The sequence below is a fragment of the Durio zibethinus genome, chromosome 10 (genome assembly GCF_047325235.1).
Source record: "Durio zibethinus cultivar Kanyao isolate XHJ-2024 chromosome 10, ASM4732523v1, whole genome shotgun sequence".
In the NCBI taxonomy this organism is placed as follows: domain Eukaryota; kingdom Viridiplantae; phylum Streptophyta; class Magnoliopsida; order Malvales; family Malvaceae; genus Durio; species Durio zibethinus.
In genome coordinates this window covers 4,824,292-4,967,069 of record NC_143171.1, presented here as the reverse complement: position 1 = coordinate 4,967,069, position 142,778 = coordinate 4,824,292, and the positions used below count along the sequence as shown (strand labels likewise).

At 32.7% G+C, this 142,778-nt stretch overlaps 12 protein-coding genes and 5 pseudogenes across 24 annotated transcripts; 10 read left to right on the top strand and 7 right to left on the bottom strand.

Annotated features, from left to right (window-relative positions):
* Window positions 1–25,972: 25,972 nt before the first annotated feature.
* On the bottom strand, window positions 25,973–28,740 carry LOC111292852 (putative receptor-like protein kinase At2g23200). Of its 2 annotated transcripts, XM_089766528.1 has the most exons (2): window positions 28,284–28,679; window positions 25,973–27,515 (listed from the first exon to the last, which is right to left on the bottom strand). In XM_089766528.1, the coding sequence occupies exons 1-2, from the start codon at window positions 28,597–28,599 to the stop codon at window positions 26,071–26,073; spliced, it is 1,761 nt and encodes a 586-aa protein (XP_089622654.1). In that variant the 5' UTR covers window positions 28,600–28,679; the 3' UTR covers window positions 25,973–26,070. The 2 variants fall into 2 exon arrangements, with proteins under 2 accessions (XP_089622654.1, XP_022741188.2); XM_022885453.2 differs by having other exon boundaries at window positions 25,973–28,740.
* A 3,198-nt stretch (window positions 28,741–31,938) lies between these two features.
* LOC111293000 (putative receptor-like protein kinase At5g24010 pseudogene) lies at window positions 31,939–35,151 on the bottom strand (annotated as a pseudogene). The gene has a single exon (XR_016345634.1). The product of XR_016345634.1 is annotated as a putative receptor-like protein kinase At5g24010 pseudogene (transcript).
* Window positions 35,152–53,830: 18,679 nt separating this feature from the next.
* MEE59 (maternal effect embryo arrest 59) lies at window positions 53,831–54,971 on the top strand. Of its 2 annotated transcripts, none has more exons than XM_022885746.2 (4): window positions 53,831–54,204; window positions 54,316–54,408; window positions 54,529–54,690; window positions 54,795–54,971. In XM_022885746.2, the coding sequence occupies exons 1-4, from the start codon at window positions 53,965–53,967 to the stop codon at window positions 54,834–54,836; spliced, it is 537 nt and encodes a 178-aa protein (XP_022741481.1). In that variant the 5' UTR covers window positions 53,831–53,964; the 3' UTR covers window positions 54,837–54,971. The 2 variants fall into 2 exon arrangements, with proteins under 2 accessions (XP_022741481.1, XP_022741480.1); XM_022885745.2 differs by having other exon boundaries at window positions 53,833–54,204; window positions 54,310–54,408.
* Window positions 54,972–55,436: 465 nt separating this feature from the next.
* LOC111292235 (cytochrome P450 81Q32-like) lies at window positions 55,437–57,388 on the bottom strand (annotated as a pseudogene).
* A 180-nt stretch (window positions 57,389–57,568) lies between these two features.
* On the top strand, window positions 57,569–58,923 carry LOC111293244 (uncharacterized). The gene is made up of 5 exons (XM_022886052.2): window positions 57,569–57,877; window positions 57,934–58,115; window positions 58,214–58,484; window positions 58,668–58,733; window positions 58,840–58,923. Exons 1-5 carry the CDS (start codon window positions 57,569–57,571, stop codon window positions 58,921–58,923), a joined length of 912 nt encoding a protein of 303 aa, XP_022741787.1.
* Window positions 58,924–59,141: 218 nt separating this feature from the next.
* On the bottom strand, window positions 59,142–60,879 carry LOC111292234 (cytochrome P450 81D11-like). The gene is made up of 2 exons (XM_022884501.2): window positions 59,955–60,879; window positions 59,142–59,864 (listed from the first exon to the last, which is right to left on the bottom strand). The coding sequence occupies exons 1-2, from the start codon at window positions 60,831–60,833 to the stop codon at window positions 59,244–59,246; spliced, it is 1,500 nt and encodes a 499-aa protein (XP_022740236.1). The 5' UTR covers window positions 60,834–60,879; the 3' UTR covers window positions 59,142–59,243.
* A 655-nt stretch (window positions 60,880–61,534) lies between these two features.
* On the top strand, window positions 61,535–69,557 carry HOS15 (WD-40 repeat family protein). Of its 4 annotated transcripts, none has more exons than XR_016345633.1 (15): window positions 61,535–61,735; window positions 63,031–63,176; window positions 63,287–63,686; window positions 63,880–63,983; window positions 64,101–64,147; window positions 64,842–64,992; window positions 65,835–65,898; window positions 66,231–66,389; window positions 66,477–66,598; window positions 67,472–67,546; window positions 67,800–67,853; window positions 67,957–68,030; window positions 68,701–68,775; window positions 68,990–69,301; window positions 69,435–69,557. XR_016345633.1 is itself a non-coding variant. In XM_022884498.2 (14 exons), the coding sequence occupies exons 1-14, from the start codon at window positions 61,675–61,677 to the stop codon at window positions 69,207–69,209; spliced, it is 1,752 nt and encodes a 583-aa protein (XP_022740233.1). In that variant the 5' UTR covers window positions 61,535–61,674; the 3' UTR covers window positions 69,210–69,557. The 4 variants fall into 4 exon arrangements, 2 of the variants coding, with proteins under 2 accessions (XP_022740233.1, XP_022740229.1); XR_016345632.1 differs by having other exon boundaries at window positions 63,877–63,983; XM_022884498.2 differs by having other exon boundaries at window positions 68,990–69,557.
* Window positions 69,558–69,693: 136 nt separating this feature from the next.
* Window positions 69,694–71,859, bottom strand: LOC111292232 (Tetratricopeptide repeat (TPR)-like superfamily protein). The gene has a single exon (XM_022884493.2). It carries the CDS (start codon window positions 71,754–71,756, stop codon window positions 69,849–69,851), a length of 1,908 nt encoding a protein of 635 aa, XP_022740228.1. The 5' UTR covers window positions 71,757–71,859; the 3' UTR covers window positions 69,694–69,848.
* A 4,971-nt stretch (window positions 71,860–76,830) lies between these two features.
* LOC111292790 (zinc finger protein 7-like) lies at window positions 76,831–77,757 on the top strand. Its single transcript, XM_022885364.2, has one exon. The coding sequence runs from the start codon at window positions 77,040–77,042 to the stop codon at window positions 77,622–77,624; it is 585 nt and encodes a 194-aa protein (XP_022741099.1). The 5' UTR covers window positions 76,831–77,039; the 3' UTR covers window positions 77,625–77,757.
* Window positions 77,758–86,228: 8,471 nt separating this feature from the next.
* LOC111292684 (putative indole-3-acetic acid-amido synthetase GH3.1) lies at window positions 86,229–88,726 on the top strand. The gene is made up of 3 exons (XM_022885180.2): window positions 86,229–86,643; window positions 86,739–86,840; window positions 86,953–88,726. The coding sequence occupies exons 1-3, from the start codon at window positions 86,288–86,290 to the stop codon at window positions 88,343–88,345; spliced, it is 1,851 nt and encodes a 616-aa protein (XP_022740915.2). The 5' UTR covers window positions 86,229–86,287; the 3' UTR covers window positions 88,346–88,726.
* A 918-nt stretch (window positions 88,727–89,644) lies between these two features.
* On the bottom strand, window positions 89,645–92,706 carry LOC111293243 (agamous-like MADS-box protein AGL104). Its single transcript, XM_022886051.2, has 12 exons — window positions 92,522–92,706; window positions 92,285–92,338; window positions 91,761–91,776; window positions 91,602–91,669; window positions 91,457–91,490; window positions 91,307–91,368; window positions 91,108–91,207; window positions 90,909–90,995; window positions 90,452–90,588; window positions 90,153–90,330; window positions 89,827–89,913; window positions 89,645–89,713 (listed from the first exon to the last, which is right to left on the bottom strand). The coding sequence occupies exons 1-12, from the start codon at window positions 92,704–92,706 to the stop codon at window positions 89,645–89,647; spliced, it is 1,077 nt and encodes a 358-aa protein (XP_022741786.2).
* A 13,584-nt stretch (window positions 92,707–106,290) lies between these two features.
* Window positions 106,291–109,656, top strand: LOC111292217 (metal transporter Nramp3.2-like; annotated as a pseudogene). The gene is made up of 4 exons (XR_016345631.1): window positions 106,291–106,945; window positions 107,414–107,550; window positions 107,685–108,337; window positions 109,315–109,656. The product of XR_016345631.1 is annotated as a metal transporter Nramp3.2-like (transcript).
* A 1,113-nt stretch (window positions 109,657–110,769) lies between these two features.
* LOC111291999 (FRIGIDA-like protein 3) lies at window positions 110,770–114,110 on the top strand. 2 transcript variants are annotated; one of them, XM_022884172.2, is made up of 4 exons: window positions 110,770–110,976; window positions 111,871–112,914; window positions 113,132–113,307; window positions 113,401–114,110. In XM_022884172.2, exons 2-4 carry the CDS (start codon window positions 111,873–111,875, stop codon window positions 113,881–113,883), a joined length of 1,701 nt encoding a protein of 566 aa, XP_022739907.2. In that variant the 5' UTR covers window positions 110,770–110,976; window positions 111,871–111,872; the 3' UTR covers window positions 113,884–114,110. The 2 variants fall into 2 exon arrangements, with proteins under 2 accessions (XP_022739907.2, XP_022739908.2); XM_022884173.2 differs by having other exon boundaries at window positions 110,854–110,976; window positions 111,839–112,914.
* Window positions 114,111–114,285: 175 nt separating this feature from the next.
* LOC111293039 (Eukaryotic aspartyl protease family protein) lies at window positions 114,286–120,785 on the top strand. 3 transcript variants are annotated; one of them, XM_022885741.2, is made up of 12 exons: window positions 114,286–114,736; window positions 114,827–114,947; window positions 115,546–115,973; window positions 116,081–116,237; window positions 116,582–116,664; window positions 116,782–116,878; window positions 117,073–117,145; window positions 117,384–117,584; window positions 117,942–118,066; window positions 118,261–118,359; window positions 118,827–118,924; window positions 119,988–120,785. In XM_022885741.2, the coding sequence occupies exons 1-12, from the start codon at window positions 114,456–114,458 to the stop codon at window positions 120,157–120,159; spliced, it is 1,935 nt and encodes a 644-aa protein (XP_022741476.1). In that variant the 5' UTR covers window positions 114,286–114,455; the 3' UTR covers window positions 120,160–120,785. The 3 variants fall into 3 exon arrangements, with proteins under 3 accessions (XP_022741476.1, XP_089622653.1, XP_022741477.2); XM_089766527.1 differs by lacking the exon at window positions 119,988–120,785 and adding an exon at window positions 119,159–119,346 and having other exon boundaries at window positions 114,301–114,736; XM_022885742.2 differs by lacking the exon at window positions 118,827–118,924 and having other exon boundaries at window positions 114,301–114,736; window positions 119,988–120,472.
* A 1,812-nt stretch (window positions 120,786–122,597) lies between these two features.
* LOC111292664 (U-box domain-containing protein 4-like) lies at window positions 122,598–129,800 on the top strand (annotated as a pseudogene). The gene is made up of 8 exons (XR_016345630.1): window positions 122,598–122,735; window positions 122,839–122,943; window positions 124,595–124,774; window positions 124,915–124,997; window positions 125,793–126,072; window positions 126,602–126,718; window positions 126,994–129,053; window positions 129,139–129,800. The product of XR_016345630.1 is annotated as a U-box domain-containing protein 4-like (transcript).
* Window positions 129,801–131,313: 1,513 nt separating this feature from the next.
* Window positions 131,314–134,937, top strand: LOC111293104 (uncharacterized; annotated as a pseudogene). The gene is made up of 5 exons (XR_016345629.1): window positions 131,314–132,291; window positions 132,755–133,065; window positions 133,146–133,202; window positions 133,365–133,775; window positions 134,291–134,937. The product of XR_016345629.1 is annotated as an uncharacterized LOC111293104 (transcript).
* Window positions 134,938–135,490: 553 nt separating this feature from the next.
* Window positions 135,491–137,194, bottom strand: LOC111293105 (uncharacterized). The gene is made up of 4 exons (XM_022885847.2): window positions 136,900–137,194; window positions 136,674–136,788; window positions 135,991–136,051; window positions 135,491–135,904 (listed from the first exon to the last, which is right to left on the bottom strand). Exons 1-4 carry the CDS (start codon window positions 136,931–136,933, stop codon window positions 135,491–135,493), a joined length of 624 nt encoding a protein of 207 aa, XP_022741582.2. The 5' UTR covers window positions 136,934–137,194.
* Between the last annotated feature and the right edge of the window lie 5,584 nt (window positions 137,195–142,778).

Genomic DNA, 142,778 nt, shown 5'->3' with positions numbered 1-142,778 from the left:
GACAACTACTTTAATCAATTATTTTTCAATTACTATTGAGATAAAAGATGCAATCTATCCATGCTTTTCACAAAACCTCTATTTTCTCACTTCATTTATTTGATTCCATATGATAACCAAATCCTTTAATTTATTATATGTAAGATTCAGATGTACTTTTTTGGTAATCTCGACACATAACCGACAAGTAGGTAATCCCTTTTCTTTTGTTGGGTTTTCTTAGACCATTCATGCACCTTGTTGTATGATTCACACCGAGCCTTTATGAAAGAATAACAAATCTATAACATTATGGGATCCATGAAAAGAAACTTTATTAAAAGATGTCTTGAAGCAAATACCTTACTATATTATTGTAGTATCCCAATGTAATTTATGCAAAAGAAACTAAAAAAATGACAAGTTAGTATATGTAATAAAAAAAAACTAATAATAAATAGTAAGCAAAAATCTTTAGGAATAATGAAATAATAAAAGCTTGAAAAATAAAAGAGACAAAAGGAAAAGTTTTTTTTTCATTTTTAAAAAAAATAAAATGAGATGAAACGAAGATTTTATTTTATTTTTTTAATAAGTCAAAACAAATTTGAATGCATATATTTATGATTTTCCTTAGAAAAGTATTACAATACAAGTGTTCCCTTGCTTGTTTTAATTTTTAGGTATGATCTACAAAAGGGTAGGCATGGCTTTACCTAGGGTCGATTTTTATGGCTCATTATATGCTTGGTTTGGATTTATTCACATCTAAAAGGTTCTCAAATTATTCCTCACTAGCATCCACTCGAGATTAATAAGGCACCACAATCTTTACCTATTACAAGCCACAAATGAAAAATGTTCAATTTTAGTGGGAGTATTTCGTTTGTCATTACAGAGGTTATCACCTCACGAGAAGATAAGTATTTTATTCTTTCCTAAAAGGGTTGGAGCCTGTGTATAGGGCTCATGCATGATATGAATGTGTTATGTGTGAATGAGGAAATAAAGTACTATAATCCTTATTCTAAGTATCTTACAATAACAATAATAATATATACGAAGCATAAAATAAATGAGCAAATAATAAATAAATGACATAGTTCAAATGAAATGCAAGTTTTTTTTTTCTTTTTTTTTCTTTTATTATTATTGTTGTTATTATTGTTGTTGTTGTTGTTATTATTATAAAAAAAAATTAAGATTAAGGAAATTAAGGTTAAATAGCAATTAAGATCATTAAACCAAAATTAAAGATAACACATTATTAACCTTTGTCATGACTCTTTAAAAAATGACATCCACAGTGGAATCCCCAAGCTGTCATAACAGTTTTGGAGGCTGTTAGACGAATTTGAAAATAAAAAGTAGTTACCACAAATCTTTTTCGACTATGTGTGATTGGTCACCCATTAAAACTTACCTTTTTAATAAAGCCTTAAAATTAATTAAGATTTATTAAAAATATAATTTTTGGGTCTATGAAAATAATTTGGGTTTGAAAGTCAGTTATGCGTGAGAAACAACTAGCATCTCCACAATGTCGTTAAAAAAAGGGTATCAATTAATTATGTGTTATCTTTTAATTTTGACAAAAAAATTTTTAATTTTGGTATTTAAGAATTAATTTTCTTAATTTTCTTTATTGTAAAAAACATATTTTTATTTTTAGTTGTTTGCTTGAAATATAAACACTACAGAGGTTTAGGTTTTTAGTGGCCTTTTTTTAACGTTTAGTGACGTTTATAAACACCATTAAAAGATTTGTGGCATTTGTGAAAAATGCTAGTTAGAGTGCCGACTATACATACGTCGCGAAAAATAGCAATGTTTTCTATAAAATGTTGCTATATTAGTGGCATTTGTATGTGAAAAACATCGCTATATTAACAGTGTTTGTATGTGAAAAACGTTGCTATAGTAACGGCTTTGTATTTAGAAAATGCTGCTATATTAACGGCATTTGTATATAAAAAATATTGCTATTTTAACGACGTTTGTATATTTAAGACATCACTAATTTAGTGACATTTTTATCATAAAAATGTTGTTACTTTAGTGGCATTTGTATAAAAAAAATGTCACTAATTGAGCACATTTTCTAGTAAGAGTGCCATTACTTTTAGTGACATTTTATGGTACAAATGCCACTAAATTATTCATTTAGCAACATTCTTGAATGCAAACGTCACAACATTAAGTAATTTACTTTTTTTAAATAAAAAATTTTTGTTAAAATTTATTATTTTCATAAACGAGCTTAAATTCAGAAACTGAAATTAATATAAACTTAATTCACGTTCACGTATGCATCTAATTAACACAAAGTTTAATACTTAGTATAATAACATTCAAAATTTTTTAAAACATTAACAAAATAAAAATTAAAATGTATGAAATTGATGACTGCTAGATTTTAAAGGCTGTCAATTGATGAAGGAATTTTTTCACCTTGATCACTAGCATGCTTAAAAACCTACTAAATAATAACATACAATTTTTAACACTTCATTGTAAGCTTTTTTTATATCTAAGTTGGTGAACCACCAAGATCAGTTCCTAAAAATTATTGTTGCACAAAATTCATAAGATGATCGAATTAATCATGCAACTACTTAAATTGTGCACACTCTTGCCCTATTCTAGCACTTTCTTTCTCAATTTTGGCACGCTTCTGTTCTTTTTCTGCTTTTATTTGCTGGAAACATTGTTGTATAGTTTGTAACTCCTCTCTCAATATCGAAATGTCTAATGAAGATTGCCTCACTGAGAATATAATTAATGAGCGCTACATCCATAGTAGGTAGATGATATTGGACTTAATCCAAGACCTCGGACCCATCCATGCCTTTCTTTTCTAACAACTTCTATGAATATCTAATTTTTCGATTCTTGCATGTTTAGGGAACCATCAGATGTTACTTCAATCTCAACAGTCATTTTCTCTTTCGTTTTCTCCTATAAATTAGTCATATACAACTATCAAGTTTAATGATTAATTGATAATATGTTAAAAAGTGTAAATATTTACTTTTTGTTAAAATAGATGTTATAAATTACCATAATTTCATGTAAGATCCATCTTTTTGTGTGTGTTAAGCGAAAAAGTTCTACACGTCCAATTTTATTGCCCATCTCAATCTCCTATACAAAAACATATGTTATTTGATAGGATACGTATCAATTGTAACTTATTTATGCATATCAAGCCTGTTAATCAAGTTTAAAATTTTCAAATAATTTTTATATCATATGTTTATATTTTGGTCCCTTAACAACACAATAGTCTTAAATAGACGCAAACAATAAAAACATTTTGGCATTTCACACATATCGATCATGGCAACCAAATTCAATTGTTTGGATAAGTTTAATAGCATGGATTAAAGCCATTCAAATTGTTGAAAGCCATCCAAAAGTTTAATACGTATTTTTGCCTTTTAAAGCAAAAAATAGTCCCAAATAGACATAAATGACAACTTTTTCACCCATATCAATCGTAGAAACCAAGTTCAATCAATCAAACAAGTTTAATATCAAGTATTGAAGCTATCCAAATTGTTTAGATAGAACAATAACAACAATTTTGTATTTTTACCTAAATAGACGTAAATAATAACTTTTTCATTCATATCATCCATGTTAACTAAGTTCAAAACTTTTGATATTGGTATTGTATCTTGTATTGAAACTATCAAAACTATTAAAACATAACAATAACTATTAATTTGAGTATTTACCTTTTAACAGCATAAAAAGTTCATTCATTGGAATAAGTTTAAAATCATAAACTTATTATTTTTTTTTGCTTTCTTGTAAAACTTTTTGATCCACTTATGTGGCTATATTTTGTTGTTTTTTGCTACCAATCTCAATCTATTCTATTTTCTGTCATAAAAAATAATTGCGTATATGGTAAAAATACAAATATTACCAACTTAAAGCATTAAACATTTTCATTATTTCATTCTACTATACAAAGTTATAAATTAGTACCTCTCCTTTTCTTGAGAATGAAAATCTAACTAATTGTTTATATTACCACCTAATAACATTACGTGGTAGATTTTCCATCATCGTCTCTACAATAGTATTTTAATCGAAATACTTATTCTTTAAATTATATTTATAATATTTCCATTTCTTTCCTAATAACTTAAGCACAAATAAAATTGGTATTTCAAGTATAAATTTTGATTGTAATAATACAAAAAGAAAAATTTAATCAATAAACCAAATTTAAAATAATTAATTATACTAATACCTCAATAAAGTTTAAAGCATCAGCCTTAACTTCTACTGGAACTTTATGTCATGTTTCATAATGAATAGGCAATTTCATTCCATTACAAGCAAGCATGCTTAGAAATCCAACCAACAGTTGAGCCTCTTCACCAATTGGTTGCCCATTAGAGTTTGCAAACACTACAATACGCTCATTCGGAGATAGTGTAAACAATTCCTTCAAAATTATCTGACCTCTGATCCATCGTTGACCATTGTTATTAACTACAAAAAATAAAAAATAAATTTGTAAAATGACGATACTTTTATCATTATGATCAAATTCTAAATATGAGATATATGATACCTGCATTCAAATTTAAAGCATAATCAATTGATGGGTTACTATCTAAACTTAGACATCCCGTATTGTCAGATCCAATATCAGTTGAAAGGTTAGAAATGATTAAGTTAGATCTGATAGTACATCCATTCCCCTCCAAAGGATTTAGTCCATAGCCAATATCAACAGTTACCACAAATGGTTTTGAACTAATATCTCTGTATGTATTTCTTTCAATCTACTTCTCTACATTGTAGCTTACTTGTATCATAAAAATGAATATATAAAAGATATTAGTTTAGAACTTATATAAAGACATTGAGAAGTTAAAAAATTATAACCTACGATATATAAAGAACATATTGATTTAATTAAATCAAAAGATAATGTATGCTTTACAATATAATAAATATACAATAGCGAATGCGACATTAATTACATACAATCATTTACTACATTATGTCTTAAACACTCGAATTATCAAATATAGATGATCCATCATGGTTCATAAATGTCTTCATTAACATCTTCGCAGACCCACTGAGCATAGGTACTGGAGATATTTTCATCCAAGTTTTGTTAAGTAAAAGGATAACATTCAGTTCCATGTTTAACATCATCTCTTGTATTAACCCCATATCAAATAAGTCTCTAGGTGTGTTTCAAAGAACAACAAACCAACCTAATTTTTTGGGATCTTCATAATAAAAAACTTGTTTGACTTGAGATAAAAAAATTAAGGTTCATCAATAAGTTGTTGTCCAATGTGAATTAATCTAGAAAAATTCACAAGTGTAAATCTATATTGATCTTTCTTAATATCTCACGTACTATTCACATCAGCCTAATCACATCGAAATAAGATAACTTTTCACTTGCCATAATAATCTAACTCAATGTGTCATTAATCTTACCATAATGTCAACATTTCTCTCTAAAGGGTTTGTGTCTCTAGCACTAGCATAGCTAGTAGTTGATGAAGTAACAACAACTCCTGAATTTTGTGTACCTTTAAATCTCTCATAGGTTTTAGTGTCAAATCTAAATCTATTGATGATGAAACTTTTGTATCATTTCACAATCCTGTTTAGACCTTATGAAAGACACTTCACCTCTTCACTAACAAGCCTTCCACTCCAAACGTATAAAAGTGAAATAAATATATATATGTTATTAATGTTAGTTATATTGTAAGCATTCTATGTAGATTTCTCATAATGGGAAGTATGTCATTACTTATAGTTGCTCCTAACCATTCATGAAAGTTTTCAACGAATAACTTATCAAGCTCTTGAGGGTTTGATCATCGATAATGTGTAGGAGCTCTCAAATTATTTTTAAACTCACTACAAAGCATCATGATAAAGTATTAATAATAAAAAAATACAATAAATTATGCTTAATGTAATGAATGATTTTCTTGCTAAAAAACTTACCTGTGAAATGATTCAATAGAGTCATGATGAAAAAGAACATATCAATGTGCTTGTGCCCAAGATTTATCATCTAACTCCACCATTTCAGCTTTGCTTATTGGTTGTCCAAAACTTTGAAAAAGATAAATGTAGGCAGAGTCAGTATGCTGCATACCAACATTTCTCGATGGTCTATTAAATCTCGTTTCAATATCTTTCAAATAACGAGAATAAAATGTCATACACTCTTCTGCTAAATATCCTTCAGTAATAAAACCTTTTGTATAGCATTTGTTGTAACAATAAGACTTTAACCTCCCTCAAAACCTATCACATAAAACATTAGTCATATATTTTTTTTAACTAGAGTGGCATGATTATCAATAAAAACCTAATCAATCTATTAAACAATAATACCTTTTGATAGGATATATCCATCGATAATAAACTAGCCTACTAACTTTTGCTTCATATGGAAGGTAGATAACCAAATGCATCATAATAGTGAAGAAGTTTGGAGAAAAAATCTTCTCTAAATGGCATAAAGTAATCACGGCTCGATCTTAAAGTTTGTCAAGCTCTTTCACATTTATACATTTCCTACATAGAGATTTAAATATGTTACTCAATTCAATTATCACAGAAGTAACTTACTTTGACATTGATAAACGTAAAGTAATTGAAAGTAAGTCATGCATCAAAATATGATAATCATGTGACTTTAATGAAAAAAGTTTACGCTCTTTCAGATTCACACATCTTGATATATTTGATGTATAACCATCCAAAACTTTGACATTTTTTAAAACTTTATAAAACATATCTTTTTCAACTTTAAAATTCTCAAAACAAGCAGCAAGCAGTCGATATTTGCCATTAGGCAGCAACTTCTGAAGGTCAAGGTGAATCTCCATAGCAACTAGGTCAAGCTGACTCTTTAATTCATCATTTAATCTTCTATTCATATTGAGAATTATCTCGATAAAATTTTTGCAAAGATTTTTCTCTATGTGCATCAAATCAAGGTTATGACATAATAAATTATATTAACAATAAGGTAACTAAAAAAAAATACTTTTTTTTTCATAATTTAGACTCATTGGGGTCATCTTCTTCATCATCCTCTTTATCATTTTGAACATTAAGATTACCAACTTCAGTATTAGTATCATCAACTTACGTAATATGAGGCCAAACACCTTCAAAGATGTCTCTCACTCTTTTTCTTAATGAAGTCATTTTTCTATAAATGAAATTACTATCTTTTAGATTTTACAAGATATTAAATCCATTAATGGGTAAAGGCGATCTCCTCAACTCTTTAGTTTCATCAAAAAGATTTTTTGAAATCTAAATCGATGATTATCATCTAACCATTGATGATGTCCTATATAACATAACTTCTTACCTTTAGGTAATCATTTTGAACATATCTATGCGGCACAACATGGACAAGTATAACGATCTTTTGTACTTTAATATGATAAATTCACATAAGCAGGAAAATTATTGATAGCATTTAATAAAACAGCACACATATTAAAGTTTTCTTTTTTTGATGCATCATAGGTCTCAACTCTTTCCTATAATTGCTTTAACTCTTTAATAAGAGGTTGTAAGTAGATGTTTATATCATTACCTGAATCTTTTTTCTCAGGAATTATCATAGACAATATAAATAATTATTGCTTCATAGCAATCCATGATAGTAAATTATAAGGAATCAATACAACTGGCCAAGTGCTATAAGAAGTACTCATCATTTTGAACGAGTTGAATCCATCATATGCTAACTAAGCATAACATTTCAAGGATCAGATATAAATTTTGAAAACCTAGAATGAAATGATTTTCATGCCAAAAAAATTATAAGATGCCTTGAAGATCCATTATCTGTTCGTTTCTTATTATGCCACCTCATTGAATCTGTAGTTTTGAAAGATATAAAAAGTCCTTGAAGTCTTGGTATTAATGAAAAATAGAGTAAAATCTTAATATGCTTCTTTTTAACATAGACCTCATTACCATCCTCATTCAACCTTTCATCGGAGTTTTTGTTTACCCAACTAGAAATACCACACAAATAACAAGATTCTTGATTTTTTTATCACCTCAATACAACATACAATCATTGGGATAACTATGAATTTTCTCATATCTGAGACTTAAATCTTTGATCATCTTCTTTGATTCCTTACAAGGTTCAGGGATTTTTACAAAAAAAAAATTTCTTTTATAAACTCTAATAATAAAGTTAGAGAGTTTTTCGTCTATCTACATAAGCATTTTAAATGAAAAAGACGAACACAAAAAGATAACCTTGAATACTTTGATCCCTCATAAAGTTCTTCATTCATATTCTCAAGCAATCTATAAAACTTTGATGCTTCTTTTCTAGGTTGATGGTCACGTACACCTATCCCAAGTTCACCAAATTCATTTATTTCAACATTGAACTAATTAAATCCATCATTTTGGGGAGAAAGATTACGAAAATAGTAGTTATGAATGTTAAAAGCATCTTGTAACATGTAAAAGTATTTCGTAACATACCTTCAATGTCATCTGCTATAAAAAAATCATGTTGGTGTTGGGGAGCCCTTAAGTTAAATAAACTCTAGGGGAAGACCTTGACGGTACAGACTCTCTATGAAAATACCAATTAATATATCCCAAGAGAAATCTAATATAAATTAAATGTTCAAAAATAACTTGATGCATTTGTCAATCGATATTAGCACACTTCAAACATGTGTAATATCATATTATCTTCACTTGTATTCTCAAATGTAAAATTAAGAAAATTTTTAACTCTATCTCTATACTGATGACTTAATCTTGACTTTTGCATGCAACTATTATCCATTTAGTACTTGCTACATTATCAGACCAAATGTATATAAATAATTTATATGAAAATGAACATTTAAACTACTTAAGTTTATTATGTTTTAAACAAAAGATAGTAACAAGACCGGTACTTACAAAAAATGAAAACTCCTTGTTGTGAAGTATTTTATCAGCTACCTGATATTATGAATGTTAAAACTTTGTTGCTAACGTAGATAGTACCCAAAAGTATTTGTAGTTGGGGTTGAAATAAGGTAAAATAGGTATAAAGAAAACCCAAAAAAAGAAAACAATGAAAGAAAAAGGAAAATAGATGATGAGTTACAAATGAGTATTTGAAGAAGTTGGATTTTGAAGAAAATTGTTTAAACCAAAAAGAAAATCACAAATTGCAAAAGCTAAAAGAATAGTTGAATGAAGTAAAAGCTAAAGTAAATAACTAACGAATAGTCGAAATAGGGTTCTAAAAGACAATGCTTGATACTAAAAGCTGAAGGAAAGATATAGTAAATTATAGTTAGTCTAAAAAGAGAAATAATAAAATAATGAAGATGATGCTTGAAGTTAGTGATTGGATGTGCTAAGTTTGGGGACAATTTTATTGGATCAGATTATTGAAGGCATTTACTAAGAAAAACGTCTTCAATAATGTTCTCCTAAGTATTTTTTCAATATATTATAAACACTTTCAACAAAGTTGTAGTAGAATTATTTGAGATTATTAAAAGCGTTTACGTCCCAAAAATGCCTTCACTAATGTCATTTAATTTTTATGTTATATTATTGAAGCTATTTTTTGCATATATGTCTTCAATAATTCTTTTATTTTTATCTGTGAATATCAGTGAAGGTGATTTTTTTACTAAAAATGCATTCAATAAATTTTATTTAAAAATTGTTTGGGATTATTAAAGGCGTCTTTTATACAAAATGCCTTTAATATTTGCACTACTAAAATTTTAAGGGGTTATTGAAGGCGTTTATTCCAAAAAAAAAAAAAATGTCTTGACTAATTCGTTTTATTTTTTGAAAGAATTTATTGAAGGCATCTTCTAGTGAAAAACGCCTTCAATGTTTCAGTACTCAAATTTTAAGACGGTTAGTGAAGGCGTTTTTTTAGAACAAACACCTTTAATAATTTCTTTTTGAAAAATTTTGAGATTATTAAAGGTGTCTTTTATACAAAACACCTTTAATATTATACTACTAAAGTTTTAAGGAGTTATTGAAGGTGTTTATTCTAGAAAAATATCTTGACTAATTCGTTTTATTTTTTGAAGGAAGTTATTGAAGGCGTCTTCTAGTGAAAAACGCCTTCAATTTTTCAGTACTCAAATTTTAAGATGATTAGTGAAGGCGTTTGTCTAAGATGATTAGTGAAGGTATTTTTTAAGAACAAATGCTTTTAATAATTTTCTTTCAAAAATTTTTAAGATTATTAAAGGCATCTGTCAATGCAAAATGCCTTCAATATTCTATTATTCAAATTTTAAAATAGTTAGTAAAGGCATTTATTCTAGCAAAATGCCTTCACTAATTCTTTTTAATTTACGTACATAAATATTGAAGGCATGTTTTGAGAACAAATGCCTTTAATAATTTTTTTTAAAATTTTTGAGATTATTAAAGGCGTCTTCCAGTGAAAAACACTTTTAATATTCTACTACTCAAATTTTAATACGGTTAGTGAAGGCATTTATTCTAGGAAAATGCCTTCACTAATTCATTTTAATTTTTGCACATAATTATTAAAGGCATTTTTTGAAAACAAACCCTTTTAATAATTTCCTTTTAAAAATTTTTAGGATTATTAAAGGCGTCTTTTAGTACAAAACGCCCTCAATAATATTAAAAGCGATTTTTGAAGGCATTTTTTCTTGGAAAATACTTTCAATAATTTGTTATAATGTTTTGAAAGAATTTATTGAAGGCGGTTTATATCACCGAAACATCAATGAATGTAGTTTTCTACTAAAAACGCTTTCAATAATTTTTGTTCAGAATTATCAAAGGCATTTTTTAAGGAAAAATACCTTTAATAATTTCTTTTGAAAATTATTTTTTGGATTACTAAAGGTATCTTTTAGTAAAAAAAGCCTTCAATAATCTCCAACTAAAATTTTAAACAGATTATTAAAGGTATTTTTTTTAAAAAAAATACCCTTAATAATAATTGTTATATTCATTCCCCTGTCTTGAACATTAAAATCACAAACTTTTAGTACAAAGAACGATTAAAAATTGTATTAATCAACCAAACCAAACCCATAAACACATTTTTATCAAACTTTTGATTTCTTTATCCCTATCGTCGCCACCGACCTTTAATAAATCAATGACACACTCCTTTCTGTTTATCAGTATGTCTTTATTTTTTTATTTACTGTATTATTTATATTATTCAATAGAGCTATTTTTTTTAGTTTCTTACTATTTACATATGCATATATATATTTTTATTAATTTCACCGTAAGCATAGTTATCCAAGCAACTATCATTACATGTATGTTATTTTTGTGTAGTTTTTTTAAAAATATTATGGTTTGCTAAACCTTATTGTGTGATATTATTTTTCTTAATTGTATTGTATGATATTGGTATGATGAATGGTTTGCTAAATGATGTTTATGAATGGTTTGCTGAAGGGTGTGTCTGAGCACATTGCTGATTGGTTTACTGAATGGTGTTTATGTACGTAGTATGGTTTGGTTGTATTTAATTACGTACAGTATTAAATTTAGATGGACATTTTGTGTAATTCGTATAATTATGATGAAAATCATAGGTATTATGAACTTTGAACAACATCATTATCCTTCTATTGAACATGCACAAGGCACACCTGTAGGTCAAAAAAGAAAAGGAAATGGCCTAAATAAATAAATTAAAGTGAGTGACACAAAAATTCACATTGACTTCAATCAAAGTGGGTAGCCTATGTTTGAAAAAGCTATCAAGTTAGCTACTCATATTGAAGTCATCGTTTGTAGTAGGATTTCAATTATGTCCACCAATTAACGACAAGTTCTTGATAATGTAAAATATGATATATGACAGTCAATTGTAGTATGTTTATTCAACTATTTCATAAAATTTATTAAATGATCATTTAAATAAAATTCAATGTGTTCATACTAATTATGCTAAATTATTTAGGAATGGTTCGACGTCTCAATTGACTGTAAAAAATTATGTTGCAATCTGCTAGGAAAGCATTCAGAGACTTTAAAAGTAGATTGATAACCCAATATATTTATCGCTAGCTAATTAAGGTGATGTATTGGTTGTTCCACTTGCATCATATGTAGATGTAATAAGTGTTGAAGATTGGATAAATTTTGTTTGATATCAACTTTCAAAAGATTTCTCAGTATGCAAACTCATTACCAAAAAAATTATTTATAAGTCTTTATGCAATATAGCCTTTGATCTTCATATGTGATTGACGTAATTTTTTTTTTGGTAGTAAATCAAAGAAAACCAACGAAACATTTGAGCCAAACAATAATATTACCATCAAATAGCAAGAAAGGGATATGAAATGTGAAGTATGAGCTTGTATGTATTAGCACACTTGTTTTATACTCATTACTGAATATTTATGAACATTTGTTTCATACATTCTTATTACTAGGAATCAGCGAGTTCTAGCATCAAAGTTTTCAGATGAGATGTCTAAAAACAAGGACATCTATAAAAAGATGGATCATTTATAGATGAAGCAATCGAAAAAATGGCAAAAAAGATTGCATGTATAACTGTTTTTTTAATATCATGTATGTTTGGCATTTTGGTTGTATGCATGATTCTATACTAGCTCATATAGATTTGTTGTTTTAGCCTATCTTATTATTATCTTTTAGGATGATTATGCTGTCAAAGTCAAATCTGGTGAACTGATAACCCAGTATGGTAAAGATCCATTGTCTTGAGTATTAGGCACTAAAGAAAGGCTTAGTCGGGTTTATGGGGTTGGCAAATTTATCTTGCCATCAAAATTTTTTAGTAATCAACCTAAAATCTCACAAACGAGAAATGTATAACATAAAGCAATCATTGAGCAATAACAACAACGAATTAATGATCAGGAGCAACGTCTCAATGAGCAACACCAAAGAATCATTGCTTTGGAGGCCATGTTGGCAGTAATACAGCAGAGCATGTCAGTGAGCCAATCTGATGAATCATCCATGTAGAACAAGTTTTCGTTACAAGTCAGGCAGCGAACCTAACCTCCGTTACCACCCATGAAGAATGATTTTGTTTATAAGTTTAATATTAATTTGTTTATTATATTTATTGATTTGGTTTTAATGCTTATATTTCATTAAATAGTGTAGGAGGATGTTGGGACTCAGAGTATGACCTTTGCTCAGGCTACCATAGATGAGTTATCTAATTATTCGCTGGAGCATTTATCCGAAAGAAACTTTATAACCATTGAGTCTGAGAAAGGGTTATTTGATAAATTATCTTTTTTTTCATTAGTGTGAAAAAGGTTAAAGAATTTTGTGAACTGAATGAATTATCAGCTGTTGATATTGTTGCTTATATAAGGTTAGCTTATAAATACAAATATGCACATTCAATATGTATTAATTTATATTATGGTATAATACTAACTAGTATTATTGATTGTTGTTGTGTAGCTTCTCATATAGAGAGCTCAATGAGAGACAGTTGACCAACAAATTTAGATTTGTTGACCTTAACTTCATTAGTGAATAGAATGACATAGTCACTTATTGTGCTAATTATGTGATTAAATGTATGAAAAGACTAGCTGATTATTATTTGCTTCCATATAATGCACAATAAGTTGTATTCCAACCTTAATTATTCCAACCTTACCCAAATCTGATCTAATCCATAATCTGAGCATATCATTGTTATTATTTTGCAGTCGTCATTGGTGCTTATGGTGATTGACACCAAATCGTTAACGTCATACTTACTTAAGTTAATTAATCCAACGACGATGCCTTCCCTGATATTCAAACTTTTATAAAGAGGATTTTATTATATTATATATCTTATATTTTTTCACAAGTAATTTTATTTATGTATTAAGTAATTTTTTTCTTTTTAATTTAAGGTAATATCTACATTCGATAAGAAGGCAAAGAAACTGAAATGAATGTCATTACCGATAAATGTGAAATTTATTCTTTTATACTGAGTTTGTGTAGATAGATATTTTCTAAACCCACTTAATTTAATTTTTAGGTACCTCTTCAATCCAGTAATACTAAATGTGGATATTATATCCTTCATTTTATGCGGGAGATAGTTTTATGTGATTTTATGATCACACCATTCAAGGTTAGTATAAATTTCATAAACTCATTGTATCTTTAAAAAAAATAAAAAGCTAAATTATATTCTTATTTATTAACATTTATTTCTGAGTTTTTTTAGTATGAGAGTAAAGAAAGCTTCACGATAGAAGAACTGGATGAAGTCCATAAAGAATAGTGTGAGTATGTATTATCATTTATCAATGGTGATAAACCTTAAGGTTAGACATTATTGGTTAAATGTAAATATATGAGGAACAAATTGTTATAATATTTTTAACATGCCATGTTGAATAGAAAATTTAAGTTTGTAGATTGGGGTATTGATTTAATATTATTGGTATACTTAATATGAATACACTATGTGTACTTAATATATTATTGCAAAATGTAATTCGTAGTATCACATATATAAACCAAATGTTTTCTATGCATAAATATATAACTGACTTCAAATATTTTTTTGGCATAAACCTACAACTGACTTGACATATACAATGTCAAAAATATTTTTTTGACGAGATTAATGAAAGCGTTTTTAGCAAGAAAACGCCTTGAATCATCATTAACAAAATATTATTGAAGGCATTTTTAACAAAAATCACCTTTAATAATACTACCTAAAATATATTATGTGGAATATTAAAGATATTTTGGCACAAAAATGCCTTCAAAAATCCGTTTCAAATATTGTGTATGGATTATTAAAGGTATTTTTGACAAAAACTGCCTTTAATAATTTTTGTTAAAAATTTATTGCTTGGATTATTGAAGATGTTTTCACCCAAAAACGCCTTCAAGAATTCGTTCTATATTTTTCCTATGGATTATTAAAGGCATATTTAGCAAGAAAACACCTTGAATAATCCTTAACAAAATATTATTGAAGGCATTTTTTACTAAAATTACCTCTAATAATCCCTCCTAAAAATTTATTGTATGAAATATTAAAGGCATTTTAGGCAAAAAATATCTTCAAGAATCTATTTCAACTTTTTTGTATAGATTATTGAAGGTGTTTTAAAAAAAACCACCTTCAATAATACCAACTAAAAATTAAATGAATGGATTATTGAATGCACTTTCAATCAAAAACGCCTTCAATAATCTATTTCATATTTTTCATATGGATTATTAAGGGTGTTTTTCTTCCAGAAACACCTTGAATAATATCTAACAAAATGTTATTAAAGGTATTTTTGAAAAAAATCACCTTCAATAATCTGACCATTCAAATTTATCGTGTGAAATATTAAAGGCATTTTGAGCCAAAAACGCCTTCAAGAATCTATTCTAACTTTTGCATATGGATTATTGAAGACATTTTTTGACAAAAACTGCCTTTAATAACCTAAACTAAAAATTTATTGATTGGATTATTGAAGGTGAATTCGATCAAAAATACTTTCAAGAATCGGTTTCATATTTTTTTTATGGATTATTAAGGGCATTTCTCTGCCAAAAATGCCTTCAATATTCTCTCCAAAATTTTTTAAAGCAATTGATAAAGATGTTTTTGCCTAAAAAATACCTAAAATAATCAATTACAAATAATCTGTAAAAATTTAAAAAAAGCTAAAAGGAAATATCAAACCTATCACCTTATGGTTAACATACATATGATCCTAAAATTTTGATATGATATTTATTGAAGATATTTTTGACTAAAAAAATACCTTCAATAAGCCTGTACAATTTTTGGGTGGAATTATTAAAGGTGTTTCTTGTAGAAAATACATTCAATAATTGCATAAATTTTTTTATGAGGGGATTATTGAAGGTGTTGTCTACCAAAAACGCTTTCAGTAATTCCCTATCAATTTTTTTAATGGGATTATTCAAGTCGTTTTCTGCCAAAAACTCTTTTAGTATTCACTCAAATTTTTAAAACAGAATTATTTAAGGCATTTTAGTCGATAAATGTCACTAATATGAAATCTTGAGTGACGTTTATAAGTAAAAATACCGTTAAATATTTAGTGGTATTTTGATAATAAACACCTTAAGTTTTATAAAAACACGGAAGCTAATGATGTTTGTAAGTGAAACGTCATTACAAAACTGTCAATAATCTTTCATTTTCTTATAGTGAAATAGGAACCTTGCATATTGAAAAATCTCTAAAAATATTTCAATACTTTAGCAATATTAAGAAAAACTTTCTCACATAAAGAGTTCTTAAGAATCACCATTTGAAATTTTTTAAAATCTTTTTTTTTTTTGGCAAATCATATTTATCATCAATATTATATTTACCAAGCATATTATAAAATATGATATCAATAATTTAAAAGAAATAATATTTTTTAAAAATCCACTTCTTATTCTATTTTTTTTTAAAAATAAAAAATCTTTATAAAAAATTATTCTAAACGTTTCAATACATTGGTGGCATTTTAAATAAATTTTCTTACCTATAGATTCTTAAAGAATCACTATTTGGACTTCTTTAAGATCTCATCCTTGAAAATTTCATTTACTTTTTTAATATGATGCATATGGATTAACTTGTGATGCTATTACATTACATGAAAATTCACTTTTATAAATGAAAAAGAAACAAGAGTTTTTTTATATTGAAAATCATTCTAAATATTCTAATATTTTGATAATATTTTTAAAAATATTTTCTCCCCTTATAAATTTTTAGGAATTACTACTCGAACTTTCTAGAGTCCCATCATCAAAAACCTATGATACTTTCAAGATTACATAATGCAAATGATAAGTGCAATCTGTATATGAAAATTTTTTTTTATTATTATATATATTTTATATTTTATTCATATATTTTAAAAACATATTAGTTATTTTCCTTATAATATATTTCTTTGCTACTCATTTTAATTTTGTCTTAATCCCTTGATTATTATTATTATTATTAAAAAAATTTTAAAGGAACAAAACAAAGAAAATTTTTTTATTGAAAAATTTTTTAGATATCCCGATACTTTGATGGTATTTTCAAAAAAACTTTCTCACTTAGAGATTTCTTAGGGATCGCTACTTGAACTTAAAATCCCATCCTCAAATATTCTTATTTTCATTTTTTCCATTCTTGTTTTTATTTCATTTTTATTTTTATTCTATTTTTAATTTTTAATTTTTATTATTATGTTTATTTTTTATTTTGAAAAATAAAAATAGTTAATCATAATATTCATGTATTGTTAAAAAAAATGGTTTTAATTCTTCATTTCATCAACATTAAATTATAAATATATATTTAGGAAAATGAATAAATGCAAAATCTTTTTTATTGAATATTTTTTTAAATACTGCATTACTTTGGTAATATTGTTTAGAAAAAAATCTTCACCTAAGGATTTTAAGGAATTATTACTCGGATTTCCTTAAAATCTTATCCTCAGATATTTACATTCTAATTATTACTTTTTTTATAAGTTTAAAGTGTATGGAAAATAAATTATTCTAAAAGTAAATTAGAACATGAAATTTTAAATTGCATAAAAATTAAGTTCAGCATAAAAATCCACCCACAAGGAGATTAAAGAAAACATGAAATTTAGATTGTGATTAAATTTTAGTAATATAAGGCAAATGTGTCTAAACTTGCATGATATAAATTATGCATGAAGAAGAACCTTATGGGGAATAAACAAATTTTTTGCCATGTCTTGAAGCTTTTGTTCATTATTAAAATAAAATAAAAACTCCAAATAAAAACTTAGGACTCCTTATCATCCAATTTGAGACCAACCTCGTGCTACCCCTACAACATTATATTTGTAATTAAAGTCATAAAATATAAGAAAAGAGAGTCATGACAGGCTTAAAACTACATGTCTTAATGCCTACATTTTGAAGATTTTTTTTATTTCCTAAGCCTTCTAGTTTCCTTGTTTTTAGAACACCTACACCTTGGCTTATGCCTACAACCAAAGTTCATGTAACCTAAACCATTAATAGCCGCAAGCATGGGTAAAACCTACCATCCAAAATCTCCTAAAAGTAGACCCATTGACCATGCAATGTTTGAAACCTTTAACTTTTATGAACCAATGTAACAACAAACATTATATGTTGCAAGCACCACCATTTATGAATGTAACAAACCTTATGCAAAAACAAAGAAACGGTGAGCATGAATGGATGAAGTTTGGTTTGGAAACTTTTTATCGTAGTTTCAAAGGTCATTGGGTTCTCTATGATTTCTTGAACATGGATGATAATGATGAAAGCCTAAAGTTTCATGGACAATCAAGAATAAAAGAGATACATATCCATCATACCAATAAACGTAAATAAAAACTAAAACTTTAAACTTTCCTACAACCTTCATGCGGAATAGCTTAGCAAACATGAATCAAGGGTGTGATTTTCAGTTCCCATAAACAAACCATATGCAAGAAAGGAAAAAGAATAACATGCACAAAACAAAAAACCTCAAGCTTTTACAAACTGACCATAAGCAGTAACAACAAAAAGAAAACAAGCTTTAGGATTTTGTAAGAAATACTCTCTTCTTCTGTTTTATAATTGGTTTTACTGTTTTAAATTTTTTTTTTTAATGTTCAAGCTAAAAAACTATAGACATCAGTAAGCATCACTAAACTGTACACAAGAAGAAGTAAAGTTAAAACTTTTAAAATAGAATGGAATCCTAGGGTCTTACAAACAAACCTCTAACAGAAATGATAATCTTGACAAAAAAAAAAAAAAGCAAGCTTTGACCATTTATAGTAATTCGATGCAAAAAAAGAAAGAGAAAACAGATCACGAATAAGAAAAGACATAGCATTAGGTCCTTGCCAAACCTCACGCAATAGTAAAATGTAGAAGGAAAAAAACATATATATGTATATATTTTTAAGCAAAAATTATGGACCAAAAACTTTTATCAGTTTGAGCTTTTTTTTTTTTTAGAGAAAATATGCACACATGAAAAAAATTTTAAATAAGGAATAAATGAGCTACCTTTCCTGTAGCTCTCCTTGGGAATAATAGCTTTTTTTTTCCTTTGGTCCAACTCTAGCCCTTTTGGCCCAGACCTTTCTTTCTTATCTTTTTTTTTTTGTTCTTTTAAGCTCTTTTTGTGTGTGTGTGTTTATGGTCACACCTAAAACCTTTTTAAAATTTTTTTTTTGTTTTTGTTTTTGTTTTTGATTGGATTCTCTCTTTTTTTTTTTACCTCCAGACCTCTAAAAAAAAAAAACCTCTCAAGCTTTTAAAAGCTTTTCTCTTTTATAATGAACATGAACTTTCTTCATCAAGGCTTGTCATTTGTCCTATTCTTTTCCCTTTCACTTTCTAACAACTGCTTTGGCTAACCACTAGCCCTATTGAATTTATCTACTACAGGTGCCATCAACTTCTATCCTGGTTGGTTATCCCCTCTGTGTACGAGTCACATGAAGATTAACAAAGTTAAGTAAAGGTTTCTTTTCTTTCTCTTCTTTTTTTTTTTTTTTTGGTTTCAATTTTGAGCTTCCCTTTTTCATGCAACCCAATCCTATGTAGAGGCTTTATTTTTTTTCTTGTAAAGAAAATAATTGTGCTATTTTTCCTTTCGTTTGGCAACCTTTTGGGCCAAATTCATGACCTTTATCTTTTGTTTTCTTATTTGTGCCATCATCACTTTTTAGGCTAAGTGTTTTTTTTTTTTTTTTTTTGGTTCATTCATCACTTGAGCCATTTCTAATGACCAATTTGGGTTCAAATTCCTTTTTGGGTCATTTTAGGACTTATTTTTAATTAAGCTTGAAAATAGACCATTATGTGGGTCACTAATAGGCTTTTAAAATGGACTACGTAATGGGCCCTTTAAATAGGCCATGTAATAAACTCAAAGTAATGGTTTCAGCCTATGTCCAAAAATAAACTTGGATCAATTGTATTAAATTATTCTAGATAAAATTAGGTGTTTACATGATACTTTTTTTTTGTTTTTTTTTTAATTTTTTGGTGCCACGTGTCTTTTTTTATGCTTCATAAATATCTTTTCTTAGTTAGAACACACTTGATAGTTATATCAATTTTTTGTCTTTTTGAAAAACTTAATTAATCATTTTTATAAAATTTTTTGTTATATCCACTTGATACTAAAAGCATGACACGTGGTTTTTTTTTTTTTTTTACATTTTGCTCTTTTTCTAATTTTTTTCTTTTTTTACATATTTAATAAATAATTTTTTATATTACATTTTTTAGTTATTTACTTGATATCAAAGGTATGCCATATAACCAGTTGTTTACTTTTTCAACTTTTTCGCTATTTATAATTTTTTTCTTTTTATTTAATAAATATTTTTAAATTTTTTAATGTTTGACACATTTTTGTATTATTATTAAAAATATATTTTTAGTTACTTTTCCTTTTTAATTTGATAATTTTTTAAACTGTATATTAACAAAATTGTCCATATTATATCTAAATTTGAATTTTATAATCTTTTTTTAGTAGTTTTCTTTAAAAAAATCCATGATATAAATTTTTAAAAAAATTATCATTACTGATGTTACATGCTGACTCAACTTTTTTAATTTTTTTGCTTTCCAACTTTTTTTTCCTTTTTTTTTGGGTTTTTTTCTTCCTTTTTTTCTTTTTTATATTTAATAAATATTATAATATTTTTTAATTTTTGTTATAGGTTGGTCAATTCTATATTATTAATTAAAAATATTTTTGTACTTTTTTTGTTATTAGATATTTTTGTTAAAAATATCTTATCGTAGGTGTCAACATGACATTTAGATTTAATAATTTTTCATTTTTTAGGCTTTTTTTTTTTTTTTAGTTTTATGGTATAAGAAAAATGATATTAGAAAAGGATATTTTTAATCAATGATATCAAAGGTAAAATTTTAAAAAGATTTATATATTTCGTTTTTTTAAGTAGATAAATTTATTTCAAAAAAACCAACATATGTGTATATATGGCACCATATTCACCTTTTTAGCCTTTTGATTTTTTTATTTTTTTAAGCAAATAATTGATAATAAATGTAATCGATAAATTAATTTTTTAAGAAAAAGTTAATGAATATATAGATAATAAAACAACTTATAGTCAATGGGTTTCGATTAGTGTTGATCCGATAGGTGCACATTTTTTTATTTTGGATCAAATCAAGTTTTTTCACTAAAAATTAAAGTTAAGTCCAATGTAGATTTATGGTATTCTTTACTGCCTTACTATATATTAAAATATAGATATTTATTTATTTAATTTTATAGTTATGTATGTATTATATAAAAAACGTTATTATTTAATATCTTAAATTAATAAAAATTTATATTTATATATAATTAAGATATTATCCATTTAACCATCTATTTATTATATAAATTTAACTCATTTTAACTTTAGTTTAATTCTCATTAGAGGTTGGGATGTACCATTTTTTTTTTTTTGCTTTTTTAAATTTTTTTAAATTTTTTAATTTAGATAAATTTTGTTAAAAAATAATGTACGTGCCCATGTGACATTCCAATTTTTTTAATTTTTTAATTAAATAGATTTTGCAACAAAAGGAACTAATAAATGAGAACGGTAAAACAATTTGTATCTAATGGATCCTCACTCAATTGGGATGTTCATGCAGTATTGTTTTCTTTTCTTTTTTTTTATTTTTTCTTTCATTTTTTTTGCTTTTTTTTTAAGAATTTTATCTTTTTAAGAGTTATTTTGTAAAAACTACTATGAATGTATTCATGTGACACCCAATTTTTTTTTTACTTTTTATTTTTTTATATTTTTTAATTAGATAAATTTTACAGCGAAATGTACTAATTGATAGAAATGCCAAAACAATTCATATTTGATAATTTTTAATCCATTTCAATTCTATAAGGGATGATTTATTTAATTAAGATTATGTTTAGATTGGTCGAGCTTATTAAAGATAAAATGAGATCAGGTTGAAAGTATGTTTATGGTACTTTATCTCAACTCATTTTGAGGTGTATACAAAAGTATATATTTTACCATTTATTTAGTTTTATACATATATGGTAATGTTTGGTACACAAGATTATAATAGAATATGATAAGATAATATTATAAATAAGATTATATTAAATAATGTCATCATATTTTGTGTTTAATATATGCAAGGATTAAAATAAGATAATTTATTTATTTGTTAAAGGTATCATTCCTCAAAATTTATACAATTTAAATTATTAATATAATTTTTAAAAATATAATTGGACATTTAAATTTAATCCCATTGGTTAAAAATAATCTTTTCAACTTAAAGAGAATTGAATAATCCTATGCTAAGGGGATATCAATCTTTATTGCAATATTTATCTTTCTTTTTAGATACAAATCAAATATATTATAAGAGGATTATCATCATATCCTATCAATAACCTTATGCGTCAAACATGATTTATATGTATTATATTAATAAAATATGTTTTTTGCCTTAATTTAAAAAATTATATTCCAAATTCAATATGATATGTCAATGCACCTTCTATTAGCTTTTTTTTTTCTTTTTTACTTTTTTTTTGTTTTTATTCATTTTTTGTTTACTGTTTTCTTAGTTTTTCTATTTTGTGGTATTTATTTTTTATATTAATTTTATGAGAGAAATGGGTCAATTAAAATATTCACATTTTATTCCTGTTTTTCTTTCATTCTATCTTTTTAATTTGATAAATTTTACAAAAATAAAAAAATGTTGGATGGATAGGGAAAAGCAAAAAAATTTTGAACTGTAATTAGTTCAAGCAATTCAAAACATAATAAAATAACATGATATAAAAATAATGTGAAAAAAATGTGAAAATGATATAAGTTAAAATTTTAACGAAAAACATATATAACTTCAACAAAAATTTAAAAATATATTTCGTATTTTACAAGTCGATACAAATTAAGATATGTAATTTTTGTATAAAATATAATGTGGATGTACAAATTCTTATTGTTTTATATAATATAATTATATGAATTATTAGATATACTCACGGCAATATGTGAAAATCTTTCTTGTATACTTTTAACATTACAAAGAAAGATTATCATCATTATTATTATTATTGTTATTATTATTATTATTGAAGAGAAATGACTGTTGTATTTTATAAATTTCATCTCAACCATCTTAGAATTGGATGTAAAACTTTCAAGTTGAAATTTAAAGAGTTCTGACCGTTGAGACAACCAGTTGTGAAATTGAAAGAGAGACAATGAGAATGTAAGTAATCAAATTAAGAACGAACAAGAACCCAACAAATCTAGGACGACGATAACAACCAAACAAGAGTACCTAGCATCTTCTTCATAATTTTATATTTACAGTCCAAGACACCTTCAAATTCATTCTTTTTAAGTAGACCACTTGATTCTGTTGAAAGCAGAAACAGCCCCCGACCCTCCAATCCTGGGGGGAAGAATTTTTAAGTTTTCTTTTGTTTCCTTTTTCACAAATTAAAGATTAAGAGATTCCCCACATTGAGTGGCTCTTTCTCTAGAAAAATATGTGTATTTACCTTGAACTTTTCTTGATACCTTGACCTTGGTGGGCGCCATTGCTGTGTAGCTAGTTACATTGTGAAAACAGTAGGAAAATGAGAAAAAGAAAAAGAGTGGAAGGATTAATTAAGGACAGCTGCTTGGGAATTACAGGTACACACCTCCATGTTTGGAGCATAAAACCCTGTCAAACTAAAAAAATGGTTCTTTTCTATTGGGTTATGGTTTCACTTTCCTTTACCAATAAAAAAGCATCGAGAATATCAAATTATATGTACTTTTGTTCCTTGTTTGCACCTCCCATTTTCTATCTCCAACCTGGATTCCTTTTTCCAAATTTTCTCAGTGCAGGAAAAAGTAGTAATAAGAGAGCATAAACAGTCCATGAAAAATGGTTAAATCTTAATAATTGAGAAAAAAGTGATATTTACTGCTTAGAGCAACAAAAAGAAAATTGGCTAATTGCTATGTAATCTGTTGTTTATAGATAGTGTGTTAGATTCTTAATTTCAAAATCAGACAATCTCGAATTAAAAAAAAAGCGCGCCAAAGGAAGAAAAAATGAAAAGAACAATTTACCTTAGGCTGTTTTATGCTACTAGCAAATTAGCATGGAAGGATCTACTCTGGTTTCCGGAATTGGCAGCAAGCTGTAAAGTGTAAAGTCATGAGTTCTGAAACAGACAAATGGGAATGTAAAACTAGTTAGCTTTCAAACTCAGCGCCTCTTTACAATCACGAAAAAGTATTAGAAGTCAGTCAAATACTTCTCTTGGTGGAACCACTCCAAAAAGCCATAAACCGTCCTATCCTTCGCCGCACAAACCACCCCTTGATGTAAAAGGGGCGGTACCTCATTCAATGGAGATGCTTAACCATTCTTTTTAGCTCCACTCTTTATTGATAGAATATTTTCAAAGCCTCAATAATTTTTATCATACAAAGGGAGGGGTTACGACTTTCGACTTTCAGAGCATAGACCAACAAACAACATTAACAATGAGACACTTCTGTCTGGTTCTAGTAGTATTGACCATGCTTGTTCTTTCAGAGTCAGCTTCTGTTGATTGTTGTAGGCCCCTTCAATCAACAAACAAGATTGGAGATGAAAGAGAGGAAGCTGTTCCCGGGGTTAAAAATGTTAGGGTACGTTCAACTTCAAATCCTGCTGAACATAGAAGCGGTCCTGTTTTAGCAGAGCAACAAGTGCCAACTATGGCTTCTGGACCCAGTAAAAAAGGCCCTGGTCATTAGGGATCTCTCCTTCGGAATCATGTTGTTCTTTTTTTTCATCCTTCTGGTCTGGAATTGGTCAGGAGTGTGGTATTGGTACATACTACATGCATATTAAGTTCTGTATCTAGCTAGCATGTGTACAGTTTCAGAGAATTTATTGATTCCGTCTAGTATAGTTATCAGCTGCGGGAAAAAAAAAAAAAAAAACCAATACAACAGGCCATTAAAGGCAAAAGTCTCAAAGAATTTGCAAGGGCTTCAAGGGATGTATTTTTCATGTTAAAGAGAAATTCTACAATTTATAGAGCAATTTATAAGTTGCAAACACATTTTCATATCTCTGGCTTCAATGTTTACTTGGCAACTTGAAGTAGTCTGTGTTTTTTATCTTCTCTGTTAATAATAAACAAATATCATATTCCCGTGATGATTTGTGGCATTGGTGTATTGACTTTTTTTTATCAGTTTTGTCTACAAAACATATTATTAGGTCTTCAATGGAGTGAGCGTGATAAGTCCTGCAACAAGACCCATGTTTTGATTAATGATTTATTTAAGGATTTCTAGTTTCGTTCTTCAGAAGAAGGCTGGTGGGGTTTTGCCGTTGAAGGGGATGTTGTTTATCCAAGATGTAGCCCATACCATCCTCAGTTATCTCGAACCCTAACGTAACCTTCATAGTTCTCCCCAAAGCCCAAAAAATTTGTCTTACGATACAAGTTTACTCTTTTATCAGAAAGACATTTCTTTTTTGCTCTTTGGTAAGATCAATGAGTAAAAATTGTGCATTAGCCTTCTAAGCCATGTCAGCCTGGTGAGATTCCAAATTTTTTATGCATGTTTGGATACCAGGCAGAAGCACTTCATTGATAATGCAAATAGCTTCTTTAATAAATATTTTCTTCTGATTAATAATCTCGAAATCATCTCTTATAGTATACCTTTTTTGGTACAAAGAAGGCTGTGACCTGAGAATGTGAGAGTGATTGCAAGTGCTGAGATTCGAACTCTAGTCTTGTTGGATGTCATCTCGTAAAAGTGGTTGCATGAACAACTTAGTTAAGCTCCAGGTTCTTCTTACAGTACAATTTAACTAGATTGTAGACTGGTAATATATATGATCTTAGGGAATACCTTTATATTATACATCATGAAGTTCAAACTCTGTAATAGAGATGTATAGGATAAAAAAGCAGTATCAATTTAATTTCAGATATGAAACATACATGCCAAAGAAGATTAAAGTGGGAAATCTGTACCTTGTAAACCGAATGATTTATCTGGCATTATTAATTTTCAATTGGGAGAAAACTTCACTTGCTGATGGGACTGAGTCAGAGTCATCCTCCCTTACAGTGAGCATATCATCTCTCTCAAATTCTGCACTCGTGGAAGGAAAACGCTGGAGAACGGGAAATGATAACATACCGGAAGCATTGGACGTGCTGTCCTCGTGTGGCTCTCGTACAACTGCTGTTTGCTGCAGCTGCAAAGCATACTCCAAGTCCCATGCCACATCAGCCATGGTAGGCCTATCAGCAGCATCTTCTTGCAAACATTTCTCTGCTACCTCCGCAAATTTTCTTAATGAGTTGGGATTGATCTGAACTTTTATGGACGGGTCCACAATCTGCTCAAGCAATCCTTTCTTCTTGCAAACCATTCCCCATTCGGCTAGGTTCACTTGCTCTCTTGGAAGTGTAGGATTGATAGCTGGCCTTGCACATAGAACCTCAAGAAGAACCACGCCGAATGAATAAACATCAGATTTTTCTGTCAGCTGTTGTGTCCTAAAGTACTCGGGATCAAGATAACCGAAAGTTCCTTTAACAACAGTGCTGACATGGGTTTGATCCGGAGGACCTGATCTTGAAAGTCCAAAGTCAGCTACTTTGGCTACAAGGTTCTCATCAAGCAAGATGTTTGTCGACTTGACATCACGGTGAATGATGCCCCCAGATGCACCTTTGTGAAGGTAATGAAGTCCTCTTGCTGCACCATTGCAAATTTCAAGCCTTTGCTTCCAAGACAAACAAGGTTGCTTTGAGTTATACAGGTGATCCCTCAAAGTTCCTTTTTCCATGAATTCGTACACCAGTATCATCTCAAAACCTTCGTCACAATATCCTATCAATGAAACAAGATGACGATGGCGAATTTTGGATAAAACCATGATCTCCGTCTGAAATTCTGGCAGGCCTTGACCTGACCCTGGCTCGCTTCGTTTCACAGCCACTTTCATGCCATTTCTGAGAGTTCCTCGATAGACATTACCAAATCCACCTTTACCAATCTGTAACTTCTTATCGAAGTTGTTTGTTGCTAACTGAATCTCAATAAAAGGTATCTTTAAACCCAGGTTCAAATTAGGGACAGGGGAAGCATTGTTGGTTCCCTCTGTGCTTAGTTTTGACAGTTGAGGCATCTTCCGATTACTGTGAGTACTTCCTTTATATGCAGTTAATGGTGACCAATCTGAACTTTGAACAGGTTTTGGCTTCCTGCGTCTCAAACCAATAAACAGCAGACCTCCAAAGATGCAGACAAGAACTAGACCTCCAAGGACTGAACCGACAATAACAAAAACAGACTTCTGGTTGGACTTGTTTGATAGAGGAACCACATTAGATTCCCCCATCATTTCCATTATCTCAACCCCATTTAGAAAGGCTGTTTGCTCTGTAGATCCACTATCAGGCCCTATGGAGATATTCATGAATCCTGAATCATCAGAATCAACCACAAAGTCTATGAAAAATGGAGTTGCCAATTGCGCCACCGTTTCATAAGGATTGATTTCCTTACTGAAGTTGCCATTTATATATAGAAAAAATCGTAAAGTATTCTGTGCTGGACTAACAATGTCACAGAAGTGAACCCGAATGAAGTGCCTAGCATTTCTAGTCACATCATAGGACCAGGTTATATTAAAGTTATTTGTTAACCTACTGGCATTTTCATTCAACTCTTTGGCAGTCTTGTATACTAGATCTGGTGCAATAAATTCGTTAACAGGATCTAAATAATTAGGCCTACCCGAGTAAACTTGGCTATTCCTTGCAGTGTCTGGATGATACAGATAACTGTCATCAGGAAGCCAAGTTCTCAATAAAGTATCATTTTCTGGTGTAAGGGTTGGGCCTCCAACATTAATTCTGTGAATTGTCTGTAAAGCACGAGACAGTATACCCTTGTAAGCATTGCTATTTCCTGTCTGACTAATCTGTGAAGCCTCATCAGAAATGAAATCCGGAGGGGCAGGAAAGACCTCTATGGCATTTACGAATGCGAAAGAAGATCCTCGAGGTACAAAGTATATTAAGAATTTACCTATAGGAATGCTTAAAATGAATTCCTTTTTTAGAATAGAGCTGCTACTATTTTGGACTCTGAAATTATGCAAGAGCAGAAAACCAGAAGCTGAAACATTAAAAACAGCAGCTGACAGATCCGTTGAATTAAAGAAATGGAGGCGTACCAGGTAAGTACCATTAGTGGTGATTTCAAACTCATATGAGGACTGCTGCCTGAAAATTCTTGCTGTTTGATATATAGATGGTGTTTCTGATGCCTTCCTGTTGTCAGTGACAGAGCTGTTCTGTTTGGTAAAGGAGACAGAATCAGAATTCAAATCACCAACAAATGTCCGATTAGTGACGTTTATGTTGATGTTCGATCCACAATTGATGAAATACTTGTCTGGGAGAGTGTATGCTGAAGAGGGTAGCTGATATGATAAGAAAAGGACCAGGATAAGAAGAAGAATTAAAGGTTTATGGAGTTTATCCCCGTGAAACTTTTCCATTGATTTGCTGTATTTTCTTAAATTTTCTTTCAGTCAGAGCAATTCGATTATGTGACTCAAGGGAACTAAGCGAAAGGTTGAAGATAAGTCAACATACGGAACCTGTTGACTCATGAACCCAAACATGCTCACGAAAATTTGGAATTGCTTTAAATGCCCTCGAATCAAATAGATATTGTTCATGCTGTGGAGGACAGGATTGCCTTAAGGGGCATTTACTCGGTCAACAAACAGTGGGATGTCAATGCAAGCATTAAAAGTATCTGCCAACTTGTCAAAAATATTCAGAACGTGTCCAAAACGATTTAATGTCCTTTTGCATTTTGGTGAAGTATACCACAGTTGAACAGACCCCACCGAAGACAATCATTGAGCAACTCAAGCTACAATTTTGAATTAAAACAGGGATTCGGATGAGTTGTAAATTGTTATTTAATTTAACGGCAGCCTAACTAACCTAATCAAGGGTATAATAGCAAGCTATCACAGTTTTTCCTTCTTTCTCTCACAGTATGTACTGTTAGACCTCTTTGATAAAAGCTGAGACATTTCTCAAAGATTGTTGCTTTGAATTCCATAGCACCAAAGTTTGCATTCTCGTGTTTAGGGAGACAAAGGAAGTTGAGCCTAGCTCCTTCATTTTAAGAGAGAATTCGGTCCAACGATCCAATGCAAGGAAAGATAAATTCCACAGGAAAGGCATACTATAACAGGTTGCAACAGTGTGCCTATCTCATAGGCATTCATGGCAATACACAAATACAATATGTTAATTTCAATTTCTAAACATGTAAAATTCACCTCATACTTCCTCATAAAGCAATAGTTAAATCATTATCAAGCAGGGGTGAAAGAGTTGCAAACTGTCTGATTCATACCTCTATTTATATCTTTAGTTTGTTTAATTCTATCTACACAACCAACTTGGAGTTACACACAGCCAAGTTTTAAAAAATTGTTGAGTATAGATTGTCTGTCATTATTTTTCATTCTAACCTTCCATGTTTTTATTGGCATCATTCTAGGAGCCAACCACTACAAACTAACCTATTTCCAGATTGATATAGAAACTGAAAACCAGTAAGACAAGAGATTACTTTGATAGCTGCACTGAACCAAGCACTTTGATGGGGTTTCCAAAGTCCTGTAAAACTGAAATTCTGTCATATTTGGTTTGCAAGGTCTGTCGTTGATAAGACACAAGAATGTGTCCTAAAACGAGAGAAAAGGAAAAGAAAATGTTTTCAAAGGTGATTTCTATTATAATTTAGCAATGCACAAATCATCCTGGATGTGAGTCGTTTTACTGCATCAAGACTCATTGAAAGCAGATAAAACAGAAAAAATATACCCAAAAATAAATTGCAGTTACAAAATATAGTTTTACCTTTAAACGAATGGAGATTATCTACCAATTCTCAAATTTGAGAATACTTCACTAGTAGTTACATCTGAAGCATCATCAAATACTACAGTTTCGTTTTCTTCATCAACGGCTGGAAAGCTATTGGAAGCTAAACACACGGGAGAGCCGAGGTAGGACATTGTTGGGAACTCACAAGTGAACAAGGAGGATATTATTGGAATATGATTCAAATGTGAGTAAAAAATCTCAAAAAATCTAAATGAGACGTCTTATATATGCATGAAGGACCTAACAATCTAATAGTTTAAGTTTTTGGATTCAAGTATTGTCTAACATGTATATATAGACTCTCTGATATGCTCCCATAAACTCTAAATGTGATTTATTTCTCTAACAAAATTTGATAATAACCAAAATCCTGAAGCTGAAACATTGAATATAGCATTGGCTAGATTTGAATCAGATGAAGAAACAAAGAAATGGAGACGTACAAACTAGGTGCCATTCTTGTTGATTACAAACTTATAAAAAGAAGGTTGTGGGTAGATTCTTGCAGACTGATAGAGTAGAGATATACCTGCCAAGGGACTTACATCCGAGACACGGCTGCTTTATCCTACAATGAAGGAAACGCCAAAATTCAGGTCACCAATATAGTTCCGGTTTCTACTGCCTGTGAAGTCGGACCTTGATCCACAGTTGATGAAGAACTCATCCGGAATCGTGTAAGCTGATGCTAGAGGCAGAAGAGAAAAGAATTGGAGGGGAAGGCGAAGAACAAATAATGGCAGAAGAGTCTCTAGGTGATGAAGCTTTTCCATAGGAGAAATGAGACGGCAGTGGCCAACTTTTTTTCAGTGGAAGTGAAGGTTAACAACACCTTGAAACCGAATAAAGGTTGCCGAGAATCAATACAAATCAAATTAAATTTAGACTTTTAAAAATTGTTACCGATAGATAAAGTAGTTGTTGACTTGTATTTTAAGCGGGAAAATAGTGAAGGTGTATGTGAAACACATGATTGACATAGCAGTCCCATATAAATTATGTAATCCATAAAAAAAAAAAAAAAAAAGGTTTCAGAACCTGTCTGTCTCCATACGATGCATTAAGGTAATATTTTAACCCTTTTTTTTCACTGACTCACGTCAGTTAAAGAATTTACTAGTACATTTTTCCCTTTACTTTTGGCTTTGGAAACCGGAAATTGTTGCATTTTCCTTAATGCGGATTCGAAAAAGATTTGAGAGCCTCTTAAAGTATATGAATAATTGGAGGAGGCAGTCTAAAAAGTACGGTTTTCTTTTTCTGGGTCACTTTAATAAGGAAGCAATATAAAAACCTAATCCCCGGTGTGGAAAAGAACCAAAGTGATTGCGTTCATACTCAATATTCTGATCCTTCCCAGAAAGTGGTGAGAAAAAACTGGCCTTTTTGAAAGATTTGATTAGAGAAGAAGTCACAAGCAATGAGGTCTAACAACCACAGCTGTGATTTTTTTTTTTTTATGGAACTTCAAAAATTAATCATGACACAGCATTGGAAAAGAATGAAATAATTTAATTTCAATAATTTTGTGGAAGATATGTCCAATTTGAGTACAGATTTTATCAGTAACAAATAACATTGGTCTTTTACATATCACTTAGAGCAGTTGAAATTGATGATATTTAAAAAAATAATGAAAATTCATCTTCAAATGACATTTTCTTTTTGTGGAAATCTCCAATAGTGAAGAGAGCTAAAATTTATCCGCAAGTCTCATGACATTTTAACCCTTCTGCTAATCTGAAGCAAAAATTCTTTAGTTCAGTTAACAATTAATCACCCGTCTGCAATATCATGATGCTACTGAAAAAATAAAAATCATGCTATTCAAGCAATCACATTAGAAAGCGAGTTCCATATATCCTGTATCAGAGATATGTTAATTGGACATGGCTTGAAGGTGATTTTTAGTTGCCAGCTTATAGTTTCTTGGCAGGTTAAATCTCACTAATGTTTCTAATGAGAAATGTTAAAGTCATATGATGATTTATTTTGAAGATCCCGTGATTTGCAAAAATTTTTGGGAGAGCACACGGGATGCAAAAGTAATGAGATTCAACAAGTTCCTGTAACTATGGAATTAAAAAAAACTATTAGTAAAATCCAGTGCTTAAATCATGTGCCTCCAGCTATTTAGCAACTTTGGGACTTGTTTCATTTGAGGCTGCACTAATATAAATGTGTTTTAACTCAAAGAAAACATTTCTACCATTTCTGATAGGTGAATGAAGTTTCAATCTAAGGAATCTTCATTGATTGTTCAACAAATTTCCTTGAGATTCAAAACTCAATGCATTCATTGTCTGTTCTGAGATTACTTGAAACTACTTTAAGTATAAAGAGGTCAGAGCTTCTTATTTTACACTGCTCTTTTAGAACAAAAGATGCATTCAACATCAATATAGTGAAAGAGTAGTATTAACTAAAAAGACAAATTACCAGCCGGCTGAGACTATCTGCCACCATCAATCCTCAGCTGGGAAAAAACTCCACTAGCTGTTGTGTCAGAACCATCATCCTTTTCCATAGGCACAGCATCATTCTCAATCAGGAAGTTATTCGAAGGCAAACGCTGAAAAGGACGTGATGACAAGTCCAGAGAAGCATCTATGGCGCTATCCTCGTGTGGCTCTCTGCGCACTGCAGTTTGCTGTAGCTGCAATGTGTATTCCAAGTCCCAGCAGATATCAAGCATTCTAGGCCTATTGGCTCCAGTTGGCTTCAGACATTTCTCAACTATTTCACTGAATTTCCTCAATGAATTAGGATTAATCTGGCCAGCCACCGAAGGATCGATAATCTTTTCAAGTTCACCTTTCTTTAACCAAAGCAGTCCCCACTCAGCTAAATTTATCTCCTCCTTCCTATGTGAGTTAATGATAGCCGGTCTAGCACAAAGCACTTCAAGGAGTACCACACCAAAAGAATAAACATCTGATTTCTCCGTAAACTGAAGGCATCTAAAATACTCGGGATCAAGATAACCGAAACTCCCTTTTACGCCCGTGCTGAACCCATCTGGATCAAGAAGACCTGATTTGGAAAGGCCAAAATCTGCAACTTTTGCCACATATTGTTCATCAAGCAAGATGTTAGTGGATTTAACATCACGGTGAATGATTCCTCCATCTGAACCAGTGTGGAGGTAATGAAGACCCTTTGCTGCACCGATACAAATTTCAAGTCTTTGCCTCCAAGTCAATAAAGATAATGGAGATGATCTCTCTGGATTCCCACCCAAGTCGTAAAGATGATCTCTGAGAGTGCCCTTTTCCATGAACTCATATACCAGTATCATCTCAGACCCTTCATCACAATAACCAATCAGGGAAACAAGATGGCGATGTCGAATCTTGGATAGAACCATGACCTCAGTTTGGAATTCTGGAAGGCCCTGACCATGCTTCGACTCGCTTCGTTTGACTGCCACTTTGAGACCATTTCGTAGAGTTCCTTTATAAACTTTACCAAAGCCTCCTTCCCCGATCAGCAATTTAGCCTCGAAGTTATTGGTTGCCTCCATTATTTCAGTAAAAGGCATCTTTAATTTAAGGTTTAAGTTTGGAACAGGAGGGGGATTGACAGATTTTGAACTTATTCCAACGTGAGGGCTCGCTCCTCCAAAAGGAAGGGTTCCATATGAAGTCATGTGTTCAAAAGGATTTGTTTTTCTGCGTTTCTTACACAACAAGAATACCACAATCAAACTGCAGATAACAAGAAACCCAACGACTGAACCAATTATGATAAACAGTACATGCTTCCTTTTTGGCTCACTTTTCCCGAGTTCCAAACCTGGTTCTGTGATGAACTCCATGATCTCCAGTCCATTCAGGTAAGCAAAGTTTCTCAGGGTTGATTCCTCCCAAGGGACAACACTTATACTAATAAAGTCAGAATCACCCGAGTCAACCACAAAATCATAATAGATTGGAACTGCCGTGTTAGAAATATAACCGTTCTCATAAGGATTGATTTGTTCACTGAATTTACTGAATATAAAGAGACTGAAATTGACTATGTTTGGTGATTCACTAATAATGTCACAGAAATGGACCCGAACAAGATGCCTGGCATTTTTATTGACAGTGAAATGCCAAGTAATGTTAGTAAAATTTGATGCTTGTCCATTATCTAAGGTTACTTCTCTGCAAGTACCATAGACCCGATCTGGGACAAAGTTTTGAGAGGCTAAGTTGTAGTTTTTATCATCTGTAGTTTCATCTTCATCTTCATAGTTTAGCCCAAAGTTCGGCAGACAGGTTTTTGCCGAATTTCCAATAAATATATAGTCATCATCAGATACCCATTCTGATGCAACTACTTTTGTGTCATTAAAGGATTCGCCCCCAACAATAACTCTCCGAACTGTTCTAAGCACCTGAGAGGGCAAACCTAGGTAAGGACCCTTACTTCCTGCCGAAGTCACATGAGTTCGGTTATCTTTAAGATTTGGAACAAGAAAAACTTCTATAGCGTTCACAAAAGCAAAAGATGTTTGATATGCAGGGATGAAGTGAATTCTAAAGTTGGCTGAATTGATAGGCACCAAGTAATCCTTAATCACAGGGAAAGAACTACTATTTCTGAAAATGAGCTTGGATACCAGAGACTTTTTGGAAGCTGAAACATTGAATAAAGCATCGACTAGATTAGCCTCGTTGGACATGAAAGGAAAAAAATGAAGGCGTACCACATATAGGCCTTTGTCAATGATGTGGAGATCATATGAAAATTGGCCTCTAGAAAACCTTGCTGTTTGGTAGAGAACTGAGTCTGATGACTGGCTGATGTTTTTGACAGGTTTGCTATTTCCAACAGAGAAGGAATTAGGATTCTTGTCACCGACAAACTGCCTGCTGCCTAGTACCACAATAGAATCTGACCCACAGTTGATGAAGTATTTATCTGGAAAACTATAAGGTTTTGAGAGAATTAGAACCGGATAGAACTGGAGAAGAAACAATGGCAAGAATAAGAGCAGCTTTTCCATTGAAACTGGTTGGAACTGTCTTCCTCTTTCTCTTTCTTTCTCTAGTGGAAGTTATCAAGTCTTTGAGGACCAAGGACGAGGTTTAATGAATGCCAATAATGACTGACCTAATGTTCAAATTTGTGTGGATGCATTTTGCTTAAAAGAAAAAGAATTCATCTCCACTAATATTGCCAAGCAGAATAGTTTCCAAAGGAAATATCTATTTCTTGACGTGTCAATTCTGATCACGGCACTTACCCCCATTTGTTTTCCCCCTTTGTCCGTGAACCAACATTTCTGACTTTTTTTAGTTCTGCAACAGTTAGTTGGCTGACAATGAATTTCTTTATTAATCACGGGCTAGACGGTTTCTTGTCTCTTTTAGCTAATGACTTTCTATTTCTTGCCGTGTCTTTAATTAATCCACTGCATCGATTCAGCATAATTTCACATATAGTGCTCCAAATTCTGCCCTTAAGATTAGTCTGTTAAGTGCAAAGAATCATCCAGTTTAAGTCCAAGCAGGGCAATCTATGTCATAATCTGGGCTAACCCAGAGGACCCAAAAAGCAGGAGCCCCCAACTTATAATCCTTTCAGAAAGTAGAATGTTGAAACCCATTGAACGTTGGAAATGAAAATCCTCGAACCCACCAGAAAGCACAACAACCACAAGTTATGCGGTCCAAATGGCACCAAGTTTAATTTCTTGCTATACATTCTAAGTTTCTTCTTTCCCCCACTATGTCTGCCATCAAATGCAATGTCTTCAATCTCAATCTCCTATATGCGTTTCCTAATAGTAACAAGTTTCTAATGAAAAACAGCCGCAAATGGTTGGCTTTCTGTTTGGTTCTTTATCTTTCATTGATTCTATTTTGCTTTATGTCATAACGTCTAGATCCGGAGATTTATTACTAGATATTGATTAGAAAGAATCATTATCAATTTTTTTTATCTAGATGCAATTGACCACCTAAAGAATCTATCCTTTTAAGGAACACCTAAACTTAAGGGTCCCTAAAAGAATAGGTTCAAGTCTACTAACTAGAATAGAGTTCGGGAGTTCGATTACGGGTGAGAAAGGTTATAACACCTTCACAATGCCAATCGAAAAATGATACCAGCTTAATTTTGTGTTATCCAATAAGCCTTAAAAATTTACCAAGTAATTAATTATTAAAAATTATTCTCAATTGACTCTAATACTTTTAGCAGAAAATTGAAAAAATTCCTTCATCTCAAAAGTATACAAGAAAACTACTGTTTTACTTACAGAGGCTTCATCGTCGGATTATTTAACATTTAAACAAAAATTTAAGAAAGTAAAAAGGAAAAAAAATGATTGCTTTTGTGTAAGAAAAATTGATACTTTCAACTTTTCTTCAAAAATATTTTTTAGAAAGTTTATTTTCAAAGAAAATTGATACTTTCAATTTTTTCTCAAAAATATATTTTTTTAAAAGACTTATTATCAAAGAAAATTGATACTTTCAACTTTTCCTTAAAAATATATATTTTTGAATTTTATTTAAAGAAAATAAAATAAAAAAAATAAAAAATAAAAAGTATTAAACAATTCTAATCTAATCAATAAATAATAATAATAATAATAAATAAATAATAAAAAAAACCTGAGAACGGCTCGGCTTAATGGCTCGACTTAGCGCAGCTTGAGGAAGAAAAGACGGCTCGAAGACGAGACTCGGCTCGACTCGGCTTCGGAAACGACTCATACTCAGGTTGAACGCGAGTTGACGCTCGGGTCGGGTCGTCCGATTTCAAAACATGCGGATCCTCTGGGCACAGTAACGCCAAAATGATGTCGTTTTCAACGGGTATAAAAGGCTATTCCTTCTATTTTTTTAGCAGACCGATCCTTCCCTCTCTCTCTTCCCTTCCTTTCTTCTCCCTTCTCTCTAAACCACGAAAAACTTCGGTTGAATCTCGTCGAATTCTGGAAATTTTCATCAGAATCTGGGTTTTTCACTGGAAGTTCATCGAAAAACTAATCGATTTCTGGAAATAGTCACCGAAAATTGGAAAGCTGGTCAAAAAATTCAAACTTGACGGGAAAAGTCATCGAAAAATTCAAACCTCGTCGAAAAATTCAATCGAAATCTGAAAATTTTCTAAAAATTTCCAGAAAAAATTGCCAAAAATCCAAAAAAATTCCCACCAATTCCTAGAGCTATTCTAATGCACCAAAACCGTTTTTTTAGCTTCTGTTTTCTCTGTTCATTTTCTCTTAGCCAGTGTCTGTCTTTTTCTCTGTTTTTTTTTATCCGTGGATCTATTTATAGGAATTGATCAATCTCAACTCCTCCTTGGATTGGGATTCGATCATTGAATCCAATATGGACTCTGATTGAATCTCAAATTCACGATAGGATTCCCCAAATTCATTCCAATCTCAGACTCAAAAGAAAATAAAATAAAATAAAATATTAATAGATAATTAAAAAGAAAATAATCATATAAATGAAAATATTAACAGATAAATAAAAATAAATAATAGATAAATTATAATATATAAGTAGATAAATAATAATAAATACATATATATAATAATATATAAATAGCTAAGTAATAATAAATATATATTAACATAAAAAAATAAATAAATAAATAAACAATAAATACATAAGATACAAAGGAAAAAATATAAAATATAAAATAAAAACAAAAATAATAAAATATATAATACAAAATAAAAAATAAAATAGGCCTACCCATTTGGACCAGGCCCAATTGATTCGGGCCTGGACCAAATTGGGTGTCTACAGCTGTCCTTCTTTGCATATTTTCTGTGAAACAAAAATTACACAAAGACGTAGACACCCATTCAAGACTCAACTCGATCTCTTTTTTCATTTTTTTGTGTTAAAGATTTAATCAAAACTCCTCTAAGCAGAGGCTCAACGACTTTGAAAAACATAAACAATGCTCATTTGATCAGAGGCTCAACGACTTTGAAAATAAATAAAGCTCCTCTAATCAGAGGTTCAACGACTTTGAAAATAACTAAAGCTCCTCTAATCAGAGGCTCAACGACTTTGAAAATAATTAAAGCTCTTCTAATCAGAGGCTCAACGACTTTTGAAAAGATAAACAAAGCTTCTTTAATCAGAGGCTCAACAACTTTTGAAAAACATAAACAAAGCTCCTCTAATCATAGGCTCAACGACTTTTTAAAAATAAACGGCTCCTCTAAATAGAGGCATCACAACTTTGAAGAATAGATTGCTCATTTAATTAGAGGCTCTACGACTTTGAAAATAAATAAAGCTCCTTGACAATCATGTCCAAAAGAGTTAAAAATCGTGTTTGAAGGAATTTCAGGAGATTATGCCCAAAGGTCTTACAAATCAATCCTGATACCGAGAGACATCCTATTTTAAGGATTAGAAACTTACCTGACAAGCTTTTTCTCAAATTTGAAAATGTCTTCACATCTGTCTTCTCTATGTGGGATGTTGGAATACCCTTGCTTCCTGAATTTATGCACTATATTTTCTTGAATGTAGTATATGCTATGCAATGCATGTGAAATTCAATGCATGCTATGCGAATTTTGGATACTTGATTCTTATTCAATTATGGTACTTAAATTTTTTAAGCTCTTTTCTTGGGCCTCGAACCCTTGATTTTTCAAAGACCCAATTACGCTGCTCTTCTAAGATCGAGCCAGTGTAGCTCTCAATCATCTTTTCCACTCACATTCTTTCTGTAAGAAATCTTTTTCCAAATTCAATGTCCTTATTAGAAACTGAACATCTCGATTCTACCTTTATCACTCTTAACTTTTTCAATGTAATGTAAAAATCTTTCATGCCATTATTCATTCATCAATCATTATTTCAAACTCAAAAAGTAAGAATGCATTTGCACATTTCTTCCATTATAGGGTATTAAGAAGAAAAGAATAAGAATGGTTAAGAAATAGTCACCAGAAGAGGGACACAAAGAGTGAAATAAAATATCTTTTATTAGCAAAATATTGGCAAACTTTGGCCAAGAAAGAATTACAAGGATAAGAATGGGAGACAAAGCCCAAAAATAAACAATCGGACAATCATGATAACACATCTCAAGATTTTTTCTAAAAATCCAACCATCTGATGCATTTAACAACTCAGAGCTCCTCTAAATTTGCTAACCTCTATGCCAATAGATTTTCAAATTTGACGTTGTATTCTCTTTATCTAAGCTACCTTTTTAGGTTTTCAACTTAGATAAACCCCCTATGACTCAAACTGCCCTTTTAGGATTTTCACCTTGAGTCTTCCTTTTTCATTCACTTTTTTTTTTAATTTTTTTTCATTTTCATTTTTTTTTCATTTTAAGCATAGTATTTCTTCACAACATCAGAATTTATAAGATGAGGTAAATCATTTCCATCCATCTTAGCTAGTATCAGTGCTTCACTTGAAAAAACCCGTCTCACCATATACAACTTTTCCCAATTCGGAGTCTATTTTTCTCACTATTGTGCTAGATTGGAAGGATTCTCTTCAAGATCAATTCTCATTCTCAAAAGCAACGAGGTCAAATATTTTTATCATGAGCCCTCATCATTTTTTTTTTATATAGCTGACCATGATACAGTGCAATCAATCTTTTTTTTCTATGAAATTTAACTATTCATAACGCTCTCGAATCCATTCAGCTTCTTTCAACTTAACTTTTTTTAGAACCCTCAAGGATGGGATTTTTACTTTCACCGATAGTATAGTTTTCATCCTATAAACCAAAAAAAATGAGGTTGCCCAGTAGAGGTACGCACTGATATTCGATATACGTGCAGTGCAAATGGTAACTTCTCATGTCAATTTTTATAAGTCTCAGTCATCTTTTTAAGAATTCTTTTTATGTTTTTGTTAGCTGCCTCAACTGCTCCATTCATTTTCAGATGGTATGGTGTCGAGTTATGATACTTGATCTTGTATTGAGTATATATTTCTTGCATCATCTTACTATTTAGATTCTTGACATTGTCTAAAATAATTTTTTTTGAATGTTCATATCTACAGATGATCTCTTTCTTTATGAACTTACAAATCATATATCGTGTTACACTTGCATATGATGCTACCTTCACCTATTTTGTGAAATAATTTATCATCACAAAAATAAATCTATGCCCATTAAAAGCCTTTGGGGTTATAGGACCAATGGCATCCATGGCCCACATTGAGAATGGTCAAGGTGGTGTCATAACATGTAAAACAGATGACGGAGCATGGATCTTATCAGCATATATTTGGCATTTATGACACTTACGAGCATAGTCAATGTAATCACTCTTCATTATCAACGAGTAATACTCTGCTCTCATGATCTGTCTCACTATCATATGTCCACTGGTATGTGCCCCACAAATTCCATCATGCACTTTTTCAATGATTTTTTTCGCTTCAGCCTTACTTATGCACCTTAGTAATACTTGATCCTGATTTTTTTTGTACAGAACATCTTCATCCAAGAAAAAGCTCATAGTCAATCTTCGGATGACCCTTTTATCATTTTTTGTTGCTTGAACTGGATATTGCTAATCTTTAATATATTGTAAGATATCATAATACAAGGGCTTCCCATCTTCTTCCTCTTTTACATTGGAACAATGAGCTGACATATCCTTAACATCTAGCCTGATGGGCTGAATGTCAGTATTGTCATTAATTTGAATCATTACAGCCATAGTAGCTAATACATCAACAATCAGATTCTCTTTTCGAGGTAAATGATCAAACTGGATATCTTCAAATTATTTTATCAACTCTAAAATATACTTATAATATGAAACGAGTTTTGAATCTCTCATCTTCCATTCTCTTTTCAACTGATATATAACTAGAGCTGAGTTTTCAAACACTTTTAATGATTTCACTCTTCTATCTATAGTAGCTTGTAAGCCCATGACACATGTCTCATATTTAATGATGTTATTTATGTAATTAAAATTTAACCTCGCTATTACAGGGTAGTATTGCTCTTCTGGAGAGATCAGAATTACCCCAATTCTATGTCTCAAGGCATTGGCAGCTTCATCAAAATACATTTTCCAATATTTTTCTCCATACTCTCTTTTCTTCAGTTGGGAAATAGTCATTAGATCTTCATTGAGGAATTCCAACCTCATTGGTTCATATTCTTCAGTAGCACGATCTGTAAGAAACTCCGTTATAGCACCCTCTTTTATTACCTTTTGGCTTACATATATAATATCATATTTCTAGAATATTACTTACCATCTAGTAATTTTTTCAAACAAAGAAGGCTTCTCGAAGATATATTTAATTGGATCCAATTTTGCTATGAGCCATGTGGTATATGATAAAGCATATACTGTCTGAGTCTTTTGGCAGTCCACGCTAATGCACAACATATTTTCTACAATGAGAAATACTTGGATTCATACTCTGTGAACTTTTTACTCAGATAATAAATAGCTTTCTTCTTTCGACTAGACTCATCTTGATGCCCCAATACACATCCCATTGAATTTTTACATACTATTAAGTATAGAATTAAAGATTTTCTTGAAACAGGTGGCACAAACACTGAAGGGTTTGACAAGTATTGCTTAATTTTATCAAAAGTCACTTGGCATTCCTTATTCTATTTTTCAGGATTATTCTTACGAAAAAGCTTAAATATGGGATCACATTTGTAGGTAAGCTGAGAGATAAACCGAAAAATGTAATTCAATCTTCCCAAAAAAACTTTAAACTTCATTTGGTGTACTCGGAGGTGACAAATTTTGAATGGATCGTATCTTGTCTGGATTGACTTCAATTTCTCTTTCACTGACCATAAAGCCTAGTAACTTCATTGACTTTACCCCAAAGGTGTACTTGACTGGGTTTAACTTGAGTTGGAACCTTCTCAATCTCTCAAATAACTTTTTGAGGCTGGTGACACGATCTTTATTCTCGTAAGATTTTACAATCATATCGTCTACATACACTTCAATCTCTTTGTACATCATATCATGAAAAAGTGTTACCATGGCCCTTTGATATATTGTCCTAGCATTTTTTAACCCAAAAAATATGACTTTGTAGTAAAAAGTTTCTCACATAGTCACAAAAATGGTCTTTTCCATATCATCTACAACCATTTTTATCTTATTATACCTTGAGAAACCATCTATAAAGGAGAAAATTGAATGCCTAGCCGTGTTATCTACCAGTGTGTCGATATGAGGTAAAAAAAAATTATCCTTTGGACTAGCCTTATTCAAATCACGATAGTCTACACATATTCATACATTTTCATCTTTCTTAAAAACAGGAACTAAATTGGCTACCCACTCTGGATACTTGGCCACTTGTAGAAAACCTACATCAAACTGTTTCTTCACCTTTTATTTGATCTTTAGTAGCATTTCAAGCTTCATTCGTCTCAGTTTCTATTGAATCGATTTACATTCTGACTTTAGGGGTAATATATGCTCTACTATCTCCGTGCTCAGTCCTGGTATATCTTGGTAAGACCAAGTGAACACATCTATGAATTCTCGAAGTAAGTCTGCCAAACGTTGTCTATCTCTTGATGAAAGTGAAGTGTCAATTCTGACATCTTTCTTATTCTCTTCATCTCTTAGATTCACTAAGTCAACTATCTCCTAATGAGGCTCAATTGGCTTATTTTCTTATTCAATCAATCTCATTAGGTCCGGAGGCATAACATATTTCTCAGAATTCTCTTCATTGTTAAGTTCATCAGTGTTAATTGAATTCTCAAAACTAACCTCTTGATTGTTATCATGATTATCTTCATGTTCATTTAAGGACCTGAAATTGAATGAAATAGGATATGTTGGCAAGATGTGTTTGGAAAGATGGAAATAATGAAGACAAAAAAAAAGAATAAATCTATCTAATTTTTATTAAAAAAAATAATAAAAGATAAATGGCCCAAATAAGAAAGATCACCTCAATACCTTAGGCAATAGCTATTAAGATGTTACAATTATATTATATTAGTTTCAAAAGTCATAAGCATTTCAATGGCATTCAAATTGCTTAACTTATAATCTGACGGACAAAGATGAACCCACCCCTCTTGATTAATCTCCACTTCATCTTCAATAGCATCAATGGTTAACTAGATAAAAACTCTTTTCACGCTTTTTTTTGTATCTGGGTATATGAATCTTTCAGGTCTGAAAGTCTCATACAGGTGTGGGATAACCATTAATCTTGTTATTTTTTCTATTGGCCTTCTCTTGATCTCCCATTCTATGACCTCATAGCCTAGGCCTAACCTTTCACTATTGTCTATCACTATCGAGGATTCTTTTATTCCCTGTAAGTTCTTGCCCAGCCCTAATCTTAGATATCAGCTCTTATTGATGACTTGGCTCATCACTATCTTTAAAAAAACTGACTTCTAAGTCTTTCACCTACAGAATTAACTAATTCAAAAGATCGATAGGAGCATTCTAATGCTTTTTCGGTAGCCTTTACATATGAAGTGTTCAACGGTTGGGTCACTAGCATGTCTTCTTCCTCAACTACCACTACTAATTGACCTTCTACATTAAACTTGATCTTTTATGCAAGGTAAAAGGCACAGCTCCTATCATGTGAATCCATGGCCTTTCTAATAGATAGCTGTAGGATAAGGAGATATCCATCACTTGAAACTTCACATTAAAAGTGCATGGCCCAATTTGCAAAGGCATCTCGATATCCTTTAAGACTTCTCTTTTAGTCCTATCAAAAGCTATCACAATCATCTAACTATCTTTCATATGAGAGTAGTCAATGGGTAGCCTCACCAAAGTTGACATAGGCATGACATTGATAGCAGAGCCATTATCAATAAAGATATTAGCTATGATATGGCTCTTGCACTTGATCGTGATATGTAAAGCCTTGGCATTTTTCTTTTCCTTCAAGGAAATCTCATCATCACTGAATGAAATATGATTCGACATGACTAGATTTCCAGCCAAGTGATTCACATATTCAACAGATACATTATGTGCCACATATACCTGATTCAACACTTTTAGCAAGACATTTTGACGTGACTCTGAATTTAATATTAGTGATAATAATAAGACCCATGCTGGCATTTTATTTAACTGTTCAACAATCGAATACTCACTATGTTTTACCAGCTTCAGGAATTCACAAGCCTCTTTTTCTGATACTAACTTCGGGCGATCTTTCTCAGGTTTTACTTCGGGGTTATTTCATCTTTCTCTTTCCTTGGCTTTCTCTATTCTAGCTTTCTTCAACATTTTTGAAGTGTAGCACTTTTCACTTTGGGTAATACCTATTACACCAATTATATTGAAAGCGTCAGCTTTAAAGATATCCCCTTTCTTACTTCTGAACTACTATATCACAGCCATATCTCTAGGGTATAACTTTATCATCCTTATATAGAAAAAGAGTCAAAACTTTAAAAGTTACCGACCTGGGAATAAGTTTATTTATGATTGACTTTGGCTTGTTCCCACAATGAATTGTTACTGACGTTGAAAATAGCTTTACAGGTTTATCAGTCATGGACACTTCAATACTTTTTAAGTCTTTTTTTTCATAGATCTTCATCTGGTGTGAATCCAAGAGCTTTTGCACCTCTTAGTGAAACTGCTTATAAGTTTCGATAGAGTAACCCATTACCCCACTATGGTATTTACAACTAGTGCCAGTTATATATATTCCATGATAGTTGTGTGGACTCACTGGTTGTATCATGTCAGATTTCCATAAAATATCAAACAGCTGACTAAGAGATGTCTTGATATCTGCCATTTTTTTCTTCAAATGGTGCTTCTGTTCTTCATTTAAAGTATTCACATTATGATTAGACAAGGGATTATTGCTAACATTTGGTGCAGTTATCCTTCTTATATCAAAGCTAATCATTATATCCTTGATCAATCATTGCACTTTATGTTTCAGAGCGGTGTAATTTTTGATGAAGTGGCCAGCAATCCCATAGTAATAGTCACAATGGGCTGTGGGATCATACCACTTAGGGTAAAGTGGCTTGAGAGGCTTTAATTTGTTAGGAGCAATCAAATGACTATTGTAAAGCTCCCGATATAATTCTTTATAAGTCATTGGAATTGGGTCAAATATAAATTTTTCACGAGTAGTTCGTTGCTCTCGCGAACCACCCATTGGGTTAGCTGGATGAGTTTAGAGTCTTAAGGTAGGCTGAGTGTTAGGACTATATGTGATATTTTGAGGCCTAAAAAGAGGTTGATATGTTTGAAGATAAGGTGACTGTACAAATGGTTGGTATGGGTAAGGGAAAATTTTATTTACAGTAGGGTAATATGAAAGATATCCTTGTGGTGAGTAGGGTTGATAACCCTTAAATTGATGTCTATCAAAGCTCACAGCCTGAGCTTCAGTCTCTTTCTTCTTTGGGACTCTTTTGTTGGATGCTTCACCACCTCCTTCTAACTTGCCATTCTTGATGGCACTTTCGATAATTTCTCTCGAAATTATCATATCAACAAAATTTTTAGTTACATTCCCTATTATCTTTTCATAATAGAAAGGTTTCAAAGTGCTAACAAACAGCACTGTAGTCTCTTTTTCAGTCAGAAGAGATTGTACTTAAGAAGCTACATCCCTCCATCTCTAAGAGTATTCTTTAAAAGACTCATTTACCTTTTTCTTCAAGTTTTGTAAAGACAAACGATCAGGGGTCAAATCGATAATATATCGATATTGATCGATGAAGTCATGAGCCATATCGCTCCAAGAGTGAATGCGGGTTCTGTCTAGCTGGACATATAACCTGATAGCAGAGCCTGTAAGGCTATCTTGAAAATTATGCATTAAAAGTTTCATTATGGGCATGAGCTACCATCTTCTGATAATACATGTTGAAATAAGTTTTGGGGCACTTCGTACCATCATATTTTTTAAATTTTGGTACTTTGAATTTTGGTAGAATGACTACATTCGAGACTAAGCACAGCCCAACAGCATCAATAGAGCCATAAAATTTAATCCCCTTTATTACCCGTAACCTTTGTTCAAGTATGCTAATCTTTAGATCTTCTTGAAACTCCATTGCTTTTACCTTTTTTTCTCATTCTCTTTCAAATCATCTACATCAAGAATCGATTCTACTGCCCTTTCAGTAAAGATAAGATTTACATACCTATAGTAATGCCCTGGATTTGAGGCTGATGGCATTCTAGGATATGTAGGATATGCGAAGTGTTGTGGTGAAACTTTTTATGTAGACTGGGCTTGAGGTGAACCAAAACTTGAAGGATACAAAGGGTCAGCCACTTCTTGTAATGAGGAAACTTGTTGGCTTATATTTTTTTCAACTTATTTTCCCTTATTCAGCTTATTGAGAGCATCTAAAATCTTTCTCAACTCATTTTCAATATTTTTTTATGCTTTTTCTCACTTTTCAAATCTATGAGAGTTTTTTTACTCTATTTATCTGGCTCTGGATCATATATTGTATCAATGGATAGGGTTCTCGTTAGATGGAGCTATCCTTAAATCTTGAGTACCATATCTTAGAATTAGTAAATTTGTATGACTATCTCATGATTACTTTGTTAAGTGTAATGAGTGAGAATATAATGAATGAGAATGCATATATGCAAAGAACATTTACCTTAAAGACGGTATTTAACTAAAATTTTCATTTATTCTAAAAAATTTTTATTGACATTGAGTTTAACATCTTAAAATTATAACCATAAAATTGTTTGATCTATTCATACTGGGTCTTGGCTTCTTTGATGAAGTTCAACAGACGTTGTCCATGTTCTTTTACTGGGGTCAGTACTTGTTTCAATGCCTCTCCTCTTCCACCATCTCTCTTACCTTGCATACCCCTTTACAAATTTAGGTCGTTAGGTGCTCAATATATTTTTGTCTTCCTAAGTTCTCTCTTTTACCACACCAGACTTGGTATGATAACTCTCTATGCTCTCTAATCAATGCAGCAATGTGGTCTTCTTATTCATTCAACTTTTATCTTAGCCTGCTCAGATAACTGTTTAGCATGTTATTCTCTGTCTGTACTTGAGTACTTTCTTTTTCTAATTCAGCATATTCTTGCTTCAATCTTGTATTCTCTTCAGTCAGCTCAACAATGAATATCTCTTTGGCCATTTCTCTCACACATAACCTTTTATGTTTTTGGTGTAGCTCTGCCAAGTCTTCAACAGTTGTATCACGTTCTCTAGTAATCTTGTGAACTCTGGCTTCATGACTTTCAGCTTTATCTTTCCACTGGTCTTTTTTTTTCTAAAACTTCTGGATTCTTACTTTAACTTACCCTTTTTAAATTCAAATTCTTTTGTTGCAAGCTCTAATTCTGATGGTGTCTCTTCAAATTTTTCTTTTATTGGCGGTTGAAAGCTTTCATAAGTGAATACCATTTCTTATCTTCATTTTGCTCTCCAAACCAAATACCCTAGAGTGACTTTATCAGTAAATGGTCCAGGACTCACTCTTCGAGGATTTTTCTATGCTTTAATCATCTTATTCATCCGTAAAATGCTTTTGGCTCATTGTAAGAGAAATCTAACTGATAAAGCTCATGCGTCATAGGAATGAACTGTTCTGCCCCAAACTATCTTCTCACTAAGAGTGGTGCATAATTTGTCGTTCCTCATAAACCTAAAAGTGAGACCACTGTGTTATCCCTACACTGATACAACATAGGTTCACGATTCATCCATGGGGCCAATCATCTTACATTGACACTAGTCAACTTTTATAGAAAAGTTATCTATTCTTTTTTAGACTTTCATTCAGACCATCCATTTTCATAAAATTCCTTGATCGGAGCTCGATTGCGGACATAAAGCTTCGAGAAAGTACCTTTTCCTCATTCGAAATGGCTTTTCATCCATAAGTATAATAACTGTATGCAACCTATAAAGCGCCCTCCATTTCGACGACAATAACTCAAAGATCTGATAGTCTTTACTAATATTATCATTGAAAGATTACAGCCATTGATCACACTCTCGAAGAAGTCAACCACCGCTATCTCAATATAACCCAAAACCTTTGGAAAGATCACCATTCCGTATATGGCTAAGGCAAATATATCTAACCTTCGTTCTTCGTTGGCATGTTGCACTAGAAACTCATGAAAGAACTTTCAAGGTAAGCAAACCTGCTCTTATTTCTTCTTTGTATGAGAATCCATAACTTTTTTGTCTATCCCCATGAGTTGAGCCAAACCCTTACAAAATCTTGACTTGTGTTTTTTTATATATATCTTATCAGGAGCCTTGAGGTGCAAACCCAATAAAATCAAATATTTTTTTATGGTTGAAGTCATATCAACTTCATTAAAGATGAAACACTTGTATGTAGGATCTCAGAATTATGTTGCAGCTCTGATTAGTTGATCGTCGATAACTACTGCTAGAAAGTGTGCTATATGACCATGTCTCTAGCAAAACTGCTTTTATCTTGACGGATTCATTTTCTTCCATATGTCAACTAAATCCTCTAGATTATTTTGTTTGAGGAGGATAGATGTTTCTTGAAACAAGGTAGAATCATATCTGATTGGTAAACAATCTCTCATTTTCAGTTGAATCTTTTTTTACTGAATTCTTACTTCGTTGGGTGTCTCACAAGGTGCTAATACGGATGAAGAATAAACTAGTCATTCTGTGGAATCCATGAAAAATTTTTGTTGAATATCATCTTTCAAGCAAATGTTCTTTATATAACTTTATGATATGAGCATGAACCAATGCAAAAGAATGAGAGAAAAGGTTAGTATGCCTAGAAAAAATGAATAAATAAACAACTAAATAAATTTAAACATCACACAGAATAAGAGGAACGAATCTTATGCTTATGGTCAATTTTAAAAGGGAAGAGTGATGGTTCTATCTATAGGTTAGGCACTCTTAAGGTTTACTATATGTGGTTTAAGGTTAAAGTCTAAAGGTTCACAAATTGCTCCTTACATCCTTGTCCATCACAGACTAGTAAGGCACATTAATCCTCACCCATTACAGGTTACAAGCGAAAAAAGTTTAATTTGAGTGGGAGTATTTTGCTAGCCACTGCGGAGACATTAAACCTCACAAAAGCAATAGGTACTTTACTCCCTCTTAGAGAGACAGAGCTAGGGTATAGAGATCATGTTATGCACATGCATATGAATGACATGATTAATAAAGTAAATAAACATGAATGAATAATAACATATATATACAAAAACGTTCAATTTTATTAGGCTTTTGGATAACACAAATTTATTTGCTGGCCTGACTCTCAGATGTCCCTAGCGGAGTCATCAAGCTGTCATAACATCTAGATCCGAGGATCTATCGTTAGATATTGACTTGAAAGGGTCGCCACCAATCTTTTTTATCTAGGTGCGATTGGCCACCTAAAGAATCTATCATTTTAAGGAACACCTAAGCTTAAGGGTCCCTAAAAGAATAAATTCAGGTTTACTAACCAGAACAGGGTTCGAGAGTTCGGTTACGTGTAAGAAAGGTTATAGCACCCTCACAATGCCCATCAAAAAATGGTACCAGCTTAATTTTATGTTATCCAATAAGCCTTAAAAATGTACCAAGTAATTAATTATTGGAAATTATTCTTAATTAACTCTAACACTTTTAGCAGAAAATTGAAAAAATTCTCTCACCTCAAGAGTATGCAAGAAAATTATTGTTTCGCTTGCAGAGGCTCCATCGTCGGATTATTTAACATTTAAACAAAAAATCAAGAAAGTAAAAAGGAAAAAAAATGATTGCTTTTGTGTAGGAAAAATTGATACTTTCAACTTTTTACCAAAATATTTTTTAGAAACGTTAATTTCAAAGAAAATTGATACTTTCAATTTTTTCGCAAAAATATTTTTTTTTGAATTTTATTTAAAGACAATAAAATAAAAATAAAAAAATAAAAAATATTAAACAATTTTAATCTAATCAATAAATAATAATAATAATAATAAATAAATAAATAACCTGAGAACGGCTCGGCTTAGCGGCTCAGCTCGACGCGGCTTGAGGAAGAAAAGACGGCTCGAAGACACTGCTCGGCTCGGATCGGTTTGGCTTCGAAAACGGCTCGCACTTAGGTTGAACGAGGGTCAAAAGCGGGTTGACGCTCGGGTTGGGTTGCCCGATTTCAAAATACACGGATCCTCTGGGTACAGTAATGCCAAAACAACATCATTTTCAATGGGTATAAAAGGCTATTCCTTTTGTTTTTTCAATAGACCGATCCTCTAATAAGCCTTAAAAATTTACCAAATAATTAATTATTAAAAATTATTCTCAATTGACTCTAATACTTTTAGCAAAAAATTGAAAAAATTCCCTCAGCTCAAGAGGATGCAAGAAAACTACTATTTCTCTTGTAGAGGCTCCATCGTCGGATTATTTAACATTAAACAAAAATTCAAGAAAGTAAAAAGGAAAAAAAATGATTGCTTTTGTGCATGAAAAATTGATACTTTCAATTTTTTCTCAAAATATTTTTTAGAAACATTAATTTCGAAAAAAATTGATACTTTTAACTTTTCCTCAAAAATATTTTTTAGAAAGCTTATTTTCAAGAAAAATTGATACTTTCAACTTTTCCTCAAAAATATTTTTTTTTGAAAGACTTATTTTCAAGGAAAATTGATACTTTCAATTTTTCCTTAAAAATATTATTTTTTAAATTTTATTTGAAGAAAATAAAATAAAAATAAAATAAAAATAAAAAATAAAAAGTATTAAACAATTCTAATCTAATCAATAAATAATAATAATAATAAATAATAATAAAAAAAACTGAGAACGGCTCGAAGTCACGGCTCAACTCGGATCAGCTCGACTTCGAAAACGGCTCGCACTCGGGTTGAACGCGGGTCAAAAGCGGGTTGACGCTCGAGTCGGGTCGTTCGATTTCAAAATACGCGGATCCTCTGGGCACAGCAACGCCAAAACAACGTCATTTTCAGCGGGTATAAAGGTTATTCCTTCTGTTTTTTCAGCAGATCGATCTTCCAATAAGCCTTAAAATTTTATCAAGTAATTAATTATTAAAAATTATTCTCAATTAACTTTAATACTTTTAACAGAAAATTAAAAAAATTCCCTCACCTCAAGAGTTTGTAAGAAAATTATTGTTTCGCTTGCAAATGCTCTATCGTCGAATTATTTAACATTTAAACAAAAATTCAAGAAAGTAAAAAGGAAAAAAAATAATTGTTTTTGTGCAGAAAAAATTGATACTTTCAACTTTTCTCCAAAATATTTTTTAGAAACGTTAATTTCGAGAAAAATTGATACTTTTAACTTTTCCTCAAAAATATTTTTTAGAAAGCTTATTTTCAAGAAAAATTAATACTTTTAACTTTTTCTCAAAAAATTTTTTTTTTGAAAGACTTATTTTCAAAGAAAATTGATACTTTCAACTTTTCCTTAAAAATATTTTTTTTGAATTTTATTTAAAGAAAATAAAATAAATAAAATAAAATAAAATAAAAAGTATTAAACAATTCTAATCTAATGAATAAATAATAATAATAATAATAATAATAACAATAATAATAATAATAATAAAAAACTTGAGAATGGCTCGACTCGGTGCAGCTTAAAGAAGAAAAGATAGCTCAAAGACGCGGCTCGGTTCAGATCAGCTCGACTTCGAAAATGACTCGCACTCGGGTTGAACGTGGGTCAAAAATGGGTTGACGCTCGGGTCGGGTCACCCGATTTCAAAATGCGTAAATCTTCTAGGCACAGTAACACCAAAACAACGTCGTTTTCAGTTGGTATAAAAGGCTATTCCTTTTATTTTTTCAACAGATTGATCCTTCCCTCTCTCTCTCTTCCCTTCCTTTCCTCTCCCTTCTCTCTAAACCACGAAGAACTCCGGTTGAATCTCACCGAATTCTGAAAATTTTCGTCAAAATCTGAGTTTTTTACCTGAAGTTCGTTGAAAAACTGATCGATTTCTGGAAATAGTCACCGAAAACTGGGAAGCTAGCTGAAAAATTCAAACTTGGCCAAAAAAGTCGTCTAAAAATTTAAACCTCACCGAAAAATTCAACCGAAATCTAGAAAATTTTCAAAAATTTTCAGAAAAAAAATCGCCAAAAATCTAAAAAAATTTTCACTAATTCCTAGAGCTGTTCTAACGCACCAAAACTTTTTTTTTAGTTTCTGTTTCTTCTCTGTTCACTCTCTCTCAGCCAGTGTCTGCCTTTTTATCTGTTTTTCCTTTGATCCGTGGATCTATTTATAGGGATTGATCAGAAGAGTTTTTAATCAATCTCAACTCCTCTTTGGATTGAGATTCGATCATTGAATCCAATATAGACTCTGATTGAATCTCAAATTCACGGTAGGATTCTCCAAATTCATTCCAATCTCAGTCGAAAAAGAAAATAAAATAAAAAAAATATTAATAGATAATTAAAAAAATAATCAGATAAATAAAAATATTAACAGATAAATAAAAATAAATAATAGATAAATAATAATAAATACATATATATAATAATATATAAATAGCTAAGTAATAATAAATATATATTAACATAAATAAATAAATAAATAATAAATACATAAGATACAAAGGAAAAAAATATAAAATATAAAATAAAAACAAAAATAAAAAATAAAATAAACATATACATTTAGATCAAGCCCAATTAATTTGAGTCTAGATCAAATTAAATGTCTACACTTTACATTTGATAAAACAAGGAATGATTTAAGACAGTAATTTTCGTCTGTACTCTGTACTCAGTTCTTTCCTTGTATAACAGTAGCTGTTGTAGTGGTGGCCTGGTGGGAAAGAGAAATAATAAGATGAGTGTTGGCTTGGTGGGAAGTTTTACATCCTGAAAGTGACTTCCAAATAAATAAATCTAAGCACTTTTGCATAATTCTTCTCTATTGGGCTGTTGCAATGATAGATTAAAACGAGGAAAAGATAGAATCATCAATAGAAATAGAATTGTCCTTAGGCCAAATTTATGGAGGAGAGTTCATGATTTTAGTTTGAAACCCTTGTAGTATGGTAAGAACCTAGTCTCATAAAACTTCCGTGGTGGGGAAAGTATATGCAAGAGTGCTTTCTTTGTTTCACAACAAATATCCCTTATCTTTCTGCTTCAATAACAGGATTTATTGGACATCACTTTGTATGTATCAAATTCAAAGCACTTCTTTGGTGGAATAGCTGAATCCCGCAGATCCAATACCATGTACGTGGACATACTTTTGATGGCACTTGCTAAAGCCAAACATGATTTTGGGGAAGATATGAAATTGATGATTGATTTCCCAGGGCAAAGTCTAAGCATTTTTTATTTTTTGTTGAGAATGTAAGCAAGAATTCTTTAATCACTAGCCATTTTCTAGTAGTATTTCATGGTAAAATTCTTCAAATAGTTTAAGGAAAAAAGATGAACAAACGAACTTGCTAAAAGAGGGAAAGAGATGATATCAAACTAGTTAGGTTGTGCTGAATTATTTCCCCCATTCAAATGTTGCACAATTCTATCCCAGTCTTTGACTAATGGTACTCACCTGCCCTTCCATTCTTAATTCATCAACTGCACAAATAGTCCATTTCAATGCAGTCAAAGTATTTGGGGTGACTGCGTGGTCCAAGCCTCCAAGTAGCCAATCTGAGCCATCATCTGGGCTATCACAGAAAAGCCGTGGCCTCCCATCTTACCATTCGAGAACCCAGTCAAAATTGGAGTTTGATAGATGATCAAACCGTAAGATTTACAGCGCAAAAGCGGTATCTTTTAACCCACAGTTTCAAATATTTTTGTTGGCCAATTACCCATAGTTTCGATTTTAATCTTCTCTATATATAATATATGCCATAGGTTGCCGACCCACTCCATCACCGAGAGTCGGTATTCTCATTCTCTTCTCTATAAATAAAAACAGGATACCATTAACAGCAACAAGAAAGAAACAAAACAACGCAAAGAAAATAAAAGTTTAAAAATCAAAGATCAAGATGGTGGGTCAATGGACGGTGTCTAAACCAAGCCGGAGTGATGAAGTTTTGGACGCAGATCAACAGCAACAAATCACCAATCAGGTCAGAGCTCAGTTCGATTCCTTGGCCCCAAAACGACCCACCAAGCCCAACAGGAGTGAACCTGATTTAGCAACCATCACCTCCAATCTCCCTCCAGCTGTAGACAAAAACATACCCGAGCTCGACAAGTTACGGTCTCTTCAATCTCAATCTCATGTATGCTTTCCTTAACGCGGTCCTATCATCTTTGTCATTCAAGCTTTACTCTTTACACGTAAGCAAAAAAAGTCCCTTTTTCAGTTCTTTAATTTGATTTCATAGGTGAAGATTTCGGCGGGAGGGGATATTATGGTACAAGATGAATTTGTGGAGACACAATATTACAGGGAGATGGATTCCATTGACAAAGAACATCACAGGGTTTTTATTCTTAACCTATTATTTTCTTATAGTTTTGTTGTTTTGTCTGAAATCTGAAGTGTCTTGTGCTTTATTTTTCATGAATTTGCATTTGTTTTTGCGTTTGTTTATTGATGACAGACAGGAAGCGGGTTTATAAGAGTGATGACAGAAGGAGGTGAAGGAAATGGATATGATATTCAATTGGAAAACGGCCAGGGTGCTGAAAATGTAGTCAACAGGCCAATTTTCAAAAGCAACCCGGCAACAAATGACTGGATTCCTAACATTGAGGAAGATCAGGTATTCATGTAGGCTTTTTTCTGTCAATGAGAAGAATGAAAAGGGTCGTCGGAAGTGGTATCGTTATGTTCAATGATCTCAAGACAGTTTTCTTGTGTGATCAGGTCTTTGTTTCTTCCAAGCCTAATCGAAGTGAGGGTTGTTAGATCTACACAGATGTACCAACTTTGCTTCAATCATAATTGTCGTAGTCCTGGAACAGGGAAATTGGATAAGGATAGTTTGGTGGAACGATTAGAACATTGACTTGAATAATAATTAAAGTACTCATTCATATTCTACATTGATCTTTCCCCTCAAGTTGTTGCAATGAAAAGTTGATTTATTAATTGAGAAATGGGAAGGTAAATGCGAAATCATGAACAGCAATGAAATTCCTATACCTAGGCCAACTAATCAATCCACGGCGCTTGAATTTGAAGCCTACTTTCTTGTTAAAGTTTTCATTCTTATAGATATGCCATAATTAAAATATAATCAACTAGTAGCTACTAACTTTTACTCTTTTCCATTTTTTATTTTTCTTTTTTTTGAAAACTTGTTATAAAGCAAAATTAAAGGCTAGAGCAACAATTTAATTGATTTAAAATGAAAAAAATAATTAATATATAATTAATATATAAGTAGAATCATGAATTTTGTCATTTAAAAAATATATTTTTTGTATAATCCTTTAAAAATTTTATTTTTTTATATGTCTTTCTTACTTCCAATATAATAATAAAAACATCAATCAAGCAGAACTTTTGTATTATGAATAACATTTTAATATATAAGTCTACAAGCCAATCCAACCATGCATTATGAATAACATTTTATCAAATTAAGCGAAAAAAAAAAAAAAAAAAACCAAAGAAGGATATTGATAATCATAAACAATTTTAAAAATTAAGCAACTTATTTGCGATGTTACCTGCTTTACAAATGGCTTCCAATGGTTCAACTTTAGGCATAGTGAGGCCTTGCCCTTCAGTCATGTCGATTTTCTTCTCACTTACCCTTTCCCATTCAAAACACTGAATCAATGACCCTAATGTCAAGGCCAACATAGGGCCATTCCAGGGCAAGCTCTTCTTCCTAACCCAAACGGCATTATCCTATAAGTCATCTGATGGCTTGTCTCCTTGCTTTCAAACCTCTCTGGCTTAAAACTTGTTGGATCATCCCATAATTCAAGGTCCCTTTGAATAGCCCAAGCATTTACCATCAAAATGGTTTCTTTGGGTATTTCATATCCTCCAATACTGCAATTTTCAGATGCTGCATGTGGAACTAAGAGTGGAGCTGCTGGGTATAACCGAAGTGTCTCAGAAATTATGCTTTGTAAGTAAGGTAATTTTGAGAGATCAGATTCTTGTACCAACTGGTCTTGACCAACATGCTTGTCTAGTTCAACTCTAGCCCTTTCTAACACATGAGGATAGTTAAGCAGATTAGACATTGCCCATTCCAAGGTTACTGATGTCGTATCAGTTCCTGCATTTAATATATAACCTGCAAAATCGAAATCCAAGGCAACAAAAATGTGTATACTCACTAACTTTAGTGGGATAGCATAGTTAATTGAATACCATTCTTTTTCAAATGTGACATCATGCTAGATATGGTCACACTTTGTATGATCAGAAACATTCATCATGCATTTGTCAATCCTTTATCTAGAGTTTTCCAAATCATGAAAAAAGCCTTAAAATATTGCAGGGAAGTAATAAAATCATGCAGATCTTCAAAAATTTGAATTTGTTTTTCATTTTAGTTTTGAGAATAAAGAGCGAGGAATATTGTAACTGACCTGTATGAGTCCTTTGATGATTTCATCGGTATAATATTCAGGCTGTGATTCTTGCAAAGAGAGCAAATGAGTGATCATAGTATTTTTTATTCTGAAATCACCTTTGTTTCTTCTATGTTCATCAATCATACCTTGCATTAATTCATCCGTTCTATTACCAAGGCTTGCTATTCTCCTGATGTATCCATTGTAATCGACCAACTGCAATATAGGCAGAAAATCTCCAGGATATGAAGACACTGCCAATTCAAAAAGCTCCTTGATGATCTCCCGAAACTGCCTCCCTTCTTCATAATTCTCACTCACCTCATCACCAAAATACCGCTTCCCTGCAATCATTCTCATGATTATATTAAACGTCAGCTCTGAAAACACTGATTTCAGCTCTACCTTGGCGAAACCATTGGCTGAAACCTGGTACAATTTGCACAATAAACGATTGACTTCATCTTTTCGAATGTCTAAAAACATGTTCAAACGATTCGATGAGAAGATTTCAATAGTGGATAGTCGACGAAGGTTGCGCCAATGATCACCGTATGGAGCCAAACCAAGAGTCGTGTAGTTGTAGCCAACGTACTTGCCCATGACGAAGCGAGGACGGTTTGCTAGGACAATGTCGTTTTTGGTGAAACATTCTTGGACAGCTGAGGGTGATGAAACGACAACCAGGGAGCGAAAGCCAAGCCTGAGGGAGAAGATTGGGCCATATTTTTTGGAGAGGTTAAAGAGTGTTCGATGGAGGGGTTCTTTGAGGAGATGGAGATGACCCAGAATTGGAAGAGACAAAGGACTAGGTGGGAGCTTTTTGTGTCTTGAGCTTGTTAACTTGGTTGCCAGAAATATAAAAAGAGCTGAAAGCAATAAGTATATCAAGATTTGTTCCATGCTCAAAGTAAGACTTGCAGAAAGTACCCATTGTCATATCCCATAGATAAAGGAGCTAGAGGCGGAAAAGCATCCATTTTCCTAGAAAAATGACATTCAGATCGTGCCAAAATTCGATTGTAGCAAGCTAGCATCTATTTTCCTTGAAAAATGACATTCAGATCATGCCAAAACTCGATAGAAAAAGAGCTGAAAGTAATGAGTATATTAATAAACAAAAGCAAAACATCTTTTTTCTCTTTATCGCTTAATGGTGGGCTGGTAGAATATTTCACAACTCACAAGAGCAAGGGGAGCGTGGCGGGAGATCCACTTTCCCCTTACTTGTTCGATCTGATTATTAATGTTCTTTCCAGATTATTGGATGCTGCTGCCGTTGCTGGATTCTTTGATTATCATCCTAGATGCAAGAGGATTAAATTATCCTCCCTTTGCTTTGCTGATGACTTGTTGATTTTCACAAAGGGAATATTGGACTCAGTGGCTGGGATAAAGGTGGTGTTGGAGGCATTTTATACTATGTCTGGTTTACAGTTGAACTGTGAGAAAAGTGAACTCTTCAGGGGTTAGCAGGGAAGAAATTGCTACAATCCGGCAAGCTTATGGGTTTAAGATTGGTTCGCTACCAGTTAGGTACCTCGCTCACCGAGAAAAATTGTGCACCCTTGGTCGACAAGATAACAGCGAGGATTAGTAGCTGGGCTACAAGACACTTATCATATGCTGCCAGGCTACAACTAGTCTCGTCAATGCTTTTAGTATATAGATTTATTGGTCTAGGCATTTTATTTTCCCAAAACATGTGCTGAAGATGATAAACAAGCTGTGTTCTGGATTCTTTAGGAAAGGAAAAGAAGGATCGCCAAAAAGAGCTCGAGTAAGCTGGCAGGCAATATGTTATCTTAAGTCTGAGGGAAAGCTAGAAGTTAAAGATATCTTAATCTGGAATCTAGCTTGCGTCTTGCAGAAGATCTGGTCGATAATTGCTAAAGCTGGTTCTTTGTGGATCACTTGGATCGAAGCTTATGAATTGAAAGGGAGAAGCGTATGGCAAGCAGCAGCCAAGCAAACTAGCAGTTGGAACTGGAGGAAATTGCTTCAAATAAGGCAGATTGTGCCGAAATTCATCAAAAAAGAAAAATAGAGTGGAGGTATGGCCATTTCCAAAGTGACGTTATGAAGCTGCTGTGGTATGGAATGAAATCAGATCACAGAAAGTGAAATGACAGAAACTAACATGAATCAAGTATCACATCCCAAAACATTCACTGATAACCTAGATGACTATTCTGAATAGGCTTCCAATGAAGGACATGATGTGGTCATGGTGACCATGTTTATCCCTTGTGTCTATACAAAAGAAGTTGGTACACAAAACTGAGCTGGGTAGAGAACAGATTAAAAGGGAAAGCCTCGATCTCAACCTTATTGAGAATTGCCTGTAATGCATGTATATGTCTCATATGGAGGGAAAAGAACCAAAGGATATTCAGGCAAAGGGAAATGACAGCAGCAAAAATGGTGGACAGAGTCAAAGAAATTATAAGATATAGGCTGCGTAGGTTGAAACATATTGCAGGAGATACAGTAAACAAACAGCTTAGTGAAGATTGAAACCTGAATTTAGATTTTTTAGAATAGATTGTCTGTTAATTGTCTTTCTTTAATTGTTAAGTTGTAGAACAATTGTATTGCAATATATTCTTGCTGGCTTTGGGTAAATGAAAATTCAGCTTATAAAAAAAAAAAAAAAAAAAACTGGATTGTAACATTATGAGCGATGACAAAGAGATTTATATTTTTACTAGTTCACTGTTAAGGAAAAAGATAGATATTGTGAAATACAAACAATTTTGCAATAAATATAACTCTTTTAAGCTGCTGTAGCAAGAACCTTGTTGAGGATGGGGCGTGCCTTGCACTTCGCCTCTAATGGCTCAACTTTAGGCATGGTGATTCCTTTACCTTCAGTCATATCAACTTTTTCTTCACCTACTCTTTCCCATTCGAAGCATTGGATCAATGACCCCAAAGCTAAGTTAACCATGCGGTAAGCCAGGACCGTCCCAGGACAAGCCCTCCTTCCCATACCAAAAGGCATGAATTTGTGGCCATGATCTTTAACTTCATTGTCAAACCTTTCCGGCTTGAAACTTGTTGGATCATCCCACAATTCAGGGTCTCGATGTATAGCCCATGCATTGATTAACACTATGGTGTCGCGCGGCACATTGTATCCACCTATGGTACAGTCATCGGATGTTCTATGAGGCACTAGAAGTGGGGCTGCCGGGTATAGTCGAAGGGTCTCAGACATTATGCCTTGAAGGTAAGGTAGCTTAGCAATATCTGGTTCATCAATTAACCTTTCTTGACCAACTTGAGCATCTATTTCCTCCCTGGCTTTCTTCAACACATTTGGGTGATTGAGTAAGTTTGACATTGCCCATTCTAAGGTGACTGCAGATGTGTCAGTTCCAGCAAGAATCATAACCTGTCATAGCAATCTCAACATGTTAATTTCAACAAGATGAGAAAATGTTCTTTCTTGATGATTGTAATAAACAGGGAAAATCTGACTTACAAATAGAAGTCCTTTGATAATCTGATCATTGTAGTACTCAGGCTCTAATTCTTGTAAAGAAAGAAGATGATCAATCATTGTATTCCCTCCATTTGCATTTCGACGCTCATCAACTAACCCTTGCAAGAACCCATCCATCCTCTTTGCAAGCTCCCTCAAGTTCTTCTCATAATTACTAGCGCAATTCAGTATTGGCAGATAATCTCCTACATTCCCTGCTCCTCCATTTTCAACTGCCTCTGCTACAAGGTCCCTAAACTCCTTTGCCTCACTGTCATCAGTCACATCTTCACCATAATATCTCTTTCCGGCCATCATTCTCATCAGATTATTAAATGTCAAGTCTGCAAACATTGATTTAAGCTCTACCTTGGCAAAAGCTTCATGGGAATTACGGGATAGTTTCAACAATAATCTTCTCACTTCATCTTTTCTGATACCATGAAACTTGTTGAGGCGATTTGATGAGAAGATCTCAATGGTACTAATACGACGGAGGTTACGCCAATGATCCCCGTACGGCGCACTTATAACACTGGTGTGATTATAGCCTAGGTGTTTGCTGAAGAGCAAATTCGGACGGCTCGCCAACACGATGTCATTTTTGGTGAAGCATTCCTCGACTACTAACGGTGATGATACGACAACTGCAAGGCGTGACCCCAACTGAAGGGAGAAGACTGGACCGAGGTTTTGTGAAAGCTTGAGGAAGAGACGGTGAAGAGGTGGCTTTAGCAAGTGAAGGTGGCCAAGGATTGGAAGAGAAAGTGTACTTGGTGGCAAGTTTTTGTGGCGAGGTTTTGATTGAAAAAAGAACTTGAAAGCAAGAAAGAGGACTACAAGAGAAAGAGATGAGTAAAAAATTGTTGTTTCTTCCATGTTTGATTTCCTTCCTCTGTTTCTTTCAATAATTAAACAGACAGTACTGTGGAAGCGTGATAGAATCTTACACGTTTGACTTGGCTTGATTTTTTGTGGTCAAGTTTGGCTCCTAAGTAGAGATAATTTTCTGCTTGCCTTGTTATCATTGCAATTAGTTATTTATTTTTTTTATACGAAATCAGTGTTTATAACAAATATTTTCAAACTCTTAAACGAAATTTCCATTGATTTGGCCTTAGAATTCTTGCGAATGTAGGGCTTTTGCTTTTTGAGCCGTTTACATTTGACGCTTCAGCCTGAAGCATGTTCACATTGGCAATGAATTGACAACGTACATGATCTATCAGTTGTTGTGGACCCAAAATGATAAGACTGTTTGGTTGGTTGTTATAGAAGTTATTAGACAATTGTGAGAAATAATTTAGTATGACTTTACTAAATTTGATATAAATAAATTATTTTTAAAATATATATATTAGACGAAATTTAAAAATTTTTTACCCTTCAATAAAAAAAATTACATTATTCTAACTGAATCAGCCCAAATTTATTAAAACGGGCTCTTTAAACTGAAATGGTCTAGAAATTATGTGGCCTAAACTGATATAGATTGACCCTCCAGATGCGAGATTAAGGCCCAACAAAAAATAGGCAGAGCGAAAATAAAATAAAATCTGAAAAAAAAAAAAAGAGAAGCTAGAAAATAATATTCTTCTTTCTCTATCTTCTGGACGGTCCCCATAGCCTCTCGGTTCCTCTCTTCTCTGGCTTTGCGTCGCTTGCCTAATGACAGTCTGAGCTTCCATCACAACCGTTGGATTAGGCGACTTTGGTAACAATGACCCCCATCACCTCCGTTGAATTGAATTACCTCGTCTTCCGTTACCTTCAAGAGTCAGGTCAGTTCAAATTTTCCTTTAATTTGTAATATCTCATTAGGCCGATTTCTATTTTTGAAACTTTGTTTCTTTATTTTCGTTTCCGGTGATTTGTTTTTACTGTATTTGCAGTTAGCAACTTGAAATTTAAGTAGCTATTTTTATTGCTCGTTTAATGTAAAAGAAAAGAAAAGAAACGAGAAAAAATAATTTGATTATGAACTGTAATTTTGAGATTAAGTTCTGGCATTATAATGTTCAGAAGTTTGTTGTGCTCTAGATCTGTGAGAATGGATGGTTGATATTGACTATTATTCTGGTTAGGGTTTTGAATCTCATTGATTTCATCAACAGCTTAGTACAATGTTGCCGGCTAGGGCACTGGATAACTTTAGATGAGAATCCCAATCTGAACTCCCATTTTCTGAAATATTAAACATTTAGTTTGTATTTTCTTTGCACTGATTGAGACCGTCATTAACCTGTTAACATTTTGCATGGTCATTGTATTGAATTGAGAATTTACATGTAATACTCATATTTTGTTTATTAATTAACACTGTGTTTGGTTGGATTAGAGGAAGGAAAAGGCGCGGATGGAAAATATTTCTTCCTTCCATCCTTTTGGTAGGAGGAAAATAGGAGAAGAGAGAGGGAAAATGGATGGATTTGTACCTTTCCATTCCTTCCAAATCCAATCATTTAAAAAGTGGAAGGAAAGGACCCATTTGACTTGAATTAATCATTTTGATTATAATTTTATTCCTTACCTTTTTCTTTCTCTCTATTTTCCTTCCTTCATACCAAACACAACAGAGGAAAAACAGCTTTCCTCCCTCTCCTTCTATTTCTTGCCCCTCAATTTTCCTTCCTACATAGTCTAATCTAAAAAAACTAAGAAACAATTTAGGTTATTTTGAGTTCTGCTCTTTGTTTACATGATGATGCTTATATAGGGAAAAATAGGTGGAGGATTCCTTGGTTGTACATTATTGCTTTTCAAGCTTCAAATGAGTGGTTCTTTTATATAATGTCCGATGTATCTTATCTTCTGCTTATCAAATGTCTGCAGGTTTCCTCCCTCTCCTTCTATTTCTTGCCCCTCAATTTTCCCTCCTACATAGTCTAATCTAAAAAAACTAAGAAACAATTTAGGTTATTTTGAGTTCTGCTCTTTGTTTACATGATGCTGCTTATATAGGGAAAAATAGGTGGAGGATTCCTTGGTTGTACATTATTGCTTTTCAAGCTTCAAATGAGTGTTCTTTTATATAATGTCCGATGTATCTTATCTTCTGCTTATCAAATGTCTGCAGGTTTTACACATTCAGCATTTACTTTAGGATATGAAGCAGGCATTAATAAGTGTACTATTGATGGGAATTTGATTCCACCTGGGGCTCTTATTACATTTGTTCAAAAAGGACTCCAATACTTGGAGATGGAAGCTAACTTGAGTAATGTTAGTATGCTTATTGTTATAATTAGTTTTATTGTCAACTTTTTGGGGGGTGGGGGAGCAGGGTGATTACTAGGACTATATGCTCTTCATGATTTGTTTTGAGTTTGCAGAATGATGTAGAAATGGATGAAGATTTTTCATTCTTGCAACCTTTGGATATAATAACAAAGGATGTAAATCAATTGCGGCAAATGATAAAAGAGAAAAGGAAGAATATCGAAAAGGACAGAGACAATGATAAGGACAAAGATAAAGATAAAGATAAAGATAAAGATAAAGAGGTTGACCGGGAGCATGAAGGAGAGCATGGCCGAGTAAGAGAGAAAGAAAGACATGAAAGGGAGAAAGAACGTGAAAAGGAAAGAGAGAAGGAACGTGAAAAGGAAAGGGAGAAGGCAGAAAGCAATAAGGAGCAAGAAAAGCAACCAGAGGAACTTGCTGACAGAGATATGGTTATGGACCAAGAAGACAAGGATGCTTTCAAGCATGAAGAAAATGGAACTTCTGTAGGTTAGTAAACTCCTTTGTTATATTTCTTCTTGATTTGATATCCGTTTCTTTCTGTTAGCCTTGACATTTTTCTTTAGTTGAATATTTTACAATTCACATGAAATTTATCTTTATATAGTTTTGCAAAATACCTCTCTTAACCAATGTTGCTAGTCATTTATTTTCATTTATATTGCATTATTGCATTTAGTAGGACCGGAACCGATGGATATTGCTACTACATCGACTGTAGCCTCTCAGGAGGCTTGTGAAATTCCTAGTTCTGATGTTTCAATTTTGGAAGGGCACACTTCTGAGGTTTGAGCCTTTTTGAATCTTCTTATGCACCTAGGTGGACTTACAGATGCACACATTTGTTCTTTACTCTTCCCTTGCTCTCTCTCTCTCTCTCTCTCTAAACATTTATTTTTGCAGGTTTGTGCGTGTGCATGGAGTCCAACTGGTTCACTTCTTGCATCAGGGTGGGTATTTTCTGTGATAAAATGTTTCTTATGTTGATGGTTTGGTCTTTTACTTGTGTACTTTTTTCCACTTTCTTTATATATTTCCAGTCATTTGGCATTTGTTGTTGTCAGAACTTACTGATTTCTGTGCTTCATGAGATGTACCAAGTTTTTTAGTTTAATGCACCAATTTAGAAGTTCTAATCATTTGAATTATAAAAATTAAGCCTTGCTGGTAGCTATAATAAAAATTATAAAAACTAAGCAAAACCATTTTGAACAGTCCATCTGCCCATTGAATAAGTGGTCTGTAAACAAAAGTGCCATTTATGTACTCTCCAGTTGTGTGACTATAGGATATGTGGTCATGTGTATTGGTGTTTGTACTGTTTTAGGACTTCCTTGTCTAGCAGAGATGCTTATTTACACTGTTGTTGAAATTAATTGAGTATCTTTCAAAAAAAAAAGAAAAAAAAACTGAGATCTTAGTGCTCTATTCGAAGAGTTCTATTATATCTGACTCAGTTCCTCTTGTTGTTTTCTGTTGATTTACATTTTATCTAAGTATTCTATTGATAAGGTTTTAGCTTTGGGTTTTAATCTTAGTTGTTGGATGCCATGATAGAGGAGTGTCACTAATCAGTTTATGCAGTCACAAAGTTTCTTCATTTCATTATATCACTTGTACTTAACTTTCATTGTCAATTTCTAGGTCTGGAGATTCAACGGCTCGTATTTGGACAATAACTGATGGGCTTTGCAAATCTGGTGCACAAAACAGTCCATTAAATGTTCTAGTGCTGAAGCATGTAAAAGGAAGAACAAATGAGAAGAGCAAAGATGTGACAACACTCGATTGGAATGTGAGTTATGTTACTGTTGGAGGCTTAAGTTGCATTTAAATTTTTGGTTCCTTTTGGTACAGATCACCTACTGAATCCAACACTTTGTTTTCTCATTGCCTTAATTTGATGTAACGGTTTCCAATTCTATATAACATGCTTTGTTGTAGCACTAATACTATGCAGGAGAACTAATGAGCTTGACTGTAAGAAAAAATATTTACTACAGATATCACATTGCAGAAACAACAAAGAATAAGCTGTAGTTACATTTTTATGGTACATTTCTTGCTTTAGTTTTCCTACATTACTTAGCTGCAGGAATTAGGTTGAATTAGGAGTAATCTTCTTCAGTTAATCTTGACCAGATCCATTTTTCTTAAGATCATATGATGAATCTGAGAATTCAACCTCTATGAAGACATGATAAAATTAGTTCTTTGAGCAATGGATTTGGAGTGAGCCATTTTTTGGGCATTCAGGTGCTGATAGAGCAAAGGTGGTGATAGTGTCATCCTTAGATGTTTTAGTTTGTTCAAGCAGATTGGAAGTTGACTCATGAAATTGTGCTATTCTGTTGTCTAACGGAAGGATAGCAATTTAATGCAAGTGCTTTTCTATTTCTGTAAAAAGCAATCATTGCTTTGTAAAGAGTGTATTTTTAATTCTTTTGTGCAGTAAGTGAACTTAATTGGAAATGCTATAAATGGATCTTTAGGCCTACTTTGTTCTCATTCTTACGTTGCTGTCTAAGTGTGTCTTTTTAATAGATCTTGTGCAGAATTCTCTAAATTGCATTTTAGCTGCTTGCCTATTTGATTGTCATTTTTAAAATATCATTCTTTTTGCCTACCTGTGTTCAGGGTGAGGGGACATTGCTTGCAACCGGTTCATATGATGGCCAAGCAAGAATTTGGACTACAAATGGTAAGTCATTATGAGTTATTTTATTTATGCCATTCTATATCCTGTAATTAAAGGCCTCAAAAAATCTATTTTGTTAAACCAGCCTTTGAGTTGGTGTTCATTCCAACTCAAACTTTTCGATGTGTTTTTTGGTGCTCATAATGTTTTTTTTATTAAATTATTAGCTGGTTACCCAGTCAAAATAAGAGGTTTATTTATGTTTTTAACTGAATTTTTTACTCTTTTAGATATGTATAAATACATTATTAAATGCTTTGGACTGATTGTGAGAATTCCACGCCTTGTCTACCCCCACCCTTCGCTTTCTCTCTCTCAATTATTTCTTGGTTTAGGTGAACTAAGGACTACTTTGAGTAAACACAAAGGACCTATCTTTTCTCTTAAGTGGAACAAGAAGGGTGATTATCTTCTTACCGGAAGCTGTGATAAAACCGCAATTGTGTGGGATGTAAAGGCAGAGGAATGGAAACAGCAGTTTGCATTTCACACAGGTGGGTCATTGGACTAAACTTTAAGATTTGGCTTAGTTTCATAACAATATTAATTCATCCGGAGTTTCATCATTTTTTTCCTTTTAGGTCCAACCCTTGATGTTGATTGGCGCAACAATGTTTCATTTGCAACAAGCTCCACAGACCATATGATATATGTTTGCAAGATTGGAGAAATCCGCCCTATTAAAACCTTTGCAGGGCATCAGGTTTGTTTCTAGTCTCACTGGTCCAACAGTCATAATTTTCATAGGTGATTCTTTTAGTTTTATTCAAAAGAGTGGGCTAACTGTTAGATCCAAATATAATTCAAACTGACCAGGAAATGCCAAACCCCAGTCAAGCCTCTTCTACACTTTAACTGATATACTAATCTAGATGCATCTCATAGTCTTTGGTTGAAAAAAAAAAGCTTTTCTACTACTTTCTGTTTTGTCTCCCTCAGATTCATCTCTTCCCCAACCCTATTCTTTCTTTTCTTTCTTTTTGTTTCTATTTTAAATTTTGTTACCTGCATCTGATAAAAGAAAAGACTTAATAGCAGTTTGGTCTGAGATCAAGTTTCAATTTGAGCTGGAAATGCCAAACCCTAACTTCCCTCTTGTATTCTTGATCTAATATACTAATCTTCACAACATCTCATAGTTGTTGGTTATATGAAATGTATGTTTATACACTTTGTAGTTTCTCCCTTAAATTCATCTCTCCATACCCTCCCTGAGTCATCTCAGACTTCTTTTCTTTTCCTTCTCTCTTCTATAAGTTTTATTATCTACAAGTGGTAAATCACTAAGATTTCAAGTTTTTATTCAAGCTTTTCCTGTAAAGGAAACAATTTCAAGAATCAAAAATAATTTTCATTTCTATATTCCTTTACTTTCTTTTTTTTTTTTCTGAGAAACAATTTACCAGGAAACTTTTACAACAATGAATCAAAGCCTTATGGCTTCTGTAACTTGCCAGCCATGGGCTTTAATTAGCAACTGAAAACAATGTGTTGTTTTGGATTTTGATAAGCAAAACTTTTGAATTGAATTGTTTCTCTGCTCTTCTATTCACATATTTTAACTTTGTGAATTCAGGGTGAAGTAAATTGTGTTAAATGGGATCCTACAGGTTCGCTATTGGCCTCTTGCTCTGACGATATTACTGCAAAGGTTGTATGCACTATCTTTTTGTCATTACTTAACGGACATCCTTCATTGCAGGAAATATGCATTTTTGTTTGATTGCATTTTGTCTTTTTTTTTTCATTTTAAAAAATTATAAATTTGAATTTATATGCCAACTTTCTGGAATATTATAGATTTGTTTTGGTTTTGAGCCCCTTTTTTTGTTGTTGCAGTTTTGTGTATTAGCATTACTTCTTTTCTTCTTTTCTCTTTTAACTAATAGAAATTCTTGGTGCAGATATGGTGTATGAATAAAGACAAGTATGTTCATGATCTTAGGGAGCATACCAAGGTACTTTTGAGATTTAAATTTTTTCAATACAATCCTTTTGTGCATATGCCTGGGTGCATTCATTGTTTATTTTTAGGAAAAACATTGAACAACTGCTCTGCAGGAGATATATGCCATCAGATGGAGTCCTACTGGGCCTGGGACAAACAATCCTAACCAGCAGTTAATTCTTGCAAGGTAAAAATGAGGTGTACTAAAAATTGTTTTAATCTTGTTTGCTGGATCCCCATTTCTGTACACCATTCTTATGTTTAGGTTTACATCTAACATTTGAATATATGAATAATTTTTTCAAGCTTGGACTTGATTGAGGTTATGGATAATGATGTAATTGTCCTTTTTCCCTTCCTCTCAATGTTTCGTCTCCATTATACTTCTGTAGTCTCTCTCTCGCTCTCTCTGCTGTACGTATTTGTGGATAATAATTTTATAAAATTTTAATTTATATTTCATAGTGTGTGTGTGTCTGTTTGTTTCACAACGGCTTTGTTTCTACAAACTCTTCTGGCTGTTGATTGAGGATGCAACTCCTTGGTTGATCACAATTTAGGATGCTGTGGTTTGAGGATTAGATAAAGTTAAAAGAAGTCCCGCTATTTATCAGGGATTCAACAATGTTGCAGTATTATCTAACTAAGCCTGAAGGGGAAAAGGGAGAAATAAAATAGAAGGATAACATACCTACAGTGCATTCTATGTTCACTCTCTTCTTTTGGTTTGAAAGTGAATCCCCTTTTACTCCTTTAATTCAATGGAATTCATGTAGAGTGTAGACTGCCTTACAAGAGCTGCTATGAAACTCCATTCAAGTTTTCCTTAACATTCTCTTCATCTTTTTTCTATGTAGTGCATCATTTGACTCCACGGTGAAGCTGTGGGATGTGGAACTAGGGAAACTTCTCTACAGCTTGAATGGACACAGGTACCATCCCTCGAATCCATTCTTATTTATTTGTTTCTTCTATTTAAATGATATAGCAGTAGATTAGTGTTCTAATTGTACGTTATAAGATCGCTAAAAGCCTTGTTGCTGGTGGTGAAATGCACAATTCGCATGATTTAGGCAGTTTTGAAGGTAACAGGAATTGCATTGCCCTTTGGTTTTTCTCACAAGTTTCTTTTGATAAAACTGCCAGGGACCCTGTATACTCTGTTGCATTTAGCCCAAACGGAGAGTATCTGGCCAGTGGATCTCTTGATAAATCCATGCATATCTGGTCCTTGAAAGAAGGGAAGATTGTAAAGACATATACTGGCAATGGGGGTATATTTGAAGTCTGTTGGAACAAGGAGGGTGACAAGATTGCTGCTTGTTTTGCAAACAATACGCTATGCGTCTTGGACTTTAGAATGTAGCAACCTGGAAAGTTTCTATCGGTTTCATGTAATGGAGCTACTTGTGAGGAAGCTGGCACATTGCATGCTCTTAGATAATCAGCTATAAATAGGTATTTAGCTATGAATAGGTATTTTCTTTTGAACGAAAAGGAAAAACTGTGACCATGGTAGGTTTTACATTTTCGTGGATTAGGTATTACTAACTAAATTTGGTTTTAATTGTAAGTTGTAATTGTGAATTAGGAGTCTGCGTTGTGAGGTAACCAATGATGTACAGCATTGTTTTGCATTGAATCATCAATCTGTAATCAGAAAGAATCCTCAATTTGAAACTTATTCAAGTGAATCGAGACTCTGGTTAATTGATGGTGGTGTGATCAGACAAGCCTCATCTATTTCAAGAAGCTGCCGCATTTTTCAAGGTTGGTTGTGTGTTGAATATTATCATTTCTTCTGATTTTGACGTCTGAAAAAGTACATAAAAGCTTTGTTGCATTTATAGTGGTATGAATTTTATCTCTGGTAAGTCTTTATTTGGATAATACCCTTGTCTTCTGAATGATTTTACACGCATTCTACAATCACATCGTTGTAGCCAGAGGGTGATGAAAATTGTCATTTTCCCCTAAAATGTTTGTGTAATTCTTTTACAGAAGATCACCAGTAGTCCCCGCATGAACATGAACCATTTGCAAAATGGTGGAACCGGTTCCGGTCCCTCATTACAATTTTACGACCGGTAATTTTAGAGAACAACTTGGTGGCAGCATGGCAATCTGAACACACCCGGAGGTTTTTGACAATCTTGATAGGGGTCCCATGTTGTGTGCTGATAAGCCCGTATGCAAGAGCAAGCTTCTCGCTGTGAACTTCAAGCGATTGCTCTTTCTGTAAATCCCCTATGTCATGCAGTACAATATCTGTTTGAGGGATGTAACCATGAGCTTTGAGCCAACCATTCATTTCCTCCAACATTAGATATATTTCTTTGCTTTTTGGGTGTTTCAAATCCCCAGCAAGGAACTCGTGCACCCTATTGTTGACTTCAATTGAGCTACAACCAGGCTCCTTCTGTACCCCACTGTCTTTCATCAAGGTCCTTATCCTTGCCACCCCTTCCCAATTGCCTTTCGCAGCATACATGTTGGAAAGAAGAATACAAGTCCCTGAATTAGCAAGATTGTGGCCAACAAGAGACTCGGCAATTTTCTCTCCCATATCAAGATTACCATGTAACCTACAAGCCCCAAGCAAAGCTCCCCACAAGACGGGATCAGGTTCCATCTTCATGTTCTTCACAAGCTCATATGCCTCTTCCAATTGACCAGCGCGACCAAGCAGATTTACCATACATCCATAATGTTCAATCTTGGGTTCAATATCATACTCATCTCTCATTGCATTGAAAAAACTCCATCCCTCTTTGACCAAACCAGCGTGACCACATGCACCCAAAACGCCAATGAATGTAATATCAGTAGAGCGCAAACCAATCCTGCACATTTCCTGGAACAATTCCAATGCATCGCGGCTAAACCCGTGCAAGGCATACCCTATAATCATTGAATTCCATGCAACAACATCCTTATCAGGAATCCTATCGAACACCAATCTTGCATCCTCCAAGCTCCCGCATTTGCTATACATATCAAGCAAAGCAGTAGCAACACGAACATTCACTTGAATATCATTATTCTCTATATATGAATGAAGCCATCTGCCTGACTCCAAAGCTCCAAGCTGCCCACAAGCTGATAAAACAGCTAATATAGTGATTTCATTAGGCCTAGCTTTCGCTGCCAACATTCGCCTGAATAGCACCAAAGCTTCATTAGGCATTCCATGTTGAGCATAGCCATCAATCATTACATTCCAACAAACCACATCCTTCTTCACCATTTCATCAAACAGCACTCTTGCTTCCTCAAGCTCCCCATGTTTCGCGTAACAAGTTAGCATCGCGGTCAAAGAAACTAAACTCTTTTCAAGCATTCTCTCAAACACAAGTTGAGCAGACCCAACATCACCCCCTCTAGCGTAAAGATCAACTAGACCTGTCTTTACATACAAATCTGAATCAAACCCAAGTTTGATAACTTGGGAATGAAGCATTTTTCCATGTTCAATAGAACAAGATTTCAATATAGATGAGAATGTAAACTCATTAGGCTGAACACCTTCGAATAACATTCGTGTATAGATAAATAAAGCTTCTAGGGAGAGACCATGAAGGGCATAGGCATTAATGATAGAAGTGTAAAGAAAGATGTTGGGGTTGAGAGTTCGTTTGAAGAGAGCGACAGAATAGTCAAGACGGCCTCGAGAAGAGTAGGAGCGTTGAAGTTTGAAGTTTAGGATGGGGTGTTGGTGAAGGCCGTGGCGGAGAAGAGCTGCGTGGATTTGAAGTAGTTGGCGGATGGTATTGGATTTATCTAAGAGAACAGCTAGCTTGTTTGGTGATAGTGGGAAGTTGGTGGCGGCGGTGGTGCTGCTGCATGAGAGAGTGGTACGGTTTATGGAGGGAGGTGGCGGTGCTGGGGTGTTGAAAAGCGGGGTCGAGGACATGCTTGGAAGAACAAAACCACGCTGGATTTTTTTATTTTTTTTTGCTTTTTTACTTTATTTTTCTTTTAGGTGGGAAAGTTTAGTGGATCGGAAAACCTGAAGCCCATATATATACCAACACGCTAGCCCAATTGTAGTTTGGGCTTTCTTTGGGTCTGTCTACTAGATCTAAATCATGTCGCTCTTCTCCACCGCAAGAACTGCTCCTATCTTATATTTCGGTCGTTCTTGAGAAATGAAGCCGATTGATTTTCCAATGCCATCATAAAACTTCATGTTCAACGCCTCATCTAGGAAGCTAGATCATGCCCATTTTTCGTAAAATGGAGGGATCTCAAGCAATTGATGTCGATTCATGAGAGGAAAAATATGCACTAGTTGGTCAAATTCCAATTTTTTTTCTGCAAAGTTGATTTCACTTTTCCTGATTGAGGCATCATTAACAAGAATATCTGGGGTTCTTGCATGACTTGGTTTAAGTATTTGAACTGGTTGATTCAGAATGTGTTTCAAACAAGTTATTCTCGTGGACTGATACCCAATCACTATACTCATTCTTGAACACATGCTGCTGTTGATGTTGGGGAACACCACAACTCTGATACCATTTGTTGGACTAAAAGCCTCCAATCTAATCACACCAGCGGAAGCAAAATCAAACAATAAATCAAACACATAAGAGACAACAATTTAACGTGGTTCGATCCAACTGACCTACATCCACGGATGAGAAACAAGATCCACTAGTTGTAGAGAATTACAAACATACATCATATCATCAACCCCACTCAACAATCAATACTCATAAGACACTCTCAATCTCCTCTAGTCCTATGAAGTATTCTCTATCCAAACAAACACAAACCCAAATCCTTGTGCATCCTTTCAACATAACCAAACACATACTCATATGTTCCCATACATCATACCTATGTGGACCCTCTCAGTCTCCTCTAGTCCACTCACAAACAAACATACACACCCATAAGATGTAGAACCCCAATACTCTTATGGGGTGTCTATCCCACAAAATCCTACAACTCTCTTACATCTTTTTCTCATACCTAACCCTGTAGAGACTTCACATATTTATAACCATACAAACTTGTTCATTAAGAATCTCTCTCCTCTTAGAATTTTTCTCCTGTAAGTCAAACTTGCCTATTAAGAATCCCTTTCTCTTAGAATTCTTCTTTTGCAAGTCTTCTTGTCCATCAAACAATATCTGACAAATCTCAAACAAATCTCTAACAAATCTCAAATAAATCTCTTATAAGATTTGAGTCAATATTCCCAACAGTTGAAGCCCCGTTGACAGTCTGCACTGGTCAATATCAAGCTCCGTGGTAAGATTTGTCTTCTCTCCAGCATTTTGCAATGCAATACTGGACATGCTGCGCTAAATTTCAAGTGTTTAAAATAATTAGCAAGTGGGCAGTATTTTGCTCTTGACCAAAAAATTGGGCTATGGAAGATGTAACAACGTCTCGTCTCATTTTGCTAGATTCTCAGCATAGAGGCTTTTGGTTGAATTATAATCTCATTCCAGGAACCAGATCCAGCCGCCCGCTGGAAACAAAGAATGATTTTGTCATTTTCTTGAACTACCAGTGATGAAATGAAGAGCATATTTTTTCCTCGTATTCCCATGCCATCTTTGCCAAAAATTAAAATTAGCTTCCCCAGGAGAATTTTTTGGAATTTCCCATCTAAGTTTCTATTCTTTGAGTCTTATCCTGTTGTGGACTCTGTTATTTACTCAAATAATCCCAAGCTTTTCAGATAGATATACTTGGAACGGAGCTTCATTTGAGCACTGATAATCTCATCTAGACGAGTCATTCTCAAATACAAGTGTTTAAAGATGTGATTTCTAATGATTTATCTTCAATTTTCCAAAACCAAAATGCGCATTTAATCACTTTTATTATTGATTTGATAACTCTGCATCACCATTCTGTCATTTTAAACGCCAAGTTGAGAGGCATTTTACTCTGTTGCTATATTCAACGTGCCTAGTTGGGAGGCATTTGGCTCCTGTTTTTTGTTGGCCTGTTTGCTTTCTTTATATTTATTTCTTTGATGTGTGGAAGCATATCTCTTCTACAATTCCCTTTCGAATCAGCACTTCCATGGCATCCTTAATTATTGCTTTGTTTCCATCCTTATCATCAAATGCTTTAAAACCTGATACCAAGATAAGACAGAGACTTGATAAGCCAATCCTCATTCATATCATATGCTTCCTTTGTTCCATAGTTAAGGAACTATATATCAGTCTCAGTAAATTTAAACCTTCATCAGCTCCACACCAACAGAATCTCTAACTCTCTTATTCCATTCCCACCAAAAAAAAGCCTTCTAAGGACAAGATTATAAAGTGATAACTATTTTACCTTTTTTAGGGAATATGTAAAATTCAGAGATTCATGAATTTGGTTCTTAAAAGTATTATACTATGAATATAGCATTCCTTAGTTTTGCCGATGGACTTGTGGTTAAACTTTTAGTTTCAATCATCAGATTCAATCTGATAAACTCAAGTGTAAAAAATAAATAAATATAAAAATAAAAACATTGGTTTTCATTTCCGGTACCTAATGAAAGAATTATGATGATATGCACAAATTTATGGTTTTTTTTTTTGGGTACTTTTCCTTATGACTATGTTTAACAGTTGGAAAACTTGAAAGAAAAATTTTTTAGAGTTGGTCAGATATAAGACAAGACTCTTGAAAATGGAGTGTCATTGATTTAGTTTATCTGTTTGAAAAATGGCTTTTCTGTTTAACATATCCGAGGTAGAAAGAATAGCTACTATTCTAAAGAAATAATTGTTGTTTATTTCAACTAATTTGGACTGTATATATGAAAACTAATTGATAAGACAAGTCTAATGCTCAAAATTCTGAGTCAGCATTCCAACACCACAATTATTTTATCTCAGAGAAGCTTCAGCATCAAAGCAGCTTTCATCACACCCCAATGTGGGGAAGCTGTGGTTTTTTAAATTGATGTTTCTTTGGAACAGAAAAGATTCTGAGAATAAGCACAAGTGGTTCCCAATGCACTTCTCATACTGCGCATACACACTGCCCATCCACATTTGATCATCTTGCTTATAGAAAGAAACCAATTGAAAATCAGCCATCCCCCACCTTCTCTGCCCCTGCCTTTTTATCACTATTATTGTCAGTTCCCTTGGGCAGTTGGGCCCTCCAAACCTCCTTAATAATTTTTTTTCTTTTTTGTATTTGAGGTTTTAGAGATCGATTTTTAAATAAAAATTAAAAATTCAATACTCTACAAATAAATCACACACGACTGTCCACTAACCCTCTTAATAATTCTATCTTATCATAAACTAAAGGATTACCTAATGGCTTCTCTACTTCCATATGTTCTAGCGAACTTAGCATCACTTTAGCATCAAAAAATTTAATTTTCATGAAATAGATGACAATTCTGATTCATGAAACATATATTTTATATTTGACAGTCAACTTTGAAATTGAATCTACATATCTAGATCTAATTATATTTTTAAATTCAAGTTTCTTTCAGTAATTTGCAATTTTTTTTTTTGCCTGTTGCCATATCGACCTTTGCCTGCTTAAAACCGACAAAGGTGTACCATAGAGGATGGGAAGTAAAGGAGATAAGGGTGATGGTGCTGATATGAATAATTGAATGTCATGCCCTCCCCCTATTTAGTGCCAAAATGGTCAGTTTTCTGATTCAATAAGTACCCAAAAAAAACGTGTTGCTTTTGAGACCTTGTATAAAACAGGATCCCTTCTCCTAATGTCTGCAACCATCTTAACAAAAATTCTGCTTACCCTTCGCCAAAACCAATAAAACATTCCATCTGCATTAAACATGCAAGGAATGGTCCATAATTTGCCAAGTCCTTCAAAAGAGATTGAAAATTATGGCATGGAGTAAATAGGGCATAGAGCACATGATGCTTGGAACCATGTTAGTCAGATTAAAGTCATTTACTGGGGGTGCTATTTAGACTTTGTATTGAGGTTGGACAAGCTACTTTTTACCAATTTATATACACATATGGTTCAATCAGGGTCAGGGAGCTAACTTTTTTTGGCCTAATTTTCTGCTGTAGTTATTGGTCTTTGGATAACATAAAGCTTGTCCGTTCATTGTGTTAATTTGAGATAGGATTCTAATTTCATTTGTCGAATGGAAGTGTTTTCTTTTCATTATCACTTTATGAAAGTTTTTTCAAAGAGTCCACTCATTTAAACAGGCTTAATTGTGGGCTGAAATAGTGCTGTCTTCGTGCTACACAATCCGACAACATACAAATGCAAATGTGTTCAGACAATGACTCATTGAGACGGAGACATTAATTGCTTGATGAATTGACCATTAATGGCATTGTTGTCAGTTAAGCTCCCTTGACCCTGAAAAAATGAGGGCAAGGTTAAGTTCCATTTATTAATTCATCCAACATGGAGAACCATGTAGTTGATGCAATAGACGCGATAAAGAAGGTGAAAAAGATTATCATGTAATCTTAAGCTTAATATCGTAAAAATTAAGAGAATATTCGATTGAATTTAAATTGATATAATATTAAATTTGAATTTGTTTTTAAATTTAAAGTTTGAAACTTAATTCAAACTCAATCAAATTTTATTTTTTTAATTTGAACTCGATTCTAGATAAAAATCAAGCTACTCGAACTTATTTGATTAAGTTCGATTAATATGTAAAATTAAATTAAACTTTTATATTTGATAAAAATTTGATTATTTGTATTCGAACTTAAACTTAAACTCAAGTTCGAAATATTTGATTAATTAAAATATATTAAAATATAAAAATTTAATTAGACTCGTGAATTATTCGAATAAGATATAAAAATACTCGAATTTGAATCGATCGATAAATCAAATTATTTAAATTTAAATTTGACTTAATAATAATCATATTAAATTTAAATTTTATTTGAATTAAATCCAAATAACTTACTAATATTAATGTATCTTTTACGTTCTTAAATCCAATACTAATAGTCTACATAAGCATTGCCCCCATCAAATGTTCAAGTATCATCAGGATGGGAACCCCCCGACCCCCTTCCCCAGATAAAAGGGATTTAAATTTAATAATATCTACTGCCACTTCCCTGTCCATTAAATTCTTTCTTTATCTATTACGTCCTATTTAACCACACAGCTCTACAATTTCTTTAAGCCCCTCTATATCGATCAGAATTTCCTATTTACAAAACCTGTCTGAGTTGAGAATCTTTGTGCTATGACTTTCCAGAGGGATGAAGAAAAATATGAGACATCAGTCAACAACCAAGATGGTGAATCGAAAACAGGAGATGACAATAACGAAACAGGAGCTGGAGATGATAACTTGGGGGATTTGTTGAGTTTAGGACTTAACAGAAATGAGCCTGCAACAGCTGGAGAGTGTGATCCTCAATCAAAACCTGCTAGCAACAAGGTTTTCTCATGCAACTTTTGCATGAGAAAGTTTTATAGTTCTCAGGCCTTGGGTGGCCACCAAAATGCACACAAGAGGGAAAGAGGAGCTGCTAAAAGGTTCCAGTCTCACAAAATGATGATGACAACAATGGGGGTTCCCTTCAATTCTATTGCGGTTCGATCACTGGGTGTCCAACCTCATGCTATTGTTCACAAGCCTATCACAGAAGGGTCAGCAATGGTAGCAAGATTTGGAAGTGATTCCAGTCCTGTGTTTGGGATGGCTGGGACACCCTGTATGCTTGAAGAATCAATGGATTTGATCTGGCCAGGAAGCTTCCGCCTTGATAAATTACCAAAGCAAGAACCTGATTTGCAAAAGCTTGACTTAAATCTTCGGTTGTAGAATTCTATCTCACTTTGAGGAGTTTTGTCTTTTTATTTTCCCATAAAATCTAAAGGCTTTGTTATCTTTGTGTAATATGTTTCATATGCTCATCGTTTGTCTAATAATCACTACTAATTATGTTCTGTAAAAAGGATAGCCTGCCTCTTCCTCTACAATTCTACTAATTATAACATCCAAACTTTATTCTCATTTTGAGATATCTTTCTCAATCATGAATAAACAAATTTAACATTTTACTTATGATTAACAACAATTTCTTTTTCAATTTTCACAAGTTTAACTATTACTAAGAATGCTAAATTGAATGAATGTGATCCCTATAGTGTATCCCACAATACCAGTAGTGTGCTAGAAATTCTGTTGGTTCCTTGACTTTCTCCAAACCTTAAAACGAAAATGAAAATGTTTTTCACTTTTGACCTTCTAAGTTCAAGTTACTAAGCATCAAGGAGAAGTTAAAAACTTGGTAGCTGATAGGATTGCAATTGCCACTTGCCAGCACTGGATCAGAACCAGTTTTCCTGCTGATCTGGGCTAAGACCAACTCATGTAGCTCAAGTACCAATTCTAACATTGTAGTTGACCAAGCTTTTGGGCTTTTCTCCAAATCAAAAGTACATATGATCTCATTAACGTCAATCAATTATGGAGTGGGTTCATAGCTTGGCCCCTTCGAAGTGGTTAAATAATTCCGTGCAAAAGGAGCAGAATTGTACTCCCAGAAAGCATTAGAGGCCGACTTAAAATATCTTTCTTGCATACAGCTCACTTCATATTTTTCTTTTCTTTGTTTCCAGTATTAATCATCGGCATAGAAGCATCTTTCAATGACAGGCATGTAAAAATTAATAACAAAGCCTATGATTATATCCGCAGCAGCCATGTGATTTTTGCAGCATGTATATAGATATCCTTGACCGGGAACTTACCTCTTTCCATATCTTTTATTAGCCTATAAACCTAAACCAACCACCTTTCATAGATTGTTTGACTTCAAATGTCTCATTATTTATAATGTGTGATGGATTTTAGTGATTAAATCAATGATGAAGAGTTGAAAAAAGCAAGGAGCAGAGATTTTTCTAATGGTCACAACCGTTGAAATCCTGGTAAATGTTTGCAAAAAAATAGGGATAAATAGTTTGGCAGCACACTGACCAAGAAAAAACCTGCATCAGATAATGTGGAAGACATGAAAACCATTAAGTAATCTTTGAAAATAAACTATAGTGAGACAGGAAAGATCATATAATTATTTCCGTATCAGAAGAGTTAATCATTTCTTGAGGATAAGGCCCAAGACCCATATTAATTCAAGGGTCACGTATTCTAAATTTCTAATCTTCTTGATTCATCTCAATCATGAAATCAAGATATTGAAAAAAAAAAAATTAGATCGATTCATAGTTTCATCAAAAAATACAGTACTGATAAAGAAAATTTACTATATGATGCGATCTGTGACTGAGAAATCAAATTCTTATCCACAAGCTACCAATTAGATGAAAGTAACTTTACCAGTAAACCATACTTGATTTTTCATGGCAAAGAAGGAGAAAAAAAAGGGGGGAAAAAGTTATCAATGTGTTAATTGGTTGACTGTAGCTGTTATATATATATATATATTAATCAGGCAGAAGGACCAAAAATGCAAGCTGGTAAAGACAACCTTTTTTTTATTACAGACTACACCAGACAAAGAAACCTCAGTCCTTCGGTTAAAATTAGCGGCTTTTTTTGTGAAATTGATTTTGTTTGGAAGTACTGTGCATGGTTGATGGTTCTGGTTCCATATAGCATAAATCAACCCTACGGGCCTGCTAATGATATATTATATTAAGTTGGATATATATATATATATATATATAATTATATGGAAGGTCTAAACACTACGTAACTAGGAATAGACTTAAATCTTTCATTAGTTCAATAAAATCAAGCCGAGATCTTGCTTACCATCTGGTCTCCACTTTCCAACAAGACCTGAAAAAATGTTGACAAAAATGTCGATATATAATGTAATTAACCTGTCATCTCTACCATGCACTTTTTTAATTCTTTCTCCCCTTTCGAACTGTCCTGGCAAGTCATCATTCAGAGGTGCTGGACCACATCGAAGAGATAAAGAAAGAGAAAGCATACACCCTTGCATGGTAATAATCACAATATATGTTCATTGCGAATCCTCATCACCATAGAAGCCTTATGAATTCAAAGATTTTATTTTTTTATATAATTATAACATAACCTCTTTGACAAGTAATGTAAGAATGTTACTCCCAAAAATGCCAATTCATGTATGAAAATGTAGTAAAAGACTAGAAGAAAAGATCTATATTTTTTGATCAAATTAAACATGACAAATTAAATCTGTCATTAACAACAATTAAAAAGGGTTGGATCATATTACGTAGAAAATCATACATTATCAATTCACTTACTTGACAAGTGGATGATAAAAGTTGACCACTTCAAATTTAGTTTCTCATTCTCTTAGAGGCAGTGGAAACCATTTAATCTGTTCTATTTCTCTGTACAATGTATTTGCTTTTGACATTTCTTACTCTGTTACTCCTTTTAATATGACAAAGCAAGGGCGGCTACTTTGCAATAAAAATGAATAAATACTAAGGAAAGAAAGATAATTTTGTTTTGTATTTGCCAAAAATAAGTAGATGTATAGATTCAAATCAGAATTATTGCTCCCAGTACGAAACAACAGATTAAATGCATGCATTCATCCTCCCCACATGATGGTTATTATCCTTCAATCAATTATTCAAACATAAAAAGCATTAATAGTACTGTTGTTTCAATTGAAATTTGCGAAATGCAGTGAACCTCTCCATGTTGCTTGCCAAACTCCTTTTAATTTCAATGCTTTCTGCAACTCCATTCTCCTTCAAAAAAAATTTTTTTTCTACATTTTGTCTCGTAGTCTTGTACAGATTAATTAATCACAAAGCCTTTTATTATAAGAAAATAATATGTTGCCAACAATCGTGTGGTCCAGTGAATTTATACGTTTACGAGGACAACCGAAAAGCTCAAAGTTTGAAGCCTTCATTTCACGAATTTGAACAAAGTTTAGCCAATGTGCATGAACATGGCAGAATCTTTTTCACCAACCAGAGGTTACAATGTTTCAAATTGTGAAGCAATAAAGATGAAAAACAAGGTTGTGGAAATGTTCCCGATTACCCTTTTCGGGAATTTGATAGAAGAGACTTTCAAAGGCCGGAAGTCACAAAATTAAGCTAGTTGTATCCCTTCCCATGCGTACTTGTTTTTTAGCCCCATGACTTGGAGTCGTCATTTTCACGTTCCTGCTTTTTTAAAAGCTGTTTCTTTCTGCCTTCTCCTCCAGATTTAACCGTGTTTAATTCTATCTTAACATAATTTTTATTTTTTTCTCTTGTTTTCTTTATCTCATCTCCTTTAATCATGCCTCGATATATAATTTATTGTTCTATATAGTTCCAACCAATTGATAATCTGATATGAATATCCATAGCAGATATTTCGAATTGGTGCTTTATAGTTATTGCAAATTATTGATGGTGTTTGCATGTTGGTAGGGTGATTGGTGATTTAGAAGTCGTGTGAAGGATTATAAGAACTTACAAAAGGAAAGCATAGTCAGGAAATGTCAGAGTTGATTTTTCAAGACACACTCCAACAATCAAGTCAGTTAAGTATATAGATTTTTTTGAGGAATAAGGTAAATTACAAAAAGTAGTTAGGAATCTTAAGGGATAAGGGTTCTTTGTTCATATTGTGTCTGGACTTTTGTTTTTTCTTATATATGAAAAAAAAAATGATGACATGATCAAAGTTGTTGATAGCTTAATGGCATAACTATGTGAAACTTGAAAAAAAAGTTATATACAAAAGTATAAATTATATTTAATGACATCGAATCGATATAGATTATATTTAATGATTTTAAATAAATTAAAGATCAATTAATCTGTTATTAAATAATACTTTAATGAGATATTAGTGGAGGTAATTGGACGAGTCTCGTTTGAGCAAGGACAAATTTGTTTTATGGCAAAAAATTTGAATGTCAAATGATGTGGTATTCGATCGTACGCTAACTTAGCAATCATGAAAATTAATCTTACCAATTGAATAGATAGCTACAACACAAATAATTGTTAATTCACTTAAAACTTTGCAAAACATGCATTCCCTTTGAATCCAATCCTTTCTAAAAGATTGAAATTATTCGGACTTTGTTGGGTTATATATGCTAGTTTTTTTCAAAGTCATTTAGTGATGTTCCACAAATTATTAAAAAACTGGCATTTGACGATACCTCAAAATCGTATAACTTGGCTGATTCGATCGACCCACACCACCCCGCGCGTGCGTATTTAATTGATTGATTGACCTGATAATTTGAAATACAAAATAATAACATAATATAAAAATAATATAAATAAAAAATATGAAAATAATATAATTTAAAATTTTAAAAAATTATAAATAAATTTAATAAAATTAAAAAATTATATTTTATATTTTCATATCGATATAACATGTAACATATAATTTTTATGTAAAATATAATATAAATATAATATTTTATATAATATAATGATAAGAATTATTAGATCTATTTGATTAATTCGTTGATAGATTGACTTGGTTTGTGAAGAAAATCATCCTCAACTAATAGACTTCGAGGTGTGAGCATATGGTGGATTTTTTCTATAGTTATCGGAAACTAATTCATTTGCAAGCTCTCTTGCCAAAATGGGATAGGATTGAATTTTTATTAATTTTAGCTTGTATCGTTTAGTTCATGTAAATTTTTTTAAAATAATAATATTCTATAAATTTAGAGTTTAAATTTTAATATTTATAATTTTTTATTCTTCTCTTCAATTGTGGTTTTTTTAGGGATGGAGCCACTCTTTCATTTAGGGTATCTTTTGCAACTCTTAAATATTAAAAAATAAAAAAAAAGTTTAAAGAAAATTTTTTATTGAATATTTTAAATATTGAAAAATTAAAAAATTGAAGGAAAATTTTCAATGGACACACTAAAATTTTTCATAGATATCCCTTTTTTTATAAAATTAATAATTCGTTGATAGATTTATATATATATATATATATATATATATATTATAAGTAAATATCTTTTAAAAAAAATCTAAATCCATTACTGACTTACTTTATAAAAAAAATTTAAAAAAAAAAACTGTATTTTTTTGGCGTGTTCAAGATAGAATTGGTTTGTATTCTTTTTTATGGAAGTTTAATTGAACACGTCTTCCATGTGTTTTTCAAACCCTGATGATACAAGGGTTGGACTGCTGTAACGTTCTATTTCTTTAATGAAATTGAAATTGTGGCTGAAAAAAAAAGAGAGAGGGACATGAATGATTACCCAATTTATTTATAAAAGAATTGTGGCTGAAAAAAAAAAGAGAGAGGGACATGAATGATTACCCAATTTATTTATAAAAGATCCGAGGCTTCATGCCTACAAAAATTGGCTAATTACGAGAGGGGAAAAAAGACCTTTTTGATCAGGTAATTAACACATAAATCCATGGCCTGTTTTTATGAAGAATTTTCAAGTCTTACTGCTTACTTCCGTACAACCGCATTTATCCAATTACTTAAGCCATCCAGCTTGACCATGTTTCCTTGAAGGTAATCGAAGAAGCAAAAAGTCAATTGCGTGAGAAAAACAAAAAGATCAGTAGGGATAAGTTAGTTTTACGTAGAAACATCTCCCAGACAAGAGTTTAATTTGACCAAAACAGAAATCACACCATTCTTGTAGACCGAAAGCTTTGATTTTTTTTTTTTTTCCAATGAATGATTAATTTAAGTGATTAAAAAATATATTATTTTTGTTTTTATTCAAATTTATTAAGAGATTGTAAAAATAATTTTTTTTTATAAACTCATCAAATTCTGACATAAATAAATCTATTTATATCCATAAAAATATTTACTTTAAGCTTAAAAACCCTTTATCACTAAAAGAAATACACGTCCTTCTATTTCGAACATATTTCCCCCTCAAAGCTTTGGACTAAAAATTGCTCAAGGGATAAAGGAAGGGTCACAACTCACAAATCACAATCATATAAATCACATAAAATGTTGCACTTTTTAGAGGTCAACATCTTTGCTTTGGGTAGTTGTTGGGAAGTCAATATCCATGAACTATATTCCTGATCTATATGTAATAAAAAAAAAATCCCTAATAATGATGGAATTAAATATCAAGACCATAGTCGGTTTAAGAACAATTGGCAAAGTCTTTTATTAGAATTTTTTTATTAGTTTAAATAATATTTGTTAGACTTTTATGGCTTACTTCTCTAATCAGCTTTCCAGGATGAACAAGAAAAATTAAAGAAATGGCTCTCACAGTTGAATTTTCCCCTAATAAATTTCTAATAATGATATATTAATTAAAAATTTATATTTGATATACTATTAATATATAAATTTTATGTACTATTAGTTAATTTCATAATGACATCACATTAAAAATTAATTTTAAAAATTTTAAACTCTTAAAAATAAATACACTTAATTTTAAAAATATATTTAAAATTAAATCTTTTTAATGGCATGTCATTATATAATTCATTGATGGTATATAGTATTTTATGTTGATAATGCACTAAATGTAAATTCATTAATTAATATGAGATTTATTAAAAATGTGTTATTTTATATCTATTATAATCAATTAATTTTAGATTGAATCCTTAACAGAACCTATTGTCATTACATCATATTATAATTTTTGTTAAAAAAAATTATGAAATCACTGTATTTTATTTATGCTAAAATATTTGATTTTGATTCTTTATTTTTCATAGCATGTGAAGAAATGTTTCCATTTAAGGACAAAATTGTGAAACACAAAAGCATCCATTATATGAGAATATATGGTTAACATTTTAATAAAACGTTAAGGGGAGTTGCTTTCATTTTTAATTTTATCAAGTTCATCAAAAGTAATTTTGCTAAATTATCTTTATTTATTATTGCATTCAAAATGGCACAACATGAAGTCGGCACCCAAATTAAATGCTTATTTAATTTAGTAAAAAAAAAATTAGGATTGTTCGCTAATGATTTTTTAGGCATGACATGTATCATGCAAAATGAAATAACTTACCTTCTAATTTCTTCAACAAGATTTAATTTCATAGACATAATGAGTTCACAAAGAAGGTGAGAAACGATTGGGAAAGATAACAAAGTTATAGACACAAATTTATTAGCCAAGCTAGTAAAACATCTAAATAAAAAAAAATGCCTTATTTAATCATAATATAGATTATTAATATCTATATATCTTTTGCATATGAAACTATAAATTTATATTTGATATGCTGTTAATGTATAAATTATATATACTATCATTAAATTGAATAATGCAATTTTATTAATGAAATAGATCAGATATAATTTTTTAAAAAGTATTAATTTTTATACATTTATTTTAATAGTTAATATTTGCTCATTAATAAGATAACATCATCTGATTTATTGATAGTATATAAAATTCATACACTAATAATATATTAAATATAAACTCATTAAACTATTTAATTAATCTAAAATTGGGGAGCCTACCCTCTCTAAATCTATGTCTACTCGATTCTAGGTATTCAATAGTACAATACTAAATATATCAAATTTTATATTTCTCTCTATTCCCACATTATAACTTCTTTTATGAAAAAAAAAATGATTTTACAATTGAAATTTTTTAATCAATCATATGATCTAATATTCAATAAATTGCAAGGAAGAAAAAAATTATAATTATTCCCAAAAGATGCTGGAGAAAGCAATGGCATTGGTAATGCAACTGCCATGCATTATCTAAAATCAAATGCAAAAGAACCCCCACCTACCCTCATCGTATAAAATGTTACAAATGAACCTCGACATCAAGAACAAGTAGAAAACACAAATTCTAACCAAATCTTTTATTGAAAAAACTTAAGAAGAAAAATGAAAATCCTCTGTCACTTCACATGATTGCTGCTACGACCTTGATAAAATCTTTTATATAAATAATTCCAATTTGATTTCTATAATAATTAAGTAATTAATAATTAAATCCTAATTAAGGGTCTGAATAATCAAAATTAAGGGTCTGAATAATCAAAATCCTAGTTGTTAAGCAGCACCAAGTCGCAGCTTAAGCTTTGGAAGTCTCTTTTCCTTGGAAGAGCCGGCAATTGTTGCACCATTGAGCAACACATGAACCAGAAAAGGGCCGCGTATGGTCCGGCTGACGCTTAGGCCTAGAAAAAACCGCCCTCAAGCTGACATGGCACGACAAGTAGGACCCGCATGTTGAGGTTTTTATAACCAGTGTTACGTGTCATGGGGCTCACGTGTCTCCTTTCCTAGCTACACATGGGCAACACTCAAATATATTTCAGCAACACAAAATTCAGTCAACTTCCCTCCAAATACGTACTATTCTTCGGCTCTCTAGGTTGGACAAGTTGCTGACATGGCACACACAAATATGTTCATGGTTTCGCTCCCCTTTATAGGCAGCTAATCCCTCCTTCAGCTTCTCTCACACCTTAGCAATTGATTTTGCTTTGTTAAAATTACTTAATTTTCTAATATACATATATATATATATATACATGTTCACATTTTTTCTTTCACTTTCAATATCGAACATGGCCGTTGATTCAACTCTCCCGTCTCCACTTGGTGCTCCTGTTTGTGAGAAAGATGCCAAAGCTCTTCAATTCATTGAAGAGATGACAATGAATGTTGATTCTGTTCAAGAGAAGGTTTTAGGTGAGATCCTAAGTCGAAATGCTGAGACTGAGTATCTCAAACGGTTCCAGCTCAGTGGAGTTACGGACCGGGAAACATTCAAGTCTAAAATTCCCGTTGTCACTTATGAGGATCTTCAGCCTGATATCCAACGTATCGCCGACGGTGACAAGTCTCCTATATTATCTGCTCACCCAATTTCAGAGTTTCTCACTAGGTCAGAATTTTAGCAAAAATTCATGCGTTTTTTCTTTTTTAAAAAACAATAAATTGGGTAATGAATTTTTTTTCTTTTTTGGGCTTAATTTGCAGTTCTGGGACTTCAGCTGGAGAAAGAAAGCTGATGCCAACGATTCATGAAGAGTTGGACCGTCGCCAACTCTTGTATAGCCTTCTCATGTCTGTAATGAACCTGTGAGCATACTTTGTTCTACTCTTTCTTTTGTTTCTTTGGCTTTTTACATGGAAAATTATATATTCTTTGTTGAAAACAACGTTCGATATTTATGTTTTTTGGTGGTGATAGTTACGTTCCGGAATTGGACAAAGGGAAGGGTCTTTATTTCTTGTTCGTGAAAGCGGAAACAAAAACTCCTGGAGGGCTTGTGGCACGCCCTGTTCTCACAAGCTACTACAAAAGCGACCACTTTAAGACCAGGCCATATGACCCTTTCAATGTTTACACCAGCCCCAACGAAGCCATTCTTTGCGTCGACTCTTTTCAGAGCATGTATACGCAGATGCTATGTGGCTTGATCATGAGGGAAGATGTTCTTCGGGTTGGTGCTGTGTTCGCCTCTGGTCTACTACGGGCCATTCGTTTCCTTCAAATCAACTGGAAACAACTTGCTCATGACATCGAAACCGGAACCTTAAACCCTAAAGTAACTGATGTTTCAATTCGAGAATGTATGAACAAAATGTTGAAACCTAACCCAGAACTTGCTGAGTTCATTACCAAGGAATGCTCAGAAGAGAATTGGGAATGTATCATCACTAGAATTTGGCCCAACACAAAGTACCTTGATGTGATCGTAACAGGAGCCATGGCTCAATATATTCCCACCCTAGAATATTACAGTGGTGGCTTGCCAATGGCTTGCACCATGTATGCTTCGTCAGAGTGTTATTTTGGTCTGAACCTCAAGCCAATGTGCAAACCATCCGAAGTCTCATACACTATCATGCCAAACATGGCTTACTTTGAGTTCTTGCCTCATGAATCATCTGTTTCGGATCTGTCTCGTGACTCACCGCCTCGCCTTGTTGATCTCCCAGATGTAGAAGTCGGCAAAGAATATGAGCTAATCGTCACCACTTATGCAGGGTTGTGTCGTTACAGAGTCGGTGATATCCTTCGAGTCACAGGTTTCCACAACGCAGCTCCACAGTTTCGTTTCATTAGGAGAAAGAACGTGTTGTTAAGCATCGAGTCAGACAAAACTGATGAAGCTGAGTTGCAAAAGGCCATTGAAAACGCTTCAGTCTTGCTGAAGGAATTCAATACCAGCGTTGTTGAATACACAAGCTACGCAGACACCAAAGTCATACCAGGTCACTACGTTATTTACTGGGAATTACTCGTTAAAGACTCAGCTAATGCCCCAACAGACGAAGTTTTGAACCAATGCTGCCTACAAATGGAGGAATCACTGAACTCGGTGTACCGACAAAGCCGAGTTGCAGACAACTCAATCGGTCCGCTGGAGATAAGGGTAGTGAAAAACGGCACATTTGAGGAGTTAATGGACTATGCAATTTCAAGAGATGCCTCCATAAATCAGTACAAAGTTTCAAGATGTGTCAGCTTCACTCCAATCATGGAACTTCTCGACGCAAGGGTGGTTTCAAAACATTTCAGTCCAGCTTTACCGCACTGGACACCCGCAACGTCGTCGGTGAAAGCACACACTGCATAGCGTTGGAGAAAGAACAAAAGTTTCGGAAAGAATATGCTTGGCTACCATGCCAAAAACAAAATAGACAAGTAAGAGTGGTCTCCTTCTATTGAAAAAAAATTAATTTAATTATTAGCTGTTAAAAAGGTTTGCGTCTGTGTTTGTGTAGTAAGTTTAAGTTCATATAATCTGTGCGCACGCATGATGTAATTTTTGGTTCTTGTCATTTCTTGTTTGTTTGTCCCTTGTAATCGTTTCTTAGATATGTTTTTTCTTTTCTTTTCTTTTCATAAAGTTGAGGAAAAGATATTAAAGTCATGAATGTCAAACGTTGTAAATCTATAAATGTTTCATTGGTTTTCTTGTCTATTTATCTCAATCTCTAGTTCTCTTCTGCATGGATTTTAGCGCACGTGCTACACAGTCCTCTGTCAATCCTTTTTTTTTTTTTGGATAGATTTTGTTTTGATTACAGAGGCTTTCTCTTGTTCATGAAGTCAATTGTTTGGAAGGATGTCAAAGGGCTTTTTAATGAGTGGATGGATATGGAGATATGGGTTCTGTTATATGTGGCTTTTAATTTTGTTTGTTGTTTCATTGTTTGAACAAATTAATTTCCAATCTTGTACTTAATTGGAGTATTAATTTTATGCTTACAGTCGTATCTTTTTACACTTTCTCAATGTTTATATAACTATAGGGTTTGAATTCGAGCTTTTATCAAATGCCTTGCACGACTGTAAAGTTGTAAAACAAAAGAAAAATCTACCAATAATTTGTCCTCGGCATCGTTTGGAAAAGATTTTCTTCTTGATTGAACTATTTAATTCTTATATATAGTAATATTATCACAATTCATTAACTTAATTTAATTTATTAAAAGAGACATGTGCTTTTGTATAGCTAAGCAAGACTAATTATCCATCAATGACAGTGCAGCTAAAAAGCAATAAAATTGACTCATAATGAAAAAAAAAAAAACCCCAAGTTTTCTAACGTTAAATGGCTACAAAATCAACCTCTCTCAACATTCATGCACCGTGTAGCCGCTGGCTTTAACATAGCTTAAAAAGCAATTTGTTGTTTGTTAAAGTATATATTTAGCTTTGTATAGGACAGTAATAATATTGTTGTCGTTTAAAGTTGACTGAAACCTTTGTGAAAAGTAAATCTTTGACCATGTCGTTTAGAACCTAACAAAAATTTTTACCCTTTCAGGTTTGAACACAAAATCATAACCAAGGCCAAATCACAGAAAATTATAATGCCAAACCTCATCTTTTGATGAAATATAATTAATTAGTAATTGCTTTAAGTATCTTAAGAGTCTGCTAAGGCGACAATAACTTTTTTTTTTGGTTGGAATCTAATAATTGAGGCGTCTAAAACCTAAAGGCAATGGGAGAGATTTTTAAAGCTTTGATTGCATCAAGAAAAAGATCGTCCTGTCCCCCCCCCCCCTTGTCCTTGACATTCTTTTGGCTTCAATGGAGAAACCATACATTTGAGTCAAGGTTTGAACTATTGCCACGGAAAGTCCTCATTGAACTTCCCGCTTCACACTGCGCTGCGCCGCTTGTTGCCCTTGCCTGCATATGAATATTTACTCAAATCACTAAATTTTACATATTAGTATATGCCTATTTAAAAGTTCATACTTCTGCTCTTTTGCATTAACAAGATTTTTCTTATTTCATTTCTATTTTATGGAATTAGTGAGAATTTTCTATTAATGACTTTTACCTAGTATGATTAATTAATGTTATTTTGTAAAATTTTGTAAAAAATGGTAGTATATATATATCTAAGAAATTATTGCACATTTTACCTGTTGTATGATGTCCATTCCCGGAGGGAAATTTGCATTGACAATTCCAGACGCCGGATGTTGGATATAGCCATCAACCTTAGGTTGACCGTTCACATCATTTCCGGCCAAGTTTTGGTGCCCTTGAAGATATGTCATTGAAGATGAGAGGTTTTCAAACAAAGGTTCTCGTAAATTTCTACAACATTAAAAGGAGATGTAAACTTAACATGCATACAACTTAGTTTAGAAACAAGCAGAAATATGTGAAAAAGTGGCATTAGCTCTTTCTTTTTGTGTTTACAATTTCAATTAAAGACCTTGGGAGCTGAAGTCCATTTGACTGAAACGTTCTCGGAGCGAGGAGATCTTTCTGTGATTGCCAGCCAATCAAGTTGTAGTTTAAACTTCCCGATATGGAACCCCTGGAACTTGCCTTTTGTGCCGGAAGTGGATTCTAAATGTTACCACAGCAAAGCAAAGTGTATGGTTAAAAGACATCTCTAGACTCTAAAGTCTTTACCAAGGCTGATATATAATTGAATTATTATTGGCAATACATCATGGAAATTCCAAGAGATACCAATGATTGTACAGTCTATTGATAGAGTGATAAACTCTTAATTTTAATTATTAGGATTCAATCCAAAAGAGATATACAGTAAAACATAGCAAATTTCGATAATATTGTCATGATTTCTTCTATATCAAGCATTAAAGTTACCAGAAATTATAATAATTAGAATAACTAGAAATGGGATATGTTTAGTTTCCTACCTCCCTGGAATCAACTAAATGAGGCCTAATGGTATTTCCAAATTCCTGTGAAGTTGGTTGAACACTACAATTTGCTTCTAAAAATCGCTGTAAAATCAGAAGCAGGACAGGTAAAGATTTAATGATCAGTAAAGAAAAACCCGATGGACAGGAGAAGAGAAATTGAATATTAGGGTGCATGCACATGCATATATCTTGCCTTGCGAAAATGGACAAGTTTCAAGGTCTCTTCCAGGATCATCTCATGGTATCTAGCCTCGCTCATTGATTTAACACAACTAGGATTTCTCAAAAAATACCTTCAAAAACCAATCCATATTTTTTTTTATATAATTAGTAATTAGATTTAAAATTTCTGATATCAGAATGAAAATTCAAGATTATTTTATAGCCCTTACTGCAATTGCTTCTCCACATCCTCCAGTTGAGTGCTGCACATAAGTATTTCTTTCTGGATTTCCTGCATTGATATGAAAGTTGATGAAAATTTTCCATTTATATATTAATATTAATTTTAGCCTTAAATATATTATTGTTTGATCGCATACCTGTAATTGAGAATCAATGTCCAATTTGTTGGTGCTACATATATCAGGAAAGTAAAAGAAAATTAATTACAACAATATGGTCAGTCACCATTAAAATATATATAGATCAATTGATGAACCAATTATCTGACGAAAGAAAGCAAACCTAGAGCTGGTGGGGTGATTATAAAAATCAGCTTCAACGCTCATCTGAGTAACAATGCGCTGGATCAACTGAAACAAATTATATTTGTCTCATATAAACTTGTACTAAAAATATGAAATTAATATCAAAATAAATGGTTTGGATTAAAAGAGTGGTTACCTCTTGATTTTGCACCCTTGATTTGTGTAATAATTGGGCGGTTCATGACCCAAAAAAAAAGCATTTAGTCAAAATGTAAATTAAGACATTAATGTATATCACCATTATATATTATAAACTGGAATCTCTAAGCCTCTCCCTACTTTTGATAAAATTTTCTTTTATGAATACTTTTATACTATTTCATAGCAAGAATGCTAATTATAAGTCTAACCTCAATATTTTACTTTTAAAGAAGATACTTAAGAGGATTCAATCATAAATCGTAAATCTCAACACGAATGGAGAATTCTCATCACATATCTAAATCAAACATTAATAAAATATAGCACGTTCTAATTGATGTCACGTAAAATATTATCTTGATATCATTTTAATTTTATAATTAAAAGTATCGTGTATACCGTTCAATTTCTTCATCTATTGACATTACTATAGCAAAAGTCTTGTATTTATTTTTTAAAATGCTAGCCTTATTTTCTAATTATCTTCCACCCCCCCCCCCCACCCAAAAAAAAAATTACCATCCACGTCGGCGAGCAGGGAGTTCAAGATAATGAGCAAAAATATCTTCTACCCTACAAAATCCAAAATCAAATTACTTAAAACAATTGATCACAGAAATAAACTTCAACAAATTATTCATCCAAAACAAATTAACAGTAGAAATGATTAAAATGATCACATAAGATTAAGTCATCAATCAACAATTTTTAGCCTTAGACGATGAAACAAAAAAAACACACACACACAAATCAGACCTTTTCTTTCCATCAAAAAGGAAGAGTTTTCCTGCTGGAGAAAATAAAATGAGAGCAACCTCTACATCACAAAGAGTGGAAAGTTCATAAGCTTTCTTGACAAGCCCACTTTTCCTTTTGGCAAAAGTTATATGCCTGTAAGTTTTGTTCTCAATTTTTTTCAGCTGCACTTTCACCCTACCCATTTTTTTTTCTATCTGCCTCACTAGGTTTTCCTTTCAATTAACTATTTATAGAGGATATAAAATTTTGCTTCCTCTTCTTCCCTCTTTAATTTTGTTCAGGTCCACTGTGATACAAATTAAAGTAAAATTAACCTTTTAAACCTTTTCAAGCAACTTTAGCTGCCATGCTTTAGACAACTGTGTTACTGCAATAACTTTTGTTAACCTATTCAATCAGATTCCTTAATTAAAGAGTTATTAAAGATACAAATCAGCAACTCATTGTCAAAATTAATCCACATTAACACTCCAACTAGGCCTTAATATTTTATTTGGAAACTCATGCATTCAATTTGATTCTAAGTGTAATAGTTTGATAATATTACATTTCTGGAATAGAGTTTGGACTCCCAATTGCAAGATGATCTAAGGGGTTGTGGGGTGAAAATAGAGTACAAACATGCACAAGCCAGATGCAAAGGCAGATAGCAAACTGTTTTTATGATATACAAAATTGTTCAGATCCAAATATACATTTGAGTTCCAATCAAAATAGTATTTGATATTACATTTCCAATTCAAAAACACCAAACTAGTTTACCAAAGACAACTTTTAGAGTTTAGATCAAAAGATTATATATAATCTCTAAAAACTAAGCTTATAAGCCATATATAGGAAGAAATTATTTAATCCATTGTTAGTAAAATTTTTAAACTCCACAAATAAAATTAATAAGATGATACATGCTTTTAATATATATATATATATATGAGTTAATGAAGATCTTGTTTAAAGCTTATTTTCAAGCCTCTTTTGACTTAAGGGCCAAAAACCCCATTTCTTCTCCTGTATTGTATGTGCCTTGGTCAAATTATAAAGCACCAACAACTTCCCAAAAAAATTTCTTAACCACTAAGTTTTGAAACTTTAAATTTATAGTTTAAAGGTGAGATTTATGAGATCAAAAAAGAAATTACTACCTATTGTTGTAATTATTCATCTGTGAACTTTTACATGTGGAAAAGAAAAAAGGGATGAACATAGTGCCTCCCCCTTATTCTAAATCTACAGATCTTTAATAGCTCAAAATTTTGGACCATTTTCTAGTTTTATAACCGGTTCTTTAATCAAAAGGTTATCAAACTAAAATTGAAATTGCATCTAATTATCCGGATTTTGAGAATTTCCAAATGACCTTAAAATATTATGCACCTTCTTTTTTGGGGCTAAAGGACCACAGAATGGGAGGTATAATACTACAAATTTATTTACTTATTTCAGGCCTGAATCAATAGAAAACGAGGCTGATATTAGAGAAGACAAAACCGATGTTGTTTCCAATCTTTTTGGCGTCGGCAACAACTAGTGGGCAGTTTTATGGAGCAGTGAACTCAATGGGGGGGGGGGGGGGGGTGTCACGGGTCGAGACTCAAGCTCCGAACCCGTGCGGCTCTGGGATCCGGGCATTCACCCTTTCGGTGTCCCGGATCAGCCTTCCGCCACGGTTCACACCCTTGTGAGGTATTGTCCGCTCTAGCCCCCCTGGCCTCACGGTTTTGTCCTACAAAAGGCGCCTCACAAGGCGGAGATGGTGTAAACCCTTTTATACCCCAGTGACCTTCCTATTATGTTCGATGTGGGATTCAGGACTCTCCCTTAGGTCCGTGACATTCTCCTGCACCCAATCTCGTGACGCCCTCGTCACGGAGGCTGGCCACCCTGCCTGCCTCCCTCGAGGTGCTTGGCGTGGATCGAACGGTTTAGGGCTGGCTCTGATACCACTTGCATGGGACTGGACCCCATTTTCCTAACAATCTCCCCCTCCAGTCCCATTAGAAGGAGATTCATCACCATAGCAATTTCATTTGAAACTTACCTTGACCAGGGAACTCATTCCGACCAAGTTACTGCAAAGCTCAAGCTTTTCCCTGGGAAGTATCTTAGTCAACATATCTGCCACATTTTTATCAGTATGGACTTTCTTCAATAGCATCTGCTGTTCTTCAATCACTGAACGTAACCAATGATATCTAACATCAATGTGCTTTGTTCTAGCATGGTACATGGTATTCTTACTCAAATCTAAAGCACTCTGGCTATCACAAAATACCACATACTCTTTCTGATTCAACCCTAATTCAAGAAGAAAACATTTCATCCAAAGTATTTCTTTACATGCTTCAGTTGCTGCAATATACTCAGCCTCTGTAGTTGACAAAGCAACACACTTTTGCAACTTAGACTGCCAAGATACAGCTCCTCCTGCAAAAGTGAACAAATACCCTGAAGTAGATTTCCTACCATCAAGATCGCCTGCCATGTCAGCATCAGTAAACCCTTCTAGAACTGGTTGTGAAACTCCATAAGTCAAGCACATTTTTGAGGTACCCCTCAAATATCTAAAAATCCATTTCACTGCTTCCCAATGAACCTTTCCTGGATTAGAAAGAAATCTGCTCACTACACCAACTGCATGAGCAATGTCAGGCCTTGTACAAACCATAAGATACATTAAAGAACCGACTGCAGAAGAATAAGAAATACTAGACATAGCTAGTTGCTCTTCCTTAGACACTGGACAAGATTTTTTACTTAGATGAAAATGGTTGGCAAGTGAACTGCTAACTGATTTAGCATGTTGCATGTTGAATCTACCAAGCACTCGTTCAACATACTTTTCCTGTGACAACCACAGCTTTCCAGCTCTCCTATCTCGGATAATGTCCATACCAAGAATCTGCTTTGCTGGACCTAAATCTTTCATATCAAAAGACTTAGACAATTGTTCTTTCAACCTGCAAACCATACTAGCATCTTGTCCTACAATCAACATATCATCAACATATAATAATAGGATAATGAAGTTACCATTAGGGAATTGTTTAATATACACACAAGAATCTGCTGCTGTTCTTTTATAGCTATGACTCACCATAAAAGAATCAAACTTCTTGTACCACTGTCGCGGAGCTTGTTTCAAGCCATACAAGCTTTTCTTCAATTTGCAAACTAAGTGCTCTTTCCCTTTCACTTCAAAACCCTCAGGCTGATTCATATAAATGTCCTCCTGCAAATCACCATGCAAAAATGCAGTTTTAACATCAAGTTGCTCAAGCTCAAGATTCAAACTAGCTGCCAATCCCAGTACCACTCGAATAGAACTCATTTTTACAACTGGAGCAAAAATCTCATCAAAATCGATGTCTGGTTTCTGAGAAAAACCTTTTACTACCAATCGAGCTTTGTACCTCACTAGTTTGTCACCATCCTTTTTCAACTTGAACACCCATTTATTCTTTAATGGCCTCTTCCCTGTTGGAAGTTTAACAAGATCATAAGTACCATTCTTTCGCAATGACTCCATCTCTTCTTTCATTGCTTTTAACCAGTGCTCTCTATCCGGAGTAGCCTGCACATCTTGAAAGCTTTCTGGCTCCCCTTCACTGGTAACTAAAATAAAATCTGAACTTGGATACCTGGTAGATGGCCTGCGCTCTCTAGTAGATCTCCTGAGCTGAGACTCTACATCACTTGATGCTGAAGGTAGCTCTCCCTGCTCAACACTCTCAGGTAGAGAGGATTGCTTCCCCTGCTCAAAACTAATAGCATCTGGCTCATCACCAACTATGGCTGTTTCTTGTGAAATTCCTGTCGGTGTTGAAACATCACATTCAACAGTAACTCGTGTAGTCTTCTCATTTTTCTCAAAGTCTGCTATGGTTTCTTTTTCATGAAAGACTACATCTCTGCTTCTGACTGTCTTTCTCTTTACTGGATCCCATACCCTGTAGCCAAATTCCTCATCACCATATCCTACAAACACACACTGTGTAGCTTTACTATCAAGCTTTGATCTCTGCTCTTTCGGCACATGCATGAATGCTTTACACCCAAAAATTTTCAAGTGAGAGTATGAAGCATCTTTTTCTGTCCACACTCTTTCTGGAATGTCAAAGCTCAAAGGAACTGATGGTGACCTGTTAAGTAAATAACAAGCTGTGTTGACTGCTTCACCCCAGAATGGCTTTGGTAATTTTGCCATCTTCAACATACATCTGACTTTTTCCACAATGGTGCGATTCATTCTTTCAGCTATACCATTATGCTGCGGTGTTCCAGGTTCTGTCCTCTCATGCCTGATCCCATGCTTTGAGCAATACTCTTCAAAGCTTTTAGATGTGTATTCCCCACCATTATCAGTTCGAATACACTTCAAGGGTAACCCTGTCATCCTTTCAACCATGGCATGAAATTTTTGAAAATACTGCAGTACCTGACTTTTATATTTCAACATATACACCCAAGTCTTACGTGAAGCATCATCAATAAAAGTAACAAAATATCTGCTACCACCTAATGACTCAACCTCAATGGGACCACATACGTCAGAATAAATTAATTCCAATCTATTTTCTTTTCTCTGAGAACTTTTACGAAAAGAAACTCTATGATGCTTACCAAACAAACAATAATCACATGAATCGAGAGACATACCTTTGGTCAAGGGAATGAGAGAGTGCCTTGCCAAAACCTGTAACCCTTTTTCACTCATGTGTGCCAGCCTCCTGTGCCACAAGTTTGCTGAAGCATCATTTTCAACGGTATTTACTTGGTTACCGTTCAATTGCATCCATGTCTTATACATTGTGCAGCATAGTTTTCCCCTTGCAACTACCATAGATCCTTTGAGAAGCTTCCACTGTCCATTCTTTTGTCGACTTTCATATCCCTCCTTATCAAGGACATTAATAGCAAGCAAGTTCATTCTCATATCTGGAATGTGTCTGACATCCCTTAAAGTCAACATGCAGCCTGTACTAGTTTGTACACCAATATCACCAATCCCAACAATCTACGACACACTCTTATTTTCCATCTTGGTACAACCAAAGTCTCCTGCTTTGTAAGTTGTAAACAACTCTCTCTTAGGAACACAATGATATGCCGCTCCTGTGTCAACTATCCACTCAATGCCGGGATCACTAACATGATTACAATCACCATGTGTAAAATCAAAGTAACTGAATCACTATCTGAATTCACTGCTGCAATATTGCCATCATCTGAACTCTTGCCTTTCTCATCTTTTTGCTCTTGCTTCAAGATTCTACAATTTCGTTTTATATGACCAGCCTTACTACAATGGAAACACTTCACTTTACCTCTAAACTTAGATTTATGTTTAGACTTACAAGTTGCAATCTTTTTAACAAGCATAACTTTATTCATACCTGTTTTTCTCTCATACAATGCTGCCAATTTTTTCCAAACAATGTGAGCATCCGATTCCTGCGCTACATGATGGAACACGCTGATATCAACCCATTTTCTGATTGTAGCTAGCGTCTTTCTACCTAGCTTCTTCCAGCTTTCATCTTTCATATCTGCTGGTTTAGCCGAATCACCCAATACTGGCTCATACAAATCTTTGCAGTATAGATGATCCTCCATCATAGGCTTCCAAATTGAATAATTTGATGCTGTCAATTTTATCATGGAACCTGTTTCACCCTCCATGATCTCAAACAGAATTTACTTCTATCCTGGGTTGCTTCTGTATTGATGTCTCAAAATAACCCTCGCTCTGATACCACTTGTCACGGGTCGAGACTTAAGCTCCGAACCCGTGCGGCTCCGGGATCCGGGCATTCACCCTTCCGGTGTCCCGGATCAGCCTTCCGCCACGGTTCACACCCTTGTGAGGTATTGTCCGCTCTAGCCCCCCTGGCCTCACGGTTTTGTCCTACAAAAGGCGCCTCACAAGGCGAAGATGGTGTAAACCCTTTTATACCCCAGTGACCTTCCTATTATGTTCGATGTGGGATTCAGGACTCCCTCTTAGGTCCGTGACATTCTCCTGCACCCAATCTCGTGACGCCCTCGTCACGGAGGCTGGCCACCCTGCCTGCCTCCCTCGAGGTGCTTGGCGTGGATCGAACGGTTTAGGGTTGGCTCTGATACCACTTGCATGAGACTGGACCCCATTTTCCTAACGGGGGGAACTATGGCAGTATTGTGCAATATAAAGGGCGCCCACAACGTGAGGATTCGTTTGCTTTAGCCTTTAACCCTTTAGCCAAGTATGTCTAAAAGTGAGCGCTTTTGCAACTCTACATCTGCTACAATATATTGTTGCATGGTTTCATGCTTCCAGCCTTGGGTTGGGTTGACTTGGTTTTGGTTATTGCTCCATTCTAAAATGAACTTATAATTGAGGCTTTAAGAGGAATGGAACCTCTCCAAGTTTTGAGGTCTGCTCCAACTATTCAATAAAGGGTGTAAAATGAATTTCGAGAATCAGATCAACAATGACGTTGTTTATCGATTGAATTTTTAATTTTAATAATTAAAATTTTTATCCTGACAACGAAGACCTTCGGGCTGGAATGTGGGGACCTAGGGCCCGGGATTTTTCACTTTTTAGACTAACGCTGGTAATGAACAAGGTTTGCTTTTCACATCAACCTTTCCAATCCGAGTTTGTCATTCAGAAAGATGGGTAGGGTTGAATTGGTAATTTGGATGTTTCTTCTTGGCCCAATACAAACCATTTTAAGGGACAGAGCCTTTTGTATGGGCAAAACTAACCCCAAGGCTCAAAGCCCAAAGCCCGCCCCTCTTAAATGCTACAGCCACTTATCATCTTAACTTTTAGAATTTCTATTGCGTTTTCAATTCCCATGGTATGATTGGTTCGTTTTTTTTTTTTTTTTTTTTTCACTCATTCATTTGATTATAAACAAAAATTAACATGTTTGAAACCCATTAGATTACTTAGGATCTTGCAGCCTTAGACTAATTAAGTTAATAATTGAGGTCATGATTTCTGAATAAGTAACAAATATTACAATATATATTGAAAAATAAAGACATATTTTACAGTACATATAAGAGTTTTTCGAGTTTTAAATTAACTTTTCCTCATCCCATAAGGTCTCTTTTTTAGGCTAAAATTATACATTTTTCTTTTTTTTTTATAAATTCATAATTTTATTTTTTTAATAATTAATAATAAAAACAAAACTATCACCCATGCATTACACGAGATTAAAGCTAATTTTAAAATATAAAAACAAACCCTTTCATTGGACGAATACTTAATAATTAAATAATACTTGTAAATGCATATAAATTACATTGGAAAATGTATTATATTATGTATAATTTATAAATGATTAATTTTATGTATTTATTTTTTATAGTTAATAAAATATGATTATTTTAATATTAATATATAATAGACCAAAAAAATTATTATTTAAATAAAAATAATATTATTTAAAATAATAAAGGAAGCCGAGCCAACATTCTAGTTCCAGTTAATTAATTCATTCCGTTGTTGCCAATGGAATGTAAGCAATTACTTGGTTGCCGCACAAATACGGTAAATAGCAGTACAAAACCACTTTTATGTTGGAATCTTTCAGAGACTTTCACTATATGTTGACGTTGTATGTACCAAAACTATGTCGACATTTTGGACAAATCCAAAACTCAAGACTTTGATCATACCTCGGCTCAGCCAATCCCTTGATGTTTCAGCAACGTTTGGTCAAGTTTTCAAGCCATGCCCGTGGAATCTAGATTCCTTGGGGAAAACGACGACCCTTGGGTTATAATTCACCAATGTCACAATCCTTCCAAAACTCCAACTTCTCTATGTTAATAAAAAATTATCGTTGTAGATATCTCAATTTTTTTGAAGTTATAACTATTTAATTTGTTGAATAAATAAATAAAATAAAATAAACTCAAATAATTGAGTTTATGTAAAATTATTTGTTTAGATTGTAAAGTTTGGGTCCAATTATAAAATTTGAAGTAAGAATTTAAAAAAAATTAAAACTCCTTTTTAATTTAGGGTTTTTATCATTTAAAACTTATAAATATGAACCTGGATTCAATGAAAATGACACAAATTATCAAAGAAAAAAATACAAAAGTAGTTAGAAAGTACAAAAATTTAAGGAAAATTTTTAGTTGAAAAAAAAAGATTTTCGATTTTTTTTGGAAAACTTTTATAGAAATCTTAGTTTTTAGTAGAATTTTTTGACGATCTTTGAAGGTTTTGATGACTTTTCGACAAACATTTTAGTTTTTGATGAGATTTTTAGTTTTTAGTATCAAATTTCCAAAAAACATTGAACTTTTTGTGATTCAACCTATATTTTGGTGAGAGTTTCTAAAATTTGGTGAATATTTAATCAAAGTTCTTCTTGATCTATAGAGAGAGAAAAAAAAAAAGGAGAAAGAGAAAAAGAGAGGGAAAATGTGAAGAAAAGAGAAAAAAATTAGCTTTTTTATACGTTTGATCAAACGACGTCATTTTAACGTTTAATCTAGCCTAAGATCAACGGGTTTTATCGCCTAGAGGTTTGACTTGTAACGTTGACCCACTTTGACCCACGACCTACTTTTAGTAGTAAGAACCCGAGTTGAGCTAAGATCAACTGGTTTTATCGCCTAGAGGTTTGACTTGTAACGTTGACCTGCTTTTGACCTACGACCTATTTTTAATAGTAAGAACCCGAGTTGAATTGCTAATCAGTTGAGCCGCATCTCTAGAGTTATCCTCTGTGTCGGGAGTCAAGTCACATGCCGAGTCAAGCTAAATCGGTTTCATATTTTAGTATTATTTATTTATTTATTTATTAAGTATTTTTGCATGATAAATTTTAAAAAAAATTAGAGAAAAAAATAAAAAAATAATAAAATAAAATATTAATAATTTTTTTGAAAATAAATAATAATTATCCAATAATGAAATTTTTAAAAATTGTAAAAAGATTAATTTCTATAAAATTTTTAGGTGAGAAAATTTTTTAAATTTATTCCAAATGAAAGAGACTTTAGATAAAATTTCAATAATAATAATTAATATTTATTTTTAATTTTTTAAAAATAAATAAAAAACACAAATTTAATACAAATTTAGAATTAAATACTAATTATCAAATGTTGAAAATTTTAGAAATTTCAAATGATAAATTTTTAAAAAAATTTTAGGTAATAAAATTCTTTAAATTTGTTCTAAATGATAGAATAATTTATATAAAGTTTCAATAAAAATAATTGTATTTTTTTATAGACAATAAAAATATAACTTAAAAAGTTTGTTGAAAATTTTGACAATTTATCAAATGATGAGAATCTTAAAAACTTTAAATAATAAATTTTTTAAGAAATTTTTAGATGAAAAATTTATTTAAATTTATCTCAAATGGTGAAAAAATTTAAAAGAAACTTCGAAAATAATTGTAATGTTATTTTTTTTTTCAAAGATTAGGAAACTAACAAATGTTTTTTTTTTTAATAGACCCAAATGATGAAAAATATAGAAACAAAAATTGTAAAAAATTTTTTAAATATACCCAAATGATGAAAAATTTAGAAATAAAAAATAAATAAATAAAATAAAAATAAATTCTAATGATGAAATTTTTAGTAATCACAAATAAATGATTATCTAAGATATTTTTATGTGAGAAAGTATTTTATAATTATGGCCCAAATTATGGAAGAATTAGATATATTTTTAATTAAAAAAATCGAAATAAAAAAATAATTAAATATTTTTCTGATGATAGAATCACTTTCAAAAAATAAATTAGATTCTTAAATATTCTTAAGGTGATAAAATATTTTTAATAATTCTACAATATTAATATAAAATTTTAAAAGTTATTTCAAATATTCAATATAAAAATTTAAAACCATTAGAATCAATACTTTAAGATAATTTTTAAAAAATGATACTGTCTTTTTTATAGGGTATGTAGTAATGTTATAACCTTCCTCATATATAACCGAACTTCTGAATCTTATTCTGATTAGTAAGCTATAACTTATTCTCTATATACCCTTAATCAAGTTTATGAGCTATTTAAAATGATAAATTTATCTAAGTGATCAATCATATCTGGATAAAAATATTGATGATGATTCTTTTATTATGTTTCATTATAGATTTACGAATTTATATAAAATGACAATCATTGAATAGTTATAAACTCAAATAATCAATAAATATTATTTTAATATTAATATATATTAAAACATAAAAAATGAAATAAATATGGATTCATTAACGTTTGAATCTTGATGTTATAGACTCAATTAATCAAAAAATAAAATGTTACTAAACTTATCAAATTTATATGACAAAAAAATGTTTTTGTTGCATCATCGTGTTATTTATTATTAACTTTTCATTCAAATAAAATACGAAATTATAATCCATCCAAAACTCCAACATCTCTATGTTAATAATTAATTTGACCTATTGCTCATTGATGTTTTGATGGTTTCATGAAGTAGCTTTCTTTATCTTTCAGTCCATCTCAATAGATGAGGCAAGTGGGTCCTTGCTTGAATTAATAAAGAAGCGACAACATCCTGCCCCCACTAATTTATTTATATCATCATTCATCATTTCTATGCGAAGATATTTATCATTTGAGTTTTATCCATATAATTTTATTGGATTTTTTTCATAAGAAATTTAAATAATTTGATGAAAGAAAAATTAACATTGAAAATTAAAATTAACCATTGCTCACATTTACTAATACTTGATATCTCTTTCCAAGATTTGTCATTTTATTTTCACTAATAAAATAAATAATATCCTCAAAATACAAAAAAAAACTATAAATTATAGAAAAACTAATTATAATATAAAATTTATATATGCACCAATTTGTATTTAATTATAAATAAAAACATAAGTGAAATTTAACAATTTGGTATAAATAGATGATGTTAACTCAAATAGATCATCTAATTACTGTTAAAATATGATATTCAACAAATTAAAATTTAATTTAAATAATTACAATTTTTTGTTTTATAGAAAAGTAAAGAGCGTGTCATGCACGTCAAAGCATTGCGGTTTTTCTTTTTGATGCCTTATTCCTGGAAAATGGTAAACATGGAAGGCTGGAAATTGAAAATTAAAATACGTTGCCAAAAGGCAACACAAAAACTCGTGCTACCACAAGCCATCCACGGCCACAACGTAGGCTTGCCCGTGGTACCTACATGCTTGACAACATTTTGACTCGTCTTTCGTCGCCATTTCCTCTTTCTCTCCGTCCCCCTTAAAATGCCTCCATCCTTATAATTAACGCCACGTCGTTTTGGCACGCTTAATTTTTCTATTATTGGAGTGGCTGCATGGTCGCTTTGGAAGATCAAACAACGATTTTTTTTTTAATTGCTGCATGGGCTGTTTGGGAAAGTGGAAATGGAGAGAAACATGGAAAATCCAAAAAGTGTTCTAGGATAACTACAAACTGCGTGAGCAAACTATCTCAAGGAATTTCAGCAAGCACAAGTAATTTGTTGGTGCATGTATGTCCACCCTCCGAAAATTCAATTAAACTTGTTACCTCTGCCTGCCTAATCAATAACGTCAATTCTTATTCTCATTAAGTTAGCATATATCATATTATCACATTATTATTAAAGGGAATTGATGTTCAAATTCTACAGTATAATATTAATTTTTTCTTCTCAAATATTTTATTGATTTTAATGTCAAAACATATTTTAAAAATTAATTTTAATATTTTTTATAATATTTTTTTATTATAAATTTAAATAAACTCAACTTATCATCCAATTCATCAATCAACTTATCTCTATCCAAAAAGGCCATCGACAACTAATTTAGACGGTGCATTGGATATAGATAATAAAGCCGTTTGGGCTGGGATTGTGGCGTGTGATGACGATAAAAACTGTGGTGGAGCCTTGAAAGCAATTGGTTATGTTAAAGAGAAAAGATTCAATAAGGTCAATTAAGGGGAAGCAGTACAAATTATCCAAAAACTAAGAGCATTGAAGTCATCTATGCCCACTAATTACCAAAACATGCGATGCATATTGGATCAATGAATGTCTCGATTTAATTGTTTGTGTCATAAAAATAAGTGTACTTCTGTTTGCAATGGATGAATCGATTCATGTTTTTGCTTTAAATAAATGAGGCCAATGGGGCCGTAACTTACAAATACAACAAAATAATTTATTTTGATAAAGATAATTAATAGCGATTATTACTCTATACATTAAATGTTAAGAGTTTTTTAAGTTTCACCGGCTGAATAAAACCGTAAAATTATAAAATATTATTAAATATAATACAAAATAATAATTCAATGTATCTAGTAAAAGGGCTAATAATAATACTATTAATAGTATTAGCAACATTTTCTCAAAAAGAAAAAAGAAAAAGCAACATCGTCAATAAGCCAACGTAAAGGCTAATAATCTTTGATTTGACTTTAGTTTTTGAATTGGGAAGACCATTTGACATGAAGCGTTTTCATTTTGAATTAAGGTAGCTTCGTATCGAGTTCGAGACGAGTAAAATTTATCTTATAATTTATTTTTTATATGTTATTAAATTTAAATTTAATTTTATCTAATTTTTTTTATTTTTTTATATTCAAATTCGATTTCGATTTGATACTATATAAATCGTATTCGATCTGATTCGATCTAAAATTAATAAAATATTATTTTTTAAATTTAAATATTTAAAAATATTATTATATAATTATATATATATAAATAAAAAATTAAATAATTAATTAAAAAATAAATTTTTTATATAATATCAGATCGGATCAAATTTATCTAAAACTCAAAATCGATCCGACCTCAAAACTTAAATTTAAAAAAAAAAATTAATCTCATAAGATCGGATCGAATCAAAACTCTTCAAAACATGTTGAATTATCGACTTTATCTTAAATGTTCAGATTTGGCAACGTTTGACAAATTTGAAAAAAAATTCATACCTATACAATAAACGATACTCCTTTATCTTTCATTCGACAGAAATCTAAATAAACAAATTTGTTAATCATCAACAACGTCAATGTGACCACCTATTTTTTCATAAAATTCTTGATGTTTGGTTTATTGATTAAAAAAAAACTTATTTATCTAAATTTGTGCTACTGCTTAGATGGCTTTATGAGATTGTTTTGTTGATTAACATTTTTTACATAAAAATACTATTACTAAAAATAAAAGGTTAATGTATATTTTGATCCCTAAAGTATAGCACTTTTATAATTTGATACTTAAAAAAATTTTCGGTTTGATATTTTAATTTATCTTTCGTCAAATATTTTACTATAATCAATAATTCTATTAATATTTTACACCAATACGTAACTCTCTTAAAGATTTGTATTTTTTTTCTCTATGAATAAACATCACATGTCACACATAAACCAAATAAATTGAATGAGATAAATTATGTTGAATGAATTCACATATCATGTCGAATTAAAAATTAAAAAAAATATATAAGTAATGAAATCAAGTTTTAAAATTAATTAACTAAATTTCAATTTCCATTAAAACTAAATAAATATGAAAACAATTGAAGATCCAAAATCCAGCAATCCATACAATTTTCCAGAACTCTTTGATATCTCATGTGAAAAAAAACCCATAATTTTTTTTTTTAGTTTTTTGGTACCAAATCGTCAAAAGTTATATAATTTAGGGGTCAAAATACATATTGACCAACAAATAGATACAATATTACCGTATAAAAAATGAAAACGCCAGAAAGGAAAAAAGCCAGGAACAAGAGAGTTGGAAAGTCTAATACTTTTCGTTTCTTCAAGCCAAGCACCTTTCCTTTCCTTCGTTGCTAAAAGCCTAAAACCAAATGCAAAAGCAAAACTCCTCTGGACGCTACCCAAACCCGAATATGTCACCAGAAGACAACGAGGTTCCGTTACTATCCGACCATGACTCGGACCAGGATGTAGCTTACGAGTCCGGTGAAAAAGTCCACATTGTCGGAATCAATGAACCGGACGATGAAGGCTCACTGGGTGTGCCACCTTTTTCCTGGAAAAAGCTTTGGCTTTTCACGGGACCCGGTTTTTTAATGTCAATAGCGTTTTTGGATCCTGGAAATTTAGAAGGGGATCTTCAAGCCGGAGCTATAGCCGGCTACTCTTTGTTGTGGCTGTTGATGTGGGCTACGGCTATGGGGTTGTTGGTTCAGCTGTTGGCGGCTAGGCTGGGTGTGGCGACGGGGAAACACTTGGCTGAGCTGTGTAGAGAAGAGTATCCGACTTGGGCTAGGATGGTTTTATGGGTTATGACGGAGTTGGCTTTAATAGGAGCTGACATACAGGAAGTTATTGGAAGTGCTATTGCTATTAAGATTTTGAGTAACGGTGCTTTGCCTTTGTGGGCTGGTGTTGTTATTACAGCTTGCGATTGGTCAGTATTCTTGTTGATTTTGATGAATTCTTTTTCTATTTTCATTTTTGTTAGTAGTATTTTTGTGGGATTTTGTTTGCATCACTGAATTTTCAAGGTTTTTAGTTTATTTAAAAGGGTGCTTGGTTGAGTCAGTGTTTTTCTCCTTAAAATATTAAAGAAGCTAGTACTAATTAACCATTGGTCAAGCTGTAGCCTGTAGGCCTTGCATGATTATTTGACTCAGATAAATCCCAGTTAATTGTTTTTTTTTTAGTTTGGCCTGGATATAAAATTTCAAGCTTTTATGGATAATGAAAAACTGAACTTATCTGAAGAAAATTGTAAAAGAAGGCTTTTTTTAATGTTGTAGTTCTGTCAAATTCTATTTATATCCATTTATTTTCTTATATTTTTGAAGTAGCTCGCCAGAACGTCAGATAGTGCGGTATGCTTACCTGGTTCTTCCTTTTCTTTGCCTTGTTACAGTTTTATCTTCTTGTTTCTTGAAAACTATGGAGTGAGGAAGCTGGAAGCATTTTTTGCAGTCCTTATTGCAACTATGGCTGTCTCATTTGCTTGGATGTTCGGTGAAACAAAACCCAGTGGCACCGAACTTCTTCTTGGTGAGTAACTCCCCTCCATTGTAGGCTGTAGCAAAATTTTTTGGCTACCTTTCTTTTACTTGTCCTCTCTATATGTTAATAAATTTCATATCGTATTGCAGTTGACTGATTCTCATATGGTTTTATATTCGCAGGTGTTTTGATTCCAAAACTCAGCTCCAAAACCATCAAGGAGGCTGTGGGAGTTGTGGGCTGCATTATCATGCCTCACAATGTATTCTTGCACTCTGCTCTCGTGCAATCAAGAGAAATTGATTACAGCAAGAAAGGCCGGGTGCAAGAAGCTCTCAATTATTACTCAATAGAGTCGGCTGCTGCACTTATAATTTCATTTTTAATCAATCTGTTTGTTACAACTGTCTTTGCCAAGGCATTTTACAATACAGAAATAGCCAGTAGTATTGGTCTTGTGAATGCAGGGCAGTATCTTCAAGAAAAATATGGAGGTGGGTTATTCCCGATTTTATATATCTGGGCTATTGGGCTGTTAGCAGCTGGACAAAGTAGCACAATTACTGGCACTTATGCTGGGCAGTTCATCATGGGAGGTTTCCTGAACCTGAGGTTGAAAAAATGGCTAAGAGCATTAATCACAAGGAGTTGTGCAATTATTCCTACTATTATAGTTGCTCTTGTTTTTGATACTTCTGAAGCAGCGCTAGATGTGTTAAATGAATGGCTTAATGTGCTTCAGTCGATTCAGATCCCTTTTGCTCTTATCCCACTTCTTTTTCTGGTATCCAAGGAGCAAATCATGGGTACCTTCAAAATTGGCCTTGTGCTTAAGGTATGCTGCTAATTTCCATGTGTTGTGCCTTGCTGACTTGTCTTGCCTAATATAGTTCTAGTGTACTTCTCTAGCTGGTGCCTAAAATTTCCTTCCCATATAAAATTCTATTTTTGCCATGAATAATTTGAATTGAATGCATTTGTACACGTTCTTCCATGAGTGATGTTGCAATGCCCGTGTACTTGCATTGACTGCAGCATGAGCTATACTATTCTATTGGCAAACTTTGATCAGTGGCTGTTTGTCTTGCTGATCTAGAGATCATAATCAGCTCTTATTTCAGAACAGCTCATTGCTTTTTAATCAATAAAATGTGAAATCAGTTCATTGATAATGGTGTGGTGACATGATAGCAGTTGGAAGAATTTCCTTACCTTCCTTTTTAGCAGGGAGCGAGTACAACTATTATTTGCGTAAAAAATGCCTCTTGAGAGTTCTAGATTCAGTACATTTTCTGCTAATGTCAACTGTTATCCTGGGCTTCTTGATGCTATAGATATATCTTAAACTCTTTTTCTATACTTAGTTATCAACCAGGTGCCTGTACTGTTTCATTGTTCAAACTATCTATATATGCTAGTTTCTAAGTTCCACATGTTTGGTGATCAAGATCTTCATCCCCACATTGGTTTACCAATATTTTCCCTAGTTTAAAGCTTCCCTTGAGTTCATGTGTAAGATTTGGAATAGTTTTGGTTCTTTGCCTCTTCTGCCGTCCTAAAGGAATTAGGGAAACATAGGAAAGGAAATTCACTGAGATGATTGCCATATCAGCATTCAAGCTATGTGGATCAATGAGCATTTTACTTGCCTTTACTGCTTGTAGATCCTATCAAATCAAGAATTTGTCTCACTTCCTTTAAGAAGGAAAATGATGCTGCACTTTTGGCTTCCATCTTAGAATTTTATGCTGCTGTTTTTGTTTATGCAGTTACATTTTCCCCCTTCTTAAACTTTTCCCCTCTCTTTTGCAGACGGTTGCATGGCTTGTGGCTGCGCTGGTGATAGTGATCAATGGGTATCTTTTACTTGATTTCTTCTTCTCCGAAGTCACTGGTGTAGTATTCACAAGTGTAGTGTGTGCATTAACAGGCGCATATCTTGCATTTATAATTTACCTTGTTTGTCGGGGTTTTACTTTATCTGCTCGGCACAGTTTGATACCCCCTCTAAACAGACACAGGGAATTGAGTGATCAATCTTAGGCTCCCTTGTAAAGGCAAGAGATCAGAAGCGTGTAATGCTTACTGCCAATTGCCAATTGATTTCGGTACCATCGAACTCTATTTCATAGATAAATTCCTCTAGTTTAAGCATATCTTTTTCGGAAAATTTCACATATACCCCATGTGATTTGTGACTTTCCTACTTACAGCCACTGTAAAATTTTTTTTCCCACATATAACCTTGTAATTCACTTCCGTTGCTAGAAGGGATATCGAATCAAAGAAATTTGAATGAAATTACAAAATTACTCTCTTATTTTTTAACCATGTTACTTCTTTGGACAACGGAGATGAACTATAAGGTTATAAGCGGAAAAAATTTTTTCACAAGAGATTTAAGTAAGAAAGTGGCAAAGTGAATGAGGTATATGTGAAGTTTTGCATATCTTTTTTGGCAGCTTACTTCCTCTCTTGTTTCAAACAACAAGGTTGTAGGATCCATATTATTGTTAAAGAATGTATTTGTCATGTCCTGCTCTATACAGAGGATTGAAGAGAGTGAGGCATTAGCAATGACATTCTTTTGAAACATTTGAAGGAGCCAAATTATGTAAATTTCGAAAATGCATCTCAAAATTTATTCAAGCTGGCTATATATGTGAACCAGCTTTGAACAAACATGTAATTCAATTGATTACTGATGCATTTGTTATGTTGCCATTCTTTTAGTCTTGAACATTTAAGAGTCAAACTTCTTTAATTTTGATTTCATTTTTATTTTAAATATATTGCTAATTAAAATATGAGAAATTATTTTTTTAAAACCCGAGCAAGTCAAATATAACTTTATAGAAAATTAATTTAATAAAATATTTAAAATATTAATGGTCAAAGTTTTTTTTTTTTTTAAATTCCTAATCTATTATTAAACATTCTTACATCAATAATTATTTGGGTTGAAAAAAGTATTATACACAAATCTTATCAAACTCGTAACTTTCAAATATTAATTTCAACGACATATTAAATGTTTAAAGATTTGTTCATGTACTAATGGTTAAAGTTAATAAATTTTTATAATAAAAAATTCAGTAATTTTTTGGGAATATAAGGATGACGGAACAATAAATAAATAAAGGAAAATAAAGGAAAAAGTGAAAAGAAAATATTACGGAAACTGGGCTGGAGCTTTAGGGAAATTGGGTCTACTCAAGTTGAGCCCAATATTACAGAACAAACGGACCAGAACCCAAAGAGGATTTTGTAATGTGCTATGCAAAAACTGGAAAAGAAAAAATGAAAAAGGAGGATTCAGTGAGATAGCCAGAGACACGTTGCAATAAAGAGAAGAAGCAAGAAAAAGAGAAAAAAAAAAAAAAAAAAGCAAGAAACGAAAGAAATCTGCTCTACCCCTTCACAAAATATCCTTCTTAGGAAACAAAGAGCAAAGTTTCTTGACCGCCGACTGAGGTATGTTTTTTAATTTATTTATTTTTTTTTATTTATTCATTTATTTTGTTTGATATTTCGGTGTCTTGGTTTTGATAGTGTAGAGTTGGTCTTAAAATATTATATGTATGAAACAAAAATTAAAAAAAAAAAAGAAAAAATTTGGAGTTTTTTGGTGGTGTTGAGAAAGGCAAGGGATTTAGTTTGGGATACAATGAAAAATAAAAGAAAATTAAGATAGGCGAATTTTCCTTCTTAAACTATGGACAAATAAAACCTAGTTTCATGAGCTTATTGGTGTAAAAATGTCAATGGGTAGTGTGACAGACAGAGAAAAGCAGGGAAGAATGATTCGTTCATCTTTGTTCTTTTAACATGTAGGCTATTGGTGTTTCAATTAGTTTCGACATGTTGTCTTGCTATAATTCGACATTTATTATGTATTTTAGGACATTAGGTTCGTTAGAGACTTGAATGGCTGTTTTCAGCCCCGGTGCAAAGAAGTAAGAACATGAATTTGGGGAGTTTTTGCTACTTGATTGAAAGAAATGCCTATAACATTTCGCCATTAGGCAGAGAAGCTGTGGATATATTCCAATGGATGTTCTGCTTGCTTAATAAGGTGGCAGACAATTAAATGCTCTTAGAGCGTTATGGGTATGGACTGCTAGATTTATCTTGAAAGCCTCGTCTCCAGTATGTTTATGTCGTTGGCTTCTATATTGAAACTGTTTTATCAGGATGGTGCATTTTTCTCTTTACCCCTTACCTTCCTCTGTGTTTGTTGTTGTCTTCTATGTAAACTTTCTTTGGTTGCTATTGCTAATTCTTTTTGTTTATTTATTTATTTCTGTAATTAATAAATTTCAATTAAATCTTGTAGCATTGTCCTTGAACTTTTGTGATTTTTCACAGCTATGGCCAGTACCGGGCAACATGTGGCAAATGATGCTGCATCTTCTCTGATAGAGCAGCTTTGCAAGGCAGTTCTTGAACTGGAAGCTTGCAAGGATGCTTCTGAGGACAAGGTTCAATGGACAGAAATTGAACAACATTTCCGCAATCTTGATATGACATTAAAGAAGAAATCTGAAGAGCTAGAAGTTAAGGAGAAGGAATACGAGGAGAAAGAAGCTGAAACTCGTGCATTGATTTCTGAGAGGGAGGCAGCTGTTGCTTCTAAGGAACAAGACTTCTTGGATCGAGTGCAGGAGCTGAAAGATGCTGCTGTTGCTGCCATTGCAGAGGCACGTGCAAATTTCCAACCAACAATTGTGGAACCGCTTAATGCTGGGGACAACAAAGACACCAAGGTAAGCAGCCCTGTTGGTGATACATACTCTACTGATGAGGACTTTCCTCATAAAACAGGTGAAAATACTGAAAATGTGGCTGCTGATGTTAAGCCGCGTCCAGAGCTGACGCAATTTTGTGAGCAAATGGATGCAAAAGGACTTCTTAATTTTATAATGGAGAACCAGAAAAATCTATATGCCATTTGTCAGGAACTTCCTGTTGCACTAGAAAGTGCAAGTGAACCAGCCCGTTTGGTGCTGGATTCATTGGAGGGGTTTTACCCTCCTGATGAAACAACCCAAACGGGGGATAAGAGGGATGCTGCCCTTCAGGGCATGCGCAAATCCTGTGTTGTCTTAATAGAAGCCATGGCTGCCTTTTTGGCCAGAATTGACCCCGGTGCTGATCACCTTCTGAACCTTGAAACCAAGCAGCAAGCCAAGGCAATTGCTGATGAGTGGAAACCTAAGCTGTCTAGTGCAGGCAGTGACACTGCCAATGGCAATTCCTTGGAAGCAGAGGCTTTTTTGCAGCTCCTTGCTACTTTTAGGATTTTTTCAGAGTTTGATGAAGAAGAACTCTGCAAGCTTGTTGTTGTAGTTGCTCACCGCCGGCAGGCACCTGAGCTATGTCGTTCCATTGGGTTAACACGGAAAATGCCAGGTTGGTGTTCTTTTAATTAACTGACCTGATGGGGTTTGGAGGCTGGACCATTGCTTCCATAAGATGTGTCTTGAGTTTTATTCCTTTTGGTGTAATGGTGTTTTAGATTATTTGAAAAATATATTACATATTGGAGTTATTATGATGTATCTCTGCCCTGGTGAAGTCTATAACACTGTTTGCAGTAGATATGCTAAACCATGTCTTTCCATGGCAGCTGTTGTTGAGTTGTTGATTAACGGTGGGAGACAAATAGATGCTGTACGATTTATTCATGCCTTCCAGCTTACTGAAAGCTTTCCTCCTGTGCCCCTCTTGAAGACGTACTTGAAGGATTTGAGGAGAAATTCACAAGGGAAGAGTGGGAACTCTGGTGGCGCTGCTGGTGCACAGGTATGCATGCTTATTCAGGATGTCCAACCACCCCATGCTAAGAATGTTTTCTATACAGAAAATAGCAAATGGTGATTTCCTCTTTTTTTACAGGGTGATGTAAATGCACAAGAACTTGCAGCGTTGAGGGCTGTGATAAGATGTGTTCACGAGTATGGGCTAGAAGCTGACTACCCACTTGACCCACTCCAGAAAAGGTTTGCTCAACTGGAAAAATCAAAATCAGATAATAGGAAGAGAGTAGGAGATTTTGGCAAACATCACCAGTCAAAGAGGTCAAGACCCAGCGGTGGATTTAGAGGATTTCGTGGACCTCCCGGTAGGCAGGTGCCACCTGTTTACAACGAGAGGGCTGCATATGTAGGAATGCCGGAAAGGTACCCTCATGCTGGCCCTAACCCCTACGATTATCAAGTCCCGAACCAACCTGCTTATGCTCCGCAAGCTAATGATCAAAGATTATACTACTATTCTCAAGACGACAGAGGTCCTGCTCCCTCGTATAATACAGCTACATCTAACTATGGTAGCTATGGTGGTAGCGGATTGCAACCATCACACCAGCCATATATGTAATTCTTGATGGAAAAGTTCACCATAGATACAAGATAAGGAGATCAGATTTTTTGCCCCTATATGATGCTAACTGTACCCCCTCATTCTTCCCTTTTTCCTTTGAGGCTTCTATTATCAAATGCCTTCAAAACCATGTTTAGTGTTAGATTGAGCTTGCTATATTGTAATTTCCTTATGGACTGATAACCTGTTGGATATGCTAATTCAGGACAAGTATTTTCTTCTTATCTTTCTCTGTTGATTCTCATTGGCATGCATGAAATTGCATTCATTGATAGTGTTAGTCATTTTAGTACCCATAAATGATGATGGTCCACTTCAGTTTAAAAACCAAAACGACACCGTTTGGAGGGCGTGTGAAAACGTGCTTATATTTTATTAATTCCTCAGACGTTGGTTGGAGAAGAAACTGACGAATCCAAGTATTCCATGCCATCCAACGCCTACATTTTTTTGTCGCATCAGTTTGGTGCAAAGTTCGTTTCTGGTACCCATCCATTGACATACCCCTCTTCTCTTTCTCTCTCGTCTCGGGTGCTGCCTTCGATTCCTTTGCCTCCGTCGGAGCCACAATGCTTTTCATGGCACGGGCACTCGTTGACCTCGCCGTCGCAACCGTCGCTTTCTTCCTCCTCTTTCTTCTCTCCCAATCAAATCCTTCCACGTCACCTCCACTCCTTCTCCCTCCACCTCACCATGGCGCCCGTCCCGCCATGATCCTCCCTCTCTTTCCTTCTCCCAAGAATTCCTCTAGAACATTCTCCAACTCTCCTCGTCACCTCCTGAGATCCGACTCTCACTCTTCCCATCCCAACGCTCGAATGCGACTCTACGACGATCTCCTCCTCAACGGGTACAACGTTATTATACCATTATTATTTACTCCAATTCATTTTTCCCTTTTTCTTTTAACTGAGATTTTCGAGGATTTAAAATTTCGAAGGTATTACACTACGCGGCTATGGATCGGGACACCTCCACAGAGATTTGCGCTTATAGTGGATACTGGAAGTACTGTTACTTACGTTCCTTGCGCTACTTGTGAACAATGCGGTAGACATGAGGTGATGTATTCATTCATCTTTGCCTCTTCTTCTCTTTCGATTTTTTTTTTATTTTAATTTGAAAAATAAAACTTTTTTCTTTCCTATTTTTTAAAAATTATTTCATGTTTATTAATGTTTTTGACTTTTAGTGTATTCCAAGCATATTAGAGTAGATCTGACTAGATAAACTCCTTTTTTTTTTTTTTTTTTAAATTTCTTTAGCATTACCCTCCTGTTTGAGATATTCATTTAGGCTTTATTTGCTCGTTGCTTTTGCTTTGTGAAGCGAAAAGAAAGTTATGTTTACATGTAAAAGCCAACGATATTTTTTTAAAATTTAAATGAAAAAAATACAGCTTTTATTTATAGCAAAATGCGTGGTTTTATGTTTAGACATATAATAATTACCTTTGAATTAATTTTACATTTTAATCAGCTGCTTATTTTTCATTAAATATGAATTTATTTACTATTTGTTTTATAGCAATTTTTAGAAAACAAAAGCATGTAGGAATGCAGCCTTAATAATTTTCAGTGAAAGGTTTTCATCATGTTGATTCTGAGAAATTTTATTTAGGTGGTTAAGCTATTAGGTTTTATGATTTCTTTTTATCAGGATCCAAAGTTTGAGCCGGATTTGTCCAGCACTTACAAACCTGTAAAGTGCAATTTGGATTGCAATTGTGACAATGACAGGGTGCAATGTATTTATGAGAGACAGTATGCTGAAATGAGTAGCAGTAGTGGTGTCCTCGGTGAGGATATCATGTCGTTTGGGAATCAAAGTGAACTTATGCCCCAGCGTGCTGTTTTTGGTTGCGAAACTGAGGAAACTGGTGACCTTTACAGTCAACATGCTGATGGAATTATGGGATTGGGACGTGGTGATCTCAGCATTGTTGACCAGCTTGTTGAAAAAGGTGTGATTAGTGATTCGTTCTCATTATGTTATGGTGGGATGGATATTGGTGGGGGTGCTATGGTTCTTGGTGGTATATCTGCCCCATCAGACATGGTCTTTAGTAATTCAGATCCTGAACGCAGGTATGTTTTGTAAAAATTTTATCTCAGAGATAGAATGTCTAATCAACTTCCTTATGAATACATTTGATACATCTGACACATTTACTCTAGTTTTGGGATGGCAACAGTCCATATTACAACATTGATTTGAAAGAGATACATGTAGCGGGGAAGCAGCTACCTTTGGAACCAAATGTCTTTGATGGAAAGTATGGAACTGTTTTGGATAGTGGTACAACATATGCGTATCTGCCTGAAGCTGTATTTGCAGCGTTTAAGAATGCTGTAAGATTCAGTTCCCATAAATGCACCATAATTTCTTAAAATTTTAGTTAGGCCTATTAATGTTTTCTTACTGGACCATCTTTTGTCTCCTGGCTGAGTGATATATTGTGTTTAGAGGATTTAAAAACTTCGCTTGTCATTCTTAATGGCATTAATATGGGGGATCATTGGAGTTTTATTCTATCAGTTGTACATATTCATCTGGAATTTTATAGGTGTTTGTAAGGGCATGAGATGACTACATGCTTTACACGTTGACCTGTTAACAGTCAAAACATAAAACTCCGCATTTTATTGTGTTTGTTCTTTTCTCATTTTATTTCTTATTTGCATCTGTATTGTAGATTATAAAGGAACTTAACAGCTTAAAGCAGATCCGTGGCCCTGATCCAAATTACAATGATATATGCTTTTCTGGTGCTAGCAGGTATTGATATTATGTTCCATAACAGAAAAAGTGAACAGTTTTCAATTATTTGTTATGGAAACTGATTAGTTATCTTTGTTCTGCTATTAACTTTTAAATTTTGTTTTTCTGCTTCAGTGATGTCTCTGAACTCTCTAAAATGTTTCCAACAGTTGAAATGGTATTTGACAATCAGCAAAAATTATTACTGTCACCTGAGAATTACTTGTTTCGGGTAAGTTTTTCCCACTTTAATTGCTTTCCTGTTGATTGAACAACTTAATTTCTCAGGGGAACCTTCTTAAGGTCATACTTGGAGTTGGTTTCAGAGGAATTGCGTTTGAATTCAAATGAGTATTTTGCTCTTTCCTCGATGTTCAATATGTGACTAGAGGTTTTCTGCTTATCTTACATCTTATATTGATAAAGCATTCAAAGGTGCACGGTGCATATTGCCTTGGGATCTTCCAAAATGAAAAGGATCCTACTACTCTTCTGGGAGGTATGTTAAGCTTCAGATAACTTGTATTTTGTGATACTATTCCTGTTAAGCTTTAATGAGACTCTTTTTTGCTGCTCGGTCTTAGTATTGGAATTTGATGGAATTGGAACCATCTTCTTGGGCAAACTTTGGCGAAATATCTCCATTTTCAATTCCAAAGCTTATGTTTGATGCCATGAAAATTGTGGGACTGTTATTTTCTTTCTTGTTTTCAACTGTACCTATATGTCTGTAATAGGGATCATTGTGCGCAACACCCTTGTTACATATGACCGTGAGCATTCAAAGATTGGTTTCTGGAAGACTAATTGTTCTGAGCTTTGGGAAAGGCTTCACACACTATCACCATCTCCTTCATCTTCAAGCGGGAAGGATAATTCAACTGTGGAATTGCCACCTACATCAGCTCCTGATGGACCATCACGATATGCTCTTCCAGGTACAGTAAACCATTGTTACCCAAGGACCTTATATGGTTCTCATTGTGTTGGAACCCATTACAGGTCTGCAGTTTATTTTATTGAAAAGCACGAATGATGATCGATACTTTTATTAATTACGCTTTCTAAGTGATATTGTTATATTATATTCCATCTTCAAGAAACAAGGTCATTCTACTGTTCAATTTCCATTTCTGGTGTAAAACAAGGTCATGCTACTGTTCATTTTCCATTTCTAAGTGATATTGTTATATTATATTCCATCTTCAAGAAACAAGGTCATGCTATTGTTATATTATAATGTCTTTCAGCTTCAGTGGAAGTCTTTCTGATGACATTTCCTTTTTGATGAACAGGGGAAATTCAAATTGGTGAAATTAAATTGGATATGTCATTGAGCGTCAACTACTCATATCTAAAGCCTCGCATCAACAAACTTGCTGAGTTGATTGCTAAGGAGTTAGATGTTAATGCTTCACAGGTTAAACAACTGCTACCGTCAAATGCAGGAGCATTTGCTGGCAGTAATTTATGAACTATTAATGCGAAATTACATGTTAATTATTGAAGAAATTTTTTAAACTATCTCACTAAACAGTTGTTTTTTCTGTCTACGGGTAGGTTTGCAAGTAACATTTACTTTATTGGTTTACGAAATTTTTTGGATGATTTCAGGTCCATTTATTGAATTGTACATCCAAAGGAAACAACAGTTCTCTTGTCAGATTGGCCATAGTCCCTACAGGAACCTACATTTCTAATGTTACTGCCATAGTAAGTCTTTTTTAAATCATTGCAATTCTTTTAGGTCATGTTTGGTGCATTAGATGATGCACAAAATAGGATGATAATTATCCCATCTCATGTTTGGTTTGTATCTAAAGAGAGGGATTGGATTACAAGGAGGATTAATCATCCTCTTGGTACAACGTGATTCAATCCTCTGAAAATAGAGAGGATTATTTTTAATCCATAGGATTAAACTTATATGCTGTATTATACTCTTAAAAGTTACACAATAAATTTAAATTATGTAAACTTTGAGGAAGGATAATTTTGATCAATATATATAATTAGCATATCCTAATCCTTGCATGCATGAAACACAAGATAGAATGACATTATTTAATCTAATCCTATTCATAATATTATCTTATCTTATCATATTACAATCTTATCCACTAAATATGCCATTAATATAAAAGATTACACCTGTTTGCTTGATGAATTTCTGCTTCCAGAGTATAATATCTCGGCTTGCTGAACATCGTGTGAGGCTTCCTGATACTTTGGGAAATTATCAGTTGGTGCAATGGAAAGTTGAGCCTTTTGTGCAACAGTATGTTCCCATTTTCTAGAGGCCTGGTTATTAATTTTAGTATTGGCCACACACACACACACATTCTCTCTCTCTCTTGCTTGTGTATGGAGCCTGTGGGGCTACTGACTATCTTATGCCATTTTAAAAGACACCTTCCTGCTGACAATTTGATGAATCATCTATCAAAAATTCTGTGTCTATTTACATATGTATCTGAAATCACAGGGGCTTGCTTTAAATATTAATTTGCAGAATACCCTCTCCATATGGCCTCACAGTACCTGTGTCTCTGATGGTGCGTAAATGAAAGCTTGTACCATAATTCTAAGGGTCTAGATCTTCTGCATAGTTCATTGGTGCTAATAACTGGATCAGTGCATACGGAAAACTTGTACTGTAATTCCAGAGGGTCTAGATCTTCTGCATGGTACATTGGTGCAGCATGGATCTGTTCTATCCTTATTCTCTGAGATATCTACGTCCTAAATTATTTTTTTTTTCTCTTGGGTTCCTAGTAAGTATACATATCATTGAAAAATAAAAAGTCTTTTCTTTTTCTGAAACAAAATTGTTACTCATGAAGGCGGTCTATTCTCAACTAAATCCTGCAAATTCTAATGGTCAACATTGTTGAACTGACAAGGTAATTGTCTTGTATCTAGAAATAGTTTGTTACACTAAGTGCATGCAAGATATACAAACAAAAACGAAATAAGAACATAATCTACTAATTCACGATCCAATCTCTAGGTTGAGTTGCTAGTTAACCTCTTTAACTCTATTTATAATCTGGTGAAAGTTAGTTGGGACAGGCAGGGCCATGGCTGCCTTAAATGTTGAGAAATTCCATAATTTACTATACGCCTTATTTACTGACAATTTCATTTTGATCTAATAAGAACTGAGTCTGTTTTCCCGTCCGAACAGAAGATCATTTTACTGTAACCTATCTATATCTCTTGGTGAATTTATGCTCAAAACTATATCTCTTGGGGTGAATTTATAGTCAAAACTATGTTATTATTACATGAAAGGTGATGATATAAGGTTTAATATGATTTGTGCGTCTGAAATGATACAGGACATGGTGGCAGCTACATTATTTTGTTGTTCTGTTGGCTATTATCATCGCAATAATCGTTGGATTATCAGTTTCTGGAATGTGGATTATATGGAGACGCAGACAACAATCGCTCAATTCATATAAACCTGTTGATGCAGCTGTACCAGAGCAAGAACTCCAGCCACTATGATCTTAAAAAGCTAACTTTTGCTCGGTTATTATGCGGAAAGAAGACTTTTTCCTTGGACTTGGGCTACGGGTTCTGCACCAATACAGGTTAATGGTCTAAAGTTTTATTGGATGACAGGGATCTTCGCTTTTTTGCTTATCGTTTCAAGATAAGAATTCCTTAACTAAATTTGTATGTGAATAATATTTTAACATGCAAAGTGAATCAGAAAAGCTCGTCAACATATAAATATGGTTTTGATTTACAAAACTATTGCTGTTGAGTTTACTTTTAGTAGTTAAAAATTGAATTGGGGTTCGCTTCTTCCATTTAAATATATGTCAAAATAACTATATCTTGGTTTATCTTGTGTCTTCATGGAAAAACGAGAACAAGCATGTTGCACTTTCGTACTGAGCCAAGAAACCGATGACATTTCAGTTCCCACCCAGAGAAATCCTACGGTTCTTGTGTTCTTTTTCCAAGCATGAAGCCAGCCAGGTGAGCATTTCAGGATCCGAAAAGCTGCTGTATTTTGGTACAAAATGAGTCAAAGTCAATTAGAACAAAAAATCAATGGAAATGTAAATATTTCGATGAGAAATTTTTATATATATTACTAATTATCAAATGGATTTTGTCTGAAACGTATTCATAAACTCTTAGGGTCTCCAAAGTATTGAAAAAAAAAAGAGTTTCAGACTTATTTTTGGGTGGAAAATTCTAAATAACGTTCTCATTTTTTTGTTATATTTCTAAAAATTATTTTAACTAAATTCTTAATTATTTTTTTCTTCAATTTTCTTTTACTTTTAAGTTTTTGAATTTATAAATTTGAAAGTTTTTAAAAATTTTCAAATTTATCAATTCAGAAACTCTTGAAAATTTTTGAAATTAGATGTCCTAAAATTTTAAAAAATTTTTGAATTTATATATCTAGAAACTTAAAAATTTATATAAGCTATTTCTTAATTATTTTTTTCAAATCTAACAATAATTTTTTTAACTTATTGAGTATGAAAATTTGATAAATTTTTAACTTATAAGATATGAAAACTTGATATATTATATAACTTTATTAAATGTATATTTAAGATAAATTATATAACTTATTAAAAATGCAATATTCAGTAAATTATAAAAGTACATGTTTGAAAATTTTAAAATTAAAATAAAGAGGATAAATAAGTAAATTGACTTAAAAAAAACAAACGTAAAGTAAAAATGGAAAATGTATTTAGAACCAATTTTGTGGATAAGAACAGACGGATGCAAATGCCAATTGTGCCATGTTACTTTTGACCATATCTATTTCAAATGTTACTTTTCAATTTCTTCTAACATTTTAATAATAAATGCAATTAAAAATGATATTGGGGGCATTTTGTAATTAAACTTTTAGATAATTAATTGACTAGAAAAAGAAATAAACAAAAAAAAGAGAAATCGAGAGGGTTGTAATTTTGTTAAAAATTTAAATATATTCTTTAAACTGTTTATTATGCTGTATTAAATTAATTTTTTTTAGCTTTTATTATATTAAAATAAAATTTATCTTCGAATATTTTATTGAAAAGTATTTTATTGGATAAATAAATAAAATGTGGAGATATTTATTAAAAAACAAATTCCGGAACCGACTCTTTCGGCTGCTACATAATGAAATGCCCAAAATTCCAGTCAAAATATTCATAATGAAATTCCAAAATGAGGAGATTGTCCTGTTTTCCAAATATTTAATTCTAAAAATTGAAAATAATAAACAATTAATGTTCTATTTATTTTGCAAAAAATAAATTTTAAAATTTTATTTATATTTTTTGAATTAAAAAAATTTTATTTTTTGAATGAGTTAATAAAAATTATTTTTTATTATTTGATTTTTTTTGAAAATTTTATTTTTTAAATAATATTAATAAAACTATTAATTTATTAAAAATTATTTATTATTAAAGTATATTAAAATTATTAATATTAAAAAATAATTATTTTTTAATAATAATATTTAATATTATAATATTATGTTAATATAAAAAGACTTAAAATAAAAATATTTATTATTTTTAGATCATTTAGTACTATATTATAATATTATTTATTGATATATTATATTAATAACATATTATTTATTATTAATATATTATATATTATTAAGTTATTAGTATAATCTTTATTCATTAATATAATAATATTTATTGATATAATATAATATTATTTATTAATAATATATTATTTGTTAATATAATATTGTTTATAAATAAAATTATATTCAAAATCATTAATAAATAGTTTTATTTATAAATAATTTTTAAAAAATGATTTTTCTTTCTCTTTAAATCTGTAAAATAATTTTCAAAATATTAATTTTGTTGATCAATAAATTATATTTTTTACTAATTAATTTTTCATCAAATAAATATTTAAAAATATAAAAATTATCTTTCCAAAATCATTTATCCAACACGAATACTAGTAGAATAGAAAGACTGACGTTCCAGCAACAGGAGCGAAATCTGGGTTTTTTTTTTATTGTTTTTTCTTACAAAGATTAAGAGACCCAAAAGGGAAAAGGACCCAACATTCAAAGCTGCATTCCGGTACCATTTGTTCTTTTCCTTCCCTATTTTTGTTTTTTTTTTTGGCTTTGGAAATTTCTCTTTATTTATTAGTTTAGTTATCTTTTAATCTTGATATATGCAGTTGGGTTTTTGTTTAACGACATAGAGAATCAAAGCTTCCGTTTTTCTGTTCCTTTTACAGATCATAGACCCATTAAACTTGTTGAAAGATCTTGATCGAGTTGAGGTGTCTCTTATTTCCTTTGCTATCATTTCCTTGCAATTTCTTAATATTTTGACTAATTACTTCTTTGGAGTTGGTTATTTTTTAAATAATAAGGAAACCCGTTTGATTTAAGTACTTTCTGTATGAACATGTTGTTTGATAGTATGATTTTGAAAGGCTAAGTGGGTTTTTGGATAAATGAGATTTTAAGGACTAAGGGAGTTTTAGGGTTAACTTTTAGTTATTAGTTTGTTTAGCTTTTGGGAAAGTGTAAAAAACAGCTTAAAATTGTTGGAAGGACAAATTATTTTGTCTGAAGGGTCAAACATGCCCTCAAACAAAAATTCAATGATCATCCAAGCCCTTATCCTTTTATTGCAATTAATTAAGCTCTCAAACATCTATTTTCATCAATTGAGCCCTTATTAGACAAAAATTGATTAGGCTTCAACATTAATTTCCATCTAGTCAAGGGCTCAATTGAGGTGAAAGTAGATATTTAAGGATTCAATTTGGTGAAAATAGATGTTTAAGGGCTCAATTGATCCCAAATAGAAAATTCAAGATTTCATTTGATTGCAATAAAATGTTAGGGGCTTAAATGACTATTGAGTTTTTGTTCAAGGGCTTTTTTGACCCTTTTGCCTATTATTTTTTATATGACTACGACACAAATATGTATGTGTGCCAAAATCATTAAGGTGTAAAAGGGATTTATACAAATATGTATGGATGCCAAAACAATTAAGGTGTAAAATGGATTTGATTAAGTTGTGATTTTACTATGCTGTTATCGGAAACTTGGAAAGTGCATAAAATATAAAGTATGCCATATAAATGACATTAGAAACCATTTGGAGATAGGTTTTGGAAGTAATGATTTAGGTAAATTTATAGGTTTCATTACTGCTGTGCTAGTTATCATCTAGTAGCATGTGGAATTTGAACATGGTTGTCGAAACAATTTATGCTTGTTTTGCAATTCTTGTTAAGGTCTTTAAATCTTTCATTTGAAGCATTCAAATGCTGGGTTTAGATCATCATATGGTCGATGAACTAGCATGGGATGGTTCTACATCCCAGTAGTCATATCTGGTTGTTTTTGTTCCAATAGCATCTTTTTTCTATTCCAAAAGGTACGTCTAATCTGCATTGAATTTTAATGAGATGATTACCAAAAATAGGGAAAATATATCCAAATAATTAACTGTTAATTTCCTAGAAACTAGGGCGTTAGTGAAGAGGAACTGCTTGTAGTACAGAAGCTTACAAGGTACTGGAGTAAAGACAATTCCATTGAAGGAGCAGTCACCAAATTTCAATTTTTCCATAGCCGTCATTTGTTTTCTCTAATTTTTAGAGAAGGATTTGGCTTGTTATTAGTCAACTAACTCTCTCCTTGGTGGTGGGTGGGTGGTGATCATGTTATATTTAATGTGGAGACGTGACTGCTTTTTATTATTTCTTTTTAGTTTGTTTACCTTAGTTACATTTTCAAGGGTGCTACGAAGATTATCAGCATAATAAACTTTGAAAGGAAACATTGCTGTAATTTCAGTGGGTGTTTTGGTGGTAAATATTATATTTGAAGGTTTAAATATTTATTTTTTGTTTTCATTCTTAATATTTTAAGCTTCATTAAAGCTTGATTTAAAATTTTGTTTCTGTATAGGGATTGCTAGTTGGTGAAGTTTAGATTTCAAGAATCTTTGTGGTTCTTGTTATCAAGATAGTGTGCTACATTGGCTATGATCCTGATATTCAAAAGGGTTTTCTTCAGTTTTATCGAAAATATGGTTTCCAAGGATCAGTGATTGAGAAAGAATTTTTCTGTTAGAATTTACGAAACACGGTATGTACTATGTCCTTACCTTATCTGGACTTTGCTCTTTTTTTTTTTTTTTTTCTCCAAACGTGTGCAAATGAATTTATGCATTTTGTCCCTATATCAGTTTTGCAACAAACTAACTGTGGTGACGATGGTGTTGGCAGAATATGTGGTTGCCCTAGTTCAGTGATGATTTTGCTTTGGGTTAAGTTGAATGCCTGGAAAGGAATTATGCTGTTGAACCAAAGTAATTGGACTGGAAGCTTTCTCCAGTTGTTTCATGTCATGATTTATTTTTGAATCAAGATTCTCTGATTTGTATTGGAGGTTTATTGAGCATCGTTTTCTTTGACTATTGTTTTAGTTTCTTTATTCTTTCTTTCTTTCTTTTCCGGGTATGCTCAATGATGACATTTTGAAATGGCTCTTTGCATTTTCTTTGATCAGTTCAGTAAAATTGAATTGTTAAGCTCATTCATGGTCTTTGCTCTGTATAAATAGATGTAATGGGGTGTGATCATTACATTGAAAACAGCTGATCCTTTTGTTATTATTATTATTTTTTTTTGTGGATACAACTGACACATGAATATTTGAAATTCTGGAATGACATCAAGTGAATGAAACAAAAGTGATAACTGAGAGGTAAACTTAGCTACTCTAAAATAATGTGGGCTGTGAGGAAGGTATGATGAAGTTAAGGGGGTAGTATTTACTTTGAAGTTACTGGCATGCTGAAATTGGTCAAACCATTAAATGGTTCCAAAAAGTTTTAAAACCTTATACCTTATGAAATGTTTGCCTAAACCTTTTCATCTCAATACAATAGTATGATTTTGTTTTATATCTAACGTGGGACTTAAAAGTGCAAACCTGATGAATTTATTATGATCATTAATGATAAATAAAAAAGATACTCATATGTTACAGTTTGCATGCTATGCATGATAGTTTGCCTGTTATTATTTCAGTTTGTCACCCTTTGCTCCTCTTTCTTACGTGTGGTCTCTCTGACTTTCTTTTTTCTTTCATTGTTACACAGATCGTATGGACATATCTTTGTTAAAAGCACTTCTTAGTAACATTTCCTCATTTTTAAATTTGTCATCTTTTGAGAACATTAACTCAGAAGCAGTTCAGAAGTACCACAGAGAGCTGAAGAGATACTGAAGTTGTTGAAGCCAATTCTTTACGCAATCATTGATTCTAAAATTACTTCTGATGAAGTGCTTAGTAAGGCGTTCGAAGGATTGGTTCTTTCTATAGAAGAATTAAGAGAGCAATTTGAAAGCTGGCAACCCCTTTTGAGTAAAGTTTACTTTGTAAGTTACTAGTTGTTTTTCAGTTCACAACTTTAATTGGCAATTTTAGTTCCTTGTGGCTGGAAGAAGTACCTCAGCTAACCTTTTAGGCATTGGCATACTCCTGATACGGTGATGCTTTTATCAATTACTTATATCAGCATTAATATTTCCTTGTGAGATGCTTGTTGTAGATTATTGTTGTCATTTTACACTTAATTGTTCTGCAATAACTTGTCAGACATATGTTCTGCCCATATGGTCTATGTATGTCCTCTTTTTCCTCTTTTCTCTTGTGGTTATTAGAGCTTTATCATTTTTGTTGTAAGAGTAATAATTGGAATGTATAGCTTTTGTAATTTGTTAGCGCCTAAGTCCTGATTCTTGCGTGTTTGCTCATATTCAGGTGGGATTGCTATAGATGAGTACCTTTTTAGAAAATAATATTTTTGAAGAAAAGAAATTTCTCATAAGCAATTACTAGTCAGTTAGTGTGGGCCTTTATTTAAATGCACTTGGATAACCATCTTCTCTTCCGCTTAATGTCTAGGTTCTGCAAGTTGAGTCACTAATATCAAAGATTCGAAATTTTAGCCTGGATATATTCGAGTTCTTGAAGTCTTCCCATCAGCATCTGCCTGATGAATTGAGTTCAGCATCTCTTGAGGTAATTTATGACCCAAAGTTAATTGAAGCTTTTATTTTCATTTGAAGCTTGTACTTTTCATCTTGTGTTTATATTTTATAAATAAAGCATAATTACCATATTCTCACAATGATTACCAAAAAAAATCGCCTATGGGAGAGTAAATGGCTTCTAACTATACACTTTTGAGATGTGAGAAAATAAATAGCTTTCCTTTTGATTTGATTTCTGAGTTTAAAGAATCCTAAAGGGGATTCCACATTTCAGGATGTCTAACTATTGGCATTATTGTGCAGCACTGCTTGCAGAAAATTAAGCATGCAGTATATGAACAAACATCATCTGTCATTAGGGAAGCCATATGTTATCAAGTGGATAGTGTTGGACCAAGCTTGGAAATACTACTGAAAATTGCAGAGAGCTTGAGCTTAAGGTCAAACAAGGAGATTCTGATAGAGGCTGTGGCCCTTGAAAAGTTGAAGGTGAATGCTGAACAAGCTGAAAAAACTGCAGAAGCTGAGTTTGTCGATAAAATAATTGCTCTTGTAACTCGCATGCATGACCGGCTTGTGTTAATAAAACAACCTCAGACCTGTAGCCCGGTTCCCATACCTGCTGATTTCTGCTGTCCCCTTTCCCTAGAGCTGATGACTGATCCAGTGATTGTGTCATTAGGACAAACTTTTGAGCGGGCTTTCATCAAGAAATGGAATGAACTTGGGCTTTCTGTCTGCCCCAAGACACGGCAGAGTTTGGCTCGTACCAATGTTATACCTAATTACACAGTAAAGGCACTAATTGCAAGCTGGTGTGAGTCAAACAACGTGAATTTGCCTGATCCCATGAAGTCCATGAATTTAAACTAAGCAGAGTCTAAAAGCTTGAGTCTAAAATCTTTCTTGTGCATGCAGAGTCTGGCTTGCCAAGGGATTCAAATAGTTCTCCTCATTCTAAAAGTTGCCAACCCATGTCACCTGAGTCACAGTCTACAGGTCAATCTGGTAAGAACCTAAGCACATCCAGTGGACTTCATTGGGAGGGAACCTCCCACTCTATCCTCGTTCTCCCTCACAGGGTTCCTTGCCAAGTATAGCCGAAAATGGAGAGGGTCTGGAGCTTGCAAGAATATCATTAAATAGTGCTGAAGACAGGTCAAACTTGGAACAAAGGCATAGCGATTCAGTTGGTGAACCCACTGTGTTACTTTCTAATAATGCTGGACAGTCATCTCAGAACCGTACAAGATCTGTTTCAACCACTAGTACACTTTCGATTTCAGATTTTCCTGGGGAAACAGTTGGGGATGCCAATGAGACGTCTTAGGGGTCAACTCATCTTAGGGCCTACAGTAATGATGTTTCTTGAGAGGTGAACTGTGACCCACAGCCTACAGCTAGCTCAGCCATTCCACGGAGAGAACCTGAGTTCCCTCCTCAGTTATGGATGCACGATTTCGAAGCCAGATAATCTGGCACCGGCCATCAGAGAGATTCATTCCAAGGATAGTTTCTTCTCATGGTTTTGAGAATAGGGCTAACCTTTTTGGCATTGAAACCCAGGTTAAGAAATTGGTAGAGGAATTGAAGAGCAGTTCACTTGATACTCAAAAAGAGGCCACAGCTCAACTCAGGTTACTTGCCAAGCACAATATGGATAATTGGATTATAATAGCAAACTGTGGGGCCATTAGCTTGTTAGTTGATTTGCTTCATTCACCAGATACAATGACCGAGGAAAATGCTGTTACAGCACTTCTTAACTTATCAATTAATGATAACAACAAAACAGCTATTGCTAATGCTAATGCAATTGAACCTGTGATTCATGTCCTTGAGACAGGAAGTCTAGAAGCTAAAGAAAACTCTGCTGCCACTCTCTTCAGCCTTTCAGTCATTGAGGATAACAAAGTCAAGATCGGAAGGTCTGGAGCAATCAAGCCACTTGTTGATTTATTGGGGAATGGTACTTCTAGGGGAAAGAAAGATTCAGCTACAGCCTTGTTTAATCTGTCAATATTTCATGAAAACAAGGCCCAAATTGTGCAAGCCGGTGCTGTAAGACACCTTTTGGAGTTGATGGACCCAGCAACTGAAATGGTTGGTTAAGGTAGTTGCTGTTTTGGCAAATCTTGCTACATTTTCTGAAGGGAGGACTGCAATTGGGCATGAGTGTGGGATTCGCGTGCTGGTTGAGGTTGTTGAGTTGGGTTCAGTGAGAGGAAAGGAAAACACTGCCGTTGCTCTTTTACAGCTCTGCACAACCCGTGGTAGGTTTTGCAGTATGTTGCTCCAAGAAGGAGCTGCTCCACCACTAGTGGCCTTGTCCCAGTCTTGGCACCCCAAGAGCTAAAGAGAAGGTATACTGCTTCTACTGTTATTTTTTATATCACCTCCTTTCTTTTACCATTCTGGAAAATTATCATAAGCTTCTGTTGATTGCAGGCAGAGGCACTTCTGAGCTACTTCAGAAACCAACGACATGGTAATGCTGGAAGAGGCTGAAAGTAGGAAAACGACCTTCATTACCATCCAAGGATTTGGTTCTATACTGTTTGTGTACACTTGATGGGCGCAAATAATGCATGTGAAGGTTTTGCTGCTAGGATTTACAGGGCTTGTTGTAGAGTAAAGAAAATTAATTTGTGGAGGATTTGATTGGGTTCTCGTGAAATACATTTTTATATGTGAAATCATGAATGTGGGAAAGGAGTTTCATACATGAGAGTCTGTCTGGTGTTTGCAGTTAGCTTGGGGGGATGAGAACCGATGAATAATCTGTGTCCTGATTGTTGTTCCATGCTTCTTTTTCTGACTCACTCTTTTTCAGATACAACTAAGAGCTGGCATTTAATGATGTATTCCCCATGATTTTGAGAACCCAGTAGTTCCATTTTTGTTTGCTTATTCATTAGAAAATTGTCTTGACCAATCAGCTCAGCAGTCGAAATCCATTCTTTTTCTTTTATCTGATTATCATTTTGATAACACCCCTTTATTCATGTTGTTAAGGTGGTGGAAGAGCAGTATGATTTTAATTGTTTCTTTTTTATTATGTATTTTTACAATGTTTAACCTGGAAGTTAATCTTTCCTTTTGTTTTTCTAGTTTCCTTAATTACAATATTATAATACTTACTGGTATTAGCTCAACATGATAAAAGAAAATGATTTTATTTTATAAAAAAGAAAAAGGACTGAAAGCAGTGGGCCCAAACAGCCCAAATGGCAGACACTTGAGTTACGTAGGGCCCGAAAACAGGAATCTATCATTTATTTACGGCAATTCTGTTTACATTTTTTTTTCTGTATACATCTTATTATTAAATATATTTCAAATTCAACATTAAATTTTTTATTTTTACTGAGTACACTGTATTTCTCACTTTCTATTTTTCCTTTCAAAAATTCATTTTGCAGAAAATTTTTAATTTTTTTTAAAATTTATTTTTAAAAAATCTTAAAATTTCTTAAAAATTTATTATCGTGAGCAGTAAAAAAGAAAATAAAAATAAGTATGGGATGTACGGAAGAAAAAGTGTAATTTATTAAAAGATAAATTTAATATTTGATATGTTTGTACTTTTAAAAGAAAATTTGAGTGATGTATAAATAAATTTCGGCGGTGCAGCCTCCTTTCTTTAATCTTTTTTAGCGAAGCCAATATTTCGTTCAATAACAATAAAAACAAAAAGAAAGCAAATATTTGCTATTGGCAGTCGTCCATTCCTCTTTTATCTTCACTAAAAGTATAAATGATACATTAATATTCATAAATTATTTATGTTCGATTCGAATAAAATTTGAATTCGATTTAATTATTATCGAGTCAAACTCGAGTTTGAGTAATTTAATTTATCGATCGAATCGAATTCGAATATTTTTATATTTTACTCAAGTAGTTCGTCAGCTTACTCAAACTTAATTTAAATTTTTTTATTTTAATTAATAAAATATATCGAATTCAAACTTGAATATAAATAATCGAGCTCTTATTAAGTATAAATAATCGAATTCTTATTGAATATAAAAATCGAACTTTTTTTTACATATTAATCGAGCTTAATCGAACGAGTTCGAATAATTTAATTTCGATTATGAATCAAACTCAAACTAGAAAAATAAAATTTGATCGAATTAGAATCGAGTATCGAATAACAAATTGAGAGTTGAGTTCAAACTCGAACTTCTTATTATATTGGCTCGACTCGACTCAATTACATGTGTAATCTTCACTCTCGAATTATTTTCTTTTTTTTTTTTTCAAAAGAAGACAATCCCTTTTACATGAAAAGAGGAAGGAAGAGATATGGTTGAACCTAAATTTTAATGTTTTTTTTAAGTTTTCTTTACCATTAGATCAAAAAAATAAAAGACAAATTTGGTAATTTATAGTACATGATAGAACATGATACAATAATAATATATAAAAATAATATAATTTAAATTATAATAATAATTATGTATAAATTTAATATAATTAAAAAAATATATTATATATTTTTTAATAATATAAATTATAAAACATAATTTTTAAATAAAATATAAAAAAAAATATAAATTTTAATATTTTCATGGTTCAAATACTAGAGTTATTAAATTTAGCTCTTATTATATTTTTTCGGGATTTCAATTTTCAAAAACCTCGATAATTTCAAACAAAAAAAATTCGAGAGGGGAATATTCGTCATCGGTGGCGCTAACATTCTTCCGCGAGTGACCTTGGCTTTCTCGTTCACCACTAAGTTCAAGATGGAAAGACTCGAATGACAGGTTCTTCTTTTCCTCTTCTCTTGTTCCCTGGTCTGAGGTTTAGGGTTTTGCAATTTATTTGGATTTCAATTTGTAAATTTTTTCATTTCTTTTATGAGAGTGTTTAACATTTTTCTGCAGTGTTTGATTTTTCCTTGTCTCCTTTGACCGAAAGTATATTTTTTTCTTCGGTTTTGTTCTAACCTTTCATTTGTTGAAAAAACTGTTTATTTTTTCCTTTTATTATTAGCTTGTTTATGTTATGCAACTTTGATGAATATTTACCTTTTAAGCAAAGGTTATAAAAAACATCTATAACCCATTTTCTTGTTTCGGTTTATTTTTATAATTAATTTTCTTCGTTAAAATGGTAATGTTTTGCAGAAGTTAGTAATTAACTGGCTTTTAATGATCAATTGAAGGAGTCTTTATGGTAATTAGTATGGGCCCTGACTTGAGCAAAAGGCAAGTCCAAAACAATGATGGAAGTGATTTCGAACAATAATGAAAATGGAAGCTTGCCTCAAGATTCCAAAGATACGCGTATGCTTTGTTTAAGTAATTGTGAGGACAAAAACTTTGGTGAAGAAACATTGTATGGAGTAGTACGAGTGAAGATACCCAAAGGAAATGAGGATATGGAGATTAACATAACTGAATGCACAAATTTTGGCGTGGATAGGTTGGCTGTTGCTGAATGTCAGGATGTCACTGAGAAATCGAGTTCTTTTGGTGGCACAGTGTCTGGGTGTGAGAATGATTCAGCGATAAGTGATGCTGAAGTTGAATCGGCATTATGTGGTGGAAGTCCGTTGGGATCAGTGTTTGATGGATTGTTTCACATGAGGTATTCTTTTTGTAGTTTGAACTATTTTATTTTTGTTTTAGTTTATAAACTTATCTGGGTAGACTGGGTGGTGATGAATGATGATTGATCCTTAATCCTTCCTCTGCTTTGCTAACTATTAAGGTTTCTGCCCTGTTTTTTGAAAATCTAGTTTCACTTTTAGGAATTTGAAATTGCTGAGGTTTTATGTGAAGAACAATTTTTGTTTGGAATAATTTTCAGGTCTCATTTGGTTATTATTCTACTGATATTTTTAAAATTTGACCACAAATTGACTAATTAAAATCATATTGATGCTTGCTGATAGAGTTATCTTTTCTACTGTTTTGGCTGGCAAAGTACTGGTAAAGAATAAACTCTGTTACTATCTTACCATTTTATGAAGTTTATATTTTTGCTAAATTTGATGTCCCATTACATGTTGCATTATTTAGTTTGTTTTTCTTTTTCCTAAATTTTCCAGGAAGCGAAAGTTGATGGATCATTGGAGGAGGTTTATACGTCCCCTCAGGTGGCGATGTAAATGGTTAGAGCTGCAGCTTAAGGAATTTAAGTCTCAGGCATTGACGTATGATAGAGAAGTTGTGGAATATGATCAGAGAAAGAAGTTTGAATATGAAAAGTTCGCATTTGAAGGGCTTGATGTGAAGTCACAACCTTTTCCTTGTCAAATTCAAAGAAAGAAAGTAATGAAGAGGAGGAAAAGAAAACGAGTTGAAGATACTGCTGATTTAGCGTCTTACATGTCACATCATAACCTCTTCTCATATTATGGTATGAAATTCATGATCATTCATTATGGAATATATATTCACTAAGTCCAAATCTAATAAGTATATTTTCTTTGCTCCCAGAAAGTAAGAAATCTGTTGTTGCTACTGATGCTCTGGATGATTATAATGGTAATTTAGGTAAGAACAATTATATTTGACTCAGATTTGGTGATTGTGTAGCTTGTAGGTAATAGAGTATGGTTCAACAAATAACCCTGTTTGATATGTGTTTGAAAAAATTGACTTTCTCCCTCCACTGCTTGCGATTTTCTTCATTTTCTTACGTGATAATTTCTGCAGGAACCAAAGCGGTCAACAGTAATGATGACTTTGGGTTTAATAATGGATTGTCATGTCTTGAATTCAGAGACCGTGATGCTTGGTCAGAACAGATCCTTAGAAAGATTGATCTGGTTCAGTCACAAGTTCGCAAACTAAAGAGCTGAGTTGACAAGGTGTTAAATGAAACTCCGCGAAAGTTCTCTTCCATTAATATGTTGAGTTCAGTTGTGCCATGCGATGCATTAACTGGTGAGTGGAGATAGAATACCAATTAGATCTCAATATACTTCATCCCAGCATCTATCTGAGTGTAACATGGGAGATATTTTTATGCTTGGAACTGCAGTTTCAAGTCATGGAGAGGTGACACCTTTCCATGATATGATTGAGGGCACAGGTCAGCATCTTGCAGGGATTTCTTATGAAAATGTGAGTTCTCCTTTTTTGACATTTTATTCCTCTTTGTCTTTTAAGTTTTTTCTTCTCTATCATTTTCTATTGCTAACAATTCTTCTCTTCTTTTAAGTTTTACACTTTAATCCTTTGCTATTGCTTATGGCCATAGCAGACAATAACAAAGGATTTACTTGTAATTAGATTTTGGTTTTATTCTTTGCTTCTGCTAATGCTGATCCTGCTAAAATGTTAGTTTTGTTTAACTATGACTAATCACTAGGAAAAAAGGTTTTTCGCTTGCATATCTAATATGAAATGAGAAAAATGTTCTCCTCCTTGCCTTTCCTTTTTCTTCTTGTTATTCCCTCTTTACTTGTTTGCTTAATATTTCACACTATTCTATGATCTCTGTTTTTCTGTAATCAGGATTCTTTTTTAATTGTTTTATGAAAGATGTTGTGAATATTAGCTAGTATTAGATTCCAAATATGCATTTCGACCATCTTGTTTTCAGTTTACAATGCAACTGACCTTCATTATATCTGCAGACTGAGGATGATATTTTGATACATAACCAGGCTGCCAAGGAAGAGTTGCGTAATTTTCAAAGTGGTTTAACTTAGAAGGAAGGAGAGCTGCAGATACTAGTTAAAAAGCCTAAGCCCGTATCTACTGTTCTTGCTCTTGGAGATGACCTTCCTACGAACCCTTCTGTTCAACCAAATGTGAAGTCATCTCTAACTTCCAAGTCAAAGGGCCCTAATAACAAAAGGAAAAGAGGGAAAAGAAAATCAGGCGGTGGTAGGTGGAGTCGAAGATCCTCAGGTTAGCTAAATTTATTAAGTTAGGATCTTGTTTCTGTAAATGCTCAGTGTTTTCCACTTATCTTCTTGTTTCATGTTTCAAGGATGATCTGTACATGCACTTCTCACCCTGATTGGAACATACTCGGTCAGTTTAGATGCTCTGCGATATTCAAAGTATGGCTTTCGGTCTGTATGGGAATATTACTTGAGTTTGGTGATGTGCCAATCCCCAGTCTCTCAATCAATTTGTTATTGATTAGGAATTGAAAATCCAATTTTAAAATTTCACGTTTAGATCTGAGGAGTGAAAGGTAAAGTTTTAAACAAGAAAGGATTAATTGTATAATATACCACTGAGATTTTATAAGGAAAAAAAAAATTCCAATGAAGTTTGAAAATGAGATGAAATGCAAATTGTTTGCTGGTTTTAAGGAGCAGTAGAAAAAGAATGTACCTTTGGATCGTGAGATTCAAGGATTTCTGTCGTACTGAGTTTAATCGATGGATTCTGTAGTCTGTGACTACAAAGTAAAAAAAAGTCAAAATGTAGGGTGTTTGCCAAACCCCTTTGGTTGGTAAAAGATTCTCAACCGAAATCCCTGGCCAAAAAATTTAGCAGCACACGAGGAAAACTGCGCTGCTGCTATAGTATTTTACTGTAGAAAAAAAATCATTAGATTTATATATATTTATTTATGTGAAAACAAGCTTCGTCAGCATCTGAGGCAATCAAGACGCTTTTTGAAATGAAAAGCTCTTTTCAGCCAATAGTTGACTTATTGGATAACATTACGCCTACATGCATGCTATTGTTCAGGGTGCCAACTGATGTAAATTACAAATTTATAGTATAAAACCTGGGAAATCAACATTTTTTTATATTGTTGTATGAGCTTGACTGGAAGAATCACAAGTTTCTTCTTTCTTTTTTTTTTTTTTTTTTCAATTTGGAGGACAAGGAGGTGTGATTTCCTCTGCCACAGGCGCTTTTGATGGGGGTTCAAGGCCTTTTGATGGGGGTTCATGGTCTTTGATCTTATCCCCATCAAAAGACCTGGATTGGCTGGTTTGGGACTTAACGCTTCGCATGTAAAGCCTTCTAGAGAGTTTGGAAATGACAAGGGCAATCACGGTCACTGATGGAACAAAAACAACATCAGGAATACCCTTAATCAAACTCAGTTGAGGCAAAATTTCTCCTGCTTTCTTAGCCGCCATGGCTGCTGGAGGGGTTATTATTCCAGTCATAATAGTAGTGTTATCCAGCTTGCTGAGCTTTATTTTCTTAATAAATTGAATAAACACTTCCTTCTTTTTAGCTGGCTCTTGTTCGTTTTTCCATTCTTCAAAACATTTCTGCATCAACAATTTTGATGTTATTGATATTACAAGATAAGTTGAGGAGAGATAGTACATGAAATTTCAAGTCAAAATAGACTGACCTCTACTTCACTACGAGCAGGAGTATCACAATGTTTACCAGGCAATGCTGAGTTAATAACACTACAATCAATGGAAGATTGTCAAAACTAATATTCAGATCTCATCAAATAATAAAAATTTACCAAAAACAAATAGAGATAATTAGCATTTGACAATGCCTTTCCCTACTCCTACCCTAAATTTTTAGCTTGTTTTCTCTTTGTGGGTATGATGGTATCTTTGTTCTGGTGTGATTATTTGTTTTAGCTGTAGGTTACCCATTGTATATTTCTCTCTTTTTTGGGTAGTTTTTTTTTTCCTATCTTCTTTGGTTGAGTGGGCTACACATTGGTTTTTGGTGAGATCAATATCTTATATTTTCTTGCTTCTAGCTATTTGTTTTGGATGAGAAAAATGAAAAATTGGAAATTCAGCCAACCACATATGAGAAAAATTTTATTCATCAATCTGATGAAAGAAGCATAACCCTTTATTGGTTGTAAAAAGCTTCAATCAATTTTAAGTTTGAGACGTTTTACAGTTCTTTATTGAAAAAAATCGATATAATGAAATAATCAATGGTACTCGATAGTTATGAATTTATGCAACATCTACATAGGCAATTTCATCTGCAAAGGGAAACCGAAAATTTTTTACTATGACTTCAATTCTACAAACTTGTTGATGAATTAGGAATTCTTACTTCAAGATCTCAAGGATAGCAGCATGGAAATCGTCGAAGTCTTTGATTTCCGATTCTGTGAACTGTTCATGAAGTGATTTAAACACAAAGCTTACCATCTTTGTAGATGGCACCCCTATCGTACACAAAAAAGAAAAAAAAAGTTCAGGCCGGCATGGAAAATGAATGGGGTGTTTTTCATTTTTCCTTTTCCATAGAAATCAGCATGAGAAACAAGATAACATACCTCTTCCCAAGAAATTACTCATGGAATTGCCCATGTTGCAGAGACTTAAATGAAACTTGGGACAATTAGTAGATTCAACAATGATATATTTATACACAATATTAGGAGGGAAAGAGTATATGGAAACAGGTAGATTGGGGAATAGCTTGTTAGCTCATTTGCCAAGTGTAAGTAAGGAATCCTTCATCTCTTGCAGTTAAATTTATCTGAACCTTATTCCTGTCTTGTATGTTGTGCCTAACAATGTTCAGCTTCCTGGAGGAGCTAGAGAAATAGGTGGTTTCTTCTTCCCCATGCATCAGCAGGTAAATCAGTCTTTTCCTCAATAATATCGTCTGAAGCATATCTCAAAATTTGCTCTCAAACCTTATATATAATAAACAATAAAAAGCCTTTGTTTAAAGCCAAATCCAGTGATAAAAGTTGGGAATTTGCATTTTCATGAGGGTGGACTGGTGGGTGTTGAGTAAGAGCCTTTAGATATGGGCTAAACCAAATTTTCATGGTAAGTTTTTATATCAGACGTAAATCAATCTGCCCACTGTTGTAAATTTCTTTATGAACTTGTTTTGTCTCTGCTTTCTTCATATTACACTATAAGAAAATAGTATATTAGTGACAGTTTTATAGCGGTCATTTACTTATAAATGTCGTTAGTTTTCGTATTTTTATAAAATTTAAAACATTTATTATCAAAACGCTACTAAATATTCAAATAGCGGCGTTGTTACTTATAAACGTCACTCAAGACTTAAGATCAGCGACGTTTCTTAATTGAAACGCCTTGAATAATCATACTTTAAAAATTTCAGTGAATACTAAAAGTGTGTTTTTGATAGACAACGCATTTAATAATCACCTAATAAAAAATTGTATGAGATTATTGAAGGTGTTTTCTACAAGAAACACTTTTAATAATTGGATCAAAAAATTTCACAAGCTTATTGAGGTCGTTTTTGTTAAAAAAATGTATTCAATAAATATCATATCAAAATGTTTGGATCGTATGGACGATAACCATAAGATTATAAGTTCGATCCCTCTCTTTAGCCTTTTTGAGTTTTTACAGAGATTATTTATAATTGATTATTGTAGACGTTTTCTTGGCAAAAACACTTTCACCAATTATTTTAAAAAATTTTGCAGAGAATATTGAAGGCGTTTTTCTGCGAAAAATGCCTTTAATAATCTATAGAAAAAATATGGAGCTGATTCTTAAAGGCGTTTTTGGTCGAATTCGCCTTCTATACTCCAATCAATAAATTTTTGTTATGATTATTAAAGGCGATTTTTGTCAAAAATGCCATAATAATCCATAGACTAAAGTTTGAATGGATGCTTGAAAGCGTTTTTCACTCAAAATGCCTTTAATATTTCAGACAATAAAATTTAATGGTCGAATTATTGAAAGTAGTTATATCCAAAAATGCTTTCAATAAAATTTTGTCAGGAATTATTCAGGCATTACCCGTAGGAAAACGCTCTTCATAATCCATTCGATTAATTTTTAATTGGTATTATTGAAGGTATTTTTGTAAAATGTCTTCAATAATTTATAGAAAAAAGACTCGACGGATTCTTCAAGGCATTTTTTGCCCAAAACGCCTTTAATATTTCACACAATAAATTTTTGGTGAAATTATTGAAGATGGTTTTGATAAAAAATGCTATTAATATTTCATATGATAAATTTTGATGGTCGGATTATTGAAGGCAGTTATATCTAAAAACGCCTTCAATAACATTTTGTTAGGGATTATTCAAGGCGTTACCTGTAGGAAAACGTCCTTCATAATCCATTCGATTAATTTTTAGTTGGTATTATTGAATGTGTTTTTTTAAAACACCTTCAATAATCCATACAAAAAAGGCGTGATGGATTCTTGAAGCCATTTTTTTTTTCAAAATGCCTTTAATATTCCACATAATTAATTTTTGGGGTGATTATTGAGGGCAGTTTTGGTTAAAAACGCCTTCAAAATTTTTTGTTAGAGATAATTCAAGGCATTTTCTTGCTAAAAATGCCTTCAATAATCCCATCAAAGAAACATATTTGATATTGTATATGTCAAGTCAGTTATAGATTTATGTCCAAAAAACGTTTGTTGTCAATTGTATATTAATGCCCAGAAAACATTTGATTTTTATATGTGATACTACGAATTATATTTTAGAGATTACATAATAAAAATTGTTGTATTTTAATAAATTGACCACACATCCGAAATTAAAACTGATAACGTTGTTATATTAATATACTTTTCTAAAATAATTGTACTCAATCATTTATTAAGTACACATTGTATTCATATTAAGTATAACAATAATATTAAAACAATACCCCAATGTACAAACTTAAAGTTTACATTCAACATGGCATGTTTAAAACATTATAACATTTTGTTCCTTATATATTTACATCCAACCAACAATGTCTAACCTGAAGGTTTATCAACATTGATAAATGATAATACATAATCACACTATTCTTTATAGATTTCATCCAGTTCCTCTTCTGTAAAGTTTTCTTTACTCTCTCACTAAAAAAAAATATCAAAAGTAAATGCTAAGAAATGAGAACATAATATACCTTTTTATTTTTTTGAAGATATAACAAGTTTATAAAATTTATACTAACCTTGAATGGTGTGATAATAAAATCATGTAACACTATCTCCTGCATAAAACGAAGGACATAATATCCACATTCAGTAATACCGGATGATGAGGTACCTGAAAATTAAATTGAGTGGGTTTAGAAAATATTTATCTATACAAACTCAGCATAAAAGAATATATTTCACATTAACCAGTAATGACACCCATTTCGGTTTCTTTATCTTCTTATTGAATGCAGATATTACCCTAAATTAAAAAGAAAAAAGATTACTTAATAATAAATAAAATTACTTATGAAGAAATAAAAGATATATATTATAATAAAATGTAATACCTCTTTATAAAAGTTTGAATATCAGTGTTAGGCATCGCCGTTAGATTAACTGAATTAAGTAAGGATGATGTTAAGGATTTGGTGTCAATCACAATAAGCACCCAATGATGATTGCAAAATAATAATAATAATATACTCAGATTACACATCAGATTAGATTTGGGTAAGGTTGGAATATAACTTACTATGCATTATACGAGAGCAAATAATAATCAGCCGGTGTTTTCATGCATAGGATTACATGATTAGCACGATAAGCGACTATTCCACTTTGCTCACTAATAAAATTGGGGTCAATAAATCTAAATCTATTGGTCAACTGTCTTCTCTTGAGCTCTTTATATAGGAAGCTGCATGATAACAATCAACACTGCTAGCTAGTATTACAACATCATATAGATTACTATATATTGTATGTGCATATTTATATTTATAAGCTAACCCCATATAAGCAACGATTTCAGCAGCTGATAATTTATCCAGTTCACAAAAATCTTTAACCTTTTCCACACCAATGAAAGAAAATGATGGTTTATCAAATAACCATTCCTCTGACTCAATGGTTATGAAGTTTCCTTTGAAAAAATGTTCCAGCGAATATTTAGATAACTCATCCATGAAAACCTGAGCAAGGGTCATACTGTGAGTCCAAACATCCTGCTACAATATTTAATAAAATATAAGTATTAAAACCAAATCAATCAATATAATAAACAAATTAATATTAAAATTATAAACAGTATCATACTTCTTAGGTGGTAGCGGAAGATGGGTTCGTTTCTTTACTTGCAACGGAAGCTTCTCCTAAGGGGACAATGCTGTCAGACTGGTGTACTGGCATGTTATGCTGTATTCCTGCCAACATGGACTCCAAAGCAACAAGTCTTTGCTGTTGCTCATTGAGGCATTGCTCCTGGTCATCAATTCGTTGCTGTTGTTGCTTAATGATTGCTTCATATTGTGCATTTCTCATTCGCGGAGTTTTTTATTGATTACCAAAAAACTTTGATGGCAAGATAAATTTACCAACTTTACAAACTCGACCAGGCCTTTCATTAGCACTTAATGCTAAAGACGAAGGATATTCACCATACTGGGTTACCAATTCACCAGATTAGACTTTGGCAGCATAATCATCTTGAAAGACAATAATAAGATGGACTGTAACAATAAATCTATACAAGCTAGTATACACTCATGCATACAACCACAATGCCAACCATACATTATATTAAAAAAGTAGTTATACATACAATCTTTTTTGCCATTTTCTCGGTTACTTCATCTGCAAAGGATCCATCTTTCTGTAGATGTCTTTGTTTCCAGACATCCCGTATGAAAACTTCAATGCCAGAGCTCGCTAATTCTTATTAAATTACTATAATAAAAGAATCAAAATGTATAAAATGAATGTTCATAAATATTCATTAATAAGTATAAAACAAGTGTACGAATACATACAAGCTCATACTTCACATTTGCATATCCCTTTCTCGTTGTTCGATGATGATATTGTTGTTTGGCCTGAATGTCCCGTTACTATTATTTGATTTTCTACAAAATCAAGAAATTATGTCAATCACATATGAAGATCAAAGGCTATATTGTATAAAGACTTACAAATAATTTTTTTGGTAATGAGTTTGCGTATTGAGAAATCTTTTGAAAGCCAATATTGTACAAAATTTATCCAATTTTCAACACTGATCACATCTGCATATGCTGCAGGTAGAACAACTAATACATCACCTTCACCAGCCAGCGATAAAATATATTGGGTTATGAATTTGCTTTTAAAGTCTTTGAACATTTTTTTAGCAGATTGCAATACAATCTTTTTATAGTCAATTGGGACGTTGAACCGTTCCTAAATATGTTAACACAATTAGTATGAATACATTGAATTTCAATTAAATGATCAGTTAACAAATTTTACGAAATAGTTGAATAAACATACCATAACCGACTGCCATATCTCATCCTTTAGATCATTAGGAACTCGTTGTCAATCAGTGTACGTAATGGAAATCTTACAACGGCTCCAATATGAGTAGCCATCTTAGTAGCTCTTTCAGACACAGGCTACCCACTTTGATTGAAGTCAACATGAATTTTTGTGTCACTCACTTTAATTTATTTATTTGGGCTTTTTTTTTAGCCTACAACTGTATCTTGTACATGTTCATTAGAAGGAAAATGATGTTGTTCAGAGTCCATGATACCTGTAATGTTGATAATAATTATACGTATTACACAATATGATGGTCTAAATTTAACACTGTACATTATTAAATATAACCAATATCATACTACGTACAAAAACAACATTCAGCACACCAATCGGCAATGTGCTCAGACACACCCTTTAGCAAATCACTCTGAAACACCATTTAGTAAACCATTCAACATACGATTCAGGCCTCCAATATCATACAAAACCATTCAGCAAAATAATATCAGACAACAAGGTTCAGCAAACCATTCAGCATATGATTCAGCCCCCCAATATCATACAATACCATTCAACAATACAATATCATACAACAAGGTTCAACAAACCATTCAGCATATGATTCAACCTCCCAATATCATACAATACCATTCAACAAAAAAAATCAAACAATAAGGTTCAGCAAATCATAATATTTAAGATGTGCTACATACAAACAACATACATTCAATGAAAAGTGCTTGAACGACTATGCTTACGGTGAAGTTAATGAAAATATATAAACTCATATGTAAATATTAAGGAGTCGAAAAAAAAAATCTCTATCGAATATTATAAATAATACATTAAACTAAAAAAAAAACTTATCGGTAGAAAGAGAGGTACACATCATTGATTTGTTGAAGGTCGGTGGTGACGATAGGGATAAAGAAACCAATGGTATGATAGAAATGTGTTTAAGGGATTTTTTTGGTT

Excerpts from the sequence above, each read along its gene's own strand:
- LOC111292684 (XM_022885180.2), top strand. The coding sequence starts at position 86,288 with ATGTTCACATTTTTTCTTTCACTTTCAATATCGAACATGGCCGTTGAT. Across the intron at positions 86,644-86,738 it reads ATTTCAGAGTTTCTCACTAG|TTCTGGGACTTCAGCTGGAG; the intron begins GTCAGAATTTTA and ends CTTAATTTGCAG. Across the intron at positions 86,841-86,952 it reads CTCATGTCTGTAATGAACCT|TTACGTTCCGGAATTGGACA; the intron begins GTGAGCATACTT and ends TGGTGGTGATAG.
- LOC111292232 (XM_022884493.2), bottom strand. The coding sequence starts at position 71,756 with ATGTCCTCGACCCCGCTTTTCAACACCCCAGCACCGCCACCTCCCTCC.
- LOC111292790 (XM_022885364.2), top strand. The coding sequence starts at position 77,040 with ATGACTTTCCAGAGGGATGAAGAAAAATATGAGACATCAGTCAACAAC.
- HOS15 (XM_022884494.2), top strand. The coding sequence starts at position 61,675 with ATGACCCCCATCACCTCCGTTGAATTGAATTACCTCGTCTTCCGTTAC. Across the intron at positions 66,599-67,471 it reads AAACCTTTGCAGGGCATCAG|GGTGAAGTAAATTGTGTTAA; the intron begins GTTTGTTTCTAG and ends TTGTGAATTCAG. Across the intron at positions 67,854-67,956 it reads ATCTTAGGGAGCATACCAAG|GAGATATATGCCATCAGATG; the intron begins GTACTTTTGAGA and ends ACTGCTCTGCAG.
- LOC111293039 (XM_022885741.2), top strand. The coding sequence starts at position 114,456 with ATGCTTTTCATGGCACGGGCACTCGTTGACCTCGCCGTCGCAACCGTC. Across the intron at positions 114,948-115,545 it reads AACAATGCGGTAGACATGAG|GATCCAAAGTTTGAGCCGGA; the intron begins GTGATGTATTCA and ends TCTTTTTATCAG. Across the intron at positions 116,665-116,781 it reads TGCTTTTCTGGTGCTAGCAG|TGATGTCTCTGAACTCTCTA; the intron begins GTATTGATATTA and ends TTTCTGCTTCAG.
- LOC111293243 (XM_022886051.2), bottom strand. The coding sequence starts at position 92,706 with ATGGGTAGGGTGAAAGTGCAGCTGAAAAAAATTGAGAACAAAACTTAC. Across the intron at positions 92,339-92,521 it reads CTTTTTGATGGAAAGAAAAG|GGTAGAAGATATTTTTGCTC; the intron begins GTCTGATTTGTG and ends TGGATTTTGTAG. Across the intron at positions 91,208-91,306 it reads GATGTGGAGAAGCAATTGCA|GTATTTTTTGAGAAATCCTA; the intron begins GTAAGGGCTATA and ends TGGTTTTTGAAG.
- LOC111292852 (XM_022885453.2), bottom strand. The coding sequence starts at position 28,599 with ATGGAAAAGTTTCACGGGGATAAACTCCATAAACCTTTAATTCTTCTT.
- LOC111293244 (XM_022886052.2), top strand. The coding sequence starts at position 57,569 with ATGAGTATATTAATAAACAAAAGCAAAACATCTTTTTTCTCTTTATCG. Across the intron at positions 58,485-58,667 it reads TGCTTCAAATAAGGCAGATT|GCTTCCAATGAAGGACATGA; the intron begins GTGCCGAAATTC and ends TATTCTGAATAG. Across the intron at positions 58,734-58,839 it reads CTTGTGTCTATACAAAAGAA|GGAAAAGAACCAAAGGATAT; the intron begins GTTGGTACACAA and ends TCTCATATGGAG.
- LOC111293105 (XM_022885847.2), bottom strand. The coding sequence starts at position 136,933 with ATGGGCAATTCCATGAGTAATTTCTTGGGAAGAG. Across the intron at positions 136,052-136,673 it reads GCTATCCTTGAGATCTTGAA|TGTTATTAACTCAGCATTGC; the intron begins GTAAGAATTCCT and ends CATTGATTGTAG. Across the intron at positions 135,905-135,990 it reads CTGCTCGTAGTGAAGTAGAG|AAATGTTTTGAAGAATGGAA; the intron begins GTCAGTCTATTT and ends TTGTTGATGCAG.
- LOC111291999 (XM_022884172.2), top strand. The coding sequence starts at position 111,873 with ATGGCCAGTACCGGGCAACATGTGGCAAATGATGCTGCATCTTCTCTG. Across the intron at positions 112,915-113,131 it reads GTTAACACGGAAAATGCCAG|CTGTTGTTGAGTTGTTGATT; the intron begins GTTGGTGTTCTT and ends TTTCCATGGCAG. Across the intron at positions 113,308-113,400 it reads GTGGCGCTGCTGGTGCACAG|GGTGATGTAAATGCACAAGA; the intron begins GTATGCATGCTT and ends CTTTTTTTACAG.
- MEE59 (XM_022885745.2), top strand. The coding sequence starts at position 53,965 with ATGGTGGGTCAATGGACGGTGTCTAAACCAAGCCGGAGTGATGAAGTT. Across the intron at positions 54,205-54,309 it reads CTCTTCAATCTCAATCTCAT|GTGAAGATTTCGGCGGGAGG; the intron begins GTATGCTTTCCT and ends TTGATTTCATAG. Across the intron at positions 54,691-54,794 it reads CTAACATTGAGGAAGATCAG|GTCTTTGTTTCTTCCAAGCC; the intron begins GTATTCATGTAG and ends TTGTGTGATCAG.
- LOC111292234 (XM_022884501.2), bottom strand. The coding sequence starts at position 60,833 with ATGGAAGAAACAACAATTTTTTACTCATCTCTTTCTCTTGTAGTCCTC. Across the intron at positions 59,865-59,954 it reads TTATCAAAGGACTTCTATTT|GTTATGATTCTTGCTGGAAC; the intron begins GTAAGTCAGATT and ends TTGCTATGACAG.